The 143,236-nt window shown below is 52.9% G+C and overlaps 1 protein-coding gene across 2 annotated transcripts; it reads right to left on the reverse strand.

The window, feature by feature from the left end:
* Positions 1 to 12,258: 12,258 nt before the first annotated feature.
* On the reverse strand, positions 12,259 to 109,628 carry LOC140429711 (uncharacterized). 2 transcript variants are annotated; one of them, XM_072517039.1, is made up of 3 exons: positions 92,547 to 92,665; positions 91,710 to 92,446; positions 12,259 to 13,106 (listed from the first exon to the last, which is right to left on the reverse strand). In XM_072517039.1, exons 2-3 carry the CDS (start codon positions 92,319 to 92,321, stop codon positions 12,600 to 12,602), a joined length of 1,119 nt encoding a protein of 372 aa, XP_072373140.1. In that variant the 5' UTR covers positions 92,322 to 92,446; positions 92,547 to 92,665; the 3' UTR covers positions 12,259 to 12,599. The 2 variants fall into 2 exon arrangements, with proteins under 2 accessions (XP_072373140.1, XP_072373139.1); XM_072517038.1 differs by lacking the exon at positions 92,547 to 92,665 and adding an exon at positions 109,536 to 109,628 and having other exon boundaries at positions 12,260 to 13,106.
* Positions 109,629 to 143,236: the final 33,608 nt, after the last annotated feature.

Below are 143,236 nucleotides of genomic sequence, written 5' to 3' on the forward strand. Positions count from 1 at the left end.
TGAAATGAAATGAAAATCGCTTATTGTCACAAGTAGGCTTCAAATGAAGTTACTGTGAAAAGCCCCTAGTCACCACACTCCGGCACCCGTTCGGGGAGGCTGGTACGGGAATGTGGTGACTCGGGGCTTTTCACAGTAACTTCATTTGAAGCCTACTTGTGACAATAAGCGATTTTCATTTCATTTCATTTTTCATTTCATTATCCGTGTAAGTGGGGGTTACTGGGTTACGGGGATAGGGAAGATACGTGGGCTTCAGTAGGGTGCTCTTTGTAAGGGCCGGTGCAGACTCGATGGGCCTAATGGCCTCCTTCGGCACTGTAAATTCTATGAAAATATGCCCCGATTGTTAAAAGTGAGTGTCCCATATGCCTTTTTCACCACCCTATTAACCTGCCCTTCTGCTTTCAGAGATCTATGGACAAACATACCAAGGTCCTTTTGTTCTTTAGAACTTCCCAGTGTCAGACCTTTCATAGTATACTTCCTTGTTAAATTACTCCTTCCAAAGTGTATCACCTCACACTTTTCAGGATTAATTTCTATCTGCCACTTATTTTCCAAGTGGCAGGCAGTGACTAGTGGAGTACACAGTCACCCAAAGCCGGAATTGAACCCGGTTCCCTGTTGCTGTGAGGCATCAGTGCTAACTGCTATGCCACCATGTCGGACTAATGTGGATAAATGTGAGGCTATTCACTTTGGTAACAAAAATAGGAAGGAAGATTATTATCTGAATGGCTATAGATTGAGAGAGAGGTGCATCAAGACCTGGATGTCCTTGCACACTCGTCGCTGAAAGTAAGCACAGCCGTGAAGAAGGTAAATTGATTGTTGGCCTCCAAAGCAAGAAGGTTTGAGTACAGGACAAGGAATGCCTTGGTGAGACCCCACCTGGAATATTGTGTGCAGTTTTCATCCCCATATCTGAGGATGGATGTTCTTGCTATAGAGGGAGTGCAGCTAAGGTTTAACAGATTGATCCCTGGGATGGCAGGACTGGAAAATGGTTAGGAAACCTATGAAATCCTAACAGGACGGGACAGGGTAGATGCAGGAAGGATGTTCCTGATGGTGGGAGTGCCCAGAACCAAGGGGTTACAGTCTGAAAATACGAGATGAGGAGAAGTTTCTTCAGCCAGAGAATGGTGAGCCTGTGGAATTCTCTACCACAGAAAAATATGTTTTCAAAATGGAGTTAGGGCTAAAGGTGTCGTGTTATTCACCCTGGGGTGACACGGACTGCAACACGATGCAGATAAACTGTAAAGCATACACCAAACGTAGGCATCGGTTCAATATGATTTATTGAACTTCTATAACAATGCACACAGCTGGCTGTGGGTTGACACTCTACTACTCTAAGTATACTAACTCTAACTAACTAGACCAGGCGAGCTCTGATCCACGTGTAGAAGGTGCTGACTGATATATACACCCTGGCTGTCACTACAGTTGTCACCAGTGGAAAGAGGCGGAGTGCTGATGCCTCGTGTGTTTTATCGTTTGAAGCCCCCCTCTGGTGTTCTGTCTGGTGATTGGTTGTGTTCTGTCCTGTATGTTGATTGGCTCACCTGGGTGCCTGTCACTGCCTGCTTTTACCTCATGATGTGCATGGGTGCATATTATGACATCTCCCCTTTTAAAACAATTTTTTATTGGTTGGTTAGAGCATATACAACATATTTACAGAGATAACTATTTACAGCAAATGGTGAGTGAATGCAGATGTACATGGAAGGTGTCTAGATACAGAACAATATATACAACGGAAATATTTATAAGTCCAATCGCTGGGGCTGGCGTCGGATCCTTGTCGATCGCCTGAGAGGTAGAGGTGGGGACGATGGCGCCTTGACAGGCGGGGTTGCAGCCAGATTGGTGGCATCGTGGAGCAAGGTGTCCGGATAAGGCATAACGACATCTGGGAACGTGAGATCCGGTGGTGGGCAGGCAAGTTTGCGTAGTGCCCTTCTGTTGCGCCTGACAATGGATCCATCAGCCATGCGAACCACAAACGACCTGGGAGCAGCCTGTTGAACAACAACAGCTGGAGCTGACCAGCCTCCACCAGGCAACTTGATGCGAACAGCATCTTCCGGAGAGAGCACAGGCAAATCAGTAGCATGAGCATCGTACGTCAGCTTTTGCCGGTTTCTGAGTTGCTGCACCTTTTGCAGCACTGGGAGGTAATCCAGGTCAGGTAAATGAATGGCCGGAACAGTCGTCCACAAGTCACGATTCATAAGGAGCTGTGCCGGAGACATGCCGGTGGACAGAGAGGTTGCCCTGTATGCCAGGAGCGCAAGGTTAAAGTCAGAAGCTGAGTCCGCAGACTTGCAGAGCAGTTGCTTCACGATATGGACCCCTTTTTCGACCTTCCCGTTAGATTGCGGGTAATGCGGGCTCGAGGTGATGTGCTTGAACTGTTATAGCTTCGCGAAGTTGGACCACTCTTGGCTGTGGAAGCAGGGACCGTTGTCACTCATGACCGTGAGCGGAATACCATGCCTGGCAAATGTCTCCTTGCAGGCCTTGATGACAGTCCTTGATGTTAGGTCTGACAGTTTCACTACTTCGGGGTAACTCGAGAAGTAGTCAATTATAAGCACATAGTCACGCCCATTGGTGTGAAAAAGGTCGATTCCCACCTTAGACCACGGCGAGGTCACGATCTCGTGTTGCTGGATCGTTTCTTTGGGCTGAGCAGGCTGGAAATGCTGGCAGGTCGCACAATTGAGGACCATGTTGGATATTTCCTCGTTGATGCCAGGCCAATAGACAGCCTGCCAGGCCCTGCACCTGTATTTCTTGATACCGAGGTGTCCCTCATGGATCTGTTTGAGCACTAAGCTCTGGAGGCTGCGAGGAATAACGATGCGATCTAACTTGAGGAGGATCCCCTCAATGACTGTTAGGTCATCCTTGACATTAAAGAACTGGGGCATCGCCCTTTTTGCCGACCATTTGTAAGGTGATGTATGACCCGCTGCAGAAGAGGGTCCTTGGTGGTCTCTTCTCGAATGTTGACGAGTCGTTTGTCTGAGGCCGGGAGGTTGCTGGCACACAGTTGCACCTGTGCCTCAATTTGGCGGATGAAGTCGACCTGTTCACAGGGCGAGATGATGGCGCGAGGCAGGGCATCCGCAATGATTAGCTCCTTTCCAGGTGTGTAAACCAGTTCAAAATCATACCTGCGGAGTCGAAGGAGAATGCGCTGAAGCCTGGGCTCAATGTCATTCAAGTCCTTGTGAATGATATGGACTAGGGGTCTGTGGTCAGTGTCTACTGTGAAGGTTGGTAGAGCGTAAATGTAATCATGGAACTTTACAATAATGGGAAGGAGGCCCAGGCATTCTTTCTCTATCTGAGCATACCTTTGCTCAGTGGGAGTCATGGCCCTTGATGCATAGGCCACTGGAGCCCAGGACGAGGAGTCATCCTTCTGGAGGAGCACCGCACCAATGTCGTCCTGGCTGGCGTCCGTGGAAATTTTAGTCTCCTGCTCTGGGTCAAAAAACGCTAGTACCGGAGTAGTGGTGAGCTTCTGGTAGGTGGTGGACTTCTTCACCAGATGCCTGAGAGCCGTGGTGTGTGATGCAAGGTTGGGAATTAACTTTCCCAAAAACTTAACCATACCCAGGAAGCGGAGTACCGCCTTTTTGTCTTCCGGGGTCTTCATTGTGTTGATGGCCTTGACTTTGTCAGAGTATGGTTGCACGCCCTGCTGGGATATTTGATCACCCAAAAACTTGATTGATGACATGCCAAAGGAGCATTTGGCCTTGTTCAACTTGAGGCTGTTGGCATGTATGCGTCTAAAGACTTGTTGTAGACGAGATATGTGTTCCTCTGGGGTCGTGGACTATATAATGACGTCATCAACGTAAACCCGCACACCCTCAATGCCCTCATTGAATACAGGAGCTGGGACATCTTGTTGAAGTTGTACAAGATAATAGTAAGGCCACACTTGCAATGACTTTATGACTCCAGCATCTATTCCATGATCCTGTGAAAGATTTCAGAGGCTGAAACAATACCAAACGGCATGCGGTTATAACAGAACCTTCCGAAAGCTGTATTAAAAGTGCAGAGCTTCCTGCTGGACTCGTCCAGTTGCATCTGCCAGAAGCCATGTGATGCATCTAGCTTTGTAAAGAATCTGCCATGTGCCATCTCACTTGTCAGCTCCTCCCGCTTCGAGTTTGGGTAGTGTTCCCGCATTATGTTTCGGTTAAGATCCTTGGGATCTATACATATGCGCAGTTCTCTCGAGGGTTTCTTCACACAGACCATCGAGCTGACCCAGTCAGTCGATTCTGTCACTTTAGAGATTATACCCTGGTCTTGGAGCTCCTGCAGCTACGCCTTTAAACGGTCCTTCAGAGGAGCCGGCACCCGGCGTGGTGCATGAATCACAGGTGTGGCATCAGGCCTGAGTAAGATTTTGTAGCGGTACGGCAGCGTGCCCATCCCACTGAACACATCCGGGTATTGTGTCAGGATTTTGTCAATGTTGGCCTGAAGATTCATATTGGCAGAGGACATAGCATGTACACGCTGGACGAGATTGAGTAGCTTGCATGCATGGGCACCAAGCAGGGAAGCCTTGTCAGGCTTGACGATTTCAAACCGCAATGTGGCTTTGACGACCTTGTTGGAGACATGCAGGTGACATGACCCTAACGCAGTGCTGGCATTGCCATTATAATCAAGCAGCTGGCAGGCCAGCGGAAGAATTTTTGGCTGCCTTTGGATGCGAGCAAGATCTGCTTGAGATATGAGATTGGCTAAGCACCCGTGTCCAGCTTGAACCGGATGCTGCATTGGTTAACTTGTATGACTGCACACCATTCGTCCGCAGAATCCACGTTGAGGATGGGTAGGCGTGTTGCTGAATGTGAGGAGGTCTTGTCATACGTGGTGATGATGCCCACACGATATGGGGACTCCAGGCAGTCATCATCTGGATCCGGGGTGGTATCAGCTTCCGAATCCAGCAGCCCTTGCTGCACACTTCGAACGCGTTTGCGTTGGAACTGGGATCGCTGGCCCACGATCGGAGGTGCAGACCTGCACAAGGCTGCACAATGGCCAGGCTTCCCACAATTTACACATCGCCTGCCTCTTGCAAGGCATTGCCGCTTTAAGTGGGCAGTGCCGCAGTTCGGGCATGTCATGACATTGACGTCATAACGCTCCGTGCGTCGTTGCACATGCGCAGTGCGGTCAGCCGCCGCTCGCACCTGCGCAGTGTGATCTTCGGCCGCTTTGTTCTCCCGTCCGTGGTGCACATGCGTGGGACCCTGGGAAAAGCGCGCAAAATGGCCGCCTTCATCGATGCTAAGGCGCCGCATTCGGGCGATGGCCTGTACATTCTCTGCCTCGTGGGAGACAAGTTGGTCCTGTTCTGCCGATTTAAAGCAGGAGTAGCGACTTTTCACCTTTTCATGAACTTTGCACGTCTCGATGGTGACTGGCAGGGTCAGATTGTTTATTTTTAGGAGCTGCTCCCACAGTGCATCGGAGTGGACCCCAAACACGATCTGATCCCTGATGAGGGAATCAGCGGTGTCACTGTAGTTGCAGGATTGCGCTAAAATGCGGAGATTAGTGAGAAAGGATTGGAAAGGCTCATCCTCACCCTGAAGGTGCTGCTGGAAGACATCGCGCTCAAAGCTCTCATTTGTTTCGACTTCACAGTGACTGTCGAATTTGGCTGACACGGTCTGGAACTTAGTCTTGTCCTCGCCGTTGGCAAAAGTGAGCGAATTAAAGATTTGGATGGCCTGGTCCCCTGCAGTCGATAGGAGCAGCGCGATTTTTCTGGCATCTCATGCATTCTCGAGGCCCGAGGCCTCAATGTTTGGACTGAATTCTGCTTGAAGACCCGCCAGTTGCCGCCAAAGTTTCTGGAAATCCGGAGCTGTGGAGGGGCCTGCGTCTTCTCCATGCCGCTGGAAGGCACTTGCTGGTCATCACTGAATTCTTGAAGGTAAATTACTTAGATGAAGTGGCCACCCCTGGTATCATGTCGTGTTATTCACTCTGGGGTAACACGGACTGCAACACGATGCAGATAAACTGTAAAGCATACACCAAACGCAGGCGTTGGTTCAATATGATTTATTAAACTTCTATAACAATGCACACAGCTGGCTGTGGGTTGACACTTTACTACTCTAAGTATACTAACTCTAACTAACTAGACCAGGCGAGCTCTGATCCACATGTAGAAGGTGCTGACTGATATATACACCCTGTCACCACAGTTGTCACCAGTGGAAAGAGGCGGAGTGCTGATGCCTTGTGTGTTTTATAGTTGGAAGCCCCCCTCTGGTGTTCTGTCTGGTGATTTGTTGTGTTCTGTCCTGTATGTTGATTGGCTCACCTGGGTGTCTGTCACTGCCTGTTTTTACCTCATGATGGGCATGGGTGCATATTATGACAAAAGGGATCGAAGGGTGCATAGTAAAGCAGGAACAGGTTACTGAATTGAATGATCAGCTTTGATCATCATGAATGGCGGATCAGACTCGAAGGACCAAATGGCCTTCTCCTACTCCTATTTTCTGTTTCTGAGATCCTAAAAGGCAGTCCATATCTCCTCATTTGCCTCAAGCATGAAAGAAAAAAATTAGACTCCCCTGACTAAATACATTGAGCTGATCATAGTAACACACTTTATTAGGTGCATGTTAAACTACTCACAAAATCAGTTACAAAAATAGTTTTAGTTCAATAAAACGATGCCACACAAACATCTTGGCCTGGACACCTTGGGCCAGCGAAAGGCTACTAGTCCACATTTAGCAACAATTGATTTCAGCTACAAGGTCAAAGAAAAAAAGACCAGGGAAGCACGAACATAGCATGCAACTAACTCCGGCTGCAAATGTGCCATCAGCAGGCTGTTACTCCGCAGGTCCCCAGACGCCAAGGCCTAAAGAGGCTGGAAAATAAAAACAGGAAATGCGAGCGATCCAGAGTAGGCTGATCTCCGGCCCTTTAACCTTTCAGGATGTTGACTCTGCGCTGCCAATCACTTTAATTCAGGCTTACACTTCCATTTGACTTTATGACCAGTTAATGTGAAACACTGATCAGACCCTCAACTTCAATCCAGTTATGAGAGACTGGCTGAATGAGAGAACACCATTGTGTATTTTTACGCAACGTTTTGATTAAGCAGGTGGCACAAATAAAAACTATGAGGCCAATGTTGATTTTGGTCCAATTCAAAATGACGTCTCCCCCCACCCCCCGAGTCAAGAAAGATCGCAGGTAAATCAAGGTGGTTTTCTTTGACTTTGGTGAATATTCTAACACTTGTTAAAGATGAGGAAATGTCATAACTGAACCACATCTCCAAAAGCACCAACTGGAATTCCCTGGGCGCGATACCACATCCAAAAGCAGCCTTAACTTCCCTTGAGTCCATGGTGACAAAATGCCCTCACAAACACCAGAGCAGCACGCCCAATTAAACGAGTGGGAACATTCCCTTTCCTCCATCAACCACATCAGTGGGTCCTTCATGTGAGATTCCCAGTGTGGTGCCCAAGTGTGGGTAACTTTTCCCGAAGAAGTGAGTGGGTTGGGATTTCTGACACTCACTGCTGTTCATAGAGTGAGAAGAAAGGGTTTTGTTCTGTTCACTGAATCTGGACTGGAGCTCCAGATCTCATAGTCGAGAGGTCAGGGCGGTAACTCACTGAACCGCCCCCTCACCCCTTTGTATTTCAATAATCTGGCGGGGGCCTGAGACATTAAACAACCATTACAGACACTCTCATCGTAAAGGAGTCATGAGGAACATGCCATGGCCATCTTACTTACGTAGGTATCGATTGCACATTGGAAGTGGCGCTGTCAACTGGTGTGATACCTGTCAGAAACTCAAAGGAAAAAGTTTTTGCTGACACCAGTGTCTGGGTGAAAACATACCTGAGTGCCTTCTGAGGTCAATCGACAGTGCGTGAAATGGTGGATTCTGCAAAAACCACTCGATTGGATTGTACTGTTACCAAAATACATCTTTTCTTTAAAAAAGAGACGACCTTGTTAAATATGTCTCCTTGCTGGCGGCCTGTAACTAATGTACACGAAGGCAACGTGGGCAAGGGGATTTCTTTAAAACCAGTGACCTCCTCCAACCCCCCTGTGCCTCCTGTTACTCCACAGAATGGCCTTGACTATTCATGTTTTATCCAATCGGGCCACCTAATGGCCTCATAACAACCCCGTTGGCTTCTTCAGTCAGTGAGAAGAACCATCTGGAAACAGGTTGGGGGAGCAGCAGATGCCAAGAAATTCAAACATGTTGCATCAACCCAGAGGATAAAGAATTTACTCTTAGCAAAACAGTTATGCCCTTCGCCGGCTTATACAAATCGTGCTCATTATCTACAATTGCACTGCAGGTTATTGCTTAATCCCCATCTTTTAAAACAAGTTTTCCTTGATATAAATAACAGCACGGGCCACAAATGCGTACCTAATAGTTTATAATGATTGTCCAGTTCTCTCCATCACGCGGTGCAAGTTGCATTTTCGTATACAATTCATCCCTAATAATACCAACACGTAGTTTTCACATAAAACCAACGATGCTTAAAAGAAAGACAATGTCCACAATGATAACGAAAAGGAACCATTGGCATAGAACTGGCGTCTTGCGTCAGGAACACGTGCAGAACTCCTTCTCCATTAATCAGGCAAATGCGTTCCATGAGTAGCTCCTCAGTTTCTCTCAGAAGAACCATCTGAAAGCTTCTCCTCCACCAGGGACGATTACCCTCTACAGAAGGGAAAGGAGGGAAAAGTTAGGTTCATAAAACAGAGGTGGGGGGGGGGGGGGGGGGGGGTGGCAATGATGAAGTTGTTGCTTTTGTATGTACAAATTCTTGGTGAATAGATATTTTGCAGTCTGATTTGACAGTGGCCACACCCACCAGGTGGAGGCAGCCTACTGGGTGCCCACATTGAATTTGGATTGGATTTGTTTATTACCACATGTACCGAGGTACAGTGAAAAGTACATAAGGTACACAATGTAAATACCTAGCTTCAAACCTGCAAGAGAAGATGAAGGAGAAAGATTTACATTTTAAGAGATTAGTAGGGATATAGATGTAAGAAGAGGACCTGTGTGAGGGAGCTCGCAGAGAGTCGCACAAGCTCCAGCGCCATCTTGGATTATTTGGAGCCTCACCTTTGTGATCTCCACTCGCCGGGGGTGTGCAAAGCACGGCTCGAACCTGGCAGCTTCTCACTCAGCCACTAAACGGAAAGTTCACTTTCATTGCCGAAGTTGAAGTGAAAATGCTGGTCAGTCAGTGTCTGTAAAATCAGGCTAGGGTTTTGCGTGTGTGTGTAAGTGAGTTCTGACCGAAGGCAGGCACACAGACAACACAGGACACAGTCACCCACTTGATTCTGGGAGAGGAAGAGCAACTCAAAAAAATCTAGTAATACATATTTCACAGTGTCATTAAATGTATCTCAATTTTTACATGCCTGGTAATTCCTCCATTAAAGTTTTGTACTTCAAGGCCGAAGCCTCTTCCAAGAGTTGAAGTTGAAAGATTGGAGTATGGTTATATCTAAATTTAATTTGCGTATTTTTAACATGGGCAGGGATTGGATTGGATTTGTTTATTGTCACGTGTACTGAGAAACGTATTTTTCTGCGAGCAGCTCAACAGATCATTAAATACATGAAATGAAAAATAAATTGTTGTGTTATGCTGCTTCGGATAATACAGGCTGCTACTTGATGCAGTCTTAACTAAAAGATGCTCCAGACTCTGAAATTAGTTCAACGTGTTTATTGAACTATTAACACAGTTATCAAATGAGTTCGACTCTCTGCTAATCTAACTGTAGTAACTCAGTCTAACTGTACCAGCTTGCTCTAAGTCATGTGCTGGGATGTGATGCTGCTGATCAACCCTGTCTAACTCTCTAGATGTCTGTCTGTGGAAAGAGGCAGGGTGTGAGTGCCTCATCCCTTTTATAGTGTTTATGTCATGCCCCCTTGTGGTGATGCCATCTCTGATGTCCTGACTGCCCATTGGTTGTGTCCTACTCTGAGTGTTCATTGGTTGCATCTGATCACCCAGGAACTTCAGCGTGGATGTTCCAAAACAGCACTTGGATCTGTTTAGCTTGAGGCCATGTTCATGTATGCGTCGGAATACTTTCTTGAGCTGCGACACATGTTCCTCTGGGGTTGTGGACCAGATTATGATATCGTCAACGTAGACACAATCCCCTTCTGTTCCCTCCATCATCTGTTCCATGATGCGATGGAAAATCTCTGATGCCGAGATGATGCCAAATGGCATTCGGTTGTAGCAGAACCTGCCAAAAGAGGTGTTGAAGGTGCAGAGCCTTCTGCTGGATTCTTCAAGTTGGATTTGCCAATACCCTTGGGATGCGTCCAATTTTGTGAAGAAGCGCGCGTGTGCCATCTTACTCGTGATTTCTTCCCTCTTCGGGATGGGGTAATGTTTCCGCATAATGTTTTTCTTTAGATCCTTGGGGTCAATGCAGATGCGTAGGTCCCCCAAAGGCTTCTTTACGCGCACCATTGAGTTGACCCAGTCTGTTGGTTCAGTGACCTTGGAGATGACGCCTTTTTGTTGTAGACTCGTGAGCTCTGCCTTCAGGCGCTCTCTCAGTGGAGCAGGGCCTCGTCGTGGTGCATGGGCCACTGGCTTGGCATCAGGCCGCAGATGGCAGGATCCCAGTGCCTTGATTGCGTTTCCATTGCAGTCCAGGAGTTTGCAGACAGTTGGAAGGATTGTGGGGGGCTTCTTGATTCTCTTGAAGTCCACCTGCAAAATCAGGTTGGCTGAGGCACCTGTGTCCAGTTTGAACTGGATGGGGCAGTGGTTGACCTTCATCACTGCATGCCATTCGTCCTCGGAATCCACGGCCAGGATTGATTGGACTCACGATGTGTCCGGTGTGGCGTATTTGCACTTCGTAATAATGCCCACTCGGTAAGTGTTGTCCAGGTATTCATCATCTGGATCTGTCACACCGCCTGGATCAGAGTCATGCATTCGGTGTTGCACACTTCTGATGCGCCGCTGTCGGAATTGAGAGCGCTAGCTCTTGACTGATGGTGCAGATCTGCACATGGCTGCATAGCGGTTTGGTTTCCCACAGTTTAAACAGCGTTTGCCTCTTGCAGGGCAGTTTTATTAAAAATGGCTGGTGCCACAGTTCGCACACGTCATGATGTCGGCGCCATGACGCTCAGTGCGTTGTTGCGCATGTGCAGTGCGGTTCTCGGACGTCTGCACCTGTGCAGTGCGATTTTCGGTCGTTTTGTGTTCCCGATCGCATTGCGTATGCGTCGGGCCCCGGGAAGAGCGTGCAAAATGGCCGCTATCGTCAATGTGGAGGCGCTGCGTCCGGGAGATGGCCCAAACACTCTCCACCTTGTGGGAGGCTTTTTTTTCACTTTCTCCCGTTTTGTACTGTGAATAGCGATTTTTAGAGTGCTCATGCAAAGTACACGTTTCAATTGCGACTGGCAGGGTCATGTGCTTGATTTTCAACAATTACTCTCGCAGAGGATCAGAGTGGACTCCAAAAATGATTAGGTCTCTGATCATGGAATCAGTGATATCACCAAAGTTGCAGGATTGCGCTAGCAGTCTAAGGTTAGTTAGATAGGAGGTGAAGGATTCGTCTTTGTCTTGCATCCTCTGCTTGAAGATGTAGCACTCGAAGATTTTGTTGGTGTCCACCTCGTAGTGGTTGTCAAATTTGTCCAAGATAGTTTGGTACTTTGTTTTGTCCTGCCCTTCGGAAAAGTGAAAGGAGTTGAAGATCTCTATCGCATGGTCACCCACAGTGGTGAGTAGAAGAGCTATCTTCCGAGCATCGGTCGCGCCATTGAGGTCGGATGCTTCCACGTATTGTTGAAATTTCTGCTTGAAAGATCGCCAGTTGGCACTAAGATTGCCGGTGGTCCTGAGCTGATGAAGAGCCTGAATCTTGGCCATTGTGCCTATATGCAGTAGCTGGTTGTCACAGATCTTGCTGAGTTGAATTAAATAGATTGAACAGTCACTCCTGGTATCATGTTGTGTTATGCTGCTTCGGATAACACAGGCTGCTACTTGATGCAGTCTTAACTAAAGGATGCTCCAGACTCTGAAATGAGTTCAACGTGTTTATTGAACTATTAACACAGTTCTCAAATGAGTTTGACTCTCTGCTAATCTAACTGTAGTAACTCAGTCTAACTGTATCAGCTTGCTCTAAGTCATGTGCTGGGATGTGATGCTGCTGATCAACCCTGTCTAACGCTCTAGATGTCTGTCAGTGGAAAGAGGCAGGGTGTGAGTGCCTCATCCCTTTTATAGTGTTTATGTCATGCCCCCTTGTAGTGATGCCACATCTGAGTGTCCTGACTGCCCATTGGTTGTGTCCTATTCTGAGTGTTCATTGGTTGCATGTTTGCATATCATGACAGAAATAAAAGAAAATACATACTAGGGCAACAGAAGGTACATAATGTAACTACATAAGCACTGGCATCGGATGAAGCATACAGGGGTGTAGTGTTAATGAGGTCAGTCCATAAGAGGCTCATTTAGGAGTCTGGTGACAGTGGGGAAGAAGCTGTTTTTGAGTCTGTTTGTGCGTGTTCTCAGATTTCTGTATCTCCAGCCCGATGGAAGAAATTGGAAGAGTGAGTAAGCCGGGTGGGAGGGATCTTTGATTATGCTGCCCGCTTTCCCCAGGCAGCGGGAGGTGTAGATGGAGTCAATAGATGGGAGGCAGATTTGTGTGATGGACTGGGCTGTGTTCACGACTCTCTGAAGTTTCTTGTGGTCCTGGGCCGAGCAGTTGCCATACCAGGCTGTGATGCAGCCAGATAGGATGCTTTCTATGGTGCATCTGTAAAAGTTGGTAAGAGTCAATGTGGACATGCCGAATTTCCTTAGTTTCCTGAGGAAGTATAGATGCTGTTGTGCTTTCTTGGTGGTCGCGTCGACGTGGGTGGACCAGGACAGATTTTTGGGGATGTGCACCCCTAGGAATTTGAAGCATCGCCACCATGTGGGTGCATCAGTACCCTGCAATGATGCAATATTTTACTTTCAATCAATTTTGAAAAACAAGAGAACACATCACAGAAGCTTTATTGAGGTAATGTTATTATTAATGTTACTTTTAAAAGGGAGGGTTTAGCAGGAGAGGAAAGTGATAGTGATTTGATTGTGTGTGCAAACAGTGACTGTATTATAAATGTATTAAGCTGAGGGAATGGGTGTGAGAGAGTGAGAAAGAAAATAAATTGGGGTGGGGTTGACTGAAGAGGGAAAGAATCCCAAACAACTGCCTCTTCCTTTCAAGCTACTTACAAAAAGAAACGCATTGACTTTTGAAGTCAACTAATTATTCTCACTGGTGTGCTGTTGACAGACAAGGCCAAGGTTCATTACATGCACAATGTGAGACTGATCTAAATATATCCAAAAATATTATAGAGACCGACATGCTGAGGCACACTGAGGGAAAGGCAGACAGGTAGCTTCTTTCCGCATTCTAATTTGATTAATCTTTGAAAGAATTACTTTGAAAATTAATTAAAGGTTCCGAGTTGGGCCGCAGGTTAGAGGGAGGGAGGTGAAGCAGAGGCGAAATTGGCAGAAGAGAATGAAAGGAAAAGCAGAGGGGAGAGGGGACAATGGGAGGGAACAGGAGGGTATCAACAACAGAAAAGCTGTTGATGCGTGCTTAACAAGATTAGCTACTAAGAACTAGGCTAGAGATTACAATATACGGTGATGTGTGCAGTGAAAGAACCAGCCAGTGAGAAAAGGAAACTCTGAAAGCAATATAGGAATGGATTTTCATTCAGGTTGGGAACCAGAATTAGGGGTTAGTTCTGCATCCTGACCCCGTTTGTTGTGCTTTAGACAGGTTCACCCAATTTTCAATGCTTCAGGCAATAGCTTGCCATCCAATCATAGATGGCCGTTAAGACCCTGACCCTGGAAGACCAACGGGTCTTCCACAGTGATAAAGGTGGGAGCTGCCAATCTAAAGATGAAGACATCGAAGGCGAGACTGTGTAAGTTTGTATTTACTTTTTAAAATGCCAGCGGGCTGGTCAGGAACCTGGTGGGGCAAACACCAACTGGACGATAGCCAACAACTGCAGCTCTGGTCCTGCAGTTGTTAAGGGGTCTGGGGTAGGGGGAATAGGAGTTGGGGAAGTGGAGAGGGCAGTTGGAAATTAAAATAGAGGGGTGCAAAGGAAAGTGGAGTGAAAAGGGAGGGGGGAGTGGGATCGAAGGGTAGGGCGACAGAGGTGAGGGTTTAAGGTGATAGAGGAAAGCAGAAGTATAAATAGTAAGAGTGAGGAGAGGTGAAAGGGGGAGTGCTTGTTTGTTTGGGGGATGGGGAAAAGAAGGGAGCTACAGAAGGCTACATTTTTCCAAGCCCACATCCAGTGTGAAGTCTCCGGTTGTTAGTAGCTCAATTCGAGCCACACCCTTTCCCACAGGAAAAGGAGAGGCAAAAACACAGAATAGAATTATAGGGCGGAATTTAATGCAGCCCAGAGTTTGGAGGCTGGGGATATTCAATCGGGTGGAAGTGCGGAGAGGGAGCTGTGCTGCCTTCCTACTTCAGCCTGCATTAGGTCCGGTCAAGAAGCCTTGTGGGCCTTCTGACTTGGATGGTAATTGAGACTCTTAAATTGGCAATTAATGCCACTTAAGGCAGTGGTTCCCAACCTTTTATCTATCACGGTACAACATTATAACTGTAAAAAATCTCGAGGCGCACATCTGGGGCGTCATTCTCCGACCCCCCAGAGGGTCGGAGAATGGCCATTGGCTGCCGTGAATCCCGCCCCCGCCGGTTGCCGAAGTCTCCGAAGGGAGAAAAGTCGGCGGGGCGTTAATGGCGCCGCTGCCGCGGAGAATGTCACGGGTCTGCGCAAGGCAGCCGATTTTCGGCCTGCCGATATTCTCCCTTCCGGATGGGCCGAAGTCCCGTCGACGTGATGACCGTTCACGTCGACGTGAATCAAACCTCCTTTTCATCGGCGTGACCCGGTGCTCCAGGGTCACGCCGACCAGCGTGGAGGTGAGTGACGGCCTGGGGGGTTGGCTCTGGGCAGGCAATGGCGTGGCCGCAGTCTGATTGCGTGAGGAGTGGTGTGTCTCGGGTTGTGTGTGTGTGTGCGGCGGGGGGGGGGGGGGGGGTGGTTAGAGTAGGTTGGGCTCCGGGGGAGTGCCGGGAGGGGGTCCGTGCCGGGGTGGAGGTTGGGGGGGGGTCCGTGCCGGGGTGGAGGTTGGGGGTTGGGGGGGGGGGGTCCGTGCTGGGGTGGAGGTTGGGGGGGGGTCCGTGCTGGGGTGGAGGTTGGGGGGGGTCCGTGCCGTGCCGGGGTGGAGGTTGGGGGGGGGGGGGGGTCCGTGCCGTGCCGGGGTGGAGGTTGGGGGGGAGGTCCGTGCTGGGGCGGAGGTTGGGGGCGGTCCGTGCCGGGGTGGAGGTTGGGGGGGGTCCGTGCTGGGGAGGAGGTTGGGGGGGGGTCCGTGCTGGGGTGGAGGTTGGGGGGGGGCGGGCTGGGGTGGAGGTTGGGGGGGTCCGTGCCGTGCCGGGGTGGAGGTTGGGGGGGGGTCTGTGCTGGGGTGTTGGTTGGGGGGGTCCGTGCCGGGGTGGAGGTTGGGGTGGGGGTCCGTGCTGGGGTGGAGGTTGGGGGCGGTCCGTGCTGGGGTGGAGGTTGGGGGGGGGTCCGTGCCGGGGTGGAGGTTGGGGGGGGGGGTCCGTGCTGGGGTGGAGGTTGGGGGGGGGTCCGTGCCGAGGAGGGGGATGGGAGGGCAAGTGAGTTGGTCCACCTGGCCAGGTGCCAGCCTCCAACAGTTGGACCCATGCGGTCCATGCCACCTGGCTGGGGGGAGGAGGGGATATGGGCAATGATGACATGTCGTCGTTCCCCTCCCCCCCACCAGGCCGTCATGTTTTCAGATCATCCAGCGATGTTGGCCGCCGTGGTGGCAGCTGCTCATGTCTATGTTGCCCTGGATGAGGAGGAAGAGGAGGAGGAGGAGGAGGAGGAGGAGGAGGAGCGTGCCAGAGAGGCGGCGCAGGCTGCCGCAGAGGGGCAGGCGGCAGCCGCCCAGGCTGGAGGGACACCTGACCGACAGGACGAGGAGGGGGAGGAGGACGTCGCGGCCCCACGGCAACGGAGGCACCCGAGGGCGCCCCGTGTGTACCGGCCCCGGCAGTCATACCAGGACCTCACGGATCGGGAATGCAGGAGGAGACTCCGGATGAGCCGGGAAACCGTGGCACACATCTGCCACCTGCTGGCACACCTGTCACCGCGGGGGACACCCTCTCCCCGTGTCCGTCAAGGTTACGGTGGCCCTGAACTTTTATGCAACGGGGTCATTCCAGGCACCGAGTGGGGACCTGTCCGGCATATCGCAGACATCGGTGCACCGGTGCCTCCGGGCAGTGACAGATGCCCTATATGCCATGGCGCACCGCTACATCCGCTTCCCCGTGGACCGGGCCAGCCAAGATGCCCGGGCCGTGGGCTTCTTTGCCGTTGCCGGGTTCCCCATGGTCCAGGGCGCGATCGATGGGATGCACGTCGCCGTGCGGCCACCTGCAGATAACAGGGCCGTGTTCACTAATAGGAAGGGGACCTATTCGATGAACGTACAGGTGGTCTGCGACCACCGCATGATGATCCTGCACGTCTGCGCCCGTCACCCAGGCAGTGTACACGACTCATTCGTGTTGTCGCGGTCATCCATCCCCGGCATGTACGAGGGACGCCATCCCCGGCTGAGGGGCTGGTTGCTGGGCGACAGGGGCTAACCATTGCGATCGTGGCTGATGACGCCTATACGGAGGCCACGCAATGAGGCGGAGAACCGCTACAATGATGCCCATGTAGCGACAAGGGGAGTGATCGAGAGGTGCTTTGGTGTGCTGAAGATGCGTTTCAGGTGCCTGGACCTCTCTGGGGGCGCCCTCCAGTATCGGTCAGATAGGGTCGGCCGCATCATTGTGGTGTGCTGCGTCCTGCACAACATAGCCCAGCAGAGGGGCGATGTGCCGCAGGCAGAGGAGGGCGGAGTGGAGGAGCAGCAGGAAGAGGCCCAGTCCTCCCCAGATGAGGGGGATGGGGGCAATGGTCAGGGCAGACGGGGTAGACACAGGCGGGTGGCTGTCCATCGTTACTGGCTGGCCCAGCGGGCACGGGACAGACTGATAGACGCCCGCTTCACTGACTAGATGGGCGTGGGAATCGGGTAGTATGGCCACAGACCGCACACCATGGCAACAGCCGACCACCCACACCCCCCACCCCCCACCCTCCCAACACCCTCACCCCCCTCCCCAACCCCACCCACCCCACCCGCATGCACACCACCCCCCCCCCCCCCCATTGCCGATCCACCTGCGGCACAACGGGCCGGGCTCACACAGTTGCGGGTGGACCCGTGTCTATCGCAGGCCATGGAGGATGATGACAACCCGCCCTGCGATGAGCTCCTGGCTCTACAGCGTTGGACTATGTCTGACCCATGGCCACAGTACCACCATCCACCCGGACCATCCCTGCATGCGGCTGTGACACTGCAGCGCACGGTCCCGTCCTCTGCCCGGGGGATGTTGATGGCGGCCCAAGGGGAAGGGGGCAGACTCACCTGGGGCTGAGGTAAGACCACCCCTCACACACACACTTGCGCTCAACGTACATGACAGCCCCGCACACTTTGGACAGAGCACAAAGGCAGCTTCGGTAGGTGTAACATTGACTTTAATAACCAAAGGAGTTCATGCACGTGCCCTAGCCCCTAAAACTCATCTGTGCCCTGCACCCGTGCCAACTTACTCAGTGTCTAATTGTTTGGCCTTACGGGCCCTTTGACTACGTCTACGTGGTTCCCCAGACGGTACAGCAGAACTGGAGGTGGACTCCTGTGATTCCTGCCCTCTGACACTGGATCTCTTTGGCGGCCGTTTCCTGGGGCGTCCTGGCCTAGATGGGCCAGGCTGCGGCCTGGGCGACTGGGATGGCGAGCTGCCAGCCTGTCCTGCCCGTTGCCCACCCGATGCACCTGGGACAGAAGGGGGGGGAGTCCGAGGTGTCGCGGTGTACCGGGACCTCCCCTACAGAGGGAGCCGGGACGGACCACACCACCTCCTCCTCCCTCGGGGTGCCCGATGGCCCCCAGGCCTCTACATGGGTGGGGGATGCGAACGGACTGGCCATCCGACGCCCCCCCCGACATCTGGCGCTGCCAGTCCTGGAGGCCCGTGCTGGTATCGACAGGGGTCTGCAGGTTTGCAGCCATGGAGCCCAGGGGGTTGGCAAACCCTGTCTGTGACAGTGCGACGCCGGCTCGCACATGGCCACTGGTGCCGATGCCCTCAGCGATGGCCTGCAGAGACTGGGCCATGGCCTGCTGAGACTGGGCCATGGCCTGCAGAGACTGGGCTATGGCGTTGAGCGCCTCTGCCATCTGGCGCTGGCACTGGCTCATGGCCTCCTGTGAGAGGGCAGCCATTTCCTGGGCCACAGACGCCGCCTGCACGGAAGGCCCCAGGCCTCGCAAACCGTTCCCCATGTCTGACACCGTCGCACCCATTGCCTCCACCGCGGACGCCACCCGTGCGGTGTCAGCCTGGGTGGCACGCATGACCGGCACCACTCCCAGCTCCTGGATGCGGGTGGACTCCTCCACCTGCGACCGCAGCCGCCGCAAGCCACCCGTCACCCTCTTCGCTCGTCTACGGGTCGGTGGTTGCATCGGATCTATGTGTGGGTGTGGTAACTGCAGGAACCCGGGATCCATCTGGGCGGCAGATGTTCGCTTGGGCTGGGCTGCCCTCCGACCGCCCGGTCCCTCTGCTGCTCCTACCTCCACCTGCTGTACCGGGACGGCTGTGTTGTGCGCACCAGTGAGTGTACCAGACGCCTCATCACTAAAGTGCCCAACCGTGGTGAGTGTTTCTGCGATGGTGGAGAGTATTGGTGACAGCAGTGGCGTTGTGTCGTGCTCTTCGTCCCACTCTGAGTCCATGGCACTTTGGGGTGGGGGTTCGTCTCCACCCATCCACTCTGAGTCACTGTCCGGTATTTCGTCTTCCTGGGTAGTGCTGTCCCGGGTAGGGGTGTCCTGGGTAGTGCTGTCCTGGGTAGTGGTGTCCTGGGTAGTGGTGTCCTGGGTAGTGGTGTCCTGGGTAGTGGTGTCCTGGCTCGGATGTGACGAGGGCCTGTGGCTGCCCCCCTCGTCGCTGGGTGGTCGCTCCCGCACGTGACGGGGGTGTCGTCTCCCTGTTGCTCCAGGTCTCTCCGTCTCCCGTGGTGTGCGAGGGTCATCCTGCGGGCGTCGCATGCTGGATGGTCCGGGTCTCTCCGTCTCCTGTGGTCTCCGAGGGGCATCCTGCGGGCATCGCATGCTGGAGGGTGCGGGTCTCTCCGTCTCCTGTGGTCTCCGAGGGGCATCCTGCGGGCGGTCTGCATCTGCGGGGATGGGTGCCTGGACGTTTGGTCCTGCGATACACAATGAAGCATGCATGGTTAGACATCAGGCAGTGATCAGGTGATACGGGGGAGGGGGATATAGGGGAGGGGGGATATGGGGACGGGCTGTCGGTGGCTCACTCGCTAGTACGCCCCCGACCTCTGCATCAGCAACCTCCCGGTCCTCAGGTCCGCCAGCCAGTTCCAGGGCCCTTTCCTCGTGTACGGTCAGTGGCCTCTCATCAGCGGGCCCTCCTCCAGTCCTCACATGCTCCCTATTGTTGTGTGCGCGCTTCTCCTGTTGCGGGGGCGGGGGAGCAGGGGTAAAAGGCAACAGTGTTAGGCAGGTATATGAATGCACGCCATTGGTTGCGCGTGCATTGCAGAGGTTAAGGTTAGGGCTGGATTCACTTGGGGATATGGGGGAGGGGGGATATGGGGGAGGGGGGATATGGGGGAGGGGGGATATGGGGGAGGGGGTATATGGGGGAGGGGGGATATGGGGAGGGGGGATATGGGGGAGGGGGGATATGGGGGATGGGGATATGGGGGAGGGGGGATATGGGGGAGGTTGGATATGGGGGAGGGGGATATGGGGATATGGGGGAGGGGGGGATATGGGGGAGGGGGGATATGGGGAGGCTCACCCTGCCTGCTCTGACGAGGTCGTTCACCTTCTTGTGGCACTGGGTGCCTGTCCGTGGTGTCAGGGCCACAGCGGTGACGGCCTCTGCCACTTCCCTACAGAGACGCCGGCTGTGGCGTGGGGCAACTCTGCGGCCGTGCCCGGGATACAGGGCGTCCCTCCTCTGCTCCACCGCGTCCAGGAGCGCCTCCACATCGCGTGACTCGAACCTCGGGGCTGAGCGACGGCCAGCCATCCAGTCGGGTGTTGCGGTCGGGTGTTGCGGTCGGGTGGGGGGGGAGCAGCGCGGCCTTATGAGCCGTCACGCCGTGCAGCGCGTATGACGCTGCACGGCGTGAACCACTGCGCAAGCGCGGATCCCGTTACGTCGCTGCTAGCCCATTTCGGGCCGGAGACTATCGACCCATTTTTCCGACGTGACGCAAGTCGGATTTGCGCCGTTTTTTGCGCCGATCGGCGGACTTTCCGCCGATAACGGAGAATTTCGCCCCTGATATTCTCCAACCTGAGTTATCCTCGAGCAAAAACCTTTTAAATCTCTGAAACCTCATAAAAGCACATCAAGGCACCATTTAATGCAATGTTCATTAGTCCAAGAAGTGTTCAATGGAGGCATTCTCATCATTTGCGTGTGAAATAAAATATTTTTATTCAAAATATAGACAATTTAACAGTGCTTTTCTTTTAAATTTTATTAAAGTCTGCATTTTCCATATGTGAAGGTTCATAAAGGAAATACTGTGAGCAGCATCTTATCACTGGAAATGAAAGTCACCATAGTCCCGAAAGTAAAAACCAGCGATGGATTATTTAATAATAATATTCTTAATTAGTGTCACAAGTAGGCTTACATTAACACTGCAATGAAGTTACTGTGAAAATCCCCTAGTCGCCACATTCCGGCGTCTATTCGGGTAAATTCAGAATGTCCAATTCACCTAATAGTATGTCTTTCGGGACTTGAGGGAGGAAACCGAAGCACCGGGAGGACGTGCGGATTGTGCACAGACAGTGACCCAAGCCGGGAATCGAACCCAGGTCCCTAGCCCCAATTTATAAAGCCCGGGCACCCAAATTCTTTATTACCCCTTTTACCAAGCTGCCCTACCACCGTCAGTGATTCAGCATGTAAACCCCCAGGACCCGCTGCTCCTGCAGCCTATTTAGAATTGTGCCCTTTGTTTTATACGAAGGGGTGAGAAATCCCACAGGAGGGACAGAGAGAGGGAGAGAGAGAAATAAAGCAAAAAAAGGATTATCCAAAAAAAGACAGAGGCATCACAATGACCATGTTCTCCAACCTACCCTCTACAATGTCAAAGCTGAATGACTTGTGAAACATAATTCTGAACTGTAAGACTGAGGGTAAACAGCTTGGAAGAGCAAATGCGGACAGAAACAAGATTAGCAATGTGTTAGAACACACGGACGAGGTCCTGGATAATTAGAGAATAATTAAATACAAAGTATGAATCTATGGAACAGCTTAAAATTTAACTGATTATTTTCAGATGTCAATCGTTTCAATCATAGTTCAAATGTACTAAACCTATGTCATGGGCGTGTCCCTTTAAAGAATGTTTTTGTCTCATCACATGACTTCAGTGATGTCATTGTGTGGGTGGAGCTGGGCTGTGGCTCTGGGAGTTGGTTTTACTTTCCCTTTGGTTTGGGGCTTGTTTGTGGCTCTGAGGTTTTGCTTTCGTTTTCACATTTGGCTGCTGTACTCAGAAACAGAAGTCTCTTAGCCTGTCTCTCTATCTTCATTTTAAAAGCTGTTTCCAGATTACTTAACAACTTAAAATAAATAATTGCTTTCTGGAAGGAATTCAAACGTGCTGTTTTGGAATGGAAACAAGAGCATCCATATCAGGTCTTGAGTGCCGTGTGCTGGGCCACACCTTTGAAAAGGAGTACTGGTTTATGGGATCTTGTTATTAAATTGGAACAGTTAAAGGGAGGAATTTATTAAGGGTTATACGTAGATTACTGTAGCTGTGTGGGGTATTTATGTCGGTAGTTGATAAAAATTCTTACTGTGTATGTTTATTAAAATGTTAACTAAATTTGTAGAGTAAAACTTGGTTTTGATTAAAAGTGCTTAAGGCCTCTGTTGAATAACACCCGAAAGGCAGGCCCTAGTGCTCCTCGTAACTAAAATCACCAAACAGTTGTAGGTCAGGCGAACTCTTTGATGTACTTTGGAGTTTTCTAAACCCTGCCCCTTAATACCTATCATGGAAATTCCCGAATTGAACTGGCCAGCGTCAGGCAAAGATGTGCAACATATTTCATCCATCATGAAATGAAATGAAATGAAAATCGCTTATTGTCACGAGTAGACTTCAATGAAGTTACTGTGAAAAGCCCCTAGTCGCCACATTCCGGCACCTGTTCGGGGAGGCTGGTACGGGAATTGAACCGTGCTGCTGGCCTGCCTCGATCTATTTTAAAAGCCAGCGATTTAGCCCAGTGTGCTAAACCAGCCCCTAATGTCATACTCCAGTTGATGAGGGTTGTCATCCCAGGGGAATATGGTGGCCTAGTGGTGATGTCACTGGATTAGTATTCTAGAAACCCAGGCTAATCATTGATCATAGAATCCCTACAGTGCATGAGGCCATTTGGTCCATCGAGTATGGATCGATCCTCTGAAAGAGCATCCTACCTAGGCCCACACCCCTGCCCTATCCCTGTAACCTAAGGGGAAATTTAGCACGATCAATCCATCTAACCTGCTCATCTTAGGACTGTGGGGGGAAAACTGCAGCATCCGGAGTGAACCCACTCAGAAATTGGGAGAATGTGCAAACTCTACACAGACAGTCACGCAAGGACGGAATCGAACCCGGGTCCCTGGTCTGTGAGGTATCAGTGCTAACCACTGTGCCGCCATGACATCCAATGCTCTGGGGACGTGGGTTCAAATCCCAGCACGACAGCTGGTAGAATTTAAATTCAATGAATAAATTTGGAATATAAAGCCAATCTCATTAATGATGACCAAGAAACTCTAGATTTAAAAAAAAATAAAAACTCATCACTCATATGAGGTTCACTCACAGCCTTTAGGGAAGGAAATCAGCTGTCTTTACCTAGTCTGACTCCAGACCCACAGCAATATGGTTGATGCTTAACTGCCCTCTGAAATTGCCCAGCAAAGCCATTCCGTTCAAGGGCAATCAGGATAGGCACCAAATGCTGGCCTTGCCAGCAATACCAACTTCCCATGGAAGAATAAAGGAGGACAAAAACAGTAAGACCTCAAATTCATCAGTTCAGCGGGGAAACTGGTGATGGCTGCCATGTACAATTCATCATTATCTACAAACCTTTCATAGCATCATCCCTTGAGGACCGTTCTTCATGTTAATTTGCAACAAGTAACATCACCTGCCACAGTCTAAGGCAAGTTGAGAAAAAATCCATTAATCTGCAGAGCTCTAAGCAAAATTGGTGCTTGATGCTGTCACCTCACCACCGTCTTCTCAAGGTTAATTAGGGATGGGCAATACAAATGCTGGCCGAGCCAGCGATGCTAATGACCCATGAAAGAATAAAATAAATGTGCACAGATACTATATGGTGAATATATATCTCAAGTTTCTGCTGTTCTATAGGGCAGCATGGTGATACAGTGGTTAGCACTGCTGCCTATGACGCTGAGGACTGTGGTCCGATCCTGATCCCGGGTCACTGTCTTGGTGTTTGTACATTCTCCCCGTGTCTGCATGGGTTTCACCCTCACAACCCAAAGATGTGCAGGTAAGGTGGATTGGCCACACTAAATTGCCCCTTAATTTGAAATAATAATTGGGTACTCTAAATTTATTTCAAACAAATATAGGGCTGGATTCTCCAAACCCCGACGCCAAAATCGCGGACGGCACGGGGGCAGAGAATCCATTTTCCTGCAAGGAATCGTGACCGCCGGCGGTTACCCGATTCTGCGGGCCCCGAAAAGAGGCGTAGTCGGGGAATACACCGCGCCGCCTGGGGCCATTGCCAGAGGCCCGCTCCACCTCCGACCGGATGAAGTCCCAACAGCGTGGATCTAATATGGTCCAGCCGGTCGGGATACTCACGTGGCGGCTGCGGACTCAGTCCACGGGCGCCCTGGTCAGGGGCGGGCCGATCGGAGGCCGGGGAGTCTTATAGGCGGCCGGGAATGTTTGTGCGGGGGCTGAGGGCCAGGCGCGCGGCGGATCGGGGGGGTTCTTTTTTGGGTCCAGCTCCGCGGTCCGAGTCCGCCATGGAGCACGGCGTGACCGCTGGAGGCCGCCGCCTTGCGCATTCGCGTCCTCCGACCCGGAAGTGCGGGGGCCCACATCTGCAGCAAAAGCTGTTAGATCAACGCAGGGTCGCTGCTAGCCCCCTGCAGGGCTAGGAACCCGTGTCCCTTTAATCACAGCTTTTCTGGCATCAAACTCCACAGTTTTGACGCCAGCGTGGGGACATAGTCCCAATAATGGAAAATCCAGCCCATACTGTTCTACAAAGCAGTATTGGTACTGTATAGATCAGTACAGTTCTACAAATAAAAGTGGCATTGTAGGCAGTATCAGTATGCTGCTGTTAAGTGGCATAGCCTATAAACAGTATTAGTGTAGTGTATAGAATCAGTTTAGTCCTGCAAATGATACATAAGAAGTATGACGTGGTACTGACTGTAACGAGTTGTTACTTAATAGATGCTGAGCTATAAGGAATATTGGTTGAAGAGTTTGTGATGAGGGATCATCAATTTTAAATGTCATTAATAAGTAAAGGGAGAAGCTAGGAGAAATCACTGTACCCTGTGCAATCTTGAAGCGTGGAATGATTCGCCACAGGAACAGTTGAGGCAGAGACCATGCTTTTTTAAAGGCAAATTGGATAATTATTTAATGCAGATGGGATACAAGGATATGGGGAGCGGACAGGGTACTTTGCCTAGTTTTGGATTGCTCTAGGAAAAAATCAGCATGGATGCAATGCGCTGAATGATCTTCTTGTGCTGTCAACGTCTAGCTATTGTACTGCCCTGTAAAGAATATTGGCACAATATTATCAGTTAGCAGTACTGTAGGGAATATCAGAACCATCTTCTGAGGAACACAACTATGATACTCTACTGTATGTGCATTGACAATATTAGTATTGTGTCATGTGAGAGTACCTTTAAGAAATGGGTGTTTATAAATGGGTGTGTTTATAAGTATCTGTAGTGAGAGTACCTTTAAGAAATGGGTTTATTACTGCAGTGATGTCAGAGAATGGGTGGAGTTGGGCTGTCTGTCAGCTTTTTACTTTTGTTTTAGGCTGTTTGCTGCAGGGTGTGTTTTAGTTTTCTTTTTCAGAGCTGGATAGCTGCAATCACAGCCCAGAAGGTGTATTAGAGTCTCTCTCTGCACTCTAAAGACTGTAATTCGATTCTGGTGATGTAAAACTAATAACAGTAGTGACTTTAACCTGCTATGCTTCTGGTAAAAGGTGTTTTAAGTCTTATGGATGTTAAAAGGAAAGCTTAAAGGATTACGTAGTGTTGTATTCTTTGGGGGTTGTATTTGAATTAATGGTTGCTAAGATGCTCACTGTATGTTTTAAAAAGGTTGACTTGAGTTCATAGAATAAACATTGTTTTGCTTTAAAAAATACTTTGCCATTTCTGCTCTACCACACCTATGGAGTGGGCCGTGTGCTCCCCATACTGCAATCTAGTAAAAGTTGTGGGTCAGGTGAACTCCATGATATACTTTGCGGTTCTCTAAACCCTTGCACATAACAATTGTAACAATATTAGTACTGTAAGGAGTATTTGTATGCTGTGCCATGGAGTATTGGTATTTGTCTATATGGGCTATGGATACTGTGTGTAAACATTCTCCCTCTCAAGTACTGCCCTACTGTACATTAATATTTGCAGTTAGAAAGGACAACGTTAAACAAGTTGCTCAATTATTTTGCATCAGCTGTTATATCTCGGCTGAAATTCACAATACTGTCACATTCAAATCATTACAATCAATGGACAGGGGAAACCGAAGGGCTGAGGGCAGAACTTTCACTCCTCCATCAGGTATGCAGAGTTGGGAAATTCCCAACTCCACAAACTCAACTTGATGTAATTGCCCTGTGTGGTTGGGTTTTTGTTCCGGGGCTGGGTGGGGAGTCGGGCCTCCCACCCCAATGTGGAGGCAACACAGGGGTTGTGGCAGCCTGTTTAAAATGCTCACTTTGATGGTCTATGATTTTATCCCTGTTGTAATAAAAACAATACAAAAGGCAGCCTTGCAGCTCACACTCCTCACAGTCCACCCCCCACACACTCCACATATCCCATCCATGCCGACTCATGACACCTCATGCCCACCCACTCACCCCGACAGCCCCCCCCATACTCTCCATGTCTATTAACCTTCCATGGCTCCTTAAACCCTCCATGCCAACTTGGTGCTACCTTTTCATGACCCCCACACATTCCCATAACCTTTGATAAGTCCTATGCTAAATTATCCCAATCATGCCCATAGCCTATAATAACCCCATGCCAATTTAGTGCCAACCCATGCCCCCAGCACCTTTTGCTCTTACATCCTCCATGACAAATCACACAGTATCCACCAGGGGCAGACCTCAGGAGCCATGCTAAGATAAAATAAAATGAAGTTCTACGTATCTACTACAACTTCACTATATTAAAAATAACTCTTATTGATAAAAGCCCATTCAATTCATTTAAATCCATTCAAATACTCAATCCCTTCTGAAAAAAACAAACGTTTGTAGGATAACCCCACATCAAAGACTTGGAGCTATCAATTAAGGTATTAATTTATAAGTCCCCACTGTGGTAAGAACAGGTTGTGGAAGCTGACAAGGGCACTAATCCTGTAATGAAAACCCTTGGACTGATATTAACAAACAGCAAGTGAAATTACAAGCTTCAATTTCATTCAACTGCAGACTGTTTCCCCCCCAGAAATGAAAGAGTAGGGTTCAAATGACAGCTTACAATTCCACACTTATTACACATATTCATGTCTACTCTTAATAATGCCAAAGGCTCCCTGTTCTCTCTCAAAATGGTACGCAAACTCAAGAGTACCCGATCTTTGAATTGTGCAGCTACCTCTGAACCATTGATGGGCAAAAGATGTTCTGTCCCCATTCCTCTTCCCCTCCCCAGCAAAAATGGTGGGCACCGGGGACAGAATTTATGAAATTGGGGCTCTGGTGCCATTTTGGCTGATGTGCAAAGCTCTTCTGAATTGGTGAGAATTCAGGCCAGAGAAGAAAATGTAAATTGGGTGAATTCAATATTAAATTAGGTACAGAAAGAGAAATAAAGAGAGAGAAAGGAATGATGGATTAAGAGAGAGGAAAAGAGGAGAAAAAAAACAGTAAACTTTCATTTTTAATTTTACATTTTTAAAAAGCTTCAACATCAATTAAAACCTAAAGGAATGACAGTGCATACCATCAGTAGTGATTGATTTGCAGTGAGCAACACATACTACCTTTTTTAAAGAGTATTAGTCTGAAAGTGATAAGGTAATTGTCTGCAGGTTCATTTCGCATCTACTGCACAAATACAGCAACTTTACACTGTGCAATGATGGGTCATGATCTCAACCCAAAATACTTGGGAGTGTCTCTGGATAGGACTCTATTCTTCTGGGAACATTTGAAGAAAACAGCAGCAAAGGTCAAAACTGGAAACAAACTACTAATCAAACTTGCAGGATCTAGGTGGGATGCTGCTGCCACAACACTCCGGACCTCAGCTCTTACCCAATCAGACTCCTCAGCAGAGCATCATGCACTTGTCTGCAAAAGGTCATCACACACACGCACACATCTTACTGACATTCAATTGAATGTAATAATGGTTCATAACTAGACCCCTCTGCTTATCACCCCCCTTGCTTCCTGCCCTCACAAATGTCACTCCAGCATACATCCGCTGACTGACAAAAACTCACAAGCTGGTTGAAACAGTTTGTGTTCCACCTCTATGATGATGGAGCAACCTTCCTGAGCAACGTCTACCAGCAAACATCCGTTGACAAAGTTATGGGAAACATGGGAAGTTACTAACCAATTCCTTGTGACAAACAGCCCTGTCAAATGGCTTTGGATTACCATGGCGACAAGTGGTCCTCGCAAAACAGGTTCAGGACAGGACAGGCCCATGTGCAACCAACCTTCATTGAGGCCTCAGTACAAACCACTTATGCACTTGTGGAAAAACATAAACAATGCTGCACATTACTGAGGAGTGTCCCCTGAAAGACAAAGCAATGAACTAAGCACCTTAAACTCAGTGAATGAGGTGGTTACCGCACAGCTTCGGGGAATCGCATTCACTAAATAAATAAATGACGAGGCAATTGGCAAGATGACATTTTTGTGAAGCTAATGCTGAAGTGGCACAATGTGAGCATTTTTCGGATTTTCAAATTGAATTGTGCTTCTTTGCCTCACTTGAAGAACATAACGTTTACACAAAATGTAACAGCCATTAGCCACACAGTTATGCTGACAGCAAATTTTGTCTCATTAATTCTTTGGGTATGTAATGTCCTTTGGATAGCTGCCTTATAAATAGTAATCACTGCTTGTGCAGTAATGTAAGAATTTACTATGGATGGCTGATGTGAGAAACACTGGCTTTACCACTTAAAATTGTATACAGCCAGAGCAAATTCCTGATGAAACTTTCCAAACTCATCTGCTGGGTGAAAATCCAACAAACAATCAAATCCATGATCAGCAATTGACAGTTCCATGTGCGCCTTGGAGATCAAACTGGGAAGAATCAGAGGCGATCTCATCGGAACCTATAAAATTCTGATGCTGAGAGATTTTTTTTCCATTGGCCAGGGCATCCAAAACAGGGGGGCACATTTTAAGGATAAGCGGACAGTTATTTAGGCCTATAACGGGTTATGTTATGAATCTTTGGAATTCTTTACCCCAGAAGGTTGTGGATGCTCCATCGTTGAATACATTTAAGTCTGGGATAGACAGATTTGTGGTCTCGGGAATTAAGGGACATGGGAAACTGGTGGGAAAATGGAGTTGAAGCCCAAGATTAGCCATGAATGGTGGAGCAGACTCGATTGGCCTTGTGGTCTACTCTTGCTCCTATTTCTTATGTCCTAATCAAATCAACCAACAAATGATAGTCAACAATGGGATCCACAGAGATCAGTCTTCACTTTGACTCTCTTCAGCATATATACCAGTGATCTGCCACCCAACATGTCACAGCTCTTTACATATGCTGCAACTTGACCCTGGCATTCCAGGTTAAAGAACTTTGGGACATTAAGAAAACACCTTCTGAAGATCTATGTTCCCTGGACGCCTACTTCAGAAAATGGAGACTTCAACCAAACACTTCCAAGACTGTAATCGCAGCCTTCCAACTGAACAACTCAAAGGCCAGGGAAGAACTTCATGTCCAGTTCTGTGGCTGACCAATCACCCGTGGCCCAAGAGCAGAATAGCTTGGCATTAGACTTGACGAGCAGCACCTCTAGAATACCTGAACTAAGGTTAAGACACAAATGAATCTCAGAGATGGGACAGCAGAGCCAACACATTTTGTGCATCTTCACTCACCCTGATCGGGAGGTTTCCTGTGCTAGTACATATTGAACCTCCTAACGTCTGCAAGAAAATATCCTCCTCAAAGAGCACCGCCAGCTGACAGCTCACAAAGCACTCGTCTGAGATTCCATAGTCCCTTCTGAAACACACTGCACACCCTAAAAACTGTCAACAGTCCCACCTCTTATTGGAGCGTCATCTGGTTGACTGCAAACATCATCAACCACAACCGGGGAACTGACCCAAGTGGTGAAGACTCAGGTTCCAACCTTCCAATGAAAGTCTGGACAACCCTCGATTTCTTGAGGATAGACAAGGGAAGATGTGACCACTTGCTCCACAAGCGAAACATGAGGTACAGCTCAAATTGTGACTGTGGCCATCCAAGTTAGACCACCCCTCCATATTCTGAACTTCTGTCCTGAGAAATCCATTCCGGAGGACAGCAAAACCATTCACACTGCATCAGCTGAAACTGTTCATTGGATTGTGAACCTGAACTGGAACTATAACTGCTATCCCAGCCATTCGAATAAAAGAAAGATTAGGGGGCAACCTAACTATACCAAGCTGACGTTTTCCATCTTACGTACTAACCAACTACTATAAATTCTAACTCAAACCCAAACTATGTCTAATTATCACACCACCCACTCTCCTTTAACAACATTACCAAGTAATATAAGCTGCAGGATGAATGAGAGACATCAGAGGGAGGAGACAGAAACTTGGGAGCAGAAATGGGTCAGTAGTAGCCCTCTTGCTTCTGAGGCAATAGATTGTGAGTGCAAACCAGAGACTTCGACATAAAAATCTTACTGACTCATCCATGCTAAGCTGAGGGAGTGCTGAGATGCTGACGTGGACTTTCATTGAGTTGGGATGATGCAGGAGCCCTTTAAAAATGGCAGGTGTGAGCCTGATAAGGGTGCAGGTAGCCCAAGTCACGCAGCACTCTCTTGCCTTTTCTAATGTAAGGGTGAGCCTTCTTTATAATTCTGCCCCCCGCAACACCCCAAAAAGCTTTGTGCAATCAGTTCCCTTCCATAATACGTGTTTCACGGCACCTCAAGAGGCATTTTGAGCCATGGAGGTGCCACGGTCCCAAGTGGGAAAGCAAAGAAAGTCACCTGCACTTGGAATTCTTGACAAGATATTGAAATACAAAATAAAATTCTGTTCCTCCAGTTTCAAAAGTTAACTGCTGTACTGTAAGGTGGATGTGTTTTTACTGCACTGATGGATTAGTGCAGTAAAAGGGCTCTGTCCTGCAAGATTAAGTTGACCGCTGCACTGATGGTGTAAGTGCTGAGATGCATGAGAGTACCTTTCCCATTTGGAAAAGTGCTATTATGCTTTCAAAACTGAAGAAGACATTTAAGTGCCAAAATCTGAAGTGATCAAATCTCCCCACCCCTTCAAAATTAAAATGAAAGTATTTAGCTTTCACTTTGAGAAAAAAAACAGCCAGCTACTCTTGGAGTGCATTGATTTGAAAGGCCATCTGATGCAGTTCAGAAAAAAAACTATTTGCTTTTGAAATTTCAATTAGGTTTCATTGCCTGGAATGGTTTGTTTTGATAGCTGGGGGCATTATGAATGTTTGATTGACTTTTTTTAAACTCTAGAACCGCGTACCTCAGCAAAGGGACAGTGATCACATTTTTACTGACAGTTTTAAGAGTTTTTTAAATTATCACTGGTCTTTGATAGAATTAGTGAAATAGATGTTTGTTTTTATGTCAGATTGACCATTTGAACGGATTTAAATTTTTTAAAGGTTTTTATGAATTAGTTTATTTCAGTATGGAGTGCTTTTGAATGACAGCTATATTTCATTGTTCGACGTTTAGCTGTTTTCATCTCCATTTCATTTATTAAAAAATGTTTTTATTGGCATTTTCAATTTTTTATACAGTTACATTTCATGTTCATCATTGTGCAGTACATGTAATACTTTCCTGTCCATTTACATTTTGTCACCATCTGTCTCGGTGCTTTGTCTTCGCTCCTCCCCTATCCCCCCCCCCGCCCCCCACCGTTCGCACGGGGGGGTGCTTCCCCCTTCTCTTCCATTCTCCCCCTTTTTTTCCCTTGTGTTTTCTGCCGTGTCTGTCTTGAGGGTGGGGGGGGGGGAGGAGTCTTCCTTTGTGATGACCTCTTCATTCCCTTAGGCTCCCCCTTTTCTTCCTCCCTCCCCCTCCCCCCTGTGTTGTGTGTTCCTGTTAGTTTCCTTTCTTTCTAATCATTGTTGGCTTCGAACTCGTCTTGGAACAAATTGCTCCCATGCTTTAAGGAAGCTTTCCTCCGACCCTCGGATGGTGTACTTGATCTTCTCCAAGTGGAGAAATTCCGATAGGTCTGCCAGCCAGTCTGCAGCTGTGGGTGGTACTGCAGATCACCAGCCGAGCAGGATTCTCCGGCGTGCGATTAGGGAAGTGAAAGCGAGGGCGACGGCCTTCATCTCCATTTCAGCTCCAATTCATGGCCCCCTGGTCTACCCGTCGCAGATACTGTGTGATTGGCTATAGAGGATACATAGGTGCATGAGGTATTGGAGGGGGGCATAGGATATATGAGAAGTCATGGGGTCATGTGTGGAGGCTGGGATATGAAGAGGGGATGAAGGTTTGAGGGCCAGGCATGAATCATTAAAATTGGGCCAATATCCCAGTAAATCAAGGCAGGCCTGAATCCATTCTATACCCACCTCCCTTGCAAAACATGGCAGGCGGGGGCCTTGTTAAAGAAGACAGGGAGTCAGATGTGCCAGGTAGATAACATTCCCGACTAAGCCTTCCCACCTTCTCCATAAAGTCTTGCCCACTGACTTAAGCATGACCTCTACCTTCTCAGGTGACTAAAAAATCCATGGCACTATTCTAAGAAAAGAATTTTCCCTGGTATCCTGGACAACATTAATCCCTCAGCCAACATCATTAAACCGCCCCCAAAAATTGGTTCTTTACCTTGTTGCTGTCTGTGGGATGTTGCTGAAACAAATTGACTACCATGTTTCCTATATTGCAATAGGTACTGCAACAGGTACTTTATTTCAAAAGTATTTAATTAGCTGTAAAGCCCTTTTCAACCATTCTGAGGTAGTTAAAGACACCATAAAAATGTCAGTTCCTTCTTTTATATGTACACTGGAAACGTGCCAACTATTTGGCATTGAGAAACCACCATGTTTTTTTACCTCATCAAGGATGTGCTCATTGGTGTGGTAACAATCCTCTACAATAAAATTTCCCTAATCTCTGTCCTCTCCTCTGAAAATTAATGATCCTCACTTACTTAAGTAAGCTATTTCCTATTCACCCTATTAAAAACGTTCAGTTTTAATAACCTTTACTAAATTGCCTCAGCCCTTTTCAGTACCTTGGCAATCATCCCAGCATCAGAATTCTCTCCTCAGAACTATCATCCTGGTAAATCTACATGGTGCACTCTTTGGTTTTAATGCCCTTTCTATAACCGCACTCTGTACTCGTCAGTGTAACCAATGTTTTGTCCAAATTTATCATTAATTCTTTAATCCTGTACTCTACTGCCCTCTTTATACAAGTTCAAAATACCGTGAGCCTCTTAAAAATAACTTTATCTACTACACGTACACTACAGGCAATCATATTTTTTAATTCCTAGGTCTCTCCGGTGGTCGACATCCTTCAATGTCTTTCACTGAGTGCATTCGCCTGTATTCTTGCCCACGTTAAACTATCTGTCCATCTATCAGTCCATTCCACTAACCCATCGATTGCTTCCTGAAATACGAACTGTAAATGCTGGTTCAGTTTGTAGATTATGGATAGTTCATTTCGATATCTGTATGGTAGGACATCCAAAATCCAGGAATTCTGGGCAACTCTGCTCCAGTATGTAACAAGATCCTGTTTGATGTGTCTATTTGAAAGTCTGCTTGAAAATTATCGCTGGTTTGAAATTCCCAAGAATGTGAAAGTGAAAAAGATCAGTTTCGATTTCCGAGAAACAGAGTGGAATTCTCCCATTCTCCCACTGGCAGGCTCAATTGCGGGCATGGAGGAAGAATTTGACAGGTGGGCGGCGCAAAAATAAGTTTCATGGCAGCATGACTTTCCCACGGGATCGCCAATTGATGCCTGCCATGGCGGATCGGGAAATCCACTGGAGGCTATGTGAAACTGATTTACATCCCGCTCATGGGATGAGGATGAAGGCCCGACCGGAATCATCCCCGCACACCTGATTTAATACAAAACATGTTTGGAACAATGTGGCAGGCAGATGTCTAGATTCACCTGAAAAATGCCTGGGACTGCATCTGGAGTTTGGAATGGAGGCTGCCAACTCTGGGCCCTGGAATACCCAGTGGGTGGGGGAAGCATCTTCCAGATTCGTAGTCATCAAGGAGGTCCATCTTCCAGTGACAGAATGTTCCCAGAGTTCCAGCTTCATTTTCAGGAATGTTCTTTCTGCAATAGCCGGTCAGTGATTTTGGCCGCCTTTGCAATATGACGCCGGATACAAAGGTGGGCTACGTGACATCAAGCCTGCGCTGCCTTGGAATGCGGTGCAAAACACCTGAGTGCATAATTAATGATGTGGAGATGCCGGCGTTGGACTGGGGTGAGCACAGTAAGATGTTTTACAACACCAGGTTAAAGTCCAACAGGTTTGTTTCCATGTCACTAGCTTTCAGAGCGCTGCTCCTTCCTCAGGTGAATGAAGAGGTCTGTGTAATTAATTAGGTCGAGGCAGGAAAATGGCCTGTATTCCCACTGGCCTCCGCAGCGGGAAACACTCTACATTCGCACCCCCACCATGGGACCTTGTCCCCAGATGGGAGGATTCGGCCCTCAGTGTAGATTAATTAGCCTCCAACTGTGGTAAGAAATGCAACGTAAAGAATTATCAAGTTCTCTTTTAAATGCTTTACAGGGGTTCAGGAACCCATTTAATGCCCAAAGAATGGGCACAGTGAAAGCTAATTTCTACTCCATTGCCTTTTATTACTTTGTCCCCTCGTGGACTTGGGTGGAAGGGTGCCCACTTTATTGGAATATCGAATTCTATTATGTGACTGTTGCGTAAGTGTTCGTTCATCCTGTACAAAATAGACCTGCTCAATACTTTAACTTCAAACAAGAAATGATGACAGCATTCGTCTAGCAGCTGAAAGCAATCATCAGGTAGCGTTTATTGAGAATTTACCGAGAACTCAAGGTGGTAACAGATACAAAAACTTGAGAATTGGGGTGTGAATGTTCCAAGATAGGATAAAATGGTTTAAATCCAGCCAATAACTACCACAGAAGAAAGATATGAACAGTCATGACTGAACAACTCGATAACTCGACGCAGGCAAATTCTTCAATTTGCCTGCGTCATTCCCAAACCTTATTGGATTAGGGATGAGATTTCTGGCAGGCAGTAGACAGTCCAAGATCATTGAAATGGAGAGACGGATGGCAGAACTGGAGACCAGCTGTCGACACAATAAAACTATTATCCCGAACGTATTTCTACTTGTCCTCTACCGTGGCATGGCGCACACGGGAACTTGGTGAGATCTTGGAAGAAAAGGATCCATTCAACTATTGTAGGTAAGTTACGGTCAGTTGAGGTCAACCGTGGTCCCCTGGAACTTCGCTCAATTACTTTAGGGAGACAGTCAGAAGGAAAATCACCAGATTATTATTCCTGTATTTGCTGCAGTTTCTTTTTGATTTTTGTCTCGACTTTGTGAGGGAGTAGATGGGCAGGGTGCAAGGTTACATTGTTAACTCAATAGAATAGGCTGGTGGGGTTTGATGGTTGTTTCTTACCCTTCCCTGTGTCAGCTTGTAATGCAGAATGAAGATGAATCAAATAGTAAAGGAGAAATTCCTCTCGCCAATGAGTCTAGTAATGCTGCAAATAGGTCCACAGATTGTTTGGTTTTGGTATTGCTAGTAATTTCATAGAATTTCATAGAATTTACAGTGCAGAAGGAGGCCATTCAGCCCATCGAGTCTGCACCGGCTCTTGGAAAGAGCACCCTACCCAAGGTCAACACCTCCACCCAATCCCCATAACCCAGTAACCCCACCCAACACTAAGGGCAATTTTGGACACTAAGGGCAATTTATCATGGCCAATCCACCTAACCTGCATATCTTTGGTCTGTGGGAGGAAACCGGAGCACCCGGAGGAAACCCACGCACACACGGGGAGGATGTGCAGACTCCGCACAGACAGTGACCCAAGCCAGGAATCGAACCTGGGACCCTGGAGCTGTGAAGCAATTGTGCTATCCACAATGCTACCGTGTTGCCCTGGCTAATGCTGGAAGCAAGTTTCCTTTGGACATTTTCGAGATATCAGACTAATTTAAACTTTATCTATATGTCTTACCCTATTATTGCTGCATCAAAACACAGTGTGAAATACAGACAGGACACAATTTTAGGCAATGAGACAGGTTTCCTGCACTACATACCAGGAACTCAGCAGAGTGTGCGGAATCTTTCACTCGGTGTAGAGTGCTGGCTGGCTGTGCACAAGAGAACCTGGGACCTGGTTCCCGCAGTCATGATGGCAGGGCCAGATAGAGCCAGAAACGCATTAAAGCAAAATTCTCCCCCACGGACATGGAGGATCCTAACCCTAACCCCGGGCTGGATTCTCCCAAAATGAGGCTATGTCCCCACAAACGGCGGAGTTTTACTCCAGAAATTCCTTGCAAGAAGTTGGACAAATTCAATGCCCTGCACGGAGCTAGCAGGGACCCGGAAATTTGCATACGCCATTGTGCTCACTCTAACTTGAAGGTGGTTTGTGGAGGAGCTGTTGTCAAGTGACACTTAAACCCAAAGCACTTATTCAGTGTTTCCCTCCCTACCCCCTCCTCTAACCAAAAAAAACTAACCGCTGTAAAGATCAAGAGGAAGGCTCGAGGGCAGGTAGAAGTAGAAAGAAGTTGAACCGTGACGTCACGGCCTGCAGGTAAGGGATTGGCTGGTGACTGGCAAGTAGTTTTTATTTTATTTTCCCTCAGGTGTTATTGTGCGGTGCGCAGAGGTTGCTGAATCAGTGCTTGCTGAGAAGGGGAGTGAATAACAGATAAGCTCTTTTTCTTTTTTTATCTAGAGGGGATAGCAGGGAAGGTAGTGCAATGTTCCTCCTGCAGAATGTTTGAGGTGAGGGACGCCGTCAGTGTCCCTGCTGATTTCATATGTGGGAAGTGCACCCATCTCCAGCTCCTCAGAAACCACGTTAGGGAATTGGAGCAGGATGAACTTCGGATCATTCGGGAGGCAGAGGTGGTCATAGATAGAAGCTTCAGGGATGTAGTTACTCCGAAGAATAAAGATAGATGGGTGACGGTGAGAGGGGCTGGGAGGAAGCAGTCAGTACAGGGATCCCCTGTGGTCATTCCCCTTAGTAACAAGTATACCGCTCTGGATACCATTGGGGGGGGTACAGGTCTCTGGCACAGGGTCTTTCCCTGTTGCTCAGAAGGGAAGGGGGGAGAGGAGTAGAGCATTAGTCATTGGAGACTCCATAGTCTCCATTTACAGACATGGCAGATATATACAGTCAGTGTTTATTATTTACAGTTACAGATCAGTTTAAGATGAAGCAATCAGTGGGTCGGGTGCCCTGGTCGTCCTCTGGGATCGTCTGGGCCTCGGTGGTGATTCCGGTGGGGGTCCAGGCGTCTGCGACTCCGGGAGCGTGGCTTCGGCCTCCATGGCAGCTTCGTCACCCCTAGCCGGCGCTGGTGGGGAGAGCAGTTGACCTGGAAGGGGGGCGCCTGTAGGGGGCGTCGGTGGGTGGGAGGGCCCAGGCAGGAGCGGTGGGAGGACTGACCCTCCTGTGAGGTGCTGTGGAGGGGGGTAGGGGGGGTTGGGGTGCGCGTGGGGTTCCGGCGGGCGCCAGGTCCCGTAGGGAGACCGTATCTTGTCGGCCGTCAGGGTACGCCACGTAGGCGTATTGAGGGTTAGCGTGCAGCAGATGGACCCTCTCGACCAACGGGTCCGACTTGTGCGCCGCACATGTTTTCGGAGCAGGATGGGTCCGGGTGTCGCTAGCCAGGCCAGGAGCGCGGTCCCAGAGGAGGACTTCCTGGGGAAGACAAGGAGACGTTCATGAGGTGTCTGATTAGTGGTCGTACAGAGCAATTACCGGATGGAGTGGAGGGCTTCCTGGAGGACCTCGTGCCAGTGGGAGACTGGGAGATTCCTGGACCGTAGGGCCAATAGGACGGTCTTCCAGACCGTTCCGTTCTCCCTCTCTACCTGCCCGTTTCCCCGGGGGTTGTAACTGGTCGTCCTGCTTGAAGCGATGCCCTTGCTGAGCAGGAATTGATAAGTTCGTCACTCATAAAGGAGGACCCCCTATCACTGTGTATGCAAGCAGGGAAACCGAACAGTGCAAAGATGCTATGGAGGGCCTTGATGACGGTGGTGACGGTCATGTTGGGGCAGGGGATGGCGAAGGGGAACCGGGAATACTCGTCAATCACGTTCAGGAAATACGTGTTGCGGTCGGTGGAGGGGAGGGGGCCTTTGAAGTCCATGCTGAGGCGTTCAAAGGGATGGGAAGCCTTTATCAGGTGCACCCTCTCTGGCCGGTAGAAGTGCGGTTTGCCTCCGTGCAGATTTGGCAGTCCCTGGTGGCTGTCCTGACCTCCTCGATGGAGTAAGGCAGGTTGCGGGTCTTAACAAAGTGGAAAAAAACGAGTGACCCCGGGGTGGCAGAGGTCCTCGTGGAGGGCTCGGAGGCGGTCCACTTGTGTGGTCACACATGTGCCGCGGGACAGGGTGTCAGGGGGCTCGTTTAGCTTCCCGGGACGATACAAGATCTCGGAGTTGTAGGTGGAGAGTTTGATCCTCCACCGCAAGATCTTGTCGTTTTTTAATCTTGCCCCGCTGTGCATTATCGAACATGAACGCCACCGACCGTTGGTCAATGAGGAGAGTGAATCTCCAGCCGGCCAGGTAATGTCTCCAGTGTCGCACAGCTTCTACTATTGCTTGTGCCTCCTTTTCGACTGAGGAGTGGCGGATTTCGGAAGGATGGAGGGTACGGGGGAAGAGGACGATTCCCCGGGGCTTTGTCGTCTCGTTGCAAGCAGGTGATGTGCGTAGACCTGGTTAACAAGGCGGATATAATGTCCTTTTAAAAGTTCGATTGCTGCATCGAAGTCTTCCGCCTCCTCGATGAGGGTGTAGATCCCAGGGCTTACCCCTGAGTGCAGGAGATGCAGCTTCTGCTCCCCCGTGGGTGTGCCACCAGCCATCTCAAGGTAGCCTTTGAAACACGGCAGCCAGTGTTTGAAAATCATCGCTGAGTTCGCCGTGTGGGGACTGAGTTGTAGACACTCCGGCTTGATTCGGAGATCCATCTTCTCTGCTTAAGTGTAGTCTATTAAATTGATGCACGATCAATTACGGCAAAGACGAGGTTATAGCATAACTGAAGGCTTTAATAGACCAGAACTGTTCCCCAGCAGCTCAGGTACAGAATGAGGGCTGCTGGGATGGCACCAACTCTTATACCCCACCTATCTGGGCGGAGCTACATACTATAACAGCCAATGGTAAACCCCCAGGTTTGACCAATGGAACTTCAGCCTCTCGGGTGCTGCAATACCTGATAATACCACAGTTGGTACTTGGGACTTCGATGTTGCAGGCATTTCGGAGACATGGATAGAGCAGGGATAGGAATGGTTGTTGAAGGTGCCGGGGTTTAGATATTTCAGTAAGTGCAGGGAAGGTGATAAAAGAGGGGGAGGGGTGGCATTGTTAGTCAAGGACAGTATTATGGTGGCAGTAAGGACGTTTGATGAGGACTCGTCTACTGAGGTAGTATGGGCTGAGGTTAGAAACAGGAAAGGAGAGGTCACCCTGTTAGGGGTTTTCTATAGGCCTCCGAAAAGTTCCAGAGATGTAGAAGAAAGGATTGCAAAGATGATTCTGGATATGAGCGAAAGCAACAGGGTAGTTGTTATGGGGGACTTTAACTTTCTAAATATTGACTGGAAACGTGATAGTTCGAGTACTTTAGATGGGTCCGTTTTTGTCCAATGTGTGCAGGAGGGTTTCCTGACACAGTATGTAGATAGGCCAACGAGAGGCAAAGCCATATTGGATTTGGTACTGGGTAATGAACCAGGACAGGTGTTAGATTTGGAGGTAGGTGAGCACTTCGGTGATAGTGACCACAATTCGATTATGTTTACTGTAGTGATGGAAAGGGATAGGTATATACCGCAGGGCAAGAGTTATATCTGGGGGAAAGGCAATTATGATGCGATGAGGCAAGACTTAGGATGCATCGGATGGAGAGGAAAACTGCAGGGGATGGGCACAATGGAAATGTGGAGCTTGTTCAAGGAACAGCTACTGCGTGTCCTTGATAAGTGTGTACCTGTCAGGCAGGGAGGAAGTGGTCGAGCAAGGGAACCGTGGTTTACTAAAGCAGTCGAAACACTTGTCAAGAGGAAGAAGGAGGCTTATGTAAAGATGAGACATGAAGGTTCAGTTAGGGCGCTCGAGAGTTACAAGTTAGCTAGGAAGGACCTAAAGAGAGAGCTAAGAAGAGCCAGGAGGGGACATGAGAAGTCTTTGGCAGGTAGGATCAAGGATAACCCTAAAGCTTTCTATAGATATGTCAGGAATAAACGAATGACTCGGGTAAGAGTAGGGCCAGTCAAGGACAGTAGCGGGAAGTCGTGCTTGGAGTCCGATGAGATAGGAGAGGTGCTAAATGAATATTTTTTGTCAGTATTCACACAGGAAAAAGACAATGTTGTCGAGGAGAATACTGAGATTCAGGCTACTAGACTAGAAGGGCTTGAGGTTCAAAAGGAGGAGGTGTTAACAATTCTAGAAAGTGTGAAAATAGCTAAGTCCTCTGGGCCGGATGGGATTTATCCTAGGATTCTCTGGGAAGCTAGGGAGGAGATTGCTGAGCCTTTGGCTTTGATCTTTAAGTCATCTTTGTCTACAGGAATAGTGCCAGAAGACTGGAGGATAGCAAATGTTGTCCCCTTGTTCAAGAAGGGGAGTAGAGACAACCCCGGTAACTATAGACTTGTGAGCCTTACTTCTGTTGTGGGCAAAATCTTGGAAAGGTTTAAAGAGATAGGATATATAATCATCTGGAAAGGAATAATTTGATTAGAGATAGTCAACACGGTTTTGTGAAGGGTAGGTCATGCCTCACAAACCTTATTGAGTTCTTTGAGAAGGTGACCAAACAGGAGGATGAGGGTAAAGCAGTTGATGTGGTGTATATGGATTTCAGTAACGCGTTTGATAAGGTTCCCCACGGTAGGCTACTGCAGAAAATACGGAGGCATGGGATTCAGGGTGATTTAGCAGTTTGGATCAGAAATTGGCTAGCTGGAAGAAGACAAAGGGTGGTGGTTGATGGGAAATGTTCAGACTGGAGTCCAGTTATTAGTGGTGTGCCACAAGGATCTGTTTTGGGGCCACTGCTGTTTGTCATTTTTATAAATGACGTAGAAGGATGGGTGAGTAAATTTGCAGATGGCACTAAAGTCGGTGGAGTTGTGGACAGTGCGGACGGATGTTACAGAGGGACATAGATAAGCTGAGAGGTGGCAAATGGAGTTTAATGCAGAAAAGTGTGAGGTGATTCATTTTGGAAGGAATAACAGGAAGACAGAGTACTGGGCTAATGGTAAGATTCTTGGCAGTGTGGATGAGCAGAGAGATCTCGGTGTCCATGTACATAGATCCCTGAAAGTTGCCACCCAGGTTGAGAGGGTTGTTACGAAGGCGTACGGTGTGTTAGCTTTTATTGGTAGAGGGATTGAGTTTCGAAGCCATGAGGTCATGTTGCAGCTGTACAAAACACTGGTGCAGCCGCATTTGGAGTATTGCGTGCAATTCTGGTCGCCGCATTTAGGAAGGATGTGAAAGCATTGGAAAGATTTACCAGAACGTTGCCTGGTATGGAGGGAAGATCTTAGGAGGAAAGGCTGAGGGACTTGAGGCTGTTTTCGTTAGAGAGAAGAAGGTTAAGAGGTGACTTAATTGAGGCATACAAGATGATCAGAGGATTGGATAGGGTGGACAGTGAGAGCCTTTTTCCTCAGATGGTGATGTCTAGCACGAAGAGACATAGCTTTAAATTGAGGGGAGATAGATATAAGACAGATGTCAGAGGTAGGTTCTTTACTCAGAGAGTACTAAGGGCGTGGAATGCCCTTCCTGCAACAGTAGTGGACTCGCCAACACTAAGGGCATTCAAATGGTCATTGGATAGACATATGGACGATAAGGGAATAGTGTAGATGGGCTTCAGAGTGGTTTCACAGGTCGGCGCAACATCGAGGGCCGAAGGGCCTGTACTGCGCTGTAATGCTCTATGTTCTAGGTGTAGTCTCGCCAGCACCCTGTAAAGCTGCAACGTACCCTCCCTGCTTTTAAACTCCATGCCTCTAGCAATGAAGGACAAAACTCCATTTGCCTTCATAATTACCTGCTGCACCTGCAAATCAACTTTTTGCGATCCATGCACAAGGACACCAAGGTCCCTCTGCATAGCAGCATGCTGAAGTTTTCTCAACTACACACAGCTGCAGGCCAGCATCTTCATTTCAAGACTCCGGGATGGCCATTGTCGAGATCCTTCAAATTGGGGCTGCGACCTTTTGCCGGGACCATGAGGCGTGTCTTCCACAGGAGCACCCCGTCCTCTTATGCTGAGTTCCACGGCGTCTGTCGTGAAAGCTCTCAGGTGGTCAGGCAAAATGCAGTGCTGAACCCCATACAATATAATGTCCCGGACATGGGCTGACTGGGGATCCGCCGGATCCGGGTCCTGATTTGGGATGCGGTAATGGGCAATGTATCCATAAAATGTAAAGTCGTGGTGACTTTGACGGTGCAAATGGGCGGCAGTGGCCTAGTTGGCAGGGGAAGCTGGCTTAGAGCGTCCGCACGAGGTTGCAATAAATGTTCATTCGCAGAAAAGCCCATCACTGAATTTGTGCGGACGCGCCTTGTCCTCCTTGAAGAATTCCAGCTGTTCCGTCAGCTGGCCATAGATGTATTGATGGAATTTCTTCACTGCAAACACTACGGTCAAACCATCCTTCTCAATCTGAACGTAATTTTGCTCGGCTGCAGCAAGTCCGAGAAGTGAAGGCGATGGACTGTTCTGTGCCGTCTTCCACTCAGTGGGCCAAGACTCCTCCAATGCCATAAGGTGAGGTGTCGCAGGTAAGTATCAGTGGCTTGGGGGGATCATAGTGGATGGACAGCTGCGAGGACAAAAGTTGCTTTTTTACTTCGGCAAAGGCTGCCTGCTGTGGTGGACCCCACATCCATGTGATAACAGAGGTATGTAACTTGCCGGGCGTGGAACATGCCCTTCTCCCTGAGGAACCGAACACGTCATTGTTACTATAGGGTTCATTGGTTCTATATTAGCTGAGGAATAAAAAAGGGACAGCCACATAGCTGGTGTTTATTATAGACCCCCAGATAGTCAGAGGGAAATTGAAGAGCAATTATGTGCGCAATTTGAAGAAGGGTGTAAAAATAATAATAGGATAATTATAGTGGGTGATTTCAACTTTCCCGTACCAGCCTCTCCGAACAGGCGCTGGAAAGTGGCGACTAGGGGCTTTTCACAGTAACTTCATTGAAGCCTACTTGTGACAATAAGCAAAAAAAAAAACTTTCCCAACATTAACTGGAATAGTCATTGTGTTAAGAGCTTAGGTTTGTAAAATGTATACAAGAGAACTTTTTAGCTCAACATGTGGAGAGTCCAACAAGAGACGGTGCAGTGCTGAACCTAATTCTGGGGAATGAAGCCGGACCGGTGGTTGATGTGATGGTGGGGGAGCATTTTAGTGATAGCGACCACAACATGGTGCAATTTAAGTTTATTATGGACAAGGAAAGAGACAAATTGCAGAAAAAGATCTTGGATTGAGGGAGAGCAGACTTTAGTAAAATAAGGCAAGATCTGGCCAAGGTAGATTGGAACAAGTTACTAGTGAGGAGATCGACATAAGAGCAGTGGGGATGTTCAAAGAGGAAATGGGGAGGGTACAGGCCAACATGTTCCCTCTAGGGTAATAGGAAGGAGTAACAAGCCTAGAAAACCATGGATGACCAGAGATATTCATGATACAATATTTCATCGAATTTATAGTGCAGAAGGAGGCCATTCGGCCTATCGAGTCTGCACAGGCCCTTTGAAAGAGCACCCCATTTAAGCCCACACTTCCAACCTATCCCCGTAACCCAATAACCCCACCCAACCTTTTTGGTCACTAAGGGCAATTTATCATGGCCAATCCACCTAACCTGCACATCTTTAGACTGTGGGAGGAAATCGGAGCTCCCGGACGAAACCCACACAGACCTGGGGAGAACGTGCAGACTCCAAACAGATAGTGGCCCAAGCCGGGAATCGAACCTGGGACCTTGGAGCTGTGAAGCAACTGTGCTGACCACTGTGCTACCGTGCTGGATTGGATTTTGCTTATTGTCACATGTACCAAGGTACAGTGAAAATTATTTTTCTGCGAGCAGCTCAACAGATCATTAAGTACATGAAAAGAAAAGGAAATAAAAGAAAATACATAATCGGGCAACACAAGGTACACAATGTAACTACATAAACACCGGCATCGGATGAAGCATACAGGGGTGTAGTGTTAATGAGGTCAGTCCATACGAGGGTTGTTTAGGAGTCTGGTAACAGTGGGGAAGAAGCTGTTTTTGAGTCTGTTCGTGCGTGTTCTCAGACTTCTGTATCTCCTGCCCGATAGGAGAAGTTGGAAGAGTGAGTGGGCCGGGTCTTTGATTATGCCCTAACAATGAGAAGGAAGAGAGAGGCTTTTAATAAGTACAAGGGGAGAAAATTGCAGCACGGTATCATTAAGGGCAGCACAGTAGCATTGTGGATAGCTCAATTGCTTCACAGCTCCAGGGTCCTAGGTTCGATTCCGGCTTGGGTCACTGTCTGTGCGGAGTCTGCACATCCTCCCCGTGCGTGCGTGGGTTTTCTCTGGGTGCTCCGGTTCCTCCCACAGTCCAAAGATGTGCAGGTTAAGTGGATTGGCCATGATAAATTGCCGTTCGTGTCCAAAATTGCCCTTAGTGTTGGGTGGGGTTACTGGGTTATGGGGATAGGGTGGAGGTGTTGACCTTGGGTAGGGTGCTCTTTCCAAGAGCCGGTGCAAACTCGATGGGCCGAATGGCCTCCTTCTGCACTGTAAATTCGATGATAATCTATGAAAATCAACAGAGGCATTAGTGGAGTACAGAAAGTGCAGGGTGGAGCTTAAGAAAGCAATTAGGAGGCCAAAGAGGGAATATGAGAATTCTCTAGCTGGTGAAAGTAGGGAAAATCCCAAGATATTCTATAGGTATATCAATGGGAAAAGGATAACGAGGGAAAAGTAGGGCCCATTAAGGACCAAGGGGGGGATATCTGGGTGGAGCCAGAGAACATTGGTAAGGTGTTAAAAAAAAAATTCATAGAATTTACAGTGCAGAAGGAGGCCATTTGGCCCATCGAGTCTACACTGGCCCTTGGAAAGAGCACCCAAGCCCAGGCCTCCACCCTTCCCCGTAACCCCAACTAACCCTTTTGGACACGGAGGGCAATTTAGCATGGCCCAGCTAACCTGCACATCTTTGGACTGTGGGAGGAAACCGAAGCACTTGGAGGAAACCCAGGCGCACACACGGGGAGGACATACAGACTCCGCACAGACAGTGACCCAAGCCCGGAATCGAACCTGGGACCCTGGAGCTGTGAAGCACCTGTGCTAACCACTGTGCTACCGTGCTGCCCCTACATGAATATTTCACATCTGTCTTCATCCAAGAGAATGAGGAGGCAGATAGAGAACTCGGGGAGAGAAACTGTGATGTTATTGAGCAAGTTGTCATCGGGAGGGACAAGGTGTTGAAGGTGTTGGCAGGCTTAAAAATGGGGAAATCTCCTGATCCGGATGAATTGTGTCCCAGGTTGCTTTGGGAGGCAAGGGAGGAGATTGCAGGGGCCCTGATCCAAATTTTTTAATTCTTCTCTGGCCACAGGAGAGGTGCTAGAGGACTGGAGAACCATGAATGTGGTCCCTCTATTTAAGAAAGGCTGTAGGAATATGCCAAGCCCCTCACCTCCACCCCCCCCCCCCCCCCCCCAGGGGCGGCCCCCGACTTAGAAAGCTTCAGCCCCCTGACCAAGCCTAACACCCCCCACGCCGAGCGCTGGGGCAGCAACCAGTGCCCTTGAGCTGCATGCTGGTAAATGAAAATGACTACTCACTTCTTCACTTGCCCTCAGTAGCCATTGCGCCAGCTTCACGTTTTTGTAAATGACACCCACGTGATTTCTCGCTGGGGAGTGGGGTAATTCCTGGGAGACCGCTGCATTCTTGTTAATGAGATTTAATTGAATGCAAATGAGGGTTATTGATATTCTCGCTATTTTGGGGCACGATCCGGCATTCGCCATCTGGAGTGGATTGGGTGAATCGCAAAATGGTTCGTGCCCAGCGCAAATCTCGATTTTGGCCTTTCCCACTTCGCACCCAGATCCACGCCGGTCGGAAGGCAGTTGCTGAATCGCAGCCCTCATCGGAAAGGCAAAAACTTCCTCAACCATTGAAATTTCAAAAGGGGTTATGTGCCTGAATTCAAAGTAGAACTTGAACTACCACCCAGGACTCCGAAGCAAGAATGCTACCAATAGAGCCAGAGTGACACTTACTTTGCATATACTCTTTCAAGCGTACACAGCTCTTTCAGCTCCTCGCTGCACGAACCATGGCTGTCAGTCAGTACAGTCCAGACAAAATATTTCTCCAAATGGCGATGAACAGGACCCCAAACACTATGTCAGCTTCTCAATGATTGCCCATGAACACGTACTAAAACAAATCTATTACTGACTTCCCCAATGCCTCGTGATGGGTGCCTTTTTTAAACAGCAGTCACAACTCATTCAACCTTACAAATTTTGGACAGTTTTGGGTGGTTGGCAGAGCAGAACTGAATAATAGCCACTTAATACATCTAACATTAACTTGTATTTTGTTGGCTGTAGCTACTGTACAATTGTTGTACAATAACGATCAGGGAAGCCTTCTCCTTGCAATCAGTAAAAAGCTAAGGCCACACTTGATGACTAAATATAGAATGATTTTATTACAACACTAAATTTTCTGAGTACACGCCCAGCATTACATATTGGAAAATTCCGGGCAACGTGCCTGTAATATTCTGAGATCCCACTCTGGAGGTGGGTAAGGTTTCAGATAATCCATCCTAAAACATAGTGGAATACATTCTCTTTGGCACATATACAAAGCTACGGTCTGAATGCCAAATCTACGCCTTCACTGAACGCAGGTGATCACATGTATGTCACTGGAAAAATGTGATAGAATGAAAATCTGTCTCTCCTGGTATTCCAGCAATCAATGAGAAGTCAGCCAGCGGCATTTCAATGAGGTCTAGGAGTTAAAATGTCCCAGACTTCCTTTTGCTCTGTTTCCAAGAACGGGCGGGTTTTTACTCCAGTCATAAAGTCCAGTTAAATTTGGGTATTTTGAAAGGTAGGTCTACAGTAGTTACAATATTTAACTGAATGTGACCAAACTGTGTTTATTATAGTCACAGATGAAGAGCTGATACAGGCACTGCCACGATAGGTCAAATTACCTTCTGTGGTGGATTATGTTCTGTGGTGGAAATTCCAGAATTTTGGATTCGATTGAAAAGAACAGAACGTGGGTCACACTGGGCTAAACAGCTGGCTTTTAAAGCAGACCAAGGCAGGCTAGCAGCACGGTTCGATTCCCGTATCAGCCTCCCCAAACAGACGCCGGAATGTGGCGACTAGGGGCTTTTCACAGTAACTTCATTGAGCCTACTTGTGACAATAAGTGATTTTCATTTCATTTCATATCGTTTTGTTCAGTAACGTTCCGGTGGAGCAATTTCGTATTGGTGTGAAGCGATTTTTAATTCACGGTGCCAAAACTGCAGGGTACACCCAGAGTGAGCTACCTGACCTGATGACACAGTGCCTTGCTGGTCTCATATTGCTTTGGTTTCACACCAACATGATCTGGGTTATTAATTAAATGCCCGTGCGCATTCCAAACTTACTCAAACTCAGTTTAAATGTTCACGGACTCTTCCCTCCCCCATTCTCTGAAACATTTAAGCATCTGACTGTTGAGAGACCTCTGCCAATTCGGCCATTCAAGGTGATCAACCATGTAGGATTGGCCTTGGGAATTTCCAGGAATGAATCTCTTGGATAAAACAACCTGCAACACAGCAGAAAATTCACAGGGGTGTTTAAAATAATTGTGCCTTCCCCATTTCCTTTGACTGCTTTCTTTGTTGTAAAAATATTGGAGATGAGAGTAAAGTATTGTTAAGCCCACCAAGGTGATTGGTGGTGGGCGGTCATGTGACGACAGCTCCTGGAATATGTCAAATCACAGTTGGGAATCCAAATTTCGCAGGATCATGGTTCTACCCAAACGGGTTAGCTGACGTTCCAAGAGGCCCAGAAATGCCAAGAGGCCAATGCCAGGCCGACACAGACAACAGTCAAAACGCAGTGAAATATGGCACCCTTTAACCATGAGTTATGCAGTGCAAATATAACAGTTCAGTTCCTTTAGGGACCTGGCATGGAAGGTGTTGCATGCAGCAGTGCCATGCAGTTGTAGATTAAGGTGGTTAATGGACTCCCAGAGCATGTGTCTTTTCTGCATTTATATAGATTGTCTGAGCTTGCAGCCCTTCATGTTTTGAAGGGGCTGCTCCTCAACCTTTGGTTGCACTTCAGCCTCACGCTCCTAATCTTTGGTCAACCGGTGCCAAGGGGGCAGAGGAAGAAGGAAGACCTCTCCGTAAGCCTGGCCATTGACAGGTCCAGGCAGCGGGCAGTTGAGGGGGCCACTCGACCTGGCTGTCTGTCCCTCTATCGTGGCTACATTCTCAGCCGGGTGGCCTTGGAGAGGGAGCACGCGGTGTCCACCGGCACGCTTCAGACCTTCCCAGATCGGTGGATACTGCGGGGGCTGGGCTACATCAACACGCTTGGCAATTACATTTTAATTTAATTGGTTAAGTTTCTTTTTGACATTTTATTTTAGTTAGAGCATGACCATGGGCTGTCACCCTCTCATTTTTGTCTAATTTATTGATTAATGGTTTTATTATTAAAAGAGTTCTGCTCAATTAAACACTGGCAAACGTGCAGAAAGAATATAGGTCTAAATATTTTAACATCGGAGAACATTTCAATTTAAACCACTTCCCTCTCAAAATAATTAACATATAAATAAATTTTCATTTAAAAATTCTGTGCTATAGACATTTCAGCATGATAAAGAGTTAAAACGCCATCTGCAAATCAGGATAAGCCTGGTAGTATTCTACCAGTGTTAAGAAGACTCAATTCATAAGAACTATTGACACAATAATAACTTGCATTTACATAATGCTTTAAATATATATAAACTAGTCTATGGCACTTTGTAGTTATGTAACGTAAAATGGACAAAGATGAGACAGGTCTGTTAAATGAGACGGATCCATTAGATGAGACAGGTCTATTGGACGAGCTGGTGTTTCCTGGCATATTATATGACAGAAGAACATCCTCTGTTAATCTTGATTTCTAGTTCAAATATTTTCCTGGCACTAAAATATTAGTCGACATGCCAAAACTGTGAACTACTTTTTTTTTCCAACCTCCTACAACGGTCATCACCTGGATAATTGGCTGGTCTCCCTCTACAGGATTCCCTATACCGGAGCACAAAGAGTTACAATGCAGGATTCCATGTGTCCGGACAAAGCTTTGTGCAACAAGAATATATCGGGATTTGGGAGCAGGGGTCAGTGCACATGAGCTGCTGCAATTTTCAGGCCATTGAAGTATAAATTATACCCTTTCAGCTCACTGTGGAGTAGACATACCTGAAATTTCAAACTTACAGCAGAATGAGCAGGAACAAAAGATGTAAAAGGCTTTTACCTTTGATTAACAGCATTCAAACCCATGGTGTATACGAGATACCTACCATAGTTTGGCCATTCCTATGCTCCTCACAGCCTTTTCTCTAAAGGCTTCCATTTAAATTCAGCCTTACACAAACGGCTAAGGAAAGGAGGGGACCAGTGATGCGGCAGGGTGAATGCGTGCTGAGGAAAAAGAGCTCAACACCAGTTTCGATGATGCCTTGACCAAGGTGTGGCGGGTGCACCGTAATGAGCAACCCTGATAGATGGCAATGGGAAATAAGTCTCCCATCACCTGGTCTGATTGGCCGTTCTCTTCCTCTCTGTGACCTGGAGTAAGACATAATCCAAGAACTGCCTTGTCATCTGTTCTCTTGTGCTGCCCAGCTGGCAGCTTGCTTCTCAGTGCTTCTCAGTAGTCGAGACATCAATGAAAAAAAAAAACGAATGCGCTGCTACCCTCCGTTAAACAATAGAAGGTACATCCCAAACTGTGCCTGCATTTAACAACATCACAATTGTAAATCGAACCCCTGCATCTCTACAATTGTGCACAAAAGATCTGTGACCTTTCCTTTTTATTTAAGCTGTATGATTTTTGAGCTTCCTCTCTCTACTTATTTATTCAGGAAATAAATGTTTGAAATCAAAGCTTAATGTCAGAAATTTGGCAGGGAAATTGGATATGCGAGCAGGTTGCACTGTTCCGAATCCACCTTTTTTCCACCCACCTTGCCATCTGCCAACCCATCCATCAAGCTGCTTTACCTCCCTTGATACATTGGTGGCATATTGCAAGATGCAGCTTTCTTGTCCCTGCAATATGTACTCCTAGCTGCATCTAAATTCCCCATCGCTTGCAGAACAAGTGCAGTAAGAACCTAAATATAGCTCATACCTTAGGGTACTAAATCTGACATCTGCTGTGCCCAGGCTCCGAGACAATGCACAAGGCTTCAAAATGGCAAGTAACGCATCTGAACTAGTATTTTGAAATGACCTCCTTGGAATTCAGGAAGAGGCAAGCTTACAGTGCATCAACTCCCTGTTCTTACCCGTTATCAATCCTTGGAATTCTTATAGAGCTGAAACAATAGCTCAGCTAAATACCTAACCTTAGGTGTTTTGTGATTTGAGTCTAAGGAAAAAGTGCTTATGCACACCGGGCGGGATTCTCTGATTCTGAGGCTAAGTGTTGATGCCGTCGGAAACGCCGTTGCTTTTCCCAACGGTGTCAACACGGCCCCAGGATCAGCAATTCTGGCCGGGCACGGCGCTGGAGCGGTTCATGCCGCTCCAGCTGCTGATCCGGCCATGGAATGGGTGCCGGAGGATGCATGTATGCGCAGTGGGTCCGGCGCGAACCCGCACATGCGCAGCCCCACCGGCGCGATTTCCGCGCATGCGCGGTGTCTCCCTTGTCCGCGTTGACCCTGGCCCAACATGGCGCAGGACTACAGGGGCCGGCGCGGAATAAAGGAGGCTGGGAGACAGAGAGTCCGGCCCGCCGATCCGTCCCGATCGCGGGCCAAGCCACATCAGAGGCCCCCCCTCCCCCCCAACAGGCCGCCACCGACCCTTCAACGCAGAGGTCGCGCTGGCTCAGAGCAGGTTAGAACGGAGCAGGCGGGACTTGTTTTGTTTTACGGCCGTTCGGCCCATCCGGGCCGGAGAATCGCGGGGGCGCCACGCCACCACCAAAGGTGCCGATTCTCTGCTCTGCGGAGAATCGTGTCCCGGTGTAGGGGCGCGATTCACGCGGCCCGCCGGTGATTCTTCGACTTGACGCAGGGTCAGAGAATCCCGCCCATCATCTTTCCTGGGTCAGATTCCCTTCCGGGATAGCTGCAGTACAGTTGAGTGGATCTTTGATAGTACCAACCTTGTCAATCTATGCCATATAACATTGGACAGCAGTCACATTGCTTTGAGCTGTGTTTGGGACATAGGGTCAATACAGAAAAGCAAAATACTGTGGACAATGGAAATCTGAAACAAACAAACAAAAACAAAAAAACAGGAAAATTGCTGGAAACACTCAGCAGATCAGTCAGCCTCTGTGGAGGGAATAAAAAGTTAATGTTTCAAACATATCTTAACAGACATTATGACAGATAAATGGCTTCTGAAGTCAATACTGTCATATGAGAGTACCTTTAAGACATGGATGTTTAAGCAATGTATCTTTAAGAAAACAGTGATGTCAGAGAGTGGGTGGAGCTGGGCTTTAGATCAGCCATTTTGCAGTTTAGTTTTGCAGTTTGAAAAGAGCTTGGGAGTGTCTGTGTTTGTAGTGAGCTGGATCTCTGCCATGAAAGACTTTCTCTGGATCATGAGAGTGATTTAAACTCATAATAGTTTAAACACAGCCTTTAACCTGGTGTGATTCTGTTTAAAGGTGTTAAGTCTCTTGGAAGTTTGAAGGAACATTTTGAGGAATTATTTACTGTTGCAATATTTTCGGTGTTTATCTTTGAAGTAAGGGGTGTTACGAGATCCAATGTTTATTTAAGATGTTAAGTTGAGTTCATGGAATAAACATTGTTTTGTAAAAACCCACGTGTCCATAATTGTAATCCCACTCCTAGGGAACAAGCAGTGTGCTAGGAAAAGCAACAAATACATTAGAAGGAGAGGTTGGTTGAACTCCATGATACATTTTGGGGTTCTGAAAACGCCTTGTCCATAATATCCTTTTTCTTCTACAATTACAATCATTTAGTGTCGGTCTTGGCACTCTCACCTCAAGTCAGGAATTCACGGCTTGTGACAGAGTTGTACATGTAATGTTAGCATTTTCCCATTTCTCGCCACAGATTTTGCCTGGCCTGCTGAACGATCCTGGTGTTTTTTTTTTTGTTATTGGATCATTGCGGTGCAATGAGAAATCACCAAAATTAAGATAAGTCGGTGGTTAATGCGATAAGGGGCTAAATTTGGCTGTGTAGTGCCCCTTTTTAGATGCTGAGATGTGACTAGCTAAGGCTCAAGAATGAAGTTTGAGATACGCGTGCACACTTCTGATGGGTCATGAAGGGGTTTGCATGTACTCACCCTAACAACCACCAGCAACTGCAGAGCAGTGAGGTGATGACCCTGATCAATGTAATGCTGATTGAAGCCATTACTGTAATCTGCATCTCCACAGTCCGACCAATATCCTGACATTGCACAGCTGAACATGATGTTTAAAGAAATGAAGAATTCACTACCAGGGTTATTTAAAAGGATTATGAAGAAATAAAAGGGAATCCTCAAGTCGCTTATAAACACATCAATAATAAAAATGTAACCAAAATAAAAGTGAAGCAATAAAGGACCAAATAGAAGATCTAGTTATGGATACTTGCCTGAGGTACTGAGTGAGTCTTTTGCATCTGACTTCACTATAGACGTGGGTGCAGCTAATGTAGCAAAGAGGGTGCAGCAGCAATATTGGAAAGGATAAAAAGTAGATAATGAGGGGCTCCCTAAAAGCTAGCAGTCCTCGAAGTAGAATATCCATATATTTTGAATCAGGTACATGCTAGGTTACTGAGGGAAGTAAAGATGGAAATCGTGGAGGCTCTGGTCACAATATTCCATCTCCTTGGATGTGGAGGATGATACCAGAGAACTGGAGTGCAAATGTTAATTCCCATTTATTAAATGGGGGAGGCTAAACCTGATAATTACAGGCCAGTCAGCCTAACATCAGTGGTGGAAAACTTTTAGCAGCAATAAGCTAGGAACAAATTAACTGAGATTCTGAAAAGCATAGGCTAATAAATTAAAGTCAGTGCACCTTATTAAAGGAAAAATATGTTTGACTAACGCAATTGTGATATATATTAATGAGCTAGACTTGATGGAAAAAGGAACAATTTCATAACTGCAGAGGAGACAAACTTGTAAGTACTGGCTGCGATTTTATGGACCCATTTGCCGTGAGAATAAGTCTCAATGACTGCTAACTCTTGCTGGAGGCCAAAAATGGGATTTGCAATGGCGAGAACTCTGAATGTGATCTTCCCAGACCCTCCCCGCTGGCATAATAATAATATAATATACTTTTATTGTCACAAGTATGAAGTTATTGTGAAAAGCCCCTAGTCGCCACATTCCGGCGCCTGTTCGGGTAAGCTGGTGAGGTAATCAGGTTCACGCCCAGAAAGGGTAGAAATGGGAAAGGGCGGGGACATGATTGGAATGTCATTAGCGAGCTAAGTCAGATGTTCCAGCCTCATTGCATTTACCTGCCCACCAGCATGATGTTATGCGGGCACGAATTTAGTACTGCTTTTTAAAAATGCCAACCAGGCGCCATAAGACTAAGAGACAGAGGGTTAAGGTCAGTACCGCTCTCTGCCTTGTACCACAGTGCACAAGGGGAAAATAACTGATAGCCAGCTGTGGAGTTGGGGGGGTGGGGGAGGGGGGGGGGGAAAGCAGGTCAGGGGCAATTGGTCGGTGTTATAATAATAATCTTTATCATCACATGTAGGCTTACATTAACACTGCAATTAAGTTACTGTGAAAAGCCCCTAGTCGCCACACTCCGGCGCCTGTTCAGGTACGGGAGGGCGAATTCAGAATGTCCAATTCACCTAACAACACATCTATCTGGACTTGTGGGAGGAAACCGGAGCACCCGGAGTGAACCCACGCAGACACAGGGAGAACGTGCAGACTCCACACAGATGGTGACCCAAGCCGGGAATCGAACCTGGGATCCAGGAGCTGTGAAACAAGAGTGCTACCGTGTCACTACCGAGAGATTGATTTGATTTATTATTGTCACATGTATTGGTACACAGTGAAAAGTATTGTTTCTTCCATGCTGTACAAACGATGCATACCATACATAGGGAAGACATGGATACCGCTATTACACGTGAGAACACCACCCACCAGGTACGCGGTACATACTCGTGCGACTCGGCCAGCGTTGTCTACCTCATACGCTGCAGGAAAGGATGTCCCGAAGCGTGGTACATTGGCGAGACCATGCAGACGCTGCGACAACGAATGAACGGACATCGCGCGATAACCACCAGGCAGGAATGTTCCCTTCCAGTCGGGGAACACTTCAGCAGTCAAGGGCATTCAGCCTCTGATCTCCGGGTAAGCGTTCTCCAAGGCGGCCTTCAGGACGCGCGACAACGCAGAATCGCCGAGCAGAAACTTATAGCCAAGTTCCGCACACATGAGTGCGGCCTCAACCGGGACCTGAAATTCATGTCGCATTACATTCATCCCCCACCATCTGGCCTGCGAAATCCTACCAACTGTCCTGGCTTGACACAATTCACACCTCTTTAACCTGGGGTTACCCCATCTCTGGATCTGTAAAGATTTAATCACCTGCTAATGGTCACATTCCAAGCATTGTTTGGCATCTTTGAATTTGTCTATATATATGTTTCCGGAACAGACCTCTTCATTCACCTGAGGAAGGAGCAGCGCTCCGAAAGCTAGTGACATCGAAACAAACCTGTTGGACTTTAACCTGGTGTTGTAAGACTTCGTACTATACATAGGGAAGGAGAGACTGCAGAATATAATGACCACAGTTATAGGAAGGTACAGAGAAAAGATCAACTTAATACGAGGTAGGTCCATTCAAAAGTCTGATGGCAGTAGGGAAGAAGCTGTTCTTGAGTCGGTTGGTACGTGACCTCAAACTTTGGTATCTTTTTCCTGACGGAAGAAGGTGGAAGAGAGTATGTCTGGGGTGCGTGGGGTCCTTAATTATGCTGGCTGCCTTTCTGAGGCAGCGGGAATTATAGACAGAGTCAATGGATGGGAGGCTGGTTTGCGTGATGGACTGGGCTACATTCACGACCTTTTGTAATTTCCTGCGGTCTTGGGCAGAGCAGGCTCCATACCGAGCTGTGATACAACCAGAAAGAATGCTTTCTATGGTGTATCTGTAGAAGTTGGTGAGGGTCGTAGCTGACATGCCAAATTTCCTGAGTCTTCTGAGAAATGGAGATGCTGGTGTTGGATTGGGGTGGGCACAGTAAGAAGTATTACAACACTAGGTTAAAGTCCAACAGATTTGTTTGGAGTCACTAGCTTTCGGAGCACAGCTCTTTCATCAGGTGAGGGATGAATGTAAGAGATTGGCATTTATATAGTGTATCTGGTGCAGTATATATAATCGGCCAAACATTGTGGCTACAGAAGGTGCAATTAAGATGATATTAAAAAGTCAGATCACCATTCTTTCAAGCCATGCTTAAGTTTACATGGAGGCCGAACGGGATTTTGTTATGATTTTTGGGGAGTAGATAATTAAAGGTATTGGCCACGTTTCAGTGATCCCGCTACACCAGGTGTGGATCCGGGCGCAACGGGTGAATAGTGTATGAGCCCCACATCTGGCTCCACGCCGGACCAATCACAAGTCACCTAACTCGCTCCACCCGGCACAATGAGATCTTGTCCAGCGTCTGTGTATTTAAATGAGCTGTAACCCGGCACCCGGGACTCACTGTCTGCGACGGGGAGACCTCACCAGGGTGCCGTTTAGTAGTGATCCACAAAAATGTGGGCCAGTCATGACGGCACCTGGGGAGGACTCCCAAGGGCATTGGAGACCCCCAGGTGGTCGGGAACAGTGCAGGGTGGTACCCTGGCACCAGGGCATCCTGGCACTGACATCCTGAAAGTGCCACCCTGATACATCCAGGGTTCCGGGGCAGTGCCAGAATGCTTGGGTGCCAGGTTGGCACTGCCATGGGTCAGACCCAGGAGGGAGTCCAAAAATGCGGGGGGGGGGGGGGGGAAGAGAGAAAGGTAGGGGTTGCTGGAGTAAATGGCAGAGAGAATCACCTCAAGGCCAAAAGAAACACTGCAGCCACCGTGAAACACCCCGCTAGAAATGCCGTTGAACGGACACTTGAATTGTGCCCATTCTATTTAAACGTAAGTAATTAGGTCATGGGGTTTGAGTGGGATAAAGATAATGTAGTAATGGCAGGAGCCAGGTCTGTGGCAGTCAGTTTTGAGTTAGTTTTAGTTTTGGCTGGGAGCTGAACAGCAGATTCTACAGAAGGTTGTCGGAGATTCAGCATTAATCTGACAGACAGGGTTCTGCAGGCTATTACTGAAAGGATCTCTCTCCCATTCCAGAGGTTGGCAAGTAATCATTGCTAACTTTATTTAAAAGTGAGTTTTGACCTGTGATTGATTTTGTTTGATTGGAGATTCAGAAGGTATCAGTTGGAAATTAAAGGGTTTTGTTTTATTGTCAAGCCTCATATAACTGGTAATTGTAAACTATGTTTCTATGCTGTTAAGATAGTTCAATACTGTGTTAATAATAAAGTTTGGTTTAAAATACCGTATCCACATTTGTGCGTGGAATCACTTCTGGAGCGAAGTATCCTTTCCTCACAGTTTTACAAATTTAAAAGTGATTGGGGTTCCTGTCCGGTATCCGAGCAAATGTTGAGGTCTGGTCCGGGGTCATGATACAGTCCAGAGTTATTTTTAAGCCCATCGGTTTTAAAAGCACTTCACAGCCCAGGTCTAATTGTGTCTGTTGAAAAGTAGTTCATAACCTAGAGTGAGTGAAAGGCACCTTGGGATGGATATTTCAGCCCCGCCCACCGCACGATCGCCACCGACGGGCTGGGGACCATGCAAAGGTCCGTTGACCACGAGTGGAAATTTCCGGTCACTGGGCGGGCGCGGCCGAAAAATCCCGCCCTTTGTTTAGAGAGAACTTCAAAGGTGAGGCTAAATGAAAAGGTTCTTTCTTTACACAGCTGCTGACTGCCCTCAAGAGATTCGTAACGCATATTCATGCTCGTTCCCAGTTGGAACGAGGTCACGTTAAGAGTCCGATCACGTGACATATTGATGACATAATAATAATCTTAATTATTGTCACAAGTGGGCTTACATTAACACTGCAATTAAGTTATTAAAAGTCCCCTAGTCGCCACATTCCTGCACCTGTTTGGGTACACTGAGGGTACAGAATGTCAATTCACCTAACAAGCACGTCTTTCGGGACTTGTCGGAGGAAACCGGAGCACCCGGAGGAAACACTCTCAGACACGGGGAGAACGTGCAGACTGCGCACAGTGACCCAAGCGGGAATTGAACCTGGGACCCTGGTGCTGTGAAACATCAGTGCTAACCACTGTGCTACCGTGCCGCCCTTTGCGCAGGCAAATGGGCAATGTAGCCTGACAACATGTAGAGCAAACACCTTTCTAATAAAGCTATTGTTAGATTGTACTTTTGTGGTCTGCAAGCCTATCCTTTAACAATATCACATAGTGAAAGGATTTCTTTTCACCCCAGCTGCTGGTGGGCCTCGGGGATTATAGAGCAAGACTTTTTATCTGAAACTCTTTTCATTGCCAGTAATGAATCCCAAGCCTATGTGCCAAAGTAGTCAGAACAAACTCACAGGTATTAGTTGCCAATGGCCTGGGGGTCTGTGCCGACTGGTGGGAGTGGGGCTCATGAAAGGGGGGGGGGGGGGGGGAGGGAGTGATGAGTGTGAAGGTGATGAGACGCTAAGAGAGAAGGCAGGACAGTGGTGACCAGGCTGGGGTGAGGGGGCTGCGAATTCCCCCAGAGATAATGCTGTGGCTTCTCAGGAGTGTTAAGTGTAAAGGCATGACAGCAATTAGAAAATGGGATGACAAGCCTGAGAATGAACTGTACCTATTCATGTATCCTTTCCTTGCCTCAGATCAGTTGCGTCCTCTAACATTTCTGCCTCGGAGATGCGCCCTCCAACATTCCGGAGCTTCTTGCTCGTCCAACTAATTACCCATCTTAATTTGGCCCACTGCAATGTCAGCTGCCCACACTCAGTTAAGGTGAGGGGTGAAACCTTAAGCGTTAAGGAATGAAGGTGGGGTGCGGGGCATCAGGTGGGATAGTGCCGAGCATCGCAGCTACAAGCACTCGTATGTCCTGGGCGATCCAACGTCCCTCAAGGCTCACACGGGAGTTAATTTGGCCCAACACATCATGAACCCTACTGATGCTGATATTAATGGAAGGTACAACCAGATACCAGCCCATAGGCGACTCTGAAGGGGCGAGTGGCCAATTAAGCGATGAAGTGTGATCACACTCATTAAGAATTCCATATCTCCACCACCGCATCAAACGCGTCCATGGCGCCTTTTCTTCCCGCCGTTTTTGGATTGCAGCTCCCTGATCTGTGTTACTCAGCCTTCAGCTCGACTTCCCTGCTGTTTATTTCCTCTGTTTAAAGTAGACAAACTATCATCGCACAAGCAGACGAACCGTTTCTGTGCCCCGCTATCGATTCCCGGGCAGTAGGTTGCAGAGTCGGCAGCCTGGTAGGTTCGCATTCCCGCGGCCCATTTCGGATGTCTCGTGCGTGGTTTCTGCAGTTCTACCCACTACAATGATAAGTGCACTGAAAACTTCAATCCTCCGTTTGAAGTAAGCCTCCAGTAATTCGCTTTTTTGTCTTTTCGAAAACCCTTTTACTTGCACTAACGACTGTTGCGATACACCAGATGATTCGCCGGCACCCCACTACAAACTTGTCCAAATATTTACTAGAGTTATTTTTCCTTGCCCCAATGATGACTTTGCCTTGGAATTCGATAATATTTCTCCTGGCCTTACTCCTGAAGGTGTTTGGGTCTGGATCTCGATCGATGATTCCTTCTGGCTTTCAAAATTGTCATTGAAAGTTGATTTTCTCCCATTTTTGTGTTTGCAACCCAGGTCCAGTTGCCACTTTCTCTTTTCGAGGTGGCACATGTTGAGTCCATTTAACACAGTGCAAGGGGTTTATTTAAGAGATGCTGCTCCGACAGGTTGCAATGGTGAACTCCATAAAAGCCCACAAAACACTCCAATGAGGTCATTGCATTACACCAGCCATTACTCTGATACCTAACAGGCACGTTCCTCCTCCTGCATGTTGTCCTGCTGCACCAAATTGTGGACGGCATAGCACACCACACCACAACAATGAGGGAGACCTTCTGGGGGCTGTACTGAAGTGCCCACCAGACCAGTCCAGGCAGCGGAAGCACATCTTCAGTAGCTCAATGAACCGCTCAATAACTGACCAGGTGGCAATGAGCCTTATTATAATGGGACTCTGCCTCAGTCTCAAGCCTGTGCACTGGCAGCATCATCAATCTAAGACCTCAATGGGCAAGCCTTCCTCCAGGGGCCATCCTGGATGTCTCGGGATGGCTCCCAAAGAACCCGGGACCTGCGAGTGCCCCATAAGACCAGTAGATTTAGGAGCAGAAATAGGCCATTCAGTCCATCGAGTCTGCTCCACCATTCCATCATGTCTGATATGTTTCTCATCCCCATTCTCCTGCCTTCGCCCCATAATCCCTGATCCCCTTATTGATCAGGAACCTCCCTCGCTCTATCTCAGTGATTTGGCCTCTACAGCCTTCTGGGCAATGAGTTCCACAGATTCACCACCCTCTGACTGAAGAAATTCCTCCTCATCTCTGTTTTAAAGGGTCGTCCCTTCAATCTGAGGCTGTACCCTCTGGTTCTAGTTTCTCCTACTAGTGGAAACATCCTCTCAACATTCACTCTACCCAGGCCTCTCACTATTATGCAAGTTTCAATGAGATCCTCCCTCATCCTTCTAAACTCAGTACAGACCCAGAGTCCTCAACTGCTCCTCATATGACAAATCCTTCATTCCAGGGATCATTCTTGTGAACCTCCTCTGGACCCTTTCCAAGGCAAGCCTATCCTTCTTTCGATGTGAAGCCCAAAACCGCTCACAGTACTCCAAATGAGGTCTGACCAGAGCCTTATACAGCCTCAGAAGTACATCCCTGCTCTTGTATTCTAGCCCTCGCAGTATGAATACTAACATTGCATTTGCCTTCCTCACTGCCAACTGAACTTGCATGTGAACCTTAAGAAGATCCTGAACTAAGACTCCCAAGTCCCTTTGTGCTTCTGATTTCCAAAGCTTTACCCATTTAGAAAATAGTCTATGCCTCTATTCTTCCTACCAAAGTGCATAAACTCACACTTTACTATATTGTATTCCATCTGCTACTTCTTTGCCCACTCTCCTAGCCTGTCCAGGTCCATCTGCAGCCTCTCTGCTTCCTCAGCACAACCCGTCCTTCGTGATATCCCAGGAAATCATGCACAGACATGCATAATGTTCATGCAGTGATCACAGACAAGTTGTAAGTTCAGGGAGTGGAACCCCTTGCGACTGATAAAGGGGTTCCATTGAGATGCCATGGTGCTCTCAATGCCACGTGTCCACAAACTATGACGCCCTGGACCTGTGGCAGTCCAGTGATGGATACAAATGCCACAGCCCTATCATCTTGATAGACCTGTTAAAAGGTCAAAGTTGATGCAGTCAGAGGCCCGGGCATAAAGAGCATCCCTGGCCCCTTGGATGCACTTGTGGACTGATGACATTGATATCCCACATAGGTTACTGGTTGAATTCTGTAATGAACCAGTGGCAAAGACGTTCAGGGCTGTCGTTACCTCCATGGCCACAGGGAGCAGACGCCCTTCTCCTCCTCGTGGCACTTTGTTTTCTGAGATATGGAACAGTGCCGCACTGCCTCCTTGTTAAGACAGGGTCTCCTGTGGCACATGGTGATTGACAACCCCTACAGAACAACATGCGGGCTGTGTAAACCCGAGGTCTCCTTCCCCGACACCTTTGAGCCATCTCTTCGGCAAGATAGGCGGCCGGCCCTTGAACCTGCCCAGCAGCCCCCTGTCCTCCTGACTGAGAGATGCTCATCCCAGGGAAGAGCCCGAGCGATGGAGTCTGTCCACCTCCAACGCTGTTAGGCTGATGGAATGCATGGATGTGTGGCATATGAAATTTAATGCAGAGAAGTGATGCATTTCGGCAGGAAGAATGATGAGGCGCAATATAAACTTTAGGATAAAATTCTAAAGGATGTTCAGTAACAACGAAACCTGGGGTACATGGGCACAAATTATTGAAGGTGGCATGGCTGGTTGGGAAAGTGGGTTAAAACTGCTTACAGGAAGGACGTTATAAACCTTTATAAAACACTGCTTCAGTTGGAAATTTTACCAATTCTGAACTCTAGAGTAAAGGGTTAATGGTCATGTTAATTAGCCAATGATGTTAGTGATGGTGTGATGTAAGCATGACATCAGGGCTAGATGACCAAGAGACTCCAAGGGATTAAGACTTTTGCCACTAAATCCCCAAAATTTCCAAGGCCCACCCTGGCATGTCCTAACCTGCAGGGGTGGTGTTGGAGTCAGCCCGGGATTCGCACTTGCACATTTCATGGAGGCAGTTGGCCATTTGAATCACCAGCTGCCTCCACTGAAGTGGGATTTTGGTAGGCCAGGCATGTGCAACCCAGAATGGGCAAATTAGACCAAGTAAGGGGAGATCTGAACTTGGCGGATTTGTTTGGATAGCCAGGGAGAGATAAGGTGCCGATTTGCATAGATACCTGGGACACCTTTGGGAGAGATAAGGCACCCTTTGAACAGGTTATGTCATTTATTAAAAAACATTTTTATTAAAAATATTAATATATAACAAACAGGACATCAATATCGGTAACATAGCCAATGTTACACAGTATAACGTGTACAGAAAAAAAATAAGACTAACGCAACCCGCTGGGCAGCACGGTAGCATTGTGGATAACCAATTGCTTCACAGCTCCAGGGTCCCAGGTTCGATTCTGGCTTGGGTCACTGTCTGTGCAGAGTCTGCACATCCTCCCCGTGTGTGCGTGGGTTTCCTCCGGGTGCTCCGGTTTCCTCCCACAGTCCAAAGATGTGCAGGTTAGGTGGATTGGCCATGATAAATTGCCCTTAGTGTCCAAAATTGCCCTTAGTGTTGGGTGGGGTGACTGGGTTATGGGGATAGGGTGGAGGTGTTGACCTTGGGTAGGGCGCTCTTTCCAGGAGCCGGTGCAGACTCGATGGGCCGAATGGCCTCCTTCTGCACTGTAAATTCTATGAAACCCAACCTATCATACAATCTTTTCACAACAAAACTAACTACCCTCCCCCCTACTCCCCTAACAGCACTGCCACCTCAGATAGAACCCCTCGCCTGACCCCATAACGGTGTATTTGAAGTTTTCCAGATATAGAAACTCCACAAGGTCGTCCAAAAAGGCCACGGCGCTGAGTGGAGTAGAGGATCTCCATCCCAGCAGAACTCACATTTGGGCTATCAGCAAGGCGAAGGCCAGAACGCCAGTCTTCACCCGTCTGCAAGCACCGTCCACATTTGTCCTCAACTCCCGCGAAGAACCCACTCATCCTTGCCTTGATTAGGAGCGCTTTATGTAGGCATGTTCACCCTGCAAAGGGCCTCAGACCACACCTCGTCATCCAGAACCTAGCTTCCCCATCCACTTTGCTCTCACCTGGTCCCGCGAAGCTCCGTCCTTTGTGAACTGAATCAGTGCTGTAATATATAGAATAGCTGAACAGGCAAAGGGGCAAAGTATGATCTGCCCATAGATATTGGAAATGCTCCCCCCCACCCCTGACCCCCATCCCCCACCGCTCAGACCCTACCAGCAATAAGCGTTGCCTAAGCAGGGTGGGTTGTGGGGCTAAAGGAAATGCAAGTCAGGCCTTTCACATAAACCCAAAGTCCAAACCCCTTCGACCCAGGCTCCGACCCAGACACTTAAGCACAGCGAACCAGCCAAAATTGGTTCAATGGCTGCAGCTTCACCCCCCACCTCACAGCCGTTTACCAGCTTTACTTATTGCAGGCAGGGCACTCCTTCTCAGGACAGAAAGAAAAAAATAAACAACGATATTGCCCACCTCAAGGATAAAACATATCTCATACTGCAGTGCCTTACCAGACTAATATTTGAACGGGGTCCTTTTGCCCATCCCCCCCAACAGATTTCATCAGCAAACATCAAAAGCTATCTACAGATATCACAACACCCATCCCAACCCACCGAAAACGTAGATCTTATCGCAGTGCTGAGAAACACACGACGATTCAACGTGACTCATGACTATTCAACGTGACTTGCTCTGAATCAGGGGCTTGAACGGGGAACGCACGGCTAAGGCCGCACATCGGCCCATTTTTTACAGTGGGGAGCTCCGCTCGCCAGGCCTCACCATTGCAGCATCATTTTTAAATGGCGTGCCGATCTCCGAGGTCTCAAAAAGAATCTCCGTGCTCTCCCCCGCCCCACCTCACCCCCAGTGCAACATGGGAGGCCACCCCCACCCCGCACTCCTTGGCAACCCGGACTGATTGCACGTGCGCAAATGCCAGCTTGGCAGTGCCAACCTGGTACCCTGGCAGTACCAGCAATGCCAGGGCACCACCCTGGCCAAAGGGCATGCAGCTGGGGCCTCCAATTTATTTGGAGGCCCCCACGAGTGCCGTTCCATCTGGATTGTTCTACGGAGAAGATTGAAAAGAGATTTGACAGAGCTGCTGAAAATTCTGAGAGCTCTAGACAGTAGATACACAGAAACTGTTCCAATTTGGTGCAGGGTTCGAGAACCAGAGACTAAGAAACAGAAGGTAGAGTGTAATATTGAACAGATGTTTAAACTGGAGGAAAGTACATTGTGGTGTTTAGGACCACTGCTTTTCTTGAAATAAGTTAGTGACCTGGACTCAGACATGCAGGGCATCGTTCCAAAGTCTGCAGATGACACGAAACTCAGAAATGTGTAGTGGACAACGAGAAATGTGTAGTGGACAACGGGAAATGTAATGGACAATGAGGAGGTTAGTGGCAGAGTTAGGATGACAGATTTCCCGGCCCAGCAAACCCCACATTTTAAAATGGCCGCCTACAGGTAGGATTTCTGGTTTGGGGGAGGGGGGGGGGGGGGGAGGGTAGTTGGGCTTAAACAAGTTCGGGGCAGCTTCAGTTTAGTGCCGCAATGAAAAGACGACATTTCTGACAATGCAGTACTTCCTCAGTGTAACACTGAAGTGTCAGTTTCATTCTTCGGACCACAGAGGAGAGAGTGCGACCACTGCTCATGATGACACATAAACCCTTTAGCAATGCAGTGCGTCAGGATTAGCGGTACAGTCCTGGTATCCAGCATTGTTATGGCAATTAGGAGGTGAGCAGGGAGTGGGAGATTGAAATTTAACAAACCTCCTTAGCTAATATGAATTGGTGAAGATATGAATTAATCACTGGAAAAAAATCAATGGCTGTAAACAATGTTGAAAAGTTAAATAGTTTTGTGTGTGCAAACCAGTCATGAAACTATGCCATGTCAAATCAAGTATCACAGGGATTCTCCTCCTCACCGCCGAAGATAGGCAAGCTAATAGCATCTGAAATGCTGACATGTCCCACCAAAAATATTTAATTAGCCAGACTCTATATCTTCCAGGATCAGAGGGATTGAACATGGGCAGGCAAACAGTGCTGCTGTGGTAGGATTTATAACCAATAATTGGAAGGTCTAGGTGTGAGAGTGCAATGGTATTATGTGTCTCAAACACAGATACATGGCTATCTTTTTGTCAACGAACAGGTCGAAAAACACTTACCTACCTGTCAGAGATAAGAGGCGAATAATGCTTGTACTTGAACGTTAGAGTTTGCACTGGTGCTTTACATGCCAAGTAAGAGGAAAGACTTGGGTAAATCATTTTTATACAATGCTGGTGCCTCTCTACGGTGTCCAGGATAATGAAGAATGAGTAATTTTTCAGTGTTGTCTGTGTAATCTTTTACACCATCCATCATTGGAACAGTGTGTGGGCATGTGCGGTACTATTGGCAGAAAGAAATAGTGGCATCTTCAGCACATAATTGATTAGTTGACCCAACAATATAAGTGGAAAACACAGCATACGGAATTTAACAATGGGCAACCCGTGTTTAGTTTGCTTTCACAGAACCATAGAATTTACAGTGAAGAAGGCCATTCGGCCCATCGAGTCTGCACCGGCTCTTGGAAAGAGCACCTTACTTAAGCACACGCCACCATCCTATCCCCGTAACCCCACCTGACCTTTTTGAATGCTAGAAGCAATTTAGCAGGGCCAATCCACCAAACCTACACATCTTTGGACTGTGGGAGGAAACTGGAGCACCCGGAGGAAATCCACGCAGACACTGGGAGAATGTGCAGACTCCACACAGACAGTGACCCAAGCCAGGAATCAAACATGGGACCCTGGAGCTGAGAAGCCACTGTGCTAACCACCGTGCTACCATGCTGCCCACGGCTTTCAATGTTGTAGCAAAAGGCTTCAACTGGTTGTTTTATTTATTTGTTTTATTTATTGAAGTTAAAACTGTGGCCTGGCTTTCACAATAATAGAGAACCTCTCTGTTGTGGTGAAAGCCCCAGACATGGCTGAAACTTCTAAGTACCTCCCCCAACCCAGCATTACCCATCATCATGGGTGCTGGACTGGAGTCGGGGCAGGATTCACGCATGCATGATTGTCAGAGGCATCTGGCCATTTAAATCATGGGCTGCCTCCACTGAAGTGGGATTTTGGAAGAACAGGAGAATTGAATCCAGAATGTGCACATTAAAATAGGTTAACAGGAGGTCTGAACTTGGTGGACTCTTATGGATAGCCAGAGGGAAGGCATCCTTTGGGATTGTTAACAGTGAACATGATTATGCACTTTTTATACACAAAGTCATTGGAATTGTCAAGCTGTAAGAGGTGTCCAGCTGTCCAAGCCGTCCAGGAACTTTATAGCTGTCAAGGAAATGTTAAGAAGCTGTCCATCTGTCAAAGTTTCCAGGCAGTGTCAAAGCTTTCTAGGAACTGTCCAAGGATACTAGGCGGGTTGGCATGGAGGGGGTAAAGACAAAGTTTTGTAGGGGCATAGGCAGTAACTAAGTTGGCATAGGGTTATGTGGGTAATGGGGTGGGTAGAGGGCAACTAAGTTGGCATGGGGGTGGAGGTCATGGGTTGGCATGAAAGTGCGAGGCGATGAGATCTGGAGGTTGTGATTTTTGTTTTATTAGCTGTAGTATAGAGGCAGGCCTTGTGCTTAGCCTGCCTCCCCGCCCAGCAGTCTGCGGATTAGTTCCAAGGTTTCCCACCCAGCCCATGCTCCCCTCGACCAAATATCCACCTGCTAGGATGGGTGGGGGAGGGACACATTTTTTAAGGGCAGTCGGAAAATCACCCATCTGAGCAGACAACCCATGGACGAAAATGTGGGCCTGTGTCTTTGATCCAAAGGACAAAGTGGTTTGTTGCTTTGAAATGAAAACTGGTTTGGCCCATTGTGGAAGAAAAACCTACATTCATATTGCACCTTATTATTACCTTTCTCAACTGCAGGACATCCCAAAATCCTTTACAGCCAATGATGTACAATTGAACTGTCGCCATTGTTGCAATGCAAGAATTGCGACAAACAATTTGTGTACAGCCTGGTCCTACAAACAGTATTAAAATAAATGACTAGATCATCAATTTTAGGTGATGGTTGAGAGATAAATGTTGAGAACTCTCTTACAAATAGCAGTGTGGGATCTTCTATATCTACCTGAGAGGGCTTTTATAATGTTTTATCTTAAACAACACCTCCGCTATTTTAGAGGTGTCAGCCTAGATTATATGCTTTGGTCTCTGGAGGGGTCTGGAACCTACAAACACCTGATTCAGAGGTGAGGTGAAAGAGCTATTACTGAGCCAGAGCTCAGTGTCGACATGCAAAGTGCTCTCATCTTCCCAGGTATTCATCAGCATATTTGATATCTCTGCTGTCAATGGGCTAATTGTATAATTATATGAAGGGTTTATAATTGTCTGAGAACCTCTACAGCAAAAGCGTAATAGCAACTCTCAAGTAGTTAACATCCTCAATTTGAAACGATGAGGGTAGATTATCATTTTCACCAGTTTGAGTGGTAATCTGGCAGAGTGAATCATCCATTGCAACCACGGAATTGAAAATCAGGTGACCTCTATAAAGACAGACAATCCACCCACATAATGGCAACGACGAACATCTACCCCAGTACAAGCAATATTATATAAAATATAAAGCTGACGTTCGGTCAAAATGCGCAACTCGGTTAGTGTCCTGCTCATGTGACAGTTGCATGTAAGTTCTGGTTGAATACAGTTCATTTAAACCAGAATTTAGTCAGCAAATTTACATACACAACTCAGCCTGAAGCCATTCTTACAACAGGTAATTGCAGTAGCCGGATTCAGGCATTAGAAAATTTAAACGGCTGTATTTACTTCTTATTGACTGTCAATAGTTGGTCATGAGGTAAACCTGATCAAGCGACTCCACGGCTGATCTACTATTGTTGTGGATTAGAAGCAGTACACTTCTACTCATGAGGCGACTGAGTGACTTGCATTTTATAAAGCGCTTTCATCACCTAGAGACATCCAAAAGCGATTTACAACCACAGATGAACTTTTGAACTGCAGTCACAAACCTCGATTTTGGCTCCCAAGGCATGTATGTGTGCAGTGTCAGGAAATCTTCCGGCTTGCCATGCCCGTCTCGGGAAAAAGTGCCCAAATTATGGCATCGTCATTCTGGGGGAGGCGAGCTGGGTCCACCATCCTTGGATGCAGATCAAAGGCAGCAAAAAGGGGCTGCCTAAACGGCCTGCCCTGATTCTCTGGGATGTCATCCCTTAGTGCTGTTAAATATTAGGCCTTTCTAGTCCTTACTTCTCACACCCCCTCAATCCCACCCATTCCCCATCTATGCTAACACATGCAAACCCATGCCCTTCCACTCATCCTCCCCCCACATGTCGACTTAGTATCACTTTTGACCTCAGATCATCCCCATGCCTCCTGATAACCGCTATGCCATCTTAGTGGCAACTCATGATCGACCACTCATCCCCATGGTCCCTTCGCTCCTATGCCAACTTAGTGTCAACCCATGACCCCCACCGTTAGCCCTTACGTCATCCATGTAAACTTGCGTAGTATGGGCAGACCTCAGAAGCCATGCTGAGATGAAGTAAAGTTCTAAAGTCTATTACTGAGTTAATTATATTTTAAAAAAAATCATTCATAAAAGTCCAATCAATACACTCAGTCCCCTGGAGTACTTAATACTTCATAAAAACAGACATTTATATTTATAACCCCACTTCAAAGACAGATAATCCTTTAATAATCTCTTGGAAATGTCACTCAATTAGTGAATTTAAGGGTGTGGAAGCAGTCAAGTAGCAATAATGCTATCATTACAGCACTCAACAGATTTTTTTCAACTCTCGAACAAAATTTAATTTAAAAAGCAGAGGATTTAAGTATCATGTCTGCTGGACATTTCCAAGTCCAAATGCACCCTCTACAAGCATAACTCACACACTACAGAAGAAGGCAGTTGCTCCAGCGGAAATGGCGTCTGCTTGAACTCAGCATCAAGTACAAATGGCCCTGCTGAGTTCTGGTTTAGCCCACGTGAGTCATGCGCTGCCTCCAGCACCCTACTGACAAAAATAGATCCGTCATGGGGGTAGGACGTCCAGAACCGTGTTCCCAGCACCATTTGGGTTACGATGTGGAGCTTTCATTACTCGATGAAAATCAAGGCCACAGTTGTAATATAGGAAATATTGCCACTGGGTGAAGAAGGAAGATGGGGGTACTGGCGGTGACATGTGGAAAGGGAGGAAGCCGAGTGCTTCAGCATTTAAAATGATATAGCTATTGAAAGAGGGGTATGAAGTTATGGACAGTCAGAGCCACAAGTGAAAAGATGCCCGAGTGCAGAAGCTTCCGGGCAGTGGGGAAAGGTGAGGCAGAAGTGACCAAGTAGGATAATAAGCTGGGATGGCACCCCATTTTCTACTTACATCTGTAAAAGTTTGACTAGCTGATGTAAGGGCTCCAGGGAAACAACTCTTCAGCACCAAGGACAAGAAACCCAATAGGAGGCTGGTTTAGACCCGATGGAAGGTCTATGCTGCAGCTGTCAATGCAGTGTAACGTACAGCACCCTAAGAACTGCCATAGAGTACAGGAATAGTTTCAGCGATCTCACAAGGGGAGCTAAGTTAAGGCATTGATCAAATTCCACATTCTGTTATCAATTCAAGAGGCTTTACTCACCTCCTTGCCTCTCATGCTCGTGTGCCATCAGCTGGATGCCAGAAAATCTGAAGCTCACAACCACTCTGCAAACTCACAAGGTTTCAAGCAGTTCTGCTCATCTTCAAGAGCAGCTTGTTTAAAGGGACATTGCACATATAAGGTAAGCGCATTCATATACGGGTTAAAAAAAAACAAGAGCCAATGTCACTCATTTTCTTTTAGTATAAATGATCTGACTCTATGAAAGAAGGCTACATACAACTATCAACAGAAAACTGCAAATAAGGGAGAAACATCATGACTAGAAATCCCGAATTAACACTGGCAAGACACTGCAGCAGAGACTATGAGAGACGGAGAGATTGGAGATGAAAGCTGGTGAAGACTGGATCTGGTTCATCTTATAGACCGTGCCTGCTTCCTTCTTAAAGTATAATAATGTTCTTACATAGCCACTTTGGTTTAAGAAAATTAGAAAATATTGATCTCACTTCCCAATTGGAATCAGTTTTGAAGTATGTGGTTCAAATTATGAATAAATTGGAAAAATCCACTATATGTATCTGCAAAACATCCAGAAAGTTTCTCACGACCCACTGAAAAGTCTGCATGAACGCTCAACGGACCATCGAAGGCCTGATTGGGATTATTCAGTCTATCACGATGGTAACCACTTGCACCTTTGAGATGATGTCTAATATGGTCACAGAAGTTCTGTCTCTCCAACGGGCTGGTCTACTTAAGTATCCTTCCAGTCATTAGTCAGTTCTCCCTCGTACAAAATTGCATTCTGTACTGCTGGCTAAATGTTTTCCCGCATCATATGCCTAAAATCAATATGCAAGGTATCACCGATCTTCAGTTTGAACAAACAAAATAGCTCCTCAATTAAGCCTCATACTGTTATTCACATGGTTTTATTGGGTCAAGGTCAGCCTCAGAGAAGAATGATATCGGAAGGTTGACCAAATGTATCAGGTGGGCCGGAGAAGTGAAAATGAAAATTTATTTCCCATTGAGGCTAATGTGGATGTGAATTTCTTGCCAGCAGATTCACTGATAGGACTAACCACCCAAATTTACTCAGTTTTACATCCCAAAGCAAGTGGTAAATCAAGTGGCAAATCCAGGTCTTAAAACATACAGCACAGAAGAGCCCATTGCACGGAGTCTATGCTAACTCGAATATGTCTATGAAAATATTTATATATAAATATGTTCATAATCCACAACAAATCCCATTATTTTGCTGTCTCTCCCTTGCCCCATCTGTCCTACTTGGACCAAAATGTTTATGGACTCCTCTTAAAAGTGCAATATTCTTTGTCTCAATCACTCCCTGTGGCAAGGCATTTAATGCTTCAATAACTTTGTGAAAAACATTTCTACTAACACCACCCCCCCCCCCCCCATTACACTTAAGTTTTAAACTGATGACCATGTTCGTATTGAAAATAAAAACAGTAGCGACTGAACTACATTCTGCCTCAATTCCTGTGGAAATGTTGGCACCAGAATAGGTTGGGTCTTGCCCTTGGTAAGGAAATTCCAGTTGCCTTGGAAGGGGTAGGAAAAGCCACAGAGCCCCTATGTTGGATGTACCTGCTGTTCCAGCCCATAAAAATCACCCAGCTCAACACTGGAGGCACCAGTCGGAGGAGGTATACTAGGTTCCAACACAACAGAAATAGGCCCCACTGGAGGATGCGGATCCCCAAAAATTGACTTTAAATAGATTTACTATTGGCCCTTCACAAAGGTGATGAGGGGAAAAGACATTTCTGCCAGTATGGGTCAGGTGGATTTCCAGGTTGTGGTAATTGTGCTCTCTAATGAGCCTCACGAATTCCAGGATTGCATCCCTTGCATTTAGACGGTCAATTAATCGCAGTTCATGTCTGCAAATAATATGCAATTAATTTGACAGGGTATTAATTGCATAAATTATGTTTAAATGAGAGAGCAAGGCAAGGGTGCCAATGGGATACTCGGAGAAAAAGTCTGAGAAGAGAAAGCAAGGCGAGTGTGGGAACAGGATACGTGGAGGGAAAGACCGAGAGAAAATGGCGCAAGACTAGATGGGTTGTGGGGAGGCAAAGTCCGAGATAGCAGGGAGCAGGACAACAGTGGAAATGGGATACATGGAGGGAAAAGCAGAAGAATGGGCAGATGGGAAATATTGGAAATGGGATATGAGGGACAGCCTGAGAGGAAAGAGAATGAAGGTTAGAATGAGATACAAGGAGGGCAAGTCAGAAAAGAGGCAGGGAACAGGATATACAGAGAGAAAGATCGGTGGAGTAGGAAGGAAGGAAAGGGAGGGGCTCGATACAAACAAAAGAAACTATGGAAAAGAGGAATTGGGAGTAGGACAGGAACTGAAAAGCCCAAGGCCTTTAGAAGCACAGTTCAGGATGCAGTCAGTTACACTAGGCACACTACTTAGGAGCTAAATCTTCTTGGAAAAGAACAGAGAGGTCACAATACCCACATAAAAGCAACCAGCAAGTTCAGGAACATGCTGAGAGTTGTGAATCTGCAGGACTTGCTGGTTGACTGAGGCCTCTCCACCACTTGCCTCACGCAACCAGCATCTCCAAAAGGTCTCAGATTCTCAATTTCTATCGCTATGCCATTGCCAGATCACACATCCAGCACAAGCTGAAAGATGCAGTAAAACGTCTAATGGTAGATGCTTCAGCGAGGTTTGCCCCATTATCTTTACCAGCGGCTGGCAATGATTAAAAAGCAGAATTGATAGTTTTCCTTGACTTTTATGATTTTTACTACCTCACTGTATTTCAGTGAGGTAGTAAAGGGGTAGGAGTAGGGGTAGGAAAAGCCACAGGCTAACATAGCCATAATTAGGAAGTGGCTGGTGGGGAGGGGGGGGGGGGGGGGGCGTGTCGGCATGGAGGTGGCTTCTTACAGGGGCACAAGTTTGGGGGCGCTGGTAACTGAGCCTTTGCCGTTCCCGCGGCGTGGTACTCCATCAGCCCCGTGGTGGTGGCGGCCTTGAGAGTCTGGGGTCAATGGAGGAGACATGTGGGAGCATTGGTCTGGTCCCCAATCTGCGACAATCACCGGTTTGCCCCGGGGAGGATGGACTGGGGGTTCCAAGTATGGCAGAGAGTGGGGATTGAGAGGATGGGGGACTTGTTTATAGAGGGGAGCTTGAGGGCTCTGGAGGAGAAGTTTGCATTGGTGGGGGGGGGAAACGAATTTCGATATCTGCAGGTGCAGGACTTTCTGCGTAGACAGGTACCAACCTTCCCACTCCTGCGATTCAGGACAGGGTAGTTTCCAGAGGATTGATAGGTGAGGGAAGCATTTCTGACATTTCCAAGGAACTTATGGGATCAGAGGAGACGCAGACCAAGGAGCTGAAGCGAAAGTGGGAGGAGGAGTTGGAGGGAGAGATAAAGGAGGGCCTTTGGGCATACGCGTTGAGTAGTCAACGCGACCGCAACTTGTGCCAGACTCAGCCTGATTCAATTCAAGGTCTTTCACCGGGCCCACATGACAGTGGCCCGGATGAGCAGATTCTTTGTGGTGGAAGATGGATGCGCAAAATGTGCGGGAGGACCAGCGAACCATGTCCACATGTTCTGGACATGTCCAAAGCTGAGGGGATTTTGGCAGGGGTTTGCGAACGTCATGTCCAAGGTGTTAAAAACAAGGGTGGCATTGAGTCCAGAGGTGGCGATTTTCGGGGTGTCACAGGATCCAGGAATCCAGGAGGAGAAAGAGGCAGACGTTCTGGCCTTTGCTTCCCTGATAGCCCGGAGGCGGATATTACTAGCATGGAGGGACTCAAAGCCCCTGAAGTCGGAGACCTGGCTATCGGACATGGCTAGCTTTCTCGGTCTGGAGAAAATTAAGTTTGCCTTGAGAGGGTCACTGTTAGGGTTCGCCCAGAGGTGGCAACCATTTATCAACTTCTTCGCGGAGAATTAATAGTCAGCAGAGAGGGGGGGGGGGGGGGTTAGGTTAGCGTAGATTAGGTGGTTAATTAATGATGGGACCTGTTGGGGAGGGAGGTGGTATTTGCACTATGGTTATATTTTCATGTACATTGCTTATATTGCTGCTGTTACAATGCCAAAAAAATAACTCAATGCCAAAAAAATAACTCAATAAAATGTTTATTAAAAAAAAAGGTTTCTCAACTCTTGTCTACTATTTTCGCTAATACTTAATGAGTATCAATTAAACACATGACTAATACCAAGATTATCAGATTAAAATCTTTAATTGAGATTAATCTTTTCAATCGCTTGATAGGTCTAATCTCTCAATAGCTAATTTGTAATATCACAGACACATTTGAAAGAGATCTCGGAGCTGTCACATGGGATTATGCCAAATACACTGACTGCAAGTGAAGCAATAGTCAGACCCTCTGGGAAGTATAGAAGCAGAGAGAAGGTGGGTAAGGGATGACATGAGGAAAATTTGTTTTACATAGAGAACGATTAAGGTCTGGAAAGCACAGCATAAACTTGTGGCAGAGGCAGATTTAATCATGGCTTACAAAAGAGAATTGGATAAGCACCCGAAATGCAAAGAATTTGCAGAGTTATGTGGCAGGGTGGGATGGGGAAGAGAAAGAGACTTGTTGAGTAGCTCTTGCAGAGTGCCAGCATGGGCCAAATGGCCTCTTTTGATGCTGTAGCCATTCATCATTCCATTTGAGAGGGGCCAGGACAAAACACCCAGAAAATAAAACACCTGCCAAACTATTTACTGCATTGATATGCAAGAAGCAAAGTTCCAAATAGCACTAACTAAGGCTATGAAAATTTGATCTTCTTTTGCATCTGCCAGGTCAGAGAAGTGTCCTTTGCACTTGAGGCAATTTCTTGCTGACTAACGCTCCATGTGTTATGTTCCTTAAGTGCATTAGAAATGAGAACAGGAGCAGAGAGCCACAGCTCCATCTCTACACACATTGCACATTCCATTTCCTTTTGGCATACATGGCATGGACAGGAAGCTCTTGTTTCTTTCATTTTACTGGAATACCAGTAACACCGGATCGGTGTCAGATTATGACCCGAGCCTGGAATTCCACCAAATATTGACCTGGAGAGAAGATGTCCCATGAAAACCGGGTGTTAAATGGTTCCTTCAAATCAGGAGGACCCATCGAGCTGGAGCCGGAAACTTCCACTTACTTCTTTTTTTGTAATTTAGAGCACCCAATTATTTTTTTCCAATTAGGGGCCAATTTAGCGTGGCCAATTCAACTAACCTGCACATCTTTGGGTCGTGGAGGCGAAACCCACGCAAACACTAGGAGAATGTGCAAATCCCACACCGACAGTGACCCAGAGCCAGGATCGAACCTGGGACCTCGGTGCCGTAAGGCAGCGGTGCTAACCACTGTGCCACCGTGCTGCCCACACTTCCACTTACTTCAAGTCAGAATTTTACTCCTCACACATTGTTGCATTGGAACTGCACTGGGAGGCAGAGGCTATTTGCTGTTTCTGGGAAGGCCTATTATGTATTTTCTTTTATTCCCTTTTCTTCTCATGTACTTAATAATCTTGAGCTGCTCGCAGAAAAATACTTTTCACTGTACCTCGGTACACGTGACAATAAACAAATCCAATCCAATCCAAGGTGGGGGAGGTATGGGGTGTTAGGTGATAAAGATGGGTTTGTGTGGCGGTGGAGGTGGCAAGGAACTTTACTGGACAATAAAACATCAAAACTAGCAGCAGTCAAATATCTGTTGTGTGTTGGGGGCAGTAGGAAGAGAATGATGGGAGTAAGACAGATAGAGAGTGTGGGGCAGTGGGGCGTTGTTGGCGATCCTGATCCCAAAGATCCTAAACTTCAAGGATGGTTTACACTGTAATTTCTTTAGTCAGACATCTATTGTTCTGAAACAAGAGTTGTCCAGAAATGTTTCGAGCAGACCCAAGCAACTCACGCTCGGCCATTCGGGCTCTGCAACAAATTAAAAAGGAAAGACCTCGGTAAAGCAATTAGTCAAACAATTTTAGGTTTCACATATATATTTATATCTACAGTATTTTCTGGTTAGGCATTCCAACATAGAATTCCTACAGTGCAGAAGGAAGCCATTCAGCCAATCGGGCCTGTACCAACCCTCCAAAAGAGCACCCTTGCCCATGACCACTCCCACGCCCTATCGCCATTACCCCACTTAACCTGCACATCTTTGGACACGAAGGAGCAATTCTAATATGACCAATCCAACTAACCTGCACATCTTTGGACTGTGGTAGGAAACCGGAGCAGCCGGAAGAAACCCACGCAGACTCGGGGGAACGTGTAAACCCCACAGACAGTCACCCAAGGCTGGAATTGAATCCGGGTCCCTGGAGCTGAGGCAGCAGTGGGGCTGGTTTAGCACAGGGCTAAATCGTTGGCTTTGAAAACAGATCAAGGCAGGCCAGCAGCACGATTCAATTCCCGTACCAGTCTCCCAGGACAGGCGCCGGAATGTGGCAACTAGTGGCTTTTCACAGGAACTTCATTTGAAGCCTACTTGTGACAATAGGCGATATTTTTATTTTTTTAAACCACTGTGCCACCATGACACCCTCATTGTAGAACTTCACGGCATAATCCAGGCAATTCCAAAATCCAGAAATGACTCAGTCCCAAGCATTCTGGCTAGACTGGAGAGGTTACAGTTATAGTGTACTCACTTGCTCCAGAACCACCCTGCCACCATGACCCAGATATTCTGTTTTCTTGGGGTCGGGACTTGTTGTGTAGCTCTTACAAATCATAGATTTTGAATGGTTCTGGTTCTCTCAGCAGAATAGTTACCCAGGAAACATTAGGATTAAAACTACTTCTAACTTTCTGGATAGCGTAATGACACTAACCCCCGCCTCCCCCTCCCCCTTAAACAACCCATCATTGACCTGACCGCCCGATCCCACCACCACTCCACGAACTACCCAACCTCCCGACGCCCCCTCACCCCAACTTCCCATCCTACCCATTTCCTTTACACTTACCTTCTCTCCTCGCAAAGTGGCTGAGACCTTTAAACTTACTGGTTTACGGTAGCAAGTGTTATTAAAAAGTGCATGGCTTCACTTCTCCCAACATAGCTGCATTACAAAGAAGGGACTCCCGGAGCAGCTGCCCTGCACATTTTTCAGCAGGCCCAGGTCAAATGTTCAGACACAAAATGTGCAGCTTCAGTCCAAGGTAATTAAAAAGAAGCAGAGTGATAATACAACGGTGATTCCCAGTCCATGGAAGATTCGGTCACATGTGATTAATAATAGAACAGGCGGAATCTACCAGAGAACAGGCAAGTGTAATGACACGATTAATTAAAGACCTCATCGTAAAGAGCCCTCGAGGCAAGAATGATCATAACAAGTTTTTGAGAGTGCGAAATGTGGGCCCATAACTAATGTTTCAAAATTAAATAAAAGCAATTACAAGAGTATGAAGATGAACTGGATAAATAGGTCAGAAACGAAGATGATGGAGAAGCAATGGCAGACATTTAAGGAGATATTTCATAACTCTCAGCAAAGATATATTCCATTGAATAAGGAAGAATCTACCAGAAGATTCACCATCCGTCGCTAACTAAGGAATTTAAGAGAGGTATCAAACGAAAGAAAAGATGTACAATGCTGCAAAGATTAGTGGTGAACATAAGATAGGGGTGTTTTAGAAATCAGCAAAAAGATGATTGAAAGAATAATGAAGAGGAAGAAATTGGAATAGGAAAGAAAACTAGCAAGAAATATAAAAACAGACCGTAAAAGCTTCTGCAGGTATAGAAAAAGAGTAGTTAAAAATGTGGTCATTGGACTTCCGGTGGCGGCCATGGAGGGGTAGGTCGCACATTTGATAGCTCCCGCCTGTAACGGACTTTTGGACCTTTCCCCCCCCCCCGATTTTGTTTGGATTTTATGGGATAAATCAGTGAAGAGTGAGACAGTAAGGAGAAATCCCCCTCCGGTAAATGGAGAATTGGACCAGAAGTGGCCGGTTGAGACGACAAGGTCCTATAAGGGAGAAGCAAGCAGAGCTGGTAACACGGGACAGCATGGTGGAGGGCAAGGGCTACTGGGAGACAGTGCAGTGGTCAACGGAGAAGCTGGTGAACTTTTTCGAGGATTGCTTCACCAAGCTGAAGGAGGACATGCTGGACCTGATTAAGGCTTCGATTGATCAAGTGGTTCAGAATCAGGAAACCCACGGGAGAGCGATCCAGGAGGTCAAACAAAAGTTGTCCGAGCATGAGGAGTATATAACCGTGCTGGAAAGCAAGGTGGAGATGATGAACGACTGTCGGACAAAAATGCAGGAGAAGCTGGAGAATAGGTCCAGGAGGCAGAATCTCAGACTGTTGGCCTCCCTGAAGGCAGTGAGGGATCAGGTGCGAGGGCTTATATGACGGACATGTTGGAGAAGTTGATGGGGGCTGGGGCGTTCCCTCAGACACTGGAATTGGATAGAGCGCAGAGAGCCCTCGCGAGGAAGCCCAGAGCGAACGATCCGCCGAGCGTCATGGTGGTACGTTTTCACCGTTTCATGGACAAGGAACACGTTTTGCGGTGGGCCAAGAAAGAACGGAGCAGCAAGTGGGAGAACTGTGAGTTGCGTATTTATTAGGACCTGGGAGCGGATTTGGCCAAAAGGCAAGCTGGGTTCAATCGGGCAAAAACAACCCTCTTTAAGAAGGGGGTGAAGTTCAGGATGCTGTACCCAGCCCGTCTGTGGGGCACACATGAGGAAAGGGACTTCTACTTCGAAACACCAGGCGAAGTATGGACCTTTATTAAAGAAAAGCTGGAGGGGAATTAAAAGACATTTAAGCCTCGGAGAAGTTCGGTGGTGGCCATTTGTGGTGTTGGATTGTAAAAATTTAAGTAGTACTGTGTGAAATAATGGTCTGTGTGGATGGTTAAAGGTTGTTTTGTCTTGCAGAGACCTTGTTTGAGGGGGGCGGGGGCTTTGAATTTTGTTCTGCTTTTTGAGTGACTATTTTTCTAAAGTGTTTGTTTCTTCACTGGGTTTTTTCTGTTGTTTGTTTACTGGGGTATGTGATGCTGTTGCAAATGTTCATTCATGTGGGGGGGGGGGGGGGGGAGAAGAGAAGAGGAGTGAACACTAGGGGAGACAGACTGCTTGGTGCCAGGGGTGGGAGCTATCAAGTCAGCATGGGTCGGGAACGGCGACAGCCCGAGGGGGGGCCCGAGGAAGCAGGGAGCACGAGCTCGAGGCTGGCCTAAAAAGGGTGATGGCTAGTTGGCAGGGGGGGGTGGGAGGGGTGGAAGCCCCCCATCCAAGCTGATCACATGGAACGTGAGAGGACTGAATGGGCCGGTCAAGAGGGCTCGCATGTTAACGCATTTGAGGGAACTGAAGGCGGATGTGGCAATGCTACAAGAGACACACCTAAAGGTTACAGACCAGATGAGATTGAGGAAGGGATGGGTTAGACAAGTGTTCCACTCAGGACTGGACTCAAAGACCAGGGGGGTAGCGATTTTGATCAGCAAACGAGTGGCATTCGAGGCAGGGAGAATCATGTCAGACAAGGGGGGGTAGGTACATAATGGTGAGTGGGAAGCTGGAGTGGGTGCGAGTGGTACTTGTGAACATATATGCTCCAATTTGGGACGACGTGGAATTTATGAGGCGGGTGTTAGGTAAGATCCCAGACTTGACACAACCTGATCATGGGAGGGGACTTCAATACAGTCATTAATCCGGAATTGGACCGGTCAAAATCCAGGACAGGGAGGAGGCCGGCTGCGGCAAAGGAATGGAAGGGTTTTATGGAACAGATGTGAGTAGACCCATGGAGGTTTGCACGGCCGAGGACGAAGGAGTTTTCCTTTTTTTCTCATGTTCACAAGGTATACTCTCGCATCGACTTTTTTGTTCTGAGCAGGGCGCTAATACTGAAGGTGGGGGATACGAAGTATTCGGCTATTGCAGTATCGGATCATGCCCCGCACTGGGTGGATCTACGGGTTAGTGTGGATAGAGGGTATCCCCCGCTGTGGAGACTGGATGTGGGATTGCTAGCGGATGAGGTGGTTTGTGGGCAGGTTAACAAGTCCATCCAGAACTACCTGGAAACAAATGATACGGGGGAGGTCTCTGCAGCGACGGTCTGGGAAGTTTTGAAGGCAGTAGTCAGAGGGGAATTAATCTCGATACGGGCCCACAGAGAAAAGGTGGAACGGGCTGAGCGGGATAGGTTAGTGGAGGAGATACTCCAGATGGGCAGGAGATACTCGGAGGCCTCGGACGCGGGTCTCCTGAGGGAGCGGCGGAGGTTACAGGTGGAGTTTGGGCTGTTGACCACAGGGAAAGCAGTGGAACAGTTGAGGAAGGCAAGAGGGGCGATCTATGAGTACGGGGAAAAGGCAAGCAGAATGTTGGCGCACCAGCTCAGGAAAAGAGAGGCGGCCAGGGAGGTAGGTAGAGTAAAGAGTAGAGATGGTAATATGGTCCTGGACCCAGCGGGGGTGAATAAGGTGTTTAAGGAGTAGTTGAGGTTCCCGAGGGTGGAGGAGGACCTGGTGGAGGAGGACCTGGTGGAGGGGCTGGGGGCCCCAGTTGAGATTGAGGGAAAGGTATTGGATATTTACCAGGACCTTTCGGAGGCGGAGGAAACTCAGATGGAGGAGCTTAAAGGCAAGTGGGAGGACGAGCTAGGTGGAGAGATAGAGGCGGGTCTATGGGCGGATGCCCTAAGCAGGGTTAATACCTCCTCATCGTGCACCAGGCTTAGCCTGATAGAATCTAAGGTAATCCACAGTGCACACATGACAGTGGCTAAGATGAGCAAGTTTTTCGGGGTAGAGGATAGGTGTGCGAGGTGCACGGGAAGCCCAGCAAATCATGTCCACATGTTTTGGGCATGCCCGGAGCTTAGAGGGTTTTGGCAGGGTTTTGCTAAGGCAATGTCCACGGTGCTAAAAACACGGGTGGTGCCAAGTCCGGAGGTAGCGATCTTTGAAATGTCGGAAGATCTGGGAGTTCAGGGAGCGAAAGAGGCCGACGTTCTGGCCGAGGGATAAAAGGGAAAGAGGAACCTAAAACAGTTACAATCACTAGAGAAAAGGTCATGGGAAAACAAATGGAACTTAAGGCTTACAGGTTCCCTAGTCCTGATGGCCTGCATCCTAGGTCCTAAAATAAGTGGCTGCAGAAATGGTGGGTGTATTAGTTTAAATGTTTCGAAAATCCCTAGAATCTGGTAAAAGTCCCAGCAGATTGGAAAACTGCAAAAACACCACAGTTCAAGAGAGAGGCAGAAAGCAGGAAAGAGTAGGTTAGTTAGTCTATTGTCTGTTATTGAGAAAATGGAATCCATTATTAAGAGAGGCAGTAGTCGAACATTAATAAAAATCATAATACTATTTGGCAGAGTCAACATGGTTTTGTGAAAGAGCAATCACATTTGACACATTTTGCAGTTCATAGTGGATGTAACAGAGTGGATAAAGGGGAACCGGTAATGTGGTATATTTAGATTTCCAAATAGCATTTGATAAGATGCCACATAAAATATTATGACACAGGCAAAAACGTATGAGTTTGGGGTTGATTTATTAGCATGGGCAAACTCCAGATTAACATATGGGAGTTGGGACTAATGGGTCATTTTCCAGATGGCAAACAGTATCAAGTGGAATGCCACAGAGATCAGAGCAGCAGCCTCAACTATTTACAATCTATATTAATGATTTGGATGTACAGACTGACTGTATTGTAACCAAATTTGCTGACCATACAAAGGTAGGCAGGAAAGCAAGTTGTGAGAAGGATAGAAAAGTCTGTAGAGATTTGTTAAGTGGCCAAAAAATTGGCAGCTGGAGTATAACATGTGAAAACGTGAGGAGGATGTCCACTTTGGCAGGAAGAATGGGGAAGCAGAATATTATTTAAATGGAGAGAAACTGCTGAATACCAGAAGGATCTGGGCGTCCTTGTACATGAATCACAAAAGGTTAGCGTGCAGGTAGAGCAAGTAATTGGGAAGACAAATAGAATGTTGGCCTTTATTGCAATGGGTTGGAGTATAAAAAGGAATTCGGGCTATAATTCTGTGTTGATAAGACCGCATCGGGAACTGTGTACACAGTTTTACTCTCCCAAGGAGGGACAATTGCATCAGGAGCAGTTCAGAGAAGATTCACAAGGCTGATTCCTGGGGTGAGGAAAGACTGGGCAGGGAGGGCCTATACTCATTGGAGTTTAAAGAGAAGAGGTTTTCCATTTAAGAGGGCGATGAGAAGGAAATTATTCTCAGAGGGCTATTAGTCTTTGGAATTCTCCTCCACAGAGAACACTGGAGGCTGGGTCATTAAATATATTCACGGCTGAGTTAGACAGATTTTTGACTGACAAAGGATTTAAGGGTTATGGGGAAAGCAGAAAGGTCACAATCAGATCAGTCATGATCTTATTGAATGACAGAGCAGGCTCGAGGGGCCAAATGGCCTCCACGCTTTCCTGTTTTGTACATAATAGAACATAGTGCAGAAGGAGGCCATTCGGCCCATCGGATCTGCACCGACCCACTTAGATCCTCAGTTCCACCCTATCCCCATAAATCAATAACCCCTCCTAACCTTTTTTGGACACGGAGGGCAATTTAGCATGGCAAATCCACCTAACTTGCACGTCTTTGGATTGTGGGAAACCCACGCAAACACCCGGAGGAAACCCACGCAGACACGGGGAGAACGTGCAGATTCCTCAGTGACCCAGCGGGGAATCGAACCTGGGACCCTGGCGCTGTGAAGCCACAGTGCTAACCACTGTGCTACCCATTCTTATTCCGTTGTAAACAAATTCATAATTATTCAGTTACGAATTACTGGGAAGCATTCACACTCTTTGTCCCCTGACTCCAGCTGCCTCGATATTCAGACCATTCCCAACTTGCACAGGCTCCATAAAACACACAGCTGTGCTCTGCCACAGCGACCACCCCCTGCAGCAACTCTTCCCTACCCCTGCTGTTTACGTGCAACACCTTTCATATTTGGAGCCGTTAAATGCCCAGTTAATCTGGTGGAATGGAAACCAGCCCAGATTTTTCCAATTATCTGATCTCCTTAAGGGAAAGGGAATTATCCTTTTCAAATGACACTGATGGAGCGTGACCTGGCAGGCAGCCAATTTTCCCAGTCTCTGCAGCGTGTGACGTGCCTCTGCTGAGGACCCGCATGACAGAATTTCGGAATGCTCCCTCCCCCCCCCCACCCCCACCACCACCTACGTGTTAGTTACAGCTTCAGGCTCTCAATTACTCAAAAGCCCTGGCAAGGATTGGAAGAATAAGTGTTATCACACAGCCACCACAGACTAGTTTCCTGTAAGTACAGGACGGAGTTCATGGAGCTTAAGCTCCCGAATGTTAACAGAACTACTTCGCTCTATCCAACCCGAACCTGCCACAATCATTTTAACAGGGCAATATATATGGAACCTCCAACACTTACAAACATTCTGGTCCAGGTGTTTGTTCCTCCTGCTACTTTTTTTCTGGAGGATATTATTCTTAGTTCATCTCAAGAGTATGGGACAAGCTATCGAGGCTGACTAAAATTAAAAAATATGGTTCTCTCTCCAATCACCATTTCCACAATTAACACGTTAGTCCGCTCCCTCCCAGCAACTGCTGCAATCTAATGAGGCTATTAACAGAGGTTAAAAAATAAAGACAATAGTATTGTGCGGGAATCAAAAATAAAAAGGGATATTAAAATTAGCCTTCAATCAAATACATGGTAGTCTGCATGGAAAGCACAGTGCAGGTTAGTGGGGTCAATGGTGTTTGTGTCATGTTCAACTCCTTTGAATATTTTAGTATCAATCCCAGTTTCGCGCACATCGCAATGGGAGTACGTCAGGTGGGAATGTCATGCACCAGAATACTCATCTTTTGAATCTGTGGATCATGGGTTCAACCCTCAGTTCAGGACTTCAGCACATACTTTAGGCTGACAAGTGTGTCACTGCGGTACCAAGGGAGTGCTGCAATGTCAGAGGCACGTCTTACGAGGTATTAAATCAAAGCACCTCTGCCCGTTCAGGAATCATTTCCAATAAGTGTTATTAAACTAAAGTGTTAATTAAACTAAAGATTGGGGGGGGGGGGGGGGGAAGGGAAAGTCAGGGAACCAAGAGGTGAAGTAATCAGTGGGAAGCGTAGCTGCTTAGGAATACAAAAAAGCACGAAAAGACAGAACTCAGGAGAGGTTACAATAGTCCCCATCCCACAAAATGTGACAGTGTATGGAAAGGCTCAGTAAACCAAGGTCCACCACACTAAGAAAACAAAAAGGGACGGTCAATAGAGAATTAAAGGTGCTATATTTAAATGCGCGCAGTGTATGGAACAAGGTAGATGAGCTTGTGGCCCAGATTGTGACTGGCAGGTATGATGTGGTAGGCATCACAGAGACGTGGTTGCAGGGGGTTCAGGACTGGCATTTAAACATCCAGGGATTCACAACCTATCGAAAAGACAGAGAGGTGGGTAGAGGGGGGCGGGGTTGCCTTGTTAATTAGGAATGAAATGAAATCAATAGCACTAAACGACATGGGGTCAGATGATGTGGAGTCTGTGTGGGTAGAGTTGAGGAACCACAAAGGCAAAAAAACCATAATGGGAGTTATGTACAGGCCTCCTAACAGTAGTCAGGACCAGGGGCACAAGATGCACCACGAAATAGAAAGTGCATGTCAGAAAGGCAAGGTCACAGTGATCATGGGGGACTTTAATATGCAGGTGGACTGGGTAAATAATACTGCCAGTGGACCCAAGGAAAGGGAATTCATTGAATGTTTACAGGAGGGCTTTTTGGAACAGCTTGTGATGGAGCCCACGAGGGAACAGGCCATTCTGGACTTAGTGTTATGTAATGAGCCAGACTTGATTAAAGATCTTAAAGTAAGGGAACACTTAGGAGGCAGTGATCATAATATGGTCGAATTCAATCTCCAATTTGAAAGAAAGAAGGTAGAATCAGATGTAAAGGTGTTACAGTTAAATAAAGATAACTACAGGGGCATGAGGGAGGAACTGACGAAAATCGAGTGGGAGCAGAGCCTAGTGGGAAAGACAGTAGAACAGCAATGGCAGGAGTTTCTGGGAGTAATTGAGGACACCGTACAGAGGTTCATCCCAAAGAAAAGAAAGGTTATCAGAGGGGGGATTAGGCAGCCATGGCTGACAAAGGAAGTTAGGGAATGCATCAAAGCAAAAGAGAAAGCCTATAATGTGGCAAAGAGTAGTGGGAAGTCAGAAGATTGGGAAGGCTACAAAAACAAACAGAGGATAACAAAGAGAGAGATAAGGAAAGAGAGGATCAAATTTGAAGGTAGGCTAGCCAGTAACATTAGGAATGATAGTAAAAGTTTCTTTAAATACATTAAAAACAAACGGGAGTCAAAAGTTGACATTGGGCCGCTCCAAAATGACGCTGGTAATTTTGTGATGGGAGACAAGGAAATAGCCGAGGAACTGAATAAGTACTTTGCCTCAGTCTTCACAGTAGAAGACATGAGTAATATCCCACCAATTCCGGAGAGTCAGGGGGCAGAGTTGAATATGGTAGCCATCACAAAGGAGAAAGTGCTAGAGAAACTAAGAGGTCTAAAAATTGATAAATCTCCGGGCCCAGATGGGCTACATCCTAGAGTTCTAAAGGAGATAGCTGAAGAAGTAGTGGAGGCGTTGGTGATGATGTTTCAAAAGTCACTGGAGTCAGGGAAAGTACCAGAGGATTGGAAAATCGTTGTTGTAACCCCCCTGTTCAAGAAGGGAACAAGGGAAAAGATGGAAAATTATAGGCCAATTAGCCTAATCTCGGTTGTTGGCAAGATTCTAGAATCCATTGTTAAGGATGAGATTTCTAAATTCTTGGAAGTGCAGGGTCGGATTAGGACAAGTCAGCATGGATTTAGTAAGGGGAGGTCTTGCCTGACAAACCTGTTAGAGTTCTTTAAAGAGATAACAAATAGGTTAGACCAAGGAGAGCCAATGGATGTTATCTATCTTGACTTCCAAAAGGCCTTTGATAAGGTGCCTCACGGGAGACTGCTGAGTAAAATAAGGGCCCATGGTATTCGAGGCAAGGTACTAACATGGATTGACGACTGGCTTTCAGGCAGAAGGCAGAGAGTTGGGATAAAAAGGTTCTTTTTCGGAATGGCAACCGGTGACGAGTGGTGTCCCGCAGGGTTCAGTGTTGGGGCCACAGCTGTTCTCTTTATATATTAACGATCTAGATGACGGGACTGAGGGCATTGTGGCTAGGTTTGCCGATGATACAAAGATAGGTGGAGGGGCAGGTAGTATGGAGGAGGTGGGGAGGCTGCAGAAAGATTTAGACAGTTTAGGAGAGTGGTCCAAGAAATGGCAGATGAAATTCAACGTGGGCAAGTGCGAGGTCTTGCACTTTGGAAAAAAGAATAGAGGCGTGGACTATTTTCTAAATGGTGACAAAATTCATAATGCTGACGTGCAAAGGGACTTGGGAGTCCTAGTCCAGGATTCTCTAAAGGTAAACTTGCAGGTTGAGTCCGTAATTAAGAAAGCAAATGCAATGTTGTCATTCATCTCAAGAGGCTTGGAATATAAAAGCAGGGATGTACTTCTGAAGCTTTATAAAGCATTAGTTAGGCCCCATTTAGAATACTGTGAGCAATTTTGGGCCCCACACCTCAGGAAGGACATACTGGCACTGGAGCGGGTCCAGCAGAGATTCACACGGATGATCCCAGGAATGGTAGGCCTAACGTACGATGAACGTCTGAAGATCCTGGGATTATATTCATTGGAGTTTAGGAGGTTGAGGGGAGATCTAATAGAAACTTACAAGATAATGAATGGCTTAGATAGGGTGGATGTAGGGAAGTTGTTTCCATTAACAGGGGAGACTAGGACCCAGGGGCACAGCCTTAGAATAAAAGGGAGTCACTTTAGAACAGAGATGAGGAGAAATTTCTTCAGCCAGAGAATGGTGGGTCTGTGGAATTCATTGCCACAGAGGGCGGTGGAGGCCGGGACGTTGAGCATCTTTAAGACAGAAGTTGATAAATTCTTGATTTCTCGAGGAATTTAGGGCTATGGAGAGAGAGCGGGTAAATGGAGTTGAAATCAGCCATGATTGAATGGTGGAGTGGACTCGATGGACCGAGTGGCCTTACTTCCACTCCTATGTCTTATGGTCTAATAAAAAAGCAGGGAATTCTTCCACTAGACTAGATAACCCTTGCATCACCTAAACAGATTATCCGGTCATTATCCGATTTGTGGGATCTTGCTGTGCATTAATTAGCTGCTGCGTTTCTCACATCGCTAACTACACTTCACGAGTACTTCATTGGTTGCAAAGTGCTGTAGAACAGGCATTGTCAAACTCCGGGGCGCAACCCACCCATGTGTCGCGGGCGGGTGTCAGGAGGGTCACGGAGCCGTCCGTCGCGGCGCTCCCGATCGCACAAATCCCCACGCAACAGCCAGCTTTTAATAATGCCGGCTGCGAGCGGCCTTCAAAATGGCCAGTAACAGATTTTTAAAAATTTGGCCGCACTGCGCATGCGCACCGATGATCGGGCACAGATGCGCAGTGCATCGGCATGTGTTTTGATATGGTCGCAGCCTTCTTTTCCCCCAAGTTCGGGTGTCAAAGGGACCATTGGGGCCAAAGGGACCCAAAACCATTTCCTCCATTTTTGTCAGCAACGAACAAGGTAAGAGAAAATGGTGGGTCACGCAGGTCGGCCGGGACAGTGAAGGTCGGCTGGCATGGGTCACGAAGGTCGGCCGGCGTGGGTCACAAAGGTCGGCCGGCGTGGGTCACAAAGGTCGGCCGGTTGGTAAAAATGGGTCCCCGGAAAATAAGTTTGAAAAACACTGTTGTAGAACATAGTGAGGTTGTAAATGCAAGTCCACCCTTCCACCCAATGCATATTTGAATCAGTGATTTTATTGGAATCTGTTTTGATTTCCAACTGTGTGACTTTGCACTGTGTGAGCAAGTGATTTACTTCCAGACATGAACAGCACCATTCCAACAGCTGTGGGTGTTGTAGGATATTGGAGAGTAACTGGCCTACCATCTTATCCTTCTCAGGAGACTGACACTTCTGTTTAAATCGAAGGTCGAGCTCAGTAACTCACAATGATGGATTTTAACTTGAATGCCAGATGGAAAACTGACTTTTAGTGGGATACCATCCGGTATACATTCCAATTTACATAGTGGTATCATGACGATTATCCGCCTGGCAGTGAAAGTTAAAAATATATCCCAATATAAGAAATTACAGGTGTGACAAGCCTCTCACTGAAGCGATGTTCACATCTTGTGATTTGCATCAAAGTCTGTGCTGTTAAATTAGTTGTTTCATCTTGATCCCAGGGCTCTTCATTCTCTCAATATATCAATTTCATATCAGTGACATCCTCCACTCAGCACCCAACCTTATTCACTCTATCGTTGTCCATTGTCCACACGTTTTTCATACTCCGCTTTCAACACTGATCACAGTGCACTGGCACAACCCAAGCAGCTAATTGACATACCAGGGCCACTGAGAGCCAACCTCTGCCCTTGCTATTGATACCCACCTCCACATCCCAATTCCCCGCGAAACCCTTCCCGCCATCACTCACCTGCGTCCAGGGATCCAACAAATATCCAGGCCTCGGTTTGGTGTCTTCCCTGTAGCAGCCACTGCCTCCCAATGGCGCTACTGAGCAGCTACAGGCAACCGATTGTTCAGCAGATCTCAGTAGGCTCGGCTTCCATCCCTGGGAACTGCCTCATTGGCAAGCAATACCAGCCATCCTTCCCAAGAGGCGGCAATGCCAGCTCTTAAGCTGGCAGCTGAGCATCTGTTGCCTCCATAAAATTTCTTCTACAAAACTTCCACAAACAATGCAATAATGACCAGATAGTGTTGTTGATTGAGGTGTAAATATTGACCAGGACATCAGGGCTATCTCCTCTGTTCTTCTTCAAAATAGTGCCATGGAATCTTTTCTATCCACCCGAGGGGGCAGAGGTGACCATGCTTTAATATCTAATTCAAAATATGGTACCTCTGACAAGGCAGCACTCTCAGTACTGCACTGCAGAGTGACAGTCTTTATTTTTATGTTCAGGTTTTTAATTGGGACTTGGAACTCACAATCTGCAACCCACGCTCAAGAGGTGAGAGTGCTACCAACTGAGTCCAGGCTGACCGTAATCAACAACACACAGACCACTTTAAGGTTGGCGTCCATTCCACCAATTAATGGGAGAAAACCTTTAATATTTCTATTTCTTATAGAATAACCACAGTTCACATGCATTGACTAAGTCAAATAGTGCAAAAAATATTCCTCAATTAATCAGGCAGAATTTAAAAATTAAAAGTATTTTTTAAAAAGCAAAAGAAATTCCTGATGAGGATATCTATACCTCACCAACTTGCTTTGTGTTCATTGGAGCTGGATTCAATGGCTAAAATAAAGTCAAGCATCATTGTAATATGCTGTACGAAGATTCCTCAATCAATGCCATTTGTTATCACGCGAGACTGCTTGTTCATCAAATTCTTTCCTGTCACATGATCTGTGCTCAAACTGTGCAACATATTGGCAGGAACAAAGCTACAGCATGAATGATGGATGCCGGTTAACAGCTGAAACTCTGGTCCAGGTTCCTTGGAGGATGCAGTTGCTTGTGAGACAGAGTTGTAAAAATTCAAATGGAACAGTTGTGATTGCACCATACATCACAAAAATCCCAAATGCCTAACAAGTTGACTAAATTAGGCTTTCAATTCAAAGTTAGCTTCATATTCTTTATATGCTGCATGTTTTGGCCACTTTATAAAACATATATTTCTATCTAAAAAGATATTTTACACCAAGAATACCCAAGTGGCATGACATTGATAAAAGGTTGTAAGCGAGGAGCCGCAGGCACATGTTTGACATGCATGATCATTCCCTACAACAGTGTAAAAGTAATGATATTTTAAACATAGGCTATACAATCTGGGGCTGATTTCACAAACAGCCACCAGCAGCAGACTCTTGCAAAACCTGGAGAGAAGAGAGAAATTCTTCATCCATTCACTTTAATGGAAGGAAACTGGTGAGGAGCATGTTTCCAGGTTTGCTGATGTGCACTGCCAGCAGGCGGCATTTTGCCAGGAGCACTACTTTGTAAAATTGGCCTTAGGACCTTTGGCATAAATAAGGAGACTGCAGACCGTACACACATCATTTGAACTTTACAATTACAATTTACAGGTTGCTCTCCAAGTTGGATATTTCCCAAAGGAAGAGGGGCAGGGGGAAAAATGTGCAGTATAAAGGGGGAAAAAAAGCACAAAGAGAATAATGAAATGGGTACAGAGTCAAGATGGCAGGCCAATGTGAAGGGCAAATGCACTAAAGGCCAGAATGTTGGGATCAATAGGTGGAGGTCTCACACCTTAGAAGGTTTGGCCCATGTCCATCAAGATTACAGTCCCAACTTAGAATCAGTTTTGTAACACTAGTGATCCCAATACTGATCATCAGCGAATCCCATGCTGAATTTCCCTCAACCATCAATTACTAGGAAAAAGGTACTGGGAAAAGTATTAGACCTAAAAGAAATTCCCTCGCGTGGAGGTCTTGCTTTCTAGGATCTTAAAGAAATGCCTGAAGCAGTAGTAGATACATTGATTCTAATCTCCCCAAATTCCCGAGATTGTGGAAAGGTCCCATCAGATTGGAATTGTATTAAAATTCTCCAGTACAGTAGATATCCAACACTGTGCCATAGATAAAATCATACTCAGTACATAAGAAGTTAAGCCCCAAAATGTTAACCAATCAGCTTACAGGTGCAGATACGCACATGACAGCCAAAAACCTCGCCTTGGCTAGTACATTTCTGAAAGACAGGAGTACAAATTTTCACCCATTGATTTAAAGGGATTCCTGTTTTTTTGCAGATGAAATAATTATATCTCCTTCAAATGCTAAATTGTCTTGCGTCCAACAGACAAGTCTCCTTACCACTTGCAACACATAGTCAGAGTGGGTTAGGGTTGCTGTAAAAACTAGTCACACTTGTCGAAATTGGCCAACAACAACCCTAGACCAGGAGCATCCAAATGTTGGTCTTGGTGAGCCTTTTGGTGTATACTAGGGAGTTTGATTAGCTGAGATAAACGTAAATGCAAATTCCCCATTAAGCTGCAGATATCTCCTGTTACTGATACTAACAAGCCTTGAGTATGCCTTTCTGATTTAGGGCTGATCTACCAACCAGGCAAGAGGTCTCCCTAGGTCTACAGAATTCAAACAAGGTAACCTAACAGGCCGAGTATTAATGCAGAATTACTGCCCGTCTTTAGCCAGACTGAAGCAGATGGTGCATTCCAAGCACAATGCGTTGTCTCCAGTTCCATCTCCCACTTCCTTGCCTTGTTTACACACCTGTACACCAGTGGATTTGCCAATGCCAGTAAATAGAACCCAAATTTAAACGGGAATTGCCAGAGATTGAATGGTGGATGAATGGGACACAGGGGAAAAACACTTTGAAGAGTCCTACAGCGCTCATTACGGCCATTCACTCCAAGAAGCAGTTCCAGGTGTAGTGTTTCTTTCTCTCTGCCACCTCTCCACTCTACCCAATTACAGCATCTCAAGGGAAAGGGACAAGTGCGGCCGGCCCAAAAGGAAGTTGCACAATAGTTCAGATCCTCGCAGGCACGAGTTGAAGAAACGGGGTTATGACCCTGGTTAATCCAAAAGCTCCTCACTGACGACAAGGTTTGGATGAATGGTGAAGAATGCAGCACCCCCCACCCAGCCACCCCCCTCATGCGTTTTACTCTACCTCTGGTGAAGAGCCTGGCTTTTTCTTCAGCTCTTCACATTTCCGCAGCTTGCAGATCTGGTGGCCGGTTTTGCGGTTCCGGCAGCTGCTGCACTCGCCACAGTTGATGAGCCTCCGACAGGGTGCGCACAGCCCGCACCTTTTCCTCTTCTTCTTGGCGGGCTGGCTGGCGGCGGCGGGCGGGGCCTGCTGAGGCAGGGCGGTGCAGTCCGGCAGGCTGGCGAGCTGCAGCGCGCCGTCCGCCATGGCAGCCAGGGCGGCGGCGGGCGAGTGCAGGGCGGTCATGATGAGGATGCCGGGGGGCAGGGAGATGGCGCCCAGGGCGGGGGGCAGCGCGCCCGGGCTCTGCGGCTCGCTGGGCCAGGCGCCGGGCAGCCGGCTGCGTGGGGTGCACATGGCGGCCGCCCGCCTCTCCCACAGCCGCTCGCCGCCGCCGTTCCACAGCGAGCCCCCCGCTGCCGGCGGGCGCCCCGCCCCTCGCCCGGCTTGGCGGCAATTCGCCGAGAGCCTCTCCTCCTCGGAATCCGAGTCCACCACCACTACGCTCGCCTCCCCTGGCTTCTGCTGCTCGCAAGCCTTCCCGGAACAGCCGAAGCCTCTTCCAGCAGACATGGCTCAGCCAGACACACACCTCAGCTCCCAGGAAAAGTTCTCCCTCCACTGTCCCAGCGCCTGTGGCTCACAAAGTACTGTATCTCTCTCTGTCACACGTCCCGCTCGTTCACATCTTTTTTGAGCTGGAAGAAAACACACAAGAGGCCAGTGTTAAAATCTGGAAGCCAAGAATTCTCTCCCTCACACACACACATACAAATCTGCAAAAGATCATTTTGTTACAAGCGAGTTTCTTTTGCTGTGGGGAAGGGGAGGGGGAGGTTTCTCCCTGGGTTTCAGCTTGGTCAAAGATGCTCTTCTGGAAGCCCGGAGGCGTTTTCTTGGCAGTCTCCAGCCAGTGGAAAGGACATCCTATCACCAGCAGCGAAGTACACATAACTCAGCGCTCACATCTGGTGCTTTTTGGCTAATTAGGATGGGATGGGATGGGATGGGATGGGGGGGGGGGGGGGGGGAGTAAAAAGAGAGGTGGTTCAGAGATCTTGTCAACATTTTCTGCTTTCAGCATTAAATTGCGAGCACCGTTCCCTCGAGCACGCTGCATTGACCTAAAGGCACCTCTGACATTTGCACTCAGGATCTCCTGTTTACAAGACGGGCGCTTCCACCACCCAAACCACAGCGCCAACTTTGCCACTCTCCATCCTAATCCCAGAGAGCCACAATGATTCAAACCCATTGGTGTCAGCGCCCCGATTTTGGATTTAACCACCGTCACGTTTAAGGACGATTTCCAGTTAAAACTCAGTGTCTTCAATTAAGTTACAATTCAGTTGGATGCACACAAACGGAGAAAAATGCTCTTTCTCGCATAGCATGTCAGATGGAGACAATTCCAGATGTTGCAAAGGTCGCATTTGAACCAAATGGGGAATAAGGGATCTGAACTGAAAAACGCCATTAGCACAATTGACGAATCCCAGATGTGATCCGAGGAAAGTAGCTATTTAGCTTCCTGCCAATAAGCTCATCTTGCAGAAGATTGAATTCAAAACAATTAGGAGATATCACCACTCAAGTATAGGACCAACTAGGTTTAATTGATGTTGCTTTCTCTAAAAGTTATTTGTCTCACTAACAGAACTGTAAGCTTGCAAAATCAGAGGAATTTGCAGCTGGGAGGAGGCTCATGGACACAAGGAGCCAAAAGAAAACACTGGACAATCTCAGCAGGTCTGACAGCATCTGTGAAGAGAGAAGGGACCTAACGTTTCGACCTGCTCAGATTGTCCAATTTTTTTGTTTTTGTTTCAGATTCCAGCATCCACAGTAATTTGCTTTTATTACCGTCAAGGAGCTATCGAGTCGCATCCCACTTTCCAGCTCTTGCTCCCTGTGGACTAGGGCACTTCAAAGAGCATTATGAATTTCACTGAAAGCTGCGTTCTATGCAACAACCATATCAGCGACTGGTATATTTATAGTACTTTTACATTAAAAGATGTCAAAAAGTGGTTTGCAGGAGGTAAATCAGACATAAAATGGACACCACACCTCAGAAAGAGGTTAAAACATGTGGTAAAATGCTTGCTCCAACACTTCGGTTTTAAGAGGAGACTGGTGAAGGAGTTTGGAGAGGGTCTTTCAGAGTTTAAGGGCCTGGTCACTTGAAGGCAGAGCCGCACATGGTGCCCTGAGGCAAGTGGGAATGCAGAAGAGGTCAGTAGGTCTGAAGGAGGTTACAGAGATATTGGAACGGTGGAGATGTGTAGAAAATTGGACACCAGGATGAGATTTTAAAATGAAGGTGTATGCAGAAGAGCAGTCAATGTGGAGCAACAATCGCAGAGCTGAAGGCTTGTGGTATTATAGGTATTATGGTACCTGATAGGCTAAAGCACCATTGGTGGAAACTGTATGCTTTCTATTGGTTAGAATGTATGATAGCTCCGCCCTGCTAGGCAGGGTATAAGAACCCGGGGGGGGGGGGGGGGGGGGGGGGGGGGGGGAAACATCTAGCTTATTAAAGGCTTCAGTTGGACTACAACCTCGCTTTAGTGATCATTGATCGTGCATCAATTTAATATGCTAGTTTTTTTTAAGAAGAAAGGATGGAGCTCCGAATCAAGCCGGAGTGTCTGCAACTTAGCCCCCACGTGGCGAACTCAGCGGCAATCTTGAAGCACTGGCTGGCGTGCTTTAAAGGATATCTCGGGACAGCCGAAGACGCACCCACAGGAGAGCAGAAACTGCACGTCCTGCACTCAAGGGTGAGCCCAGAGATTTACACCCTCATCGAGGAAGCGGAAGACTTCGATGCAACAATAGAGCTGCTAAAAGGACACTATATTTGCCCGCTAAACCAGGTCTACGCCCGGCACCTGCTTGCAACAAGGCGACAAACCCCTAGGGAATCGCTGGAGGAATTCTACCGTGCACTCCTGGTGTTGGGAAGAAGCTGCAGAACTCTTAGTCCGAGACGCTTTCGTGGCAGGTATGCTATCTTCATACATTCGCCAGCGTCTGTTAGAAAAGGACACCTTGGGTCTCAGGGAGGCACGAGCCCTTGCAGGCTCCCTGGACGTGGCCTCCAGGAACGCCCGGGCTTACATTCCCGACCGTGCGGCAGCCCCCTGGGCACCCTGGAACCCCTCCGCGGCCGACCCCGAGACTTCCCCCATTTCCCCACAGGCCTGCGCTGCAAGGCAGCCTGGCAACCCCGGGGGGCCCTGCTGCTACTTTTGCGGGCAGGTCAAGCACCCCCGCCAGTGCTGTCCGGCCTGCGCATCCACCTGCAAGGGATGCGGCAAAAAGGGCCATTTCGTGGGGGTATGTCAGGCCCCGTGCGGCCAGCGATCGCCGCCATCTTCATATTCCAGGGCCACGTGCGAACCCCGGGCACCACCATCTTGTTCTGCAGACGCCACGTTGGAGGGAAGGGCGCCGCCATTTTGTGCACCCCCAGCCATGTGCGACCAATGGGAGCCGCCATCTTGGATGAACCCCCAGGACCCCAGCTCGGCTGACCACGCACTGCCCGAAGAGAACTCTCAACTGCTGCGATTAGCCTCGGTGACTCTGGATCAATCTCGGCCTCGAACACTCTCAACCGCTACGACGACCGTATTCATCAACGGGCACGAGACGTCCTGCCTAATTCGCTCTGGGAGCACGGAGAGCTTCATACGCCCTGACACGGTAAAACGCTGTTCTCTCCTCATCCACCCCATTCATCAAAAATTCTCTCTGGCTTCCGGTTCCCACTCAGTGGAGATAAAGGGGTTTTGTGTAGCAAACCTCACAGTCCAGGGAAGGGAGTTCAAAAATTTCCGTCTCTACGTCCTTCCCCACCTCTGCGCGGCTACACTCCTGGGTTTAGACGTCCAGTGTAACCTTCAAAGTCTGACCTTCAAATTCGGCGGCCCTCTACCCCCCCCCCCCCTTACTGTCTGCGGCCTCGTGACCCTTAAGGTCGACCCGCCTTCCCTGTTTGCGAACCTCACCCCGGATTGCAAACCCGTCGCCACCAGGAGCAGACGCCAGGACCGGATCTTTATTAGGTCAGAGGTCCAAAGGCTACTGAGGGAAGGGGTCATTAAAGCCAGTAACAGCCCCTGGAGAGCTCAAGTAGTGGTGGTAAAAACCGGGGGGAAGCATAGGATGGTCATCGACTACAGTCAGACCATCAACAGGTTTACGCAGCTGGACGCGTACCCTCTCCCCCGCATATCCTACCTGGTAAACAGGACCACGCATTATAAGGTCTTCTCCACGGTGGATCTTAAGTCCGCCTACCACCAGCTCCCCATCCGCACTAGTGACCGCAAGTACACTGCCTTTGAGGCAGATGGGCGGCTCTACCACTTCTTAAGGGTTCCCTTCGGCGTCACCAACGGGGTCTCGGTCTTCCAGCGTGAGATGGACCGAATGGTTGACCAGTACGGTTTACGGGCAACATTCCCGTATCTCGATAATGTCACCATCAGCAGCCACGACCAGCAGGACCACGACACCAACCTCCGAAAATTCCTCCAGACCGCAAAAATCCTTAACCTTGCATACAACAAGGATAAATGCGTGTTTAGCACCAACCGCCTAGCCATCCTCGGCTACGTAGTGCGAAATGGAGTTATAGGACCCTGAACGCATGCACCCGTTATGGAGTTCCCCCTCCTGCACTGCTCCAAGGCCCTGAAGCGCTGCCGAGTTGTTTTTTTTAGCTACTACGCCCAGTGGGTCCCCAACTATGCGGACAAGGCCCATCGGCTGATCCAATCCACAGATTTTCCCCTGTCGATAGATCCCGCCAGGCCTTCAGCCGCATCAAAGCAGACATTGCAAAGACCACGATGCACGCCATCAACGAGTCCCTCCCCTTCCAGGTCGAGAGCGATGCGTCCGAAGTAGCTCTGGCGGCCACCCTCAACCAAGCGGGCAGACCCGTGGCCTTCTCTCGTACCCTCCATGCTTCCAAAATCCGCCACTCCTCAGTCAAAAAGGAGGCCCAGGCCATAGTAGAAGCTGTGCGACATTGGAGGCATTACCTGGCCGGCAGGAGATTCACTCTCCTCATGGACCAACGGTCGGTTGTTTTCATGTTCGATAATGCACAGCGGGGCAAGATAAAACGACAAGACCTTGCGGTGGAGGATCGAACTCTCCACCGACAACTACAAAGTCTTGTATCATCCCGGGAAGCTCAACGAGCCTCCTGACGCCCTGTCCCGTGGCACATGTGCCACCGCACAAGTGGACCGCCTCCGAGGCCTCCACGAGGACCTGTGCCTTGGTCACTCGCTTTTTCCATTTTGTCAAGACCGGCAACCTGCCCTACTCCATCGAGGAGGTCAGGACAGCCACCAGGGACTGCCAAATCTGCGCGGAGTGCAAACCGCACTTCTACGGATCAGAGAAAGCGCACCTGATAAAGGCTTCCCGTCCCTTTGAACGCCTTAGCATGGACTTCAAAGGTCCCCTCCCCTCCACCGACCGCAACACGTACTTCCTGAACGTGATTGACGAGTACTCCCGGTTCCCATTCGCCATCCCCTGCCCCGATGACCGCAACCACTGTCATCAAGGCCCTCCATAGCATCTTTGCACTGTTCGGGTTCACCGCTTACATACACAGTGATAGGGGGTCCTTCTTTATGAGCGACAAACTGCGTCAATTCCTGCTCCGCAAGGGCATCGCCTCGAGCAGGACGACCAGTTACAACCCCCGGGGTAACGGACAGGTAGAGAGGGAGATCGGAATGGTCTGGAAGACCGTCCCACTGGCCCTACGGTCCAGGAACCTCCCAGTCTCCCGCTGGCAAGAAGTCCTCCCGGATGCCCCCCACTCCATCCGGTCACTGCTTTGTACGACCACCAATCAGACACCTCACGAACATCTCCTAGTCTTCCCTAGGAAGTCCTCCTCTGGGATGTCGCTCCCGACCTCACTGGCAGCACCCGGACCCATCCTGCTCTGAAAACACGTGCGAGCGCACAAGTTGGACCCGTTGGTCGAGAGGGTCCATCTGCTCCCATGCTAACCCCCAGTACTCCTACATGGCGAACCCAGACGGCCGACAAGATACGGTCTCCCTACGGGACCTGTCGCCCGCCGGAACCCCACGCACATCCCAGCCACCAGTCCCACCCTCTCCTCCACCGCAGCACCTTACAGGAGGATTGGTCCTTCCGCCCACCGACGCCCCACGCAGGCCCTCCCTTCCCAGGTCAACCGTTTTCCCCACCAGCGCCGTCTAGGGGTGCCGAAGCTGCCATGGAGATCGAAGCCACGCTCCCGGAGTCACAGACGCCCGAGCCTCCACCGGAGTCACAACCGAAGTTCCGACGATCACAGAGGACGACCAGGGCCCCCAATCGACTGATTGCTTCATTTTAATTGTAAACAGTAAATATAAACCATCAAATGTACATAGCTATCAGAATTGTAAATAGTTACTAAACACTGTATGGAGGTATTACGGTACCTCCATAACTAATTATACCACATTGCCATGTTTTGTAGTTTCAGGCCACCACCCCCGCCGGACTCTTTTTTTAACAGGGGGTGAATGTGGTATTATAGGTATTATGGTACCTGATAGGCTAAAGCACCATTGGTGGAAACTGTATGCTTTCTATTGGTTAGAATGTATGATAGCTCTGCCCTGCAAGGCGAGGTATAAGAACCCGTGCCGCCCCAGCAGCCATCATTCTGTACCGGAGCAGCTGGGGGAAACATCTAGCTTATTAAAGCCTTCAGTTGGACTACAACCTTGCTTTAGTGGTCATTGATCGTGCATCAAGGCTGAAATGGGCAGCACGGTAGCACAGTGGTTAGCACAGTTGCTTCACTGCTCCAGGGTCCTAGTTTTGATTCCTGGCTTGAGTCACTGTCTGAGCGGAGTCTGCACGCTCTCCCCGTGTCTGCATGGGTTTCCTCCGGGTGCTCCGGTTTCCTCCCACAGTCCAAAGATGTGCAGGTTAGGTGGTTTGGCCATGCTAAATTGCCCTTAGTGTCCAAAAAGGTTAGGTGGGGTTACTGAGTTATGGGGATACGGTGGAGGTGTGAGCTTAGCTAGGGTGCTCTTTCCAAGGGCCGGTGGGCCGAATGACCTCCTTCTGCACTGTAAATTCTATGATTCTATGAATAGAACTTGGTGTGAGTTAGAAAATGAACAGCAGAGTTTTGGATGAGCTCAAATCCTTTGCAAACCTCTGTGCAATTCAATTCAGAAACAGAAACAGAAGGTGCCAGGACAAGTTAATAGGGTAGCTAAGAAGGCATACAGGACACATGCCTTCATCAGTCATGGCATAGATTATATGAGCAGGGAGGTTATGTTGGAGCTGTACAAAACTTTGGTTAGGCCACAGCTGGAGAATAGTGTTCAGTTCTCATCACCTCATTATAGGGAGGGTGTGATTGCTGTGGAGATGATACAGAGGAGATTCACCAGGATGTCGCCTGGGATGGAGTAGGAAGAGAGGCTGGATAGGCTTGAGTTGTTTTCTTTGAGAAGGCCAAGGAGGAGCTGATTGAAGTGTGCAGGATTATGAGGGGTATAGACAGAGTGGATAGGAAGCAGCTTAGTTGAAGGGGGCATAATTTTAAGGTAGTTTAGAGGGGATCTGAGGAAACATTTTTTTCCCCAGAGGGCGGTGGGAGTCCGGAAGGCACTGCCTGAGAGAGTAGTAGAGGTGGGAAACCTTGTAACCTTTAAAACATACGTGGATAAGCACTTGAAATGTCATAACATTCAAGGCTATGGGCCAAGTGCTGGAAAGTAGAATCAGTGTAGATTTATTGGTGCCAACTAGATGTGCTGAAGGGCCTCTTCTGTACTGTATGACTCTATGTTGGCACTCGGGGGACTACATATGGCTTCAGAACTGCTGCTTTCACAACCTTGGGTTGAAGGAGAGGCAAAGTAGTAGTAGAAGAACTGAACAAAATAAATATCACTGATTTTAATAAATAAAGCAGTGTTCGAGAGTAAAACGTTTGAATCTTATGTTCATTGGCTAATTCAGAATAAACAGGCTCATTCATAATAAACAGACTTCATTACAACAGGTCGGTTTCAAAACAAAGTTTTGTTGCAATCTCACTCAGCTCGAAACATTCTCCCTCTCTTCAATTCTGACAAAGAGCCAAAAGACTCGAAACGTTAACTCCGATTTCTTTCCTTACAGATGCTGCTAGACATGCTGAGTTTTTCCTGCATCCTCTGTACAGTATTTGACCGCCCAGTAGTTCCAGGCATAGGCTTGCAACAAGCCAGTCGTATCAATTTTTGTTTGTTCAGCTATCAATATGTGGTACCCATTTTCCACAGCCAATGCCAGTACACAATGAGACAATAAATATGGCCAACATCTCCACAAGAGATGACCCGATCATTCACCTCATTTGTTGATAGTTGAATCTTTCTGTGCACACACTGGCTGCTGCCTTTGGCCTCCATGACACTGACTACACTTTAAAAAAGTAATTCACTGGCTATGAGGTGATGTGGAATATTCTGAGATTCTGGAAGGTGCAATATAAACACTAGTTTTTCTTTCAAAGGGCGCTGTTTCATGATTTCACCTTTTGATTTTATGGAAAAGGAATAACTTAATAGGCTGCTTTCTCCTTTGAGGGGGAGAGCTGACTGGTGGTGATTTAGCCTGAGGGTCACCACACCTCAGGCGAGGGACAAGATTGAGAAGGCATGAATAACCTGCTATATTTATACAGCATCATGTCCTGCGAAGGTTTCTCAAAGTGCTTCGCTGACAATAAAATACTTCTTTGAATGATACTCATTGATGTAAACTCATCAACCAAATTGCACACAAAGAAAATGCATAAATTCAATGACAGTGATGATAGGATAACCTGTTTTAGAGAAGCTTAAGGGATAACTATTTGCCAGGAGTGCTGGGAGAATTCCACTGCTCTTCTTCCAGTGGTACAACGGAATCTTTTACCTCAGCTGGAAAGGAAAACTGGGGCTCTGGTTTTAATATCTCATCTGAAAGGTAACACCTCCAATAGTGCAGCACTCCCTCAACCTGGATTATGTGCTCAAGTGCCTAGTGTGTGACTTGAAATCACAACATTCCAACAGAAACAATAATGCTACCACTGAGCCACGGTCAGCACCATGTATAACCAAAGCACACCCGGCCATCTTGCTTCATTTTCTTTAAAGCAAAAAGGCTACACAACCAAGAGCAGCATGTGCCGACAGGTGCTCACCTTGGGACTTTGCAGCACCAGCATCGTTTGAAACAGAAGCCATTTCAGCCACATATGCCTCTCAGAGGGTATCAGTTTGAGAATAGAAATTCAGTGCAAATCATTGATTGCAATTGCGGAAGGAGGAGAGGAGTTGCTACTACTGTGAAAAAGTACAGCACTACCACAGGTTCGATTGCTTTGTGATTTTGGCCTGGGTTGGAATAGAAATTAAGAGAGGAGGGGCTATGGTTTGCATTTATGAAACTGGTGAGGAACTTCCGGTTGCAGCTATGCAGAGCTAAGTCGCATGTTCGGCAGCTCCCGCTTGGAACGGACTTTGGGGCTCTTTTCAGGGACCCCAACGACATTTCCCGGTGTGGGAAGGAGACTGCAACATTCCCCCGACAGTGTATGGCTTGGACCGGGGCGGGGCGACTAAAATGTGGTGGTGAAGCCAAAGAAAATGCGAGGGAAGAAGAGCAAGATGGCGGTGGGCGGGGACCAGACAGCGTGGATGCAGTGGGCGCAGGAGCAGCAGGAGGTTATCCAGCGCTGCTTCAGGGAGCTCAAAGCGGACCTGCTGGAGCCAATGAAGGCTTTTATTGATAAGCTGCTGGAGACCCCGACGGCCCAGTGGGTGGCGATCCGCGAGGTCTGACAAAAGATCTCAGATAACGAGGATGAGATCTTGGGCCTAGCGGTAAAGGTGGAGGCGCAAGAGGCGCTCCACAAGAAATGGCAGGAGCGGTTTGAGGAGATGGAGAATCAGTCGAGGCGGAAGAATCTGCAGATCCTGGGCCTCCCGGAGGGGCTGGAGGGGTCGGACGTGGGGGCCTATGTGGTCACCATGTTAAACTCGCTGATGGGAGTTTCTAGGGGCCCCTGGAACTGGAAGGGGCCATAGAGTGCTGGCGAGGAGGCCCAAGGCCAACGAGCCGCCACGGGCGGTGTTGGTGCGGTTTCATCGGATCGCTGATCGGGCGTGCGTACTCAGGTGGAGTACTCAGAGCAGCAGGTGGGAGAATGCGGAGGTTCGAATATATCAGGACTGGAGCACTGAGGTGGGGAAGAAGAGGGCCGGGTACAACCGGGCGAAGGCGGTGCTGCACAGGAAGGGGGTGAAGTTTGGCATTCTGCAGCCGGCGCGTCTGTGGGTCACCTACAAGGACCGGCACCATTATTGAGTCCCCGGAGGAGGCGTGGGCCTTTGTTCAGGCCGAGAAGCTGGACACAAACTGAGGGTCGGGATGGGGGGGGGGTCGGGCGTGGGGATGGTCGGGGATTGTTGTTGTTGTGTTACATTTTGAGGGGATGTTCTTTGTTCTTGTTTAGTTTTGGTTCGGTGTGGGTGGTTAGGGTGAGTTGGGCACTGTTTTGGTTGGGTCTGTCGGGTGGGCTCTTGGAGGGTGGCAAGTAAACGGAGTTGGGGGGTGGATGGCCGGTAGGGGGGACGGGGCCCCGTGGGGGAGGGGGAGGCCCGAGTCGGGGGTGAGGGGACTGGGCCTGTAAAAGGAGCTGCGACAGAGGAGGCGGGGCCGGGCAGGTGGAAAGCGCAGGCTTTTTCCCACGCTGAAGGCTAGATGGGGCGGGGCCAGGGCGGGGAAGCGCAGGTTTTTTCCCGCGCTTGGGATGGAAGGGGGAGGCGGAGAGCCTGTTGGTGGGTAATGGAGGGGAGGGGAAGTCCCACAATGGGAGGAGTCAAAGGAGAGGCGGGAGTGGCCGGGGTCAGCAGGAGTCAGCTGACTTGCGGGAGTGCAATGGGGGGAGCAATGCAGCTAGGAGGGGTCCTAGCTGGGGGGGGGTGGGGGGGGGGGGGGGGTACCAGGTTGCTGCTGGTATGGTCAAGGGGGAGCTGGAGCGAGTAGAGGGGGTTGGGACGGGGGTCTGCTGCCGTGGGGAACGGGCCGGGCGTGGGGCGCGGGCGCGTGGCTGGCCAAGGAGGGGTTATGGCTAGTCGGCGGGGGAGGGTAGCCCCCTGATCCGGCTGATAACCTGGAACGTAAGGGGGCTGAACAGGCCGGTTAAGCAGGCCCGTGTGTTCGCACACCTGAAGGGGCTTAAGACGGATGTGGCCATGCTCCAGGAGACACACCTGAAGGTGGCAGATCAGGTAAGATTGAGGAAGGGGTGGGTCGGCCAGGTGTTTCATTCGGGGCTGGGTGCCAAAAATCAGGGCTTGGCGATCTTGGTGGGAAAGAGGGTGTCTTTCGAGCATTGTGACAGACAATGGCGGCAGGTACGTAATGGTAAGTGATTAGCTGCAAGGAGAGAGGGTGGTGCTGGTCAACGTATACGCCCCGAACTGGGACGATGCGGGTTTTATGCGGCGCATGTTGGGTCGGATCCCGGACTTGGAAGTGGGGGGACCTGATAATGGGGGGGGGGGGGACTTTAACACGGTGTTGGACCCGGCACTGGATCGCTCCAGGTCTAGGACGGGTAAGAGGCCGGCGGCGGCTGAGGGGGTTTATGGACCAGATGGGAGGGGTGGACCCTAGGAGATTTGCAAGGCCGGGGGCTAGGGAATTTTCATTCTTCTCGCACGTTCATAAGGTTTATTCCCGGATCGGCTTTTTTGTTATGAGTAGGGCGCTGATAGCGAGTAGAGGATACCGAGTACTCGGCGATAGCCATTTCGGATCACGCCCCACATTGGGTAGACCTAGAGCTGGGGGAGGAGAGGGACCAGCGCCCGTTGTGGAGCTTGGAGGTGGGGCTGTTGGCGGACGAGGAGGTGAGCGAGCGGGTCCGAAGAAGCATAGAGAGATACCTGGAGGCCAATGATAACGGGGAGGTCCGAGTGGGGATGGTCTGGGAGGCGCTGAAGGCAGTGGTTAGGGGAGAGCTGATCTCCATTAGGGCCCATAAGGAGAGAGCAGGGGGAGAGGGAGAGGTTGGTGGGGGAGATGGTGAGGGTAGACAAGAGGTATGCGGAGGTGCCGGAGGAGGGACTGTTGAGGGAGAGGTCGAATTTGACCTGTTGACTACCAGGAAGGCGGAGGCGCAGTGGAGGAAGGCCCAGGGGGCGATTTATGAATATGGGGAAAAGGCAAGCCGGATGCTGGCGCATCAGCTTCAGAAGCGGGATGCAGCTAGGGAGATTGGGGGAGTTAAGGATGGGGGGGGGGTGCGGAGTGGGGTTGGCATCAATGGGGTCTTCAGGGACTTTTATGAGGAACTGTATTGGTCCGAGCCCCCACTGGAGGAGGGAGGGATGGGCCGCTTTCTGGACCAACTGAAGTTCCCGAAGGTGGAGGAGGGACTGGTGGCGGGATTAGGGGCCCAGATTGGGTTGGAGGAGCTGGCCAAAGGGATAGGGAGCATGCAGGCGGGGAAGGCACCGGGGCCGGACTGTTTCCCGGTCAAATTTTACAAAAAATATGTGGACCTGGTGCTGGTTAGGAACTTCAATGAGGCAAGGGAGAGGGTGGGCGTTGCCCCCGACGATGTCCCGGGCTCTGATCTACTTGATCCTGAAGCGGGACAAGGATCCCCTGCAGTGTGGGTCTTACAGACCGATTTCATTGTTAAATGTAGATGCCAAGGTGCCGGCGAAGGTCATAGCCACGGGAATTGAGGATTGTGTGCCGCAGGTCATCCACCAGACTAGACGGGGTTCGTGAAGGGGAGTCAGTTGAACGCGAATGTGCGGAGGCTCCTGAACGTTATTATGATGCCGGAGGGGGAAGCGGAGATAGTGGCGGCGATAGACACTGAGAAGGCCTTCGATAGGGTAGAGTGGGGTACTTGTGGGAGGTGCTGAAGAGGTTTGGGTTTGGGGAGGGGTCCGTCAGGTGGGTTAGGCTGTTGTACGAGGTCCCGGTGGCGAGTGTGGCCACGAACAAGAGGAGATCTGAGTGCTTTCGGTTGCATCGAAGGACAAGGCAGGGGTGTCCCTTGTCCCCCCTGCTCGTAGCGCTGGCGATTGAACCCCTGGCTATGGCACTGAGGGAGTCGAGGAACTGGAGGGGGCTGGGGTGGGGAGGAGCATAGGGTGTTGCTCTACGCGGACGACTTGCTGCTGTATGTGGCGGACCCGGTGGGGGGAATGCTGGAGATAATGAGGATCCTCAGAGAGTTCGGGGATTTCTCAGGGTACAAGCTCAGCATGGGGAAGAGAGAATTGTTTGTGGTTCACCCAGGGGACCAGGAGAGGGGGATTGGCGAGCTCCCACTAAAAAGGGCGGAGAGGAGCTTCAGGTATTTGGAGGTCCAGGTGGCCAGGAGCTGGGGAGCCCTGCATCGACTTAATTTCACGAGGCTGGTGGAGCAAATGGAGGAGGAGTTTAAGAGGTGGGGACACGTTGCCATTGTCCCTGACGGGTAGGGTGCAGTCAAGATGACGGTGCTCCCAATGTTTTTGTACCTGTTCCAGTGCCTCCTCATTCTTATCCTGACGGCCTTCTTTAGGCAGGTCAACAGGAGCATAACAGGGTTTGTGTGTGTGCGAAGGACTCAGAGGGTGAGAAGGGTGTTCCTGGAGCGGAGTAGGGATGGGGGGGGGGGCTGGCGATGCCCAACCTCTGTGGGTACTACTGGGCTGCCAATGCGGCAATGGTGCGCAAGTGGATGATGGAGGGGGAGGGGCAGCATGGAAGAGGCTGGAGACGGCATCTTGTGAGGGTACGAGTCTGGAGGAGCTGGCAATGGCGCCGCTGCTGCTCCCTCCAATGAGATATACCACGAGCCCGGTAGTGGCGGCTGCCCTCAAAATTTTGGGACAATGGAGGCGGCACAGCGGGGAAGTGGTCGCCTCGGTGTGGACCCCGATACGGGGGAACCACCAATTTTTCCCAGGGAGAATAGATGGAGGATTTTCGGGATGGCACAGGGCAGGGATAAGAAGGTTGGGGGACCTGTTTGTGGATGGGAAGTTCGCCAGCCTGGGTGAACTGGAGGAGAAGTGCGGGCTCCCCCCGGGAAACGCCTTTAGGTATCTACAGATAAGGGAGTTTGCCAGGCGGCAAGTGGTGGAATTCCCACTGCTGCCGCCATGCACGATACAGGCCAGGGTGCTCTCGGGGGTGTGGGTTGCAGAGGGGAAGATCTCGGCAACATGCCAGGTGATGCAGGAGGAGGACGAGGCCTCGGTGGAGGTGCTGAAAGGTAAGTGGGAGGAGGAGTTGGGGGAGGAGATCGAGGTGGGTACGTGGGCAGATGCCCTAGGGAGAGTGAACTCTTTCCTCTTTGTGCGTGAGGCTCAGCCTCATACAGTTTAAGGTGCTGCACAGGGCACGCATGACCGGGACAAGGATGAGCCGGTTTTTTGGGGGTGAGGACAGGTGTGTTCGGTGCTCAGGGAGCCCAGCAAACCACACCCACATGTTCTGGGCATGCCCAGCGCTGGAGAAATTTTGGAAGGGCGTATCGAACACGGTGTCGAGGGTGGTAGGATCCAGGGTCAAACCGGGCTGGGGGCTCGCAATATTTGGGGTTGCAGAGGAGCCGGGAAGTGCAGGAGGCGAAAGAGGCCGGTATTCTGACCTTTGCGTCCCTGGTAGCCTGGCGAAGGATTCTTCTTCAGTGGAAGGATGCGAGGCCCCCTAGCGTGGAATCCTGGATCAACGATATGGCGGGATTTATTAAATTGGTGAGTGTGAAATTTGCTTTAAGGGGATCGGTGCAAGGGTTCTTCAGGCGGTGGCAACCATTCTTGGACTTCTTGGCAGAACGGTAGACAATGGTCAGCAGTAGCAGCAGCCCCGGGGGGGGGGGGGGGGGGGGGGTTCTATTTTAGTTTTGTTTGTCTATACTGGGGGATCTGAGGGGGTGTATATATTTGCTATGTGTTTCGGCGGGTGTTAATGTATTATTTATTTATAGGGGGGGGGGGGGAAAAGAGGGGGCACTGGGTTGTTTTGTATTTTAATTTTATTGGGTTCCTTTTACATTTTGTTGTTGATATTTTGTGAAAACTTTTTAAATTAAAAAAATGAAACTGGTGAGCAAGACAGCTTTCTTATTCCACACGACGAAGCAAGCTGGCCTGGCGAGATACACAGATTCTACCGAGTTAGATGTTATGCAGCAAAAGTCTGCTCTGTAGCATGCCACTGGGCAGCATCCAGCATCAAATACTCTGCAGGGGACACTTCAAGCATGGAATCAGTGAGCACAGTTGAAGCATCTCACAGAAATGATGCTGATGCCAAAGCACTGAGGTGCACAGGTAAAGAAGCATTATAAGCTTACTTTGATTCATTTTGAAATGTCAGGGACAGTCACTGACAAAGGATTTGGAAGCTCTGAGGGGTGTTATCATTGGTGATTGCAAATAAAATAGTTTGTCCACTGTGTGTAGGGGGTTCCAAGTACTGATCTTCCACCCCAGCCAGCAACCCAGTTTGGGACAGTGACAGCAGAGCAGCGCAAATCACACAGGAATATTACATGAGATTGAACTGAACAGAGTGCTCTAGTTCAAATACCTTATCCCAATGCGCAAATAGTCAGGCCATTTTAGTTAAAACCTATCTACAAAAGTCTGCTTCCTTGCAGACAAGACCTCAAAAGAAAACAGGTTTAAATCAGTGCCTGGCACATCTGTGCCACGTAGAGTGAAGTCTGACTGCAAGTAGTCTTAATTACACCTTCTCTTCCAGAGGCCTGTTTTGCTACATCTCATGCAGATGCAACTTTCAGTGGAAATGCTGTGCAACCAAAAAAAACTTTATTTAGGTTACTTGGGTACAGTCTCACACGGTACTAGAGGCTAACGCACGTTAAAATACTACTTTAAGAGACTAAAAATTTATACTATTATCTTCTTGCCAGTCCTGCTGTTGTGTGACTTTGGCAGAGGTGCCATCGGCCAGAATTGGAGCAGGTAGCCTCTGCCTTCCTGAAGCTATACCGCCTTCTGTCTTTTCTTCAAACAATTCCCTCAAGGTCCATACAGTCAGCAGTCCATGGAAAATCAGCATTAACTTTCATTATATATCAGGTAGAGTTTAAATGGCATCTAATCACAGAGGGAGAATTAATAATTACTTTCGACATGGAGGAGTCAGTTGGCAGAAGGAAGATGGATTGGGGGGGGGGTGTAAAAAGGGGGTGTCGGGAAGAGGGTGGGAATAGAGGGAGCAAGGCAAGGGATAGAAAGGACAAGGAGAGACAGAGGGAATGAGACAAGAGATAAAGAAAAAAAGTACTCAAGTGGAAGAATGTATCAGATTGGGACACAAGATATCAAATCCAGATTTTAAGCAAATAATTACAATCTAACAGATATGCTGATGTGCTAGATTTCAACATTTCCCACAATCCATACATTGTATGATTTGAAGTTACATGGAAATATTGGTACACTACTTAAAGCATGTGCCTCTTTGCAAAGATTACACTTTCATGTTCTGCATTTCGAGCATTGACAGGTTGACCATTCCTGCAGGTATGTAACAGTGGATGTCAAACAACTAGAGGAAGGCAGGAGAACAGCAGTTTAGGATTGATTTCACCCTGTGGAGATGAAGCAGACTGGCCCGGGACACAAGATGGACAAGATCAACAAATTCAAAAGGGAGCCTCGTCTCTTTCTGGTGAATGAATCAACGATAGCTTTAAAACAAAAAACTTGCTTCCTTCAAACCACAAGATATCTTTCCTAATCCTGTACATTTTGTAGCCACCTCAGCTACCAGACAACCGTTTAACATCTCATCTAAGCACCTGTAACATTGCAGAATCCCTTGCTATCAGCCAGGGCTCAGTGGTAGCACTCTTTACCTCTAAAGCACAAGATTGTGGCTTCAAGTCTTACTCCTGGAATTGAGCATAAACTCTGGGCTGGAGCTATCCAATGGAGGCGCTTTACAGTCGGAGCTTTGAAATAGACAGATACACATTTGAAACAGTTTGTCCTCTCAGGCACATGCAAACGATGCCATGGCACCAAGGCCAATGTTTACCCCTTTAACAACCATCAGTGAGTTTTTAAAAATCATTCATTTGTCTTATTGCTGTTTGTGGGATCTTGCTGTGTGTATAATTAGCTGGTACGTTTCCCTATGTTGCAATAAGTGACTACACTTCAAAAACACTTCGTTGATTGTGGCGCTTTTCGGAGCACTATATCCCCATGTTCATTCTGGCAACAACTGACCCTCAACAGCACAGGGCAGCGGTGGAGTGCTTGAGGCTGGTCATGCAGAATACGACCAGTCCTGACTGTCTGGCGGACTCCCCCTGACTGCACTGTTTCGGAAAATACAAGCAGCAATGCACGTTACAAACCAAATGGGGGTTAAAAAAGGATAACACAAACCCAGCGTCATCAGACACCGAAGATAAGAAAAAGCAAGTTAATAATATCTTCACAGGTGCTGAACGGCATCCGAGGTTGTGCCAATTGGAAATACTGATCTTTTTGAAGTGACCGGTAGTAATGGTCAGCCTGGAGCAGAGGCTGCTCAGTCTGGACCAGGAAAGCCGCTCTCCTCACACCCGGCAGCCGCGGGCAGGAGGTGCTGCCACTGGCGGGGGGCGGAACCGGACCTCACCCTTTCGGACTCTGGGCAGGAGAGAGAGAGCCCCCCGCCCCGAACTCTTACCCGAGGGCGAGCTCCGGAAAGCCAGAGCAGTTGGTCAGCGCCGTCCCCCCTCCTCCGCTCCCCCTCCCCGGCTCCGCTCCGTGTCTCCCCGGATCCGCTCCCCCTCCCTGGATCCGCTCCCCGGCTCCCGGCCGCCCTCCCCACTCCGTGCGTCCGCTCCGGGTTTAGTATTGCTCCATCTCGTCTTTCTGTCCCGAACCCAGTCGCCCATTGGTCGGTGGCACTTCTCCCTCCTCGCTGATTGGAGGGACTGATATTAATGCAAGGATTCTGATTGGGCACTGGACACGTGTTGTCCCAGCTGGGCCAATGAGGGCGCTGATTGGCTGTTTCACTGCATTCAGTATGGGGCAGGGCGATGGACAGTGGGCAGGACATTGGACAAGGCCGGGAGCAGGGGGGATGGGCAGTGGGCAGGACATTGGACAAGGTCGAAAGCAGGGGGCTGGACATTGGACAAGGCAGGGAAAAGGGGCTGAACGGTGGACAGGACATTGGACAAGGCACAGATAAGGGTCTGGACAGTGGGCAGGACCTTGGACAAGGCAGGGGGCATGGGGGTGGACATTGGACAAGGCAGGGAGCAGGGGCTGGACAGTGGGCAGGACATTGGACAAGGCAGGGAGCATGTGGCTGGACAGAACGGTAGCATAGTGGTTAGCACAATTGCTTCACAGCTCCAGGGTCCTAGGTTCGATTCCCGGCCTGGGTCACTGTCTGTGCGGATCTGCACGGTCTCCCCGTGTGTGTGTGGGTTTCCTCCGGGTGCTCCGGTTTCCTCCCACAGTCCAAAGATGTGCAGGTTAGGTGGATTGGCCATGCTAAATTGCCCTTAGTGTTGGGTGGGGTTACTGGGTTATGGGGATAGGGTGGAAGTGTGGGCTTGGGTAGGGTGCTCTTTCAAGAGCCGGTGCAGACTTGATGGACCGAATGGCCTCCTTCTACACTGTAAATTCTATGAAACCTATGACAGTGGGCAGGACATTGGACAAGACCGGAAGCAAGGTGCTGGACAGTGGGCTGGACATTGGACAAGGCAGGGAGCAGGGGCTGGACAGTGGGCAGGACATTGGACAAGGTAGGGAGCAGGGGCTGGACAGTGGGCAGGACATTGGACAAGGCCGGAAGCAAGGTGCTGGACAATGGGCAGGACATTGGACAGGGCAGGGAGAAGGGCTGAACATTGGGCAGGGGTCAGGACAAACAGCAGGGTCAGGACAGTGACCACGGGGCAGGACAGTGAGCACGGGGCAGGACAGAGGGCATGAGGCTAACAGTCAGCAGGGGGCAAAATGGTGATCGGGGACACGACAGTGAGCAGAGGGCAGGACGGTGTTCAGGGGGATGCACAGCGGGGAGGTCAGTGAGCAGGGGTCTCAACAGTAGCAGCGGACGGGACAGAGAGTGGGGACAATGGGCAGGACAGTGAGCAGGGGACTTGGCAGGGAGCAGGAATGGGGGGGGGCGGTCATTGTGGAGGAGTCAGGACAATGGCAGGGGCAGGAGAGTGGGCAGTGGACAGGACTGTGGGCAGGGCAGTGGGCAGGGGTCAGTGAACACCGGGAAGGAGAGTGGGCAGTGGGCATGACAGGGAGCAGGGGTCAGGACAGTGGCAAAGGGCTGGGCAGAGAGCAGGGGGCAGGACAGAGAGCAGAGGGTTCGACAAAGAGCAGGGAGCAGGAAAGAGATCGGGGCAGGACGGAGATCGGGGGCTGGACAGAGAGCAGGGGGCTGGACAGAGAGCAGGGGGCTGGACAGAGAGCAGGGGCAGGACAGAGAGCAGAGGCTGGACGGAGAGCAAGGGGATGGACAGAGAGCAGGGGACTGGACTGAGAGCAGGGGGCTGGGCAGAGAGCAGGGGGCTGGACAGAGAGCAGGAGGCTGGAAAGAGAGCAAGGGACAGGACGGAGAGCAGGGGGCTGGACAGAGAGCAGGGGACTGGACGGAGAGCAGGGGGCTGGGCAGAATGCAGGGGGCTCGACGGAGAGCAGGTGGCTGGACGGTGAGCAGGGAGCTAGACGGAGAGCAGGGGGCTGGACGGTGAGCAGGGAGCTGGACGGAGAGCAGGGGACTGGACGGAGAGCAGGGGACTGGACAGAGAGCAGGGGGCTGGACGGAGAGAAGGGGGTTGGACCCAGAGCAGGGGGCTGGACTGAGAGCAGGGGGCTGGACAGAGAGCTGGGAGCTGGACAGAGAGCAGGAAGCTGGACGGAGAGCAGGGGACTGGACGGAGAGCAGGGGGCTGGGCAGAGAGCAGGGGACTGGGCAGAGAGCAGGGGACTGGATGGAGAGCAGGGGGCTGGACGGAGAGCAGGGGGCTGGACAGAGAGCAGGGGACAGGACGGAGAGCAGGGGGCTGGGCAGAGAGCAGGGGGCTGGACGGAGAGCAGCGGACTGGACGGAGAGCAGGGGGCTGGACTGAGAGCAGGGGGATGGACGGCGTGCAGGGGGCTGGACGGGGAGCAGGGGACAGGACGGAGAGCAGGGGGCTGGACGGAGACCAGGGGCTGGACGGAGAGCAGGGGGCTGGACGGAGAGCAGGGGACAGGACGGAGAGCATGGGGCTGGACGGAGAGCAGGGGACTGGACGGAGAGCAGGGGGCTGGATGGAGAGCAGAGGGCTGCACTGAGAGCAGGGGGCTGGACGGAGAGCAGGGGGCTGGGCAGAGAGCAGGGGGCTGGACGGTGAGCTGGGAGCTGGACGGAGAGCAGGGGGCTGGACGGAGCGCAGGGGGCTGGACGGAGAGCAGGGGGCTGGACGGAGAGCAGCGGGCTGGACGGAGCGCAGGGGGCTGGACGGGGAGCAGGGGACAGGACGGAGAGCAGGGGGCTGGACGGAGACCAGGGGCTGGACGGAGAGCAGGGGGCTGGACGGAGAGCAGGAGGCTGGACGGAGAGCAGGGGACAGGACGGAGAGCAGGGGGCTGGACGGAGAGCAGGGGGCTGGATGGAGAGCAGAGGGCTGCACTGAGAGCAGGGGGCTGGACGGAGACCAGGGGACTGGACGGAGAGCAGGGGACTGGACGGAGAGCAGGGGGCTGGATGGAGAGCAGAGGGCTGCACTGAGAGCAGGGGGCTGGACGGAGAGCAGGGGGCTGGACAGAGAGCAGGGGGCTGGACTAAGAGCAGGGGGCTGGGCAGAGAGCAGGGGGCTGGGCAGAGAGCAGGGGGCTGGACGGAGAGCAGGGGGCTGGACGGAGACCAGGGGCTGGACGGAGACCAGGGGACTGGACGGAGAGCAGGGGACTGGACGGAGAGCAGGGGGCTGGATGGAGAGCAGAGGGCTGCACTGAGAGCAGGGGGCTGGACGGAGAGATGGGGGCTAGGCAGAGAGCAGGGGGCTGGACGGAGAGCAGTGGGCTGGACGGAGAGCAGGGGGCTGGACGGAGAGCAGGGGGCTGGACGGAGAGCAAGGGGCTGGACGGAGAAGCAGGGGGCTGGAGTGAGAGCAGAGGCTGGATAGAGAGCAGGGGGTTGGACAGAGAGCAGGGGACTGGACTGAGAGCAGGGGGCTGTGCAGAGAGCAGGGGGCTGGGCAGAGAGCAGGGGGCTGAGCAGAGAGCAGGGGACTGGACTGAGAGCAGGGGGCTGGACAGAGAACAGGGGGCTGGACGGAGAGCAGGGGGCTGGACGGAGAGCAGGGGGATGGACGGAGAGCAGGAGGCTGGATGGAGAGCAGGAGGCTGGACGGAGAGCAGGGGGCTGGACGGAGAGCAGGGGGCTGGACGGAGAGCAAGGGGCTGGACGGAGAGCAGGGAGGTGGATGGAGAGCAGGAAGCTGCACGGAGAGCAGGGGACAGGACGGAGAACAGGGGGCTGGACGGAGAGCAGGGGGCTGGACCGAGAGCAGGGACTGGACGGAGAGCAGGGGACAGGACAGAGAACAGGGGGCTGGACGGAGAGCAGGGGGCTGGACGGAGAGCAGGGGGCTGGACAGAGAGCAGGGGGCTGGACGGAGAGCAGGGGACAGGACGGAGAACAGGGGGCTGGACGGAGAGCAGGGGGCTGGAAGGAGAGCTGAGAGCTGGACGGAGAGCAGGGGGCTGGAAGGCGAGCAGAGAGCTGGACGGAGAGCAGTGGGCTGGAAGGAGAGCAGAGAGCTGGACGGAGAGCAGGGGGCTGGACGGAGAGCAGGGGGCTGGTCAGAGAGCAGGGGGCTGGGCGGAGAGCAGGGGGCTGGACAGAGAGCAGGGGGCTGGACAGAGATCAGGGGGCTGGACAGAGAGCAGGGAGCTGGACGGAGAGCAGGGGGCAGGACGGAGAGCAGGGGGCTGGACAGAGATCAGGGGGCTGGACAGAGAGCAGGGAGCTGGACGAAGAGCAGGGAGCTGGACGGAGAGCAGGGAGCTGGACGAAGAGCAGGGGACTGGACGGAGAGCAGGGTGCTGGACAGAGAGCAGGGGGCTGGACGGAGAGCAGAGGGGCTGGGCAGAGAGCAGGGGGCTGGACAGAGAGCAGGGGGTGGAAAGAGAGCAGTGGGCTGGAAAGAGAGGAGGGGGCTAGACAGAGAGCAGGGGGCTGGACAGAGAGCAGGGGGCTGGAAAGAGAGCACGGGACAGGACGGAGAGCAGGGGGCTGGACAGAGAGCAGGGGACAGGACGGAGAGTATGGGGCTGGGCAGAATGCAGGGGGCTCGACGGACAGCAGGTGGCTGGACGGGGAGCAGGTGGCTGGGCAGAGAGCAGGGAGCTGGACAGAGAGCAGGGAGCTGGTCAGAGAGCAGGGGGCTGGACGGAGAGCAGGTGACTGGACAGAGAGCAGGGAGCTGGGCGGAGAGCAGGGGGCAGGACAGCGAGCAGGCGGCTGGACAGAGAGCAGTGGGCTGGACAGAGAGCAGGGGCTTGACGGAGAGCAGGGGGCTGGACAGAGAGCAGGGAGCTGGAAGGAGAGGAGGGGGCTGGATAGAGAGCAGGGGGCTGGATAGAGAGCAGGGGGCTGGACAGTGAGCAGGGGACTGGACGGAGAGCAGGTGGCTGGACAGAGAGCAGGGAGCTGGAAGGAGCGGAGGGGGCTGCACAGAGAGCAGGGGGCTGGACAGAGAGCAGGGGGCTGGACAGAGAGCAGGGGGCTGGACAGAGAGCAGGGGGCTGGACAGAGAGCAGGGGGCTGGACAGAGAGCAGGGGGCTGGACAGAGAGCAGGGGGCTGGACGGAGAGCAGGGGGCAGGATGGAGAGCAGGGAGCTGGACGGAGAGCAGGGGGCAGGATGGAGAGCAGGGGGCTGGACGGAGAGCAGGGGGCTGGACGGAGAGCAGGGGGCTGGACAGACAGCAGGGGCCTGGACAGATAGCGTGGGGCTGGTCAGAGAGCAGGGGGCTGGACTGAGAGCAGGGGGCTGGACAGAGCAGGGCGCGGGACGGAGTAAAGGGGACCGGACAGAGAGCAGGGGGCCGGACAGAGAGCAGAGCGCTGGACGGAGAGCAGGGGGCTGGACGAAGAGCAGGGGGTTGGACGGAGAGCAGGGGGATGGCCAGAGAGCAGGGGCCTGGACTGAGAACAGGGGGCTGGGCAGAATGCAGGGTCTCGATAGAGAGCAGGTGGCTGGACAGAGAGCAGAGCGCTGGACGGAGAGCAGGGGGCTGGACGGAGAGCAGGGGGCTGTGCTGAGAGCAGGTGGCTGGACAGAGAGCAGTGAGCTGGACAGAGAGCAGGGGGCTGGACAGGGAGCAGGGGGCAGGATGGAGAGCAGGGGGCTGGACAGAGAGCAGGGGGCTGGACAGAGAGCAGGGGGCTGGACAGAGAGAAGGGGGCAGGATGGAGAGCAGGGACCTGGACGGAGAGCAGGGGGCTGGACTAAGAGCAGAGGGCTGGACAGAGAGCAGGGGGCTGGACGGAGAGCAGGGGACTGGACGGAGAGCAGGGGGCTGGACGGAGAGCAGGGGACTGGACAGAGAGCAGGGGTCTGGACGGAGAGCAGGGGGCTGGACAGAGAGCAGGGGGCTGGACAGAGAGCAGGGGGCTGGACGGAGAGCAGGGAGCTGGACGGAGAGCAGGGGGCTGGACAGAGAGCAGGGAGCTGGACGGAGAGCAGGGGGCTGGACAGAGAGCAGGGGGCTGGACTGAGAGCAGGGGGCTGGACGGAGAGCAGGCGGCTGGACGGAGTGCAGGGGGATGGACAGAGAGCAGGGGACTGGACGGAGTGCAGGGGGCTGGACGGAGTGCAGGGGGCTGGACTGAGAGCAGGCGGCTGGACGGAGAGCAGGGGGATGGACAGAGAGCAGGGGACAGGACGGAGAGCAGGGGGCAGGACGGGGAGCAGGGGGCTGGACAGAGATCAGGGGGCTGGACAGAGAGCAGGGAGCTGGACGAAGAGCAGGGAGCTGGACGGAGAGCAGGGAGCTGGACGAAGAGCAGGGGACTGGACGGAGAGCAGGGGGCTGGACGGAGAGCAGAGGGGCTGGACAGAGAGCAGGGGGCTGGACAGAGAGCAGGGGGGTGGAAAGAGAGCAGGGGGCTGGACGGAGAGCAGAGGGGCTGGGCAGAGAGCAGGGGGCTGGACAGAGAGCAGGGGGGTGGACGGAGAGCAGAGGGGCTGGGCAGAGAGCAGGGGGCTGGACAGAGAGCAGGGGGGTGGAAAGAGAGCAGTGGGCTGGAAAGAGAGGAGGGGGCTAGACAGAGAGCAGGGGGCTGGACAGAGAGCAGGGGGCTGGAAAGAGAGCACGGGACAGGACGGAGAGCAGGGGGCTGGACAGAGAGCAGGGGACAGGACGGAGAGTATGGGGCTGGGCAGAATGCAGGGGGCTCGACGGACAGCAGGTGGCTGGACGGGGAGCAGGTGGCTGGGCAGAGAGCAGGGAGCTGGACAGAGAGCAGGGAGCTGGTCAGAGAGCAGGGGGCTGGACGGAGAGCAGGTGACTGGACAGAGAGCAGGGAGCTGGGCGGAGTGCAGGGGGCAGGACAGCGAGCAGGCGGCTGGACAGAGAGCAGGGGCCTGGACAGATAGCGTGGGGCTGGTCAGAGAGCAGGGGGCTGGACTGAGAGCAGGGGGCTGGACAGAGCAGGGCGCGGGACGGAGAGCAGGGGACCGGACAGAGAGCAGGGGGCCGGACAGAGAGCAGAGCGCTGGACGGAGAGCAGGGGGCTGGACGAAGAGCAGGGGGTTGGACGGAGAGCAGGGGGATGGCCAGAGAGCAGGGGCCTGGACTGAGAACAGGGGGCTGGGCAGAATGCAGGGTCTCGATAGAGAGCAGGTGGCTGGACAGAGAGCAGAGCGCTGGACGGAGAGCAGGGGGCTGGACGGAGAGCATGGGGCTGGGCTGAGAGCAGGTGGCTGGACAGAGAGCAGTGAGCTGGACAGAGAGCAGGGGGCTGGACAGGGAGCAGGGGGCAGGATGGAGAGCAGGGGGCTGGACAGAGAGCAGGGGGCTGGACAGAGAGCAGGGGGCTGGACAGAGAGAAGGGGGCAGGATGGAGAGCAGGGACCTGGACGGAGAGCAGGGGGCTGGACTAAGAGCAGGGGGCTGGACAGAGAGCAGGGGGCTGGACGGAGAGCAGGGGACTGGACGGAGAGCAGGGGGCTGGACGGAGAGCAGGGGACTGGACAGAGAGCAGGGGTCTGGACGGAGAGCAGGGGGCTGGACAGAGAGCAGGGGGCTGGACAGAGAGCAGGGGGCTGGACGGAGAGCAGGGAGCTGGACGGAGAGCAGGGGGCTGGACAGAGAGCAGGGAGCTGGACGGAGAGCAGGGGGCTGGACAGAGAGCAGGGGGCTGGACTGAGAGCAGGGGGCTGGACGGAGAGCAGGCGGCTGGACGGAGTGCAGGGGGATGGACAGAGAGCAGGGGACTGGACGGAGTGCAGGGGGCTGGACGGAGTGCAGGGGGCTGGACTGAGAGCAGGCGGCTGGACGGAGAGCAGGGGGATGGACAGAGAGCAGGGGGCAGGACGGAGAGCAGGGGGCAGGACGGGGAGCAGGGGGCTGGACAGAGATCAGGGGGCTGGACAGAGAGCAGGGAGCTGGACGAAGAGCAGGGAGCTGGACGGAGAGCAGGGAGCTGGACGAAGAGCAGGGGACTGGACGGAGAGCAGGGTGCTGGACAGAGAGCAGGGGGCTGGACGGAGCGCAGAGGGGCTGGGCAGAGAGCAGGGGGCTGGACAGAGAGCAGGGGGGTGGAAAGAGAGCAGTGGGCTGGAAAGAGAGGAGGGGGCTAGACAGAGAGCAGGGGGCTGGACAGAGAGCAGGGGGCTGGAAAGAGAGCACGGGACAGGACGGAGAGCAGGGGGCTGGACAGAGAGCAGGGGACAGGACGGAGAGTATGGGGCTGGGCAGAATGCAGGGGGCTCGACGGACAGCAGGTGGCTGGACGGGGAGCAGGTGGCTGGGCAGAGAGCAGGGAGCTGGACAGAGAGCAGGGAGCTGGTCAGAGAGCAGGGGGCTGGACGGAGAGCAGGTGACTGGACAGAGAGCAGGGAGCTGGGCGGAGAGCAGGGGGCAGGACAGCGAGCAGGCGGCTGGACAGAGAGCAGTGGGCTGGACAGAGAGCAGGGGCTGGATGGAGAGCAGGGGGCTGGACAGAGAGCAGGGAGCTGGAAGGAGAGGAGGGGGCTGGATAGAGAGCAGGGGGCTGGATAGAGAGCAGGGGGCTGGACAGTGAGCAGGGGACTGGACGGAGAGCAGGTGGCTGGACAGAGAGCAGGGAGCTGGAAGGAGCAGAGGGGGCTGCACAGAGAGCAGGGGGCTGGACAGAGAGCAGGGGGCTGGACAGAGAGCAGGGGGCTGGACAGAGAGCAGGGGGCTGGACAGAGAGCAGGGGGCTGGACAGAGAGCAGGGGGCTGGACAGAGAGCAGGGGGCTGGACGGAGAGCAGGGGGCAGGATGGAGAGCAGGGAGCTGGACGGAGAGCAGGGGGCAGGATGGAGAGCAGGGGGCTGGACGGAGAGCAGGGGGCTGGACGGAGAGCAGGGGGCTGGACAGACAGCAGGGGCCTGGACAGATAGCGTGGGGCTGGTCAGAGAGCAGGGGGCTGGACTGAGAGCAGGGGGCTGGACAGAGCAGGGCGCGGGACGGAGAGCAGGGGACCGGACAGAGAGCAGGGGGCCGGACAGAGAGCAGAGCGCTGGGCGGAGAGCAGGGGGCTGGACGAAGAGCAGGGGGTTGGACGGAGAGCAGGGGGATGGCCAGAGAGCAGGGGCCTGGACTGAGAACAGGGGGCTGGGCAGAATGCAGGGTCTCGATAGAGAGCAGGTGGCTGGACAGAGAGCAGAGCGCTGGACGGAGAGCAGGGGGCTGGACGGAGAGCAGGGGGCTGGGCTGAGAGCAGGTGGCTGGACAGAAAGCAGTGAGCTGGACAGAGAGCAGGGGGCTGGACAGGGAGCAGGGGGCAGGATGGAGAGCAGGGGGCTGGACAGAGAGCAGGGGGCTGGACAGAGAGCAGGGGGCTGGACAGAGAGAAGGGGGCAGGATGGAGAGCAGGGACCTGGACGGAGAGCAGGGGGCTGGACTAAGAGCAGGGGGCTGGACAGAGAGCAGGGGGCTGGACGGAGAGCAGGGGACTGGACGGAGAGCAGGGGGCTGGACGGAGAGCAGGGGACTGGACAGAGAGCAGGGGTCTGGACGGAGAGCAGGGGGCTGGACAGAGAGCAGGGGGCTGGACAGAGAGCAGGGGGCTGGACGGAGAGCAGGGAGCTGGACGGAGAGCAGGGGGCTGGACAGAGAGCAGGGGGCTGGACAGAGAGCAGGGGGCTGGACAGAGAGCAGGGGGCTGGACAGAGAGCAGGGAGCTGGACGGAGAGCAGGGGGCTGGACAGAGAGCAGGGGGCTGGACAGAGAGCATGGGGCTGGACAGAGAGCAGGGGGCTGGACGGAGAGCAGGGGACTGGACTGAGAGCAGGGGGCTGGACGGAGAGCAGGGGACTGGACAGAGAGCAGTGGGCTGGACAGAGAGCAGGGGGCTGGAAGGAGAGCAGGGGGCTGGACAGAGAGCAGGGGGCTGGACAGAGAGCAGGGGACTGGACTGAGAGCAGGGGGCTGGACAGAGAGCAGGGGGCTGGACAGAGAGCAGGGGGCTGGACAGAGAGCAGGGGGCTGGACAGAGAGCAGGGAGCTGGACGGAGAGCAGGGGGCTGGACAGAGAGCAGGGGGCTGGACAGAGAGCATGCGGCTGGACAGAGAGCAGGGGGCTGGACGGATAGCAGGGGGCTGGACGGAGAGCAGGGGACTGGACAGAGAGCAGTGGGCTGGACAGAGAGCAGGGGGCTGGAAGGAGAGCAGGGGGCTGGACAGAGAGCAGGGGGCTAGACGCAGAGCAGGGGGCTCGACGGAGAGCAGGACACTGGACGGAGAGCAGGGGGCTGGACGGAGAGCAGGGAGTTGGACGGAGAGCAGGGGGCTGGACAGAGAGCAGGGGACGGGACGGAGAGCAGGGCGCTCGACGTAGAGCAGGACACTGGACGGAGAGCAGGGGGCTGGACAGAGAGCAGGGAGTTGGACGGTGAGCAGGACACTGGACGGAGAGCAGATGGCTGGACTGAGAGCAGGGGGCTGGACAGAGAGCAGGGGGCTGGACAGAGAGCAGAGGACGGGACGGTGAGCAGGGGGCGGGAAGAGCGCAGGGGGCTTGACGGAGAGCGGGAATCTGGACGGAGAGCAGGGGGCTGGGCAGAGAGCAGGGGGCTGGACAGAGAGCAGGGAACTGGTCAGAGAGCAGGGAGCTGGACGGAGAGCAGGGGGCTGGACAGAGAGCAGGGGCTGGATGGAGAGCAGCGGGCTGGATAGAGATCAGGGGGCTGTATAGAGATCAGGGGGCTGGACAGAGAGCAGGGGGCTGGACAGAGAGCAGGGGGCTGGATAGAGATCAGGGGGCTGGACAGACAGCAGGGGGCTGGATAGAGAGCAGGGGGAGGACGGAGAGCAGGGGGCTGGACAGAGAGCAGGGGGCTGGACGGAGAGCAGGGGGCTGGATGGAGAGCAGGGGGCTGGACAGAGAGCAGGGGGCTGGACAGAGAGCAGGGAGCTGGAAGGAGAGCAGGTGGCAGGACGGAGAGCAGGGGGCTGGACTGAGCAGGACGCTGGACAGAGAGCAGGTGGCTGGACGGAGAGCTGGGGGCTGGGCAGAGAGCAGGGGGCTGGATAGAGAGCAGAGGGCTGGATAGAGAGCAGGGGGAGGACGGAGAGCAGGGGGCTGGACAGAGAGCAGGGGGCTGGACAGAGAGCAGGGTGCTGGATAGAGAGCAGGGGGCTGGACAGAGAGCAGGGGGCTGGACAGAGAGCCGGGACTGGACGGAGCGCAGGGGGCTGGACGGAGAGCAGGGGAAGGATGGAGAGCAGGGGGCTGGATGGAGAGCAGGGGCTGGACGGAGAGCAGGGGGCTGGACGGAGAGCAAGGGGCTGGATGGAGAGCAGGGGCTGGACGGAGAGCAGGGGCTGGACGGAGAGCAGGGGGCTGGACGGAGAGCAGAGGCTGGACGGAGAGCAGGGGGCTGGACGGAGAGCAGGGGGCTGGACGGAGAGCAGGGGCTGGACGGAGAGCAGGGTTCTGGACGGAGAGCAGGGGGCTGGACAGAGAGCAGGGGGAGGACGGAGTGCTGGGGCTGGACGGAGAGCAGGGGGAGGACGGAGAGCAGGGGTCTGGAATGATAGCAGGGGGCTGGACGGAGAGCAGCTGACAGGACGGAGAGCAGGGGTCTGGAATGATAGCAGGGGGCTGGACGGAGAGCAGCTGACAGGACGGAGAGCAGGAGAACTGACAGGGCGCAGGGGACCGGACAGAGAGCTGTGGTCCCGACAGAGAGCAGGGGGCCGGACAGAGAGCAGTGTGCTGGACGGAGAGCAGGGGGCTGGACGGAGAGCAGGGGGCCGGACGGAGAGCAGGGGGCTGGACTGAGAGCAGGGGGCTGGACAGAGAGCAGGGGGCTGGACTGAGAGCAGGGGGCTTGACAGAGAGCAGGGGGCTGGACAGAGATCAGGGGGCTGGACAGAGAGCAGGGGGCTGGACTGAGAGCAGGGGGCTGGACGGAGAGCAGGGGGCTGGACGGAGAGCAGGGGGCTGGACAGAGAGCAGTGGGCTGGACAGAGAGCAGGGGGCTGGACGGAGAGCAGGGGGCTGGACGGAGAGCAGGCGCCTGGACTAAGAGCAGGGGGCTGGACAGAGAGCAGGGGGCTGGACGGAGAGCAGGGGACTGGACGGAGAGCAGGGGGCTGGACAGAGAGCAGGGGACAGGACAGAGAGCAGGGGGCTGGACGGAGAGCAGGGGGCTGGACAGAGAGCAGGGGGCTGGACAGAGAGCAGGGGGCTGGACGGAGAGCAGGGAGCTGGACGGAGAGCAGGGGGCTGGACAGAGAGCAGGGAGCTGGACGGAGAGCAGGGGGCTGGACAGAGAGCAGGGGGCTGGACTGAGAGCAGGGGGCTGGACGGAGAGCAGGCGGCTGGATGGAGAGCAGGGGGCTGGACTGAGAGCAGGGGGCTGGACGGAGAGCAGGGGGCTGGACAGAGAGCAGGGGGCTGGACAGAGAGCAGGGTTCTGGACGGAGAGCAGGGGGCTGGACAGAGATCAGGGGGCTGGACGGAGAGCAGGGGGCTGGACTGAGAGCAGGGGGCTGGACGGAGAGCAGGGGGCTGGACAGAGAGCAGGGGGCTGGACTGAGAGCAGGGGGATGGACGGAGTGCAGGGGGATGGACAGAGAGCAGGGGGCAGGACGGAGAGCAGGGGGCTGGACGGAGAGCAGGGGGCTGGACCGAGAGCAGGAGGCTGGACAGAGAGCAGGGAGCTGGACGGAGAGCAGGGGGCTGGACAGAGAGCAGGGGGCTGGACTGAGAGCAGGGGGCTGGACGGAGAGCAGGCGGCTGGATGGAGAGCAGGGGGCTGGACAGAGAGCAGGGGGCTGGACTGAGAGCAGGGGGCTGGACGGAGAGCAGGGGGCTGGACTGAGAGCAGGGGGCTGGACGGAGAGCAGGGGGCTGGACAGAGAGCAGGGGGCTAGACTGAGAGCAGGGGGATGGACGGAGTGCAGGGGGATGGACAGAGAGCAGGGGGCAGGACGGAGAGCAGGGGGCTGGACGGAGAGCAGGGGGCTGGACCGAGAGCAGGAGGCTGGACGGAGAGCAGGGGGCTGGACGGAGAGGAGGGGGCTGCACAGAGAGCAGGGGGCTGGACAGAGAGCAGGGGGCTGGACAGGGAGCAGGGAGCTGGACGGAGACCAGGGGGCAGTATGGAGAGCAGGGGGCTGGACAGAGAGCAGGGGGCTGGACGGAGAGCAGGGGGCTGGACAGAGAGCAGGGGGCTGGACAGAGAGCAGGGGGCTGGACAGAGAGCAGGGGGCTGGATAGAGTGCAGGGGGCTGGACAGAGAGCAGTGGGCTGGACAGAGAGCAGGGGGCTGGACGGAGAGCAGGGGGCTGGACGGAGAGCAGGCGCCTGGACTAAGAGCAGGGGGCTGGACAGAGAGCAGGGGGCTGGACGGAGAGCAGGGGACTGGACGGAGAGCAGGGGGCTGGACAGAGAGCAGGGGACAGGACAGAGAGCAGGGGGCTGGACGGAGAGCAGGGGGCTGGACAGAGAGCAGGGGGCTGGACAGAGAGCAGGGGGCTGGACGGAGAGCAGGGAGCTGGACGGAGAGCAGGGGGCTGGACAGAGAGCAGGGAGCTGGACGGAGAGCAGGGGGCTGGACAGAGAGCAGGGGGCTGGACTGAGAGCAGGGGGCTGGACGGAGAGCAGGCGGCTGGATGGAGAGCAGGGGGCTGGACAGAGAGCAGGGGGCTGGACTGAGAGCAGGGGGCTGGACGGAGAGCAGGGGGCTGGACTGAGAGCAGGGGGCTGGATGGAGAGCAGGGGGCTGGACAGAGAGCAGGGGGCTGGACTGAGAGCAGGGGGATGGACGGAGTGCAGGGGGATGGACAGAGAGCAGGGGGCAGGACGGAGAGCAGGGGGCTGGACCGAGAGCAGGGGGCTGGACCGAGAGCAGGAGGCTGGACGGAGAGCAGGGGGCTGGACGGAGAGGAGGGGGCTGCACAGAGAGCAGGGGGCTGGACAGAGAGCAGGGGGCTGGACAGGGAGCAGGGAGCTGGACGGAGACCAGGGGGCAGTATGGAGAGCAGGGGGCTGGACAGAGAGCAGGGGGCTGGACGGAGAGCAGGGGGCTGGACGAAGAGCAGGGAGCTGGACGGAGAGCAGGGAGCTGGACGAAGAGCAGGGGACTGGACGGAGAGCAGGGTGCTGGACAGAGAGCAGGGGGCTGGACGGAGCGCAGAGGGGCTGGGCAGAGAGCAGGGGGCTGGACAGAGAGCAGGGGGGTGGAAAGAGAGCAGTGGGCTGGAAAGAGAGGAGGGGGCTAGACAGAGAGCAGGGGGCTGGACAGAGAGCAGGGGGCTGGAAAGAGAGCACGGGACAGGACGGAGAGCAGGGGGCTGGACAGAGAGCAGGGGACAGGACGGAGAGTATGGGGCTGGGCAGAATGCAGGGGGCTCGACGGACAGCAGGTGGCTGGACGGGGAGCAGGTGGCTGGGCAGAGAGCAGGGAGCTGGACAGAGAGCAGGGAGCTGGTCAGAGAGCAGGGGGCTGGACGGAGAGCAGGTGACTGGACAGAGAGCAGGGAGCTGGGCGGAGAGCAGGGGGCAGGACAGCGAGCAGGCGGCTGGACAGAGAGCAGTGGGCTGGACAGAGAGCAGGGGCTGGATGGAGAGCAGGGGGCTGGACAGAGAGCAGGGAGCTGGAAGGAGAGGAGGGGGCTGGATAGAGAGCAGGGGGCTGGATAGAGAGCAGGGGGCTGGACAGTGAGCAGGGGGCTGGACAGAGAGCAGGGAGCTGGAAGGAGAGCAGGTGGCAGGACGGAGAGCAGGGGGCTGGACTGAGCAGGACGCTGGACAGAGAGCAGGTGGCTGGACGGAGAGCAGGGGGCTGGGCAGAGAGCAGGGGGCTGGATAGAGAGCAGAGGGCTGGATAGAGAGCAGGGGGAGGACGGAGAGCAGGGGGCTGGACAGAGAGCAGGGGGCTGGACAGAGAGCAGGGTGCTGGATAGAGAGCAGGGGGCTGGACAGAGAGCAGGGGGCTGGACAGAGAGCCGGGACTGGACGGAGCGCAGGGGGCTGGACGGAGAGCAGGGGAAGGATGGAGAGCAGGGGGCTGGATGGAGAGCAGGGGCTGGACGGAGAGCAGGGGGCTGGACGGAGAGCAAGGGGCTGGATGGAGAGCAGGGGCTGGACGGAGAGCAGGGGCTGGACGGAGAGCAGGGGGCTGGACGGAGAGCAGAGGCTGGACGGAGAGCAGGGGGCTGGACGGAGAGCAGGGGGCTGGACGGAGAGCAGGGGCTGGACGGAGAGCAGGGTTCTGGACGGAGAGCAGGGGGCTGGACAGAGAGCAGGGGGAGGACGGAGTGCTGGGGCTGGACGGAGAGCAGGGGGAGGACAGAGAGCAGGGGTCTGGAATGATAGCAGGGGGCTGGACGGAGAGCAGCTGACAGGACGGAGAGCAGGGGTCTGGAATGATAGCAGGGGGCTGGACGGAGAGCAGCTGACAGGACGGAGAGCAGGAGAACTGACAGGGCGCAGGGGACCGGACAGAGAGCTGTGGTCCCGACAGAGAGCAGGGGGCCGGACAGAGAGCAGTGTGCTGGACGGAGAGCAGGGGGCTGGACGGAGAGCAGGGGGCCGGACGGAGAGCAGGGGGCTGGACTGAGAGCAGGGGGCTGGACAGAGAGCAGGGGGCTGGACTGAGAGCAGGGGGCTTGACAGAGAGCAGGGGGCTGGACAGAGATCAGGGGGCTGGACAGAGAGCAGGGGGCTGGACTGAGAGCAGGGGGCTGGACGGAGAGCAGGGGGCTGGACGGAGAGCAGGGGGCTGGACAGAGAGCAGTGGGCTGGACAGAGAGCAGGGGGCTGGACGGAGAGCAGGGGGCTGGACGGAGAGCAGGCGCCTGGACTAAGAGCAGGGGGCTGGACAGAGAGCAGGGGGCTGGACGGAGAGCAGGGGACTGGACGGAGAGCAGGGGGCTGGACAGAGAGCAGGGGACAGGACAGAGAGCAGGGGGCTGGACGGAGAGCAGGGGGCTGGACAGAGAGCAGGGGGCTGGACGGAGAGCAGGGGACTGGACGGAGAGCAGGGGGCTGGACAGAGAGCAGGGGACAGGACAGAGAGCAGGGGGCTGGACGGAGAGCAGGGGGCTGGACAGAGAGCAGGGGGCTGGACAGAGAGCAGGGGGCTGGACGGAGAGCAGGGAGCTGGACGGAGAGCAGGGGGCTGGACAGAGAGCAGGGAGCTGGACAGAGAGCAGGGGCTGGACAGAGAGCAGGGGGCTGGACAGAGAGCAGGGGGCTGGACGGAGAGCAGGGGACTGGACGGAGAGCAGGGGGCTGGACAGAGAGCAGGGGACAGGACAGAGAGCAGGGGGCTGGACGGAGAGCAGGGGGCTGGACAGAGAGCAGGGGGCTGGACGGAGAGCAGGGAGCTGGACGGAGAGCAGGGGGCTGGACAGAGAGCAGGGAGCTGGACGGAGAGCAGGGGGCTGGACAGAGAGCAGGGGGCTGGACTGAGAGCAGGGGGCTGGACGGAGAGCAGGCGGCTGGATGGAGAGCAGGGGGCTGGACAGAGAGCAGGGGGCTGGACTGAGAGCAGGGGGCTGGACGGAGAGCAGGGGGCTGGACTGAGAGCAGGGGGCTGGACGGAGAGCAGGGGGCTGGACAGAGAGCAGGGGGCTGGACTGAGAGCAGGGGGATGGACGGAGTGCAGGGGGATGGACAGAGAGCAGGGGGCAGGACGGAGAGCAGGGGGCTGGACGGAGAGCAGGGGGCTGGACCGAGAGCAGGAGGCTGGACAGAGAGCAGGGAGCTGGACGGAGAGCAGGGGGCTGGACAGAGAGCAGGGGGCTGGACTGAGAGCAGGGGGCTGGACGGAGAGCAGGCGGCTGGATGGAGAGCAGGGGGCTGGACAGAGAGCAGGGGGCTGGACTGAGAGCAGGGGGCTGGACGGAGAGCAGGGGGCTGGACTGAGAGCAGGGGGCTGGACGGAGAGCAGGGGGCTGGACAGAGAGCAGGGGGCTGGACTGAGAGCAGGGGGATGGACGGAGTGCAGGGGGATGGACAGAGAGCAGGGGGCAGGACGGAGAGCAGGGGGCTGGACGGAGAGCAGGGGGCTGGACCGAGAGCAGGAGGCTGGACGGAGAGCAGGGGGCTGGACGGAGAGCAGGGGGCTGGACAGGGAGCAGGGAGCTGGACGGAGACCAGGGGGCAGTATGGAGAGCAGGGGGCTGGACAGAGAGCAGGGGGCTGGACGGAGAGCAGGGGGCTGGACAGAGAGCAGGGGGCTGGACAGAGAGCAGGGGGCTGGACAGAGAGCAGGGGGCTGGATAGAGTGCAGGGGGCTGGACAGAGAGCAGTGGGCTGGACAGAGAGCAGGGGGCTGGACGGAGAGCAGGGGGCTGGACGGAGAGCAGGCGCCTGGACTAAGAGCAGGGGGCTGGACAGAGAGCAGGGGGCTGGACGGAGAGCAGGGGACTGGACGGAGAGCAGGGGGCTGGACAGAGAGCAGGGGACAGGACAGAGAGCAGGGGGCTGGACGGAGAGCAGGGGGCTGGACAGAGAGCAGGGAGCTGGACAGAGAGCAGGGGGCTGGACGGAGAGCAGGGAGCTGGACGGAGAGCAGGGGGCTGGACAGAGAGCAGGGAGCTGGACGGAGAGCAGGGGGCTGGACAGAGAGCAGGGGGCTGGACTGAGAGCAGGGGGCTGGACGGAGAGCAGGCGGCTGGATGGAGAGCAGGGGGCTGGACAGAGAGCAGGGGGCTGGACGGAGAGCAGGCGCCTGGACTAAGAGCAGGGGGCTGGACAGAGAGCAGGGGGCTGGACGGAGAGCAGGGGACTGGACGGAGAGCAGGGGGCTGGACAGAGAGCAGGGGACAGGACAGAGAGCAGGGGGCTGGACGGAGAGCAGGGGGCTGGACAGAGAGCAGGGGGCTGGACAGAGAGCAGGGGGCTGGACGGAGAGCAGGGAGCTGGACGGAGAGCAGGGGGCTGGACAGAGAGCAGGGAGCTGGACGGAGAGCAGGGGGCTGGACAGAGAGCAGGGGGCTGGACTGAGAGCAGGGGGCTGGACAGAGAGCAGGCGGCTGGATGGAGAGCAGGGGGCTGGACAGAGAGCAGGGGGCTGGACTGAGAGCAGGGGGCTGGACGGAGAGCAGGGGGCTGGACTGAGAGCAGGGGGCTGGATGGAGAGCAGGGGGCTGGACAGAGAGCAGGGGGCTGGACTGAGAGCAGGGGGATGGACGGAGTGCAGGGGGATGGACAGAGAGCAGGGGGCAGGACGGAGAGCAGGGGGCTGGACCGAGAGCAGGGGGCTGGACCGAGAGCAGGAGGCTGGACGGAGAGCAGGGGGCTGGACGGAGAGGAGGGGGCTGCACAGAGAGCAGGGGGCTGGACAGAGAGCAGGGGGCTGGACAGGGAGCAGGGAGCTGGACGGAGACCAGGGGGCAGTATGGAGAGCAGGGGGCTGGACAGAGAGCAGGGGGCTGGACGGAGAGCAGGGGGCTGGACGAAGAGCAGGGAGCTGGACGGAGAGCAGGGAGCTGGACGAAGAGCAGGGGACTGGACGGAGAGCAGGGTGCTGGACAGAGAGCAGGGGGCTGGACGGAGCGCAGAGGGGCTGGGCAGAGAGCAGGGGGCTGGACAGAGAGCAGGGGGGTGGAAAGAGAGCAGTGGGCTGGAAAGAGAGGAGGGGGCTAGACAGAGAGCAGGGGGCTGGACAGAGAGCAGGGGGCTGGAAAGAGAGCACGGGACAGGACGGAGAGCAGGGGGCTGGACAGAGAGCAGGGGACAGGACGGAGAGTATGGGGCTGGGCAGAATGCAGGGGGCTCGACGGACAGCAGGTGGCTGGACGGGGAGCAGGTGGCTGGGCAGAGAGCAGGGAGCTGGACAGAGAGCAGGGAGCTGGTCAGAGAGCAGGGGGCTGGACGGAGAGCAGGTGACTGGACAGAGAGCAGGGAGCTGGGCGGAGAGCAGGGGGCAGGACAGCGAGCAGGCGGCTGGACAGAGAGCAGTGGGCTGGACAGAGAGCAGGGGCTGGATGGAGAGCAGGGGGCTGGACAGAGAGCAGGGAGCTGGAAGGAGAGGAGGGGGCTGGATAGAGAGCAGGGGGCTGGATAGAGAGCAGGGGGCTGGACAGTGAGCAGGGGGCTGGACAGAGAGCAGGGAGCTGGAAGGAGAGCAGGTGGCAGGACGGAGAGCAGGGGGCTGGACTGAGCAGGACGCTGGACAGAGAGCAGGTGGCTGGACGGAGAGCAGGGGGCTGGGCAGAGAGCAGGGGGCTGGATAGAGAGCAGAGGGCTGGATAGAGAGCAGGGGGAGGACGGAGAGCAGGGGGCTGGACAGAGAGCAGGGGGCTGGACAGAGAGCAGGGTGCTGGATAGAGAGCAGGGGGCTGGACAGAGAGCAGGGGGCTGGACAGAGAGCCGGGACTGGACGGAGCGCAGGGGGCTGGACGGAGAGCAGGGGAAGGATGGAGAGCAGGGGGCTGGATGGAGAGCAGGGGCTGGACGGAGAGCAGGGGGCTGGACGGAGAGCAAGGGGCTGGATGGAGAGCAGGGGCTGGACGGAGAGCAGGGGCTGGACGGAGAGCAGGGGGCTGGACGGAGAGCAGAGGCTGGACGGAGAGCAGGGGGCTGGACGGAGAGCAGGGGGCTGGACGGAGAGCAGGGGCTGGACGGAGAGCAGGGTTCTGGACGGAGAGCAGGGGGCTGGACAGAGAGCAGGGGGAGGACGGAGTGCTGGGGCTGGACGGAGAGCAGGGGGAGGACGGAGAGCAGGGGTCTGGAATGATAGCAGGGGGCTGGACGGAGAGCAGCTGACAGGACGGAGAGCAGGGGTCTGGAATGATAGCAGGGGGCTGGACGGAGAGCAGCTGACAGGACGGAGAGCAGGAGAACTGACAGGGCGCAGGGGACCGGACAGAGAGCTGTGGTCCCGACAGAGAGCAGGGGGCCGGACAGAGAGCAGTGTGCTGGACGGAGAGCAGGGGGCTGGACGGAGAGCAGGGGGCCGGACGGAGAGCAGGGGGCTGGACTGAGAGCAGGGGGCTGGACAGAGAGCAGGGGGCTGGACTGAGAGCAGGGGGCTTGACAGAGAGCAGGGGGCTGGACAGAGATCAGGGGGCTGGACAGAGAGCAGGGGGCTGGACTGAGAGCAGGGGGCTGGACGGAGAGCAGGGGGCTGGACGGAGAGCAGGGGGCTGGACAGAGAGCAGTGGGCTGGACAGAGAGCAGGGGGCTGGACGGAGAGCAGGGGGCTGGACGGAGAGCAGGCGCCTGGACTAAGAGCAGGGGGCTGGACAGAGAGCAGGGGGCTGGACGGAGAGCAGGGGACTGGACGGAGAGCAGGGGGCTGGACAGAGAGCAGGGGACAGGACAGAGAGCAGGGGGCTGGACGGAGAGCAGGGGGCTGGACAGAGAGCAGGGGGCTGGACGGAGAGCAGGGGACTGGACGGAGAGCAGGGGGCTGGACAGAGAGCAGGGGACAGGACAGAGAGCAGGGGGCTGGACGGAGAGCAGGGGGCTGGACAGAGAGCAGGGGGCTGGACAGAGAGCAGGGGGCTGGACGGAGAGCAGGGAGCTGGACGGAGAGCAGGGGGCTGGACAGAGAGCAGGGAGCTGGACAGAGAGCAGGGGCTGGACAGAGAGCAGGGGGCTGGACAGAGAGCAGGGGGCTGGACGGAGAGCAGGGGACTGGACGGAGAGCAGGGGGCTGGACAGAGAGCAGGGGACAGGACAGAGAGCAGGGGGCTGGACGGAGAGCAGGGGGCTGGACAGAGAGCAGGGGGCTGGACAGAGAGCAGGGGGCTGGACGGAGAGCAGGGAGCTGGACGGAGAGCAGGGGGCTGGACAGAGAGCAGGGAGCTGGACGGAGAGCAGGGGGCTGGACAGAGAGCAGGGGGCTGGACTGAGAGCAGGGGGCTGGACGGAGAGCAGGCGGCTGGATGGAGAGCAGGGGGCTGGACAGAGAGCAGGGGGCTGGACTGAGAGCAGGGGGCTGGACGGAGAGCAGGGGGCTGGACTGAGAGCAGGGGGCTGGACGGAGAGCAGGGGGCTGGACAGAGAGCAGGGGGCTGGACTGAGAGCAGGGGGATGGACGGAGTGCAGGGGGATGGACAGAGAGCAGGGGGCAGGACGGAGAGCAGGGGGCTGGACGGAGAGCAGGGGGCTGGACCGAGAGCAGGAGGCTGGACAGAGAGCAGGGAGCTGGACGGAGAGCAGGGGGCTGGACAGAGAGCAGGGGGCTGGACTGAGAGCAGGGGGCTGGACGGAGAGCAGGCGGCTGGATGGAGAGCAGGGGGCTGGACAGAGAGCAGGGGGCTGGACTGAGAGCAGGGGGCTGGACGGAGAGCAGGGGGCTGGACTGAGAGCAGGGGGCTGGACGGAGAGCAGGGGGCTGGACAGAGAGCAGGGGGCTGGACTGAGAGCAGGGGGATGGACGGAGTGCAGGGGGATGGACAGAGAGCAGGGGGCAGGACGGAGAGCAGGGGGCTGGACGGAGAGCAGGGGGCTGGACCGAGAGCAGGAGGCTGGACGGAGAGCAGGGGGCTGGACGGAGAGGAGGGGGCTGCACAGAGAGCAGGGGGCTGGACAGAGAGCAGGGGGCTGGACAGGGAGCAGGGAGCTGGACGGAGACCAGGGGGCAGTATGGAGAGCAGGGGGCTGGACAGAGAGCAGGGGGCTGGACGGAGAGCAGGGGGCTGGACAGAGAGCAGGGGGCTGGACAGAGAGCAGGGGGCTGGACAGAGAGCAGGGGGCTGGATAGAGTGCAGGGGGCTGGACAGAGAGCAGTGGGCTGGACAGAGAGCAGGGGGCTGGACGGAGAGCAGGGGGCTGGACGGAGAGCAGGCGCCTGGACTAAGAGCAGGGGGCTGGACAGAGAGCAGGGGGCTGGACGGAGAGCAGGGGACTGGACGGAGAGCAGGGGGCTGGACAGAGAGCAGGGGACAGGACAGAGAGCAGGGGGCTGGACGGAGAGCAGGGGGCTGGACAGAGAGCAGGGAGCTGGACAGAGAGCAGGGGGCTGGACGGAGAGCAGGGAGCTGGACGGAGAGCAGGGGGCTGGACAGAGAGCAGGGAGCTGGACGGAGAGCAGGGGGCTGGACAGAGAGCAGGGGGCTGGACTGAGAGCAGGGGGCTGGACGGAGAGCAGGCGGCTGGATGGAGAGCAGGGGGCTGGACAGAGAGCAGGGGGCTGGACTGAGAGCAGGGGGCTGGACGGAGAGCAGGGGGCTGGACTGAGAGCAGGGGGCTGGATGGAGAGCAGGGGGCTGGACAGAGAGCAGGGGGCTGGACTGAGAGCAGGGGGATGGACGGAGTGCAGGGGGATGGACAGAGAGCAGGGGGCAGGACGGAGAGCAGGGGGCTGGACCGAGAGCAGGGGGCTGGACCGAGAGCAGGAGGCTGGACGGAGAGCAGGGGGCTGGACGGAGAGGAGGGGGCTGCACAGAGAGCAGGGGGCTGGACAGAGAGCAGGGGGCTGGACAGGGAGCAGGGAGCTGGACGGAGACCAGGGGGCAGTATGGAGAGCAGGGGGCTGGACAGAGAGCAGGGGGCTGGACGGAGAGCAGGGGGCTGGACGAAGAGCAGGGAGCTGGACGGAGAGCAGGGAGCTGGACGAAGAGCAGGGGACTGGACGGAGAGCAGGGTGCTGGACAGAGAGCAGGGGGCTGGACGGAGCGCAGAGGGGCTGGGCAGAGAGCAGGGGGCTGGACAGAGAGCAGGGGGGTGGAAAGAGAGCAGTGGGCTGGAAAGAGAGGAGGGGGCTAGACAGAGAGCAGGGGGCTGGACAGAGAGCAGGGGGCTGGAAAGAGAGCACGGGACAGGACGGAGAGCAGGGGGCTGGACAGAGAGCAGGGGACAGGACGGAGAGTATGGGGCTGGGCAGAATGCAGGGGGCTCGACGGACAGCAGGTGGCTGGACGGGGAGCAGGTGGCTGGGCAGAGAGCAGGGAGCTGGACAGAGAGCAGGGAGCTGGTCAGAGAGCAGGGGGCTGGACGGAGAGCAGGTGACTGGACAGAGAGCAGGGAGCTGGGCGGAGAGCAGGGGGCAGGACAGCGAGCAGGCGGCTGGACAGAGAGCAGTGGGCTGGACAGAGAGCAGGGGCTGGATGGAGAGCAGGGGGCTGGACAGAGAGCAGGGAGCTGGAAGGAGAGGAGGGGGCTGGATAGAGAGCAGGGGGCTGGATAGAGAGCAGGGGGCTGGACAGTGAGCAGGGGACTGGACGGAGAGCAGGTGGCTGGACAGAGAGCAGGGAGCTGGAAGGAGCAGAGGGGGCTGCACAGAGAGCAGGGGGCTGGACAGAGAGCAGGGGGCTGGACAGAGAGCAGGGGGTTGGACAGAGAGCAGGGGGCTGGACAGAGAGCAGGGGGCTGGACAGAGAGCAGGGGGCTGGACAGAGAGCAGGGGGCTGGACGGAGAGCAGGGGGCAGGATGGAGAGCAGGGAGCTGGACGGAGAGCAGGGGGCAGGATGGAGAGCAGGGGGCTGGACGGAGAGCAGGGGGCTGGACGGAGAGCAGGGGGCTGGACAGACAGCAGGGGCCTGGACAGATAGCGTGGGGCTGGTCAGAGAGCAGGGGGCTGGACTGAGAGCAGGGGGCTGGACAGAGCAGGGCGCGGGACGGAGAGCAGGGGACCGGACAGAGAGCAGGGGGCCGGACAGAGAGCAGAGCGCTGGGCGGAGAGCAGGGGGCTGGACGAAGAGCAGGGGGTTGGACGGAGAGCAGGGGGATGGCCAGAGAGCAGGGGCCTGGACTGAGAACAGGGGGCTGGGCAGAATGCAGGGTCTCGATAGAGAGCAGGTGGCTGGACAGAGAGCAGAGCGCTGGACGGAGAGCAGGGGGCTGGACGGAGAGCAGGGGGCTGGGCTGAGAGCAGGTGGCTGGACAGAGAGCAGTGAGCTGGACAGAGAGCAGGGGGCTGGACAGGGAGCAGGGGGCAGGATGGAGAGCAGGGGGCTGGACAGAGAGCAGGGGGCTGGACAGAGAGCAGGGGGCTGGACAGAGAGAAGGGGGCAGGATGGAGAGCAGGGACCTGGACGGAGAGCAGGGGGCTGGACTAAGAGCAGGGGGCTGGACAGAGAGCAGGGGGCTGGACGGAGAGCAGGGGACTGGACGGAGAGCAGGGGGCTGGACGGAGAGCAGGGGACTGGACAGAGAGCAGGGGTCTGGACGGAGAGCAGGGGGCTGGACAGAGAGCAGGGGGCTGGACAGAGAGCAGGGGGCTGGACGGAGAGCAGGGAGCTGGACGGAGAGCAGGGGGCTGGACAGAGAGCAGGGGGCTGGACAGAGAGCAGGGGGCTGGACAGAGAGCAGGGGGCTGGACAGAGAGCAGGGGGCTGGACAGAGAGCAGGGAGCTGGACGGAGAGCAGGGGGCTGGACAGAGAGCAGGGGGCTGGACAGAGAGCATGGGGCTGGACAGAGAGCAGGGGGCTGGACGGAGAGCAGGGGACTGGACTGAGAGCAGGGGGCTGGACGGAGAGCAGGGGACTGGACAGAGAGCAGTGGGCTGGACAGAGAGCAGGGGGCTGGAAGGAGAGCAGGGGGCTGGACAGAGAGCAGGGGGCTGGACAGAGAGCAGGGGACTGGACTGAGAGCAGGGGGCTGGACAGAGAGCAGGGGGCTGGACAGAGAGCAGGGGGCTGGACAGAGAGCAGGGGGCTGGACAGAGAGCAGGGAGCTGGACGGAGAGCAGGGGGCTGGACAGAGAGCAGGGGGCTGGACAGAGAGCAGGGGACGGGACGGAGAGCAGGGCGCTCGACGTAGAGCAGGACACTGGACGGAGAGCAGGGGGCTGGACAGAGAGCAGGGAGTTGGACGGTGAGCAGGACACTGGACGGAGAGCAGATGGCTGGACCGAGAGCAGGGGTCTGGACAGAGAGCAGGGGGCTGGACAGAGAGCAGAGGACGGGACGGTGAGCAGGGGGCGGGCAGAGCGCAGGGGGCTTGACGGAGAGCGGGAATCTGGACGGAGAGCAGGGGGCTGGGCAGAGAGCAGGGGGCTGGACAGAGAGCAGGGAACTGGTCAGAGAGCAGGGAGCTGGACGGAGAGCAGGGGGCTGGACAGAGAGCAGGGGCTGGATGGAGAGCAGCGGGCTGGATAGAGATCAGGGGGCTGTATAGAGATCAGGGGGCTGGACAGAGAGCAGGGGGCTGGACAGAGAGCAGGGGGCTGGATAGAGATCAGGGGGCTGGACAGACAGCAGGGGGCTGGATAGAGAGCAGGGGGAGGACGGAGAGCAGGGGGCTGGACAGAGAGCAGGGGGCTGGACGGAGAGCAGGGGGCTGGATGGAGAGCAGGGGGCTGGACAGAGAGCAGGGGGCTGGACAGAGAGCAGGGAGCTGGAAGGAGAGCAGGTGGCAGGACGGAGAGCAGGGGGCTGGACTGAGCAGGACGCTGGACAGAGAGCAGGTGGCTGGACGGAGAGCAGGGGGCTGGGCAGAGAGCAGGGGGCTGGATAGAGAGCAGAGGGCTGGATAGAGAGCAGGGGGAGGACGGAGAGCAGGGGGCTGGACAGAGAGCAGGGGGCTGGACAGAGAGCAGGGTGCTGGATAGAGAGCAGGGGGCTGGACCGAGAGCAGGGGGCTGGACAGAGAGCCGGGACTGGACGGAGCGCAGGGGGCTGGACGGAGAGCAGGGGAAGGATGGAGAGCAGGGGGCTGGATGGAGAGCAGGGGCTGGACGGAGAGCAGGGGGCTGGACGGAGAGCAAGGGGCTGGATGGAGAGCAGGGGCTGGACGGAGAGCAGGGGCTGGACGGAGAGCAGGGCGCTGGACGGAGAGCAGAGGCTGGACGGAGAGCAGGGGGCTGGACGGAGAGCAGGGGGCTGGACGGAGAGCAGGGGCTGGACGGAGAGCAGGGTTCTGGACGGAGAGCAGGGGGCTGGACAGAGAGCAGGGGGAGGACGGAGTGCTGGGGCTGGACGGAGAGCAGGGGGAGGACGGAGAGCAGGGGTCTGGAATGATAGCAGGGGGCTGGACGGAGAGCAGCTGACAGGACGGAGAGCAGGGGTCTGGAATGATAGCAGGGGGCTGGACGGAGAGCAGCTGACAGGACGGAGAGCAGGAGAACTGACAGGGCGCAGGGGACCGGACAGAGAGCTGTGGTCCCGACAGAGAGCAGGGGGCCGGACAGAGAGCAGTGTGCTGGACGGAGAGCAGGGGGCTGGACGGAGAGCAGGGGGCCGGACGGAGAGCAGGGGGCTGGACTGAGAGCAGGGGCTGGACAGAGAGCAGGGGGCTGGACTGAGAGCAGGGGGCTTGACAGAGAGCAGGGGGCTGGACAGAGATCAGGGGGCTGGACAGAGAGCAGGGGGCTGGACTGAGAGCAGGGGGCTGGACGGAGAGCAGGGGGCTGGACGGAGAGCAGGGGGCTGGACAGAGAGCAGTGGGCTGGACAGAGAGCAGGGGGCTGGACGGAGAGCAGGGGGCTGGACGGAGAGCAGGCGCCTGGACTAAGAGCAGGGGGCTGGACAGAGAGCAGGGGGCTGGACGGAGAGCAGGGGACTGGACGGAGAGCAGGGGGCTGGACAGAGAGCAGGGGACAGGACAGAGAGCAGGGGGCTGGACGGAGAGCAGGGGGCTGGACAGAGAGCAGGGGGCTGGACAGAGAGCAGGGGGCTGGACGGAGAGCAGGGAGCTGGACGGAGAGCAGGGGGCTGGACAGAGAGCAGGGAGCTGGACGGAGAGCAGGGGGCTGGACAGAGAGCTGGGGGCTGGACTGAGAGCAGGGGGCTGGACAGAGAGCAGGCGTCTGGATGGAGAGCAGGGGGCTGGACAGAGAGCAGGGGGCTGGACTGAGAGCAGGGGGCTGGACAGAGAGCAGGGGGCTGGACTGAGAGCAGGGGGCTGGACGGAGAGCAGGGGGCTGGACAGAGAGCAGGGGGCTGGACTGAGAGCAGGGGGATGGACGGAGTGCAGGGGGATGGACAGAGAGCAGGGGGCAGGACGGAGAGCAGGGGGCTGGACGGAGAGCAGGGGGCTGGACCGAGAGCAGGAGGCTGGACGGAGAGCAGGGGGCTGGACGGAGAGGAGGGGGCTGCACAGAGAGCAGGGGGCTGGACAGAGAGCAGGGGGCTGGACAGGGAGCAGGGAGCTGGACGGAGACCAGGGGGCAGTATGGAGAGCAGGGGGCTGGACAGAGAGCAGGGGGCTGGACGGAGAGCAGGGGGCTGGACGGAGAGCAGGGGACTGGACGGAGAGCAGGGGGCTGGACAGAGAGCAGGGGACAGGACAGAGAGCAGGGGGCTGGACGGAGAGCAGGGGGCTGGACAGAGAGCAGGGGGCTGGACAGAGAGCAGGGGGCTGGACGGAGAGCAGGGAGCTGGACGGAGAGCAGGGGGCTGGACAGAGAGCAGGGGGCTGGACAGAGAGCAGGGGGCTGGATAGAGTGCAGGGGGCTGGACAGAGAGCAGTGGGCTGGACAGAGAGCAGGGGGCTGGACGGAGAGCAGGGGGCTGGACGGAGAGCAGGCGCCTGGACTAAGAGCAGGGGGCTGGACAGAGAGCAGGGGGCTGGACGGAGAGCAGGGGACTGGACGGAGAGCAGGGGGCTGGACAGAGAGCAGGGGACAGGACAGAGAGCAGGGGGCTGGACGGAGAGCAGGGGGCTGGACAGAGAGCAGGGGGCTGGACAGAGAGCAGGGGGCTGGACGGAGAGCAGGGAGCTGGACGGAGAGCAGGGGGCTGGACAGAGAGCAGGGAGCTGGACGGAGAGCAGGGGGCTGGACAGAGAGCAGGGGGCTGGACTGAGAGCAGGGGGCTGGACGGAGAGCAGGCGGCTGGATGGAGAGCAGGGGGCTGGACAGAGAGCAGGGGGCTGGACTGAGAGCAGGGGGCTGGACGGAGAGCAGGGGGCTGGACTGAGAGCAGGGGGCTGGACGGAGAGCAGGGGGCTGGACAGAGAGCAGGGGGCTGGACTGAGAGCAGGGGGATGGACGGAGTGCAGGGGGATGGACAGAGAGCAGGGGGCAGGACGGAGAGCAGGGGGCTGGACCGAGAGCAGGGGGCTGGACCGAGAGCAGGAGGCTGGACGGAGAGCAGGGGGCTGGACGGAGAGGAGGGGGCTGCACAGAGAGCAGGGGGCTGGACAGAGAGCAGGGGGCTGGACAGGGAGCAGGGAGCTGGACGGAGACCAGGGGGCAGTATGGAGAGCAGGGGGCTGGACAGAGAGCAGGGGGCTGGACGGAGAGCAGGGGGCTGGACAGAGAGCAGGGGGCTGGACAGAGAGCAGGGGGCTGGACAGAGAGCAGGGGGCTGGATAGAGAGCAGGGGGCTGGACAGAGAGCAGGGGGCTGGACAGAGAGGAGGGGGCTGGACAGAGAGCAGGGGGCTGGACAGAGAGCAGGGAGCTGGACGGAGAGCAGGGAGCTGGACGGAGAGCAGGGGGCTGGACGGAGAGCAGGGGGCTGGACAGAGAGCAGGGGGCTGGACAGAGAGCAGGGGGCTGGACAGAGAGCAGGGGGCTGGACAGAGAGCAGGGGGCTGGACAGAGAGCAGGGGGCTGGACGGAGAGCAGGGGGCTGGACAGAGAGCAGGGGGCTGGACAGAGAGCAGGGGGCTGGACAGAGAGCAGGGGGCTGGATAGAGAGCAGGGGGCTGGACAGAGAGCAGGGGGCTGGACAGAGAGCAGGGGGCTGGACAGAGAGCAGGGAGCTGGAAGGAGAGCAGGTGGCAGGACGGAGAGCAGGGGGCTGGACTGAGCAGGACGCTGGACAGAGAGCAGGTGGCTGGACAGAGAGCAGGGGACTGGACGGAGAGAAGGTGGCTGGACAGAGAGCAGGGAGCTAGACGGAGAGCAGTGGGCAGGACGGAGAGCAGGGGGCTGGACAGAAAGCAGGGGGCTGGACGGAGAGCAGGGAGCTGGACAGAGAGCAAGGTGCTGGACAGAGAGCAGGGAGCTTGACAGAGAGCAGGGAGCTGGACAGAGAGCAGGGGGCTGGACGGAGAGCAGGGGGCTGGACAGAGAGCAAGGTGCTGGACAGAGAGCAGGGAGCTGGACAGAGAGCAGGGGGCTGGACGGAGAGCAGGGGGCTGGACAGAGAGCAAGGTGCTGGACAGAGAGCAGGGAGCTGGACAGAGAGCAGGGGACTGGACGGAGAGCAGGGGGCTGGGCGGAGAGCAGGGGGCTGGACAGAGAGCAGGGGGCTGGACAGAGAGCAGGGGGCTGGACAGAGAGCAGGGGGCTGGACAGAGAGCAGGTGGCTGGACAGATAGCAGGGAGCTGGACAGAGAGCAGGGGACGGGACGGAGAGCAGGGGGCTCGACGGAGAGCAGGACACTGGACGGAGAGCAGGGAGCTGGACGGAGAGCAGGGGGCTGGACTGAGAGCAGGGGGCTGGACTGAGAGCAGGGGGCTGGACGGAGTGCAGGGAGATGGACAGAGAGCAGGGGGCAGGACGGAGAGCAGGGGGCTGGACGGAGAGCAGGGGGCTGGACCGAGAGCAGGAGGCTAGACGGAGAGCAGGGGGCTGGACGGAGAGGAGGGGGCTGCACAGAGAGCAGGGGGCTGGACAGAGAGCAGGGGGCTGGACAGGGAGCAGGGAGCTGGACGGAGACCAGGGGGCAGTATGGAGAGCAGGGGGCTGGACAGAGAGCAGGGGGCTGGACGGAGAGCAGGGAGCTGGATGGAGAGCAGGGGGCTGGACAGAGAGCAGGGGGCTGGACAGAGAGCAGGGGGCTGGACAGAGAGCAGGGGGCTGGACAGAGAGCAGGGGGCTGGACAGAGAGCAGGGCGCTGGTCAGAGAGCAGGGGCCTGGATAGAGAGCAGGTGGAGTACGGAGAGCAGAGGGGTTGACGGAGAGCAGGGGGCTGGACAGAGAGCAGGGGGATGGACAGAGAGCAGGGGGCTGGATAGAGAGCAGGGGGCTGGATTGAGAGCAGGGGGCTGGACAGTGAGCAGGGGACTGGACAGAGAGCAGGGGGCTGGACGGAGAGCAGGGGGCTGGGCAGAGAGCAGGGGGCTGGATAGAGAGCAGAGGGCTGGATAGAGAGCAGGGGGAGGACGGAGAGCAGGGGGCTGGACAGAGAGCAGGGGGCTGGACAGAGAGCAGGGTGCTGGATAGAGAGCAGGGGGCTGGACAGAGAGCAGGGGGCTGCACAGAGAGCCGGGACTGGACGGAGCGCAGGGGGCTGGACCGAGAGCAGGGGGAGGACGGAGAGCAGGGGGCTGGATGGAGAGCAGGGGCTGGACGGAGAGCAGGGGGCTGGACGGAGAGCAAGGGACTGGACGGAGAGCAGGGGGCTGGACGGAGAGCAGGGGCTGGACGGAGAGCAGAGGTCTGGACGGAGAGCAGGGGCTGGACGGAGAGCAGGGGGCTGTACGGAGAGCAGGGGCTGGACGGAGAGCAGGGGGCTGGACGGAGAGCAGGGGGCTGGTCGGAGAGCAGGGGCTGGACGGAGAGCAGGGGACTGGACAGAGAGCAGGGGGCTGGACAGAGAGCAGGGAGCTGGAAGGAGAGCAGGTGGCAGGACGGAGAGCAGGGGGCTGGACTGAGCAGGACGCTGGACAGAGAGCAGGTGGCTGGACAGAGAGCAGGGGACTGGACGGAGAGAAGGTGGCTGGACAGAGAGCAGGGAGCTAGACGGAGAGCAGTGGGCAGGACGGAGAGCAGGGGGCTGGACAGAAAGCAGGGGGCTGGACGGAGAGCAGGGAGCTGGACAGAGAGCAAGGTGCTGGACAGAGAGCAGGGAGCTGGACAGAGAGCAGGGAGCTGGACAGAGAGCAGGGGGCTGGACGGAGAGCAGGGGGCTGGACAGAGAGCAAGGTGCTGGACAGAGAGCAGGGAGCTGGACAGAGAGCAGGGGGCTGGACGGAGAGCAGGGGGCTGGACAGAGAGCAAGGTGCTGGACAAAGAGCAGGGAGCTGGACGGAGAGCAGGGGACTGGACGGAGAGCAGGGGGCTGGGCGGAGAGCAGGGGGCTGGACAGAGAGCAGGGGGCTGGACAGAGAGCAGGGGGCTGGACAGAGAGCAGGGGGCTGGACAGAGAGCAGGTGGCTGGACAGATAGCAGGGAGCTGGACAGAGAGCAGGGAGCTGGACGGAGAGCAGTGGACTGGATGGAGAGCAGTGGACTGGACGGAGAGCAGGGGGCTGGACAGAGTGCAGGGGGCTGGACAGAGAGCAGGGGGCTGGACAGAGAGCAGGGCGCTGGTCAGAGAGCAGGGGCCTGGATAGAGAGCAGGCGGAGGACGGAGAGCAGAGGGGTTGACGGAGAGCAGGGGGCTGGACAGAGAGCAGGGGGATGGATAGAGAGCAGGGGGCTGGACAGAGAGCAGGGGGCTGGACAGAGAGCAGGGGGCTGGATAGAGAGCAGTGGGCTGGATTGAGAGCAGGGGGCTGGACAGTGAGCAGGGGACTGCACAGAGAGCAGGGAGCTGGACAGAGAGCAGGTGGCTGGACGGAGAGCAGGGGGCTGGGCAGAGAGCAGGGGACTGGATAGAGAGCAGAGGGCTGGATAGAGAGCAGGGGGAGGACGGAGAGCAGGGGGCTGGACAGAGAGCAGGAGGCTGGACGGAGAGCAGGGGGCTGGACGGAGAGGAGGGGGCTGCACAGAGAGCAGGGGGCTGGACAGAGAGCAGGGGGCTGGACAGGGAGCAGGGAGCTGGACGGAGACCAGGGGGCAGTATGGAGAGCAGGGGGCTGGACAGAGAGCAGGGGGCTGGACGGAGAGCAGGGGGCTGGACGGAGAGCAGGGGACTGGACGGAGAGCAGGGGGCTGGACAGAGAGCAGGGGACAGGACAGAGAGCAGGGGGCTGGACGGAGAGCAGGGGGCTGGACAGAGAGCAGGGGGCTGGACAGAGAGCAGGGGGCTGGACGGAGAGCAGGGAGCTGGACGGAGAGCAGGGGGCTGGACAGAGAGCAGGGGGCTGGACAGAGGCAGGGGGCTGGATAGAGTGCAGGGGGCTGGACAGAGAGCAGTGGGCTGGACAGAGAGCAGGGGGCTGGACGGAGAGCAGGGGGCTGGACGGAGAGCAGGCGCCTGGACTAAGAGCAGGGGGCTGGACAGAGAGCAGGGGGCTGGACGGAGAGCAGGGGACTGGACGGAGAGCAGGGGGCTGGACAGAGAGCAGGGGACAGGACAGAGAGCAGGGGGCTGGACGGAGAGCAGGGGGCTGGACAGAGAGCAGGGGGCTGGACAGAGAGCAGGGGGCTGGACGGAGAGCAGGGAGCTGGACGGAGAGCAGGGGGCTGGACAGAGAGCAGGGAGCTGGACGGAGAGCAGGGGGCTGGACAGAGAGCAGGGGGCTGGACTGAGAGCAGGGGGCTGGACGGAGAGCAGGCGGCTGGATGGAGAGCAGGGGGCTGGACAGAGAGCAGGGGGCTGGACTGAGAGCAGGGGGCTGGACGGAGAGCAGGGGGCTGGACTGAGAGCAGGGGGCTGGACGGAGAGCAGGGGGCTGGACAGAGAGCAGGGGGCTGGACTGAGAGCAGGGGGATGGACGGAGTGCAGGGGGATGGACAGAGAGCAGGGGGCAGGACGGAGAGCAGGGGGCTGGACCGAGAGCAGGGGGCTGGACCGAGAGCAGGAGGCTGGACGGAGAGCAGGGGGCTGGACGGAGAGGAGGGGGCTGCACAGAGAGCAGGGGGCTGGACAGAGAGCAGGGGGCTGGACAGGGAGCAGGGAGCTGGACGGAGACCAGGGGGCAGTATGGAGAGCAGGGGGCTGGACAGAGAGCAGGGGGCTGGACGGAGAGCAGGGGGCTGGACAGAGAGCAGGGGGCTGGACAGAGAGCAGGGGGCTGGACAGAGAGCAGGGGGCTGGATAGAGAGCAGGGGGCTGGACAGAGAGCAGGGGGCTGGACAGAGAGGAGGGGGCTGGACAGAGAGCAGGGGGCTGGACAGAGAGCAGGGAGCTGGACGGAGAGCAGGGAGCTGGACGGAGAGCAGGGGGCTGGACGGAGAGCAGGGGGCTGGACAGAGAGCAGGGGGCTGGACAGAGAGCAGGGGGCTGGACAGAGAGCAGGGGGCTGGACAGAGAGCAGGGGGCTGGACAGAGAGCAGGGGGCTGGACGGAGAGCAGGGGGCTGGACAGAGAGCAGGGGGCTGGACAGAGAGCAGGGGGCTGGACAGAGAGCAGGGGGCTGGATAGAGAGCAGGGGGCTGGACAGAGAGCAGGGGGCTGGACAGAGAGCAGGGGGCTGGACAGAGAGCAGGGAGCTGGAAGGAGAGCAGGTGGCAGGACGGAGAGCAGGGGGCTGGACTGAGCAGGACGCTGGACAGAGAGCAGGTGGCTGGACAGAGAGCAGGGGACTGGACGGAGAGAAGGTGGCTGGACAGAGAGCAGGGAGCTAGACGGAGAGCAGTGGGCAGGACGGAGAGCAGGGGGCTGGACAGAAAGCAGGGGGCTGGACGGAGAGCAGGGAGCTGGACAGAGAGCAAGGTGCTGGACAGAGAGCAGGGAGCTTGACAGAGAGCAGGGAGCTGGACAGAGAGCAGGGGGCTGGACGGAGAGCAGGGGGCTGGACAGAGAGCAAGGTGCTGGACAGAGAGCAGGGAGCTGGACAGAGAGCAGGGGGCTGGACGGAGAGCAGGGGGCTGGACAGAGAGCAAGGTGCTGGACAGAGAGCAGGGAGCTGGACAGAGAGCAGGGGACTGGACGGAGAGCAGGGGGCTGGGCGGAGAGCAGGGGGCTGGACAGAGAGCAGGGGGCTGGACAGAGAGCAGGGGGCTGGACAGAGAGCAGGGGGCTGGACAGAGAGCAGGTGGCTGGACAGATAGCAGGGAGCTGGACAGAGAGCAGGGGACGGGACGGAGAG

This window comes from Scyliorhinus torazame, chromosome 9 (genome assembly GCF_047496885.1).
Source record: "Scyliorhinus torazame isolate Kashiwa2021f chromosome 9, sScyTor2.1, whole genome shotgun sequence".
Classification (NCBI taxonomy): Eukaryota; Metazoa; Chordata; class Chondrichthyes; order Carcharhiniformes; family Scyliorhinidae; genus Scyliorhinus; species Scyliorhinus torazame.

Coding starts and splice junctions, on each gene's coding strand:
- LOC140429711 (XM_072517039.1), bottom strand. CDS start 92,321: ATGTCTGCTGGAAGAGGCTTCGGCTGTTCCGGGAAGGCTTGCGAGCAG. Junction 13,107..91,709: donor AGCCAGGCTCTTCACCAGAG/GTAGAGTAAAAC, acceptor GCATCATTGCAG/GGTACTGATGCACCCACATG.